Genomic DNA, 144,179 nt, shown 5'->3' on the forward strand with positions numbered 1-144,179 from the left:
GTCATGTATCCTTAACAATGTTAAAGGGTCAGACAAAATGTTAACAGGCATGAAAGAAGATGTGTCAAAACCATAGAAAGACAGTCACCTCCCATTATGTTTCAATCAAGCAGTTAAAGATTCAAATGATTCAAATATAATCTCACATTAATCTAAGACGGAAAGAGGGTTTTCCTAGTGACACTATGTATGACCCCAAGAATGAGGTTTGAAGGAGGACTTGCCTCATGCCATAATGCTAACTAAGGAGTTTATTTGGAGACAACCCAAAACCCTTTTTATTGCTCTACGTTGATTTTAGATATAATGGTGTGTTGTTTTTACATGTGAAAATGTGGAAAGTGGTTCAACAAGTGTATGGTGGCGAGGAACAGGTCCAGTCGACATGTCACAAAAGTGGTCACGAATTTGATGCTTTCCGCCATTTGACTCAAGATATCTTCAAATTGGATTCTTTAAAACTCGGTGAGCTTTTGAATTTATTGGCGGATCCTTGATTCTGTCGACAATCTTCATGAACACTGCCGCTAAGACCCTCACAATGATTAGAGTTCCTGTAAAATTCAACGAAGAAGCTAATCAATTTTTGTTTTGCCGAGTGAATAGGCGAGATTGAATTATGTCATTGAATGGGAAAAAACTAGAAGATTTTTCAAGAAAAAGATTTAAAACTTTCAACTTTATTCATTTCCCTAACTTTTTATCTTCCGAACCTCACACGGGCACTCTAGTTTCTATATTTCTTGCATTCTTAGTGTATCTTAGTTGTTGAATTATGCTCGGACTTGGATTGCGTTGCCATATAACATCTTAGAAGCATTTTAATCGTCATCTAAGGTTAGTTTTTGAGCCCTAAGTTCGTTTTATCAATGGTTTTGCTCAGATGCAATGAAATCACTTTGATGATGTGTGCTTGTCCTCGATGATAGGATTAGAATTTTTTTCTTGTGTTTATTCCATATTATTGATCATACTGAGTTATATAGTTGAATCCTTAATATTGTGCCTTATAGGAGATGAAAAATTATGGGTTATGCATAAATATCAATTGGTTGGAGCATAATTTATCTACCGCATGCTTTGATATTTTTTTTAGTGGTTGCGGGATTGAATTCAAAACGATGGGTTGAAATTAGGCACGTTGAGCCATTTGTCAATCTAGGTCAAGCTCGCTTACACATTCGGAGGTTTGCTTAACATTTCCTTTTCATCTTTAATTTAATGCTAAATGTGTTGTTGATTTTGTATTTTTTGGCGAGAAACCTCATGTCACCAAACGCGCTTAGCATCTCGCCAAAAAATCTCTTTTTAACACTTTTGTCTCAACCCTGGTATCCTATATGCACTGCACTCGGCGAATCGCCTAATGGGTTGCACATTTTGTGAACTGGTTCTACGGTATTTTGTTGCAGCTGAACCTCCATTATTTTAAAGGGATATTTCCTAGCTCTTTGTAAAATATTTGAAGATATGGCTAGACCAAAAATATATGGAGGAAACAGTCCACCCCGATAGATAAAACATTTTTTTAAGAAAGATACAAGTGAAGCACATCTTCCTGAGATGGGAAGTGAGGGAAAACAACCTAGTATATATATAAAAGACAATCCTGGGCCGACCTATGTGGTACCACCACAAACCCGGTGATACGCTCAAATTACACCTCCCTAAAGAAATATAAGCTATGTTCTCAAGTAGAGAACACAACTTGTAGGTTGGGGTCGATACCACGAGAAAAATTATCTAAACTTAACTTTAATACAAAATTATTTCTATTTACCAATGTCTTTCTGAAAACAAGTAATTAAAGGGGGGGGGGGTTGGTTATGAGACAAGTTGATTAAACAATATAAGTTAACAAGTAAGCAAAAGTAAATGTTGTAACAAGGGTATATGTGTTCCCCACATGTTCATAACGTCATATTCTTAGCATTAGCAATTCTTTCCTACTGTTTAACATGTAAAGTGATGAGTTATGTATCTCTAAATCTTTGGTCCGGAATCTAGAGAATTTCACCCCGTACCTTGGTCCGGCTACGTGTGTATAAGCTACTAACCCTTACCCTTACCTCAAATTAGACATCATAATCGATCTATGACATAGTTATTACTTTTCATCATTCGACACTAGCCTATTATATGGTCTCACACAAAATCTATTTTGATAATTATTTTCCTATTCCTACTTTCTTAGTCCGGCAAGTAGGAACAAGGCGAGTTCTAATGAGTGCACTCGTTAAAAAGACTTCTAAATGAAAGAATTATCAATACATGCAAAAAACACTATTTGAGAATTTGTTAGTTGCTAGGATTACTTTATCAATTATCCATGGTTTCTACAACCCTAGTTGTGGATATAGTTACCCATACTAAAAAGATCACAGTTTATAATATTGAATAAAGAAATCATGAACATACTTAACAATAAAAAAAATCCAAAAATTCAACATGAAATTGAAGCAAAATCACTTTAAATCAAATTAAAAAATTGATTAATTGTTCAAGTTTGCAAAAACCCAATCTCAAAAACAAAAATAGAATAATAATAAGAGTAGTAAACCCCAAAATGAGGTTCTAATCACCTATTTATAGAACACATAGTCCTAAAGAAAAAGGAATTTGAAATAATGAAAGTTTTGTCTAGAAATACAGGTTCAATCGACAACCTAACTAATGGACCGTCGATCAATCGACGGTCCCTCGAATGCCTCGATCAGTCCATATTTGGAATTATTTTTCTTCACCAGATAGCACCTTCTCTAAATCAAACGACGAACCAACAATACGGTCCGTCAATCCATCTACGGCTCGTCCGTACTCCTCCGTCATTCCACACTTAGAATATTTAAAAGTATGGTATTGGAACCTTCTCTGAACCAATCGATGATTCACCAGTGATCAATCGACGGTTCACTAGTACGGTTCACCAATCAATCGACAGACTTTCATTTATGCATGTAGTTCCACACATTGTAAGATTTCCCTAATGTTCTCCCTTAGAGTCAATTACACATCGACAGTCACGACCTACGGTCCGTCGATTAGATGATAGGACTTTGATGGCCTTCGTAGGTCACATTATGCATTATTTTCAACTGCTTTATGCGTTTTCAACCTGGACGTCTTTCTTGCAAAACAAAACATAAAACTCGTTAAAACTACTACAGTAAGGATCTAGACACACACAACTCTTAAGTAATACTCATAGAAAATACCATGATTTCACGGTACATCACAAAGATTCCCTTTTAAATTACTTATTTCCAAAACTAGGATTTCTCTTTCGATAAAGTTGTTACTTTTTTTAAAAGTTGAGATTTTTATACAGAGTTGCGACTTTTATTAAAAGTTATGACATTTATGAAGAGCTGTGACTTTAATGAAAAGTTGTGATTTATAAGAGGAGTTGCGACCTTTATGAAAGGTTTTGACTTTTCATAGAGTTGTAAATTTTTCAAACAGTTGTGACCTTTCCAATAAGGCAATACAAAAACTTTTACGCACTACCCTTTTTGTCTTTAAATTGATGTATTTTCTCTCATTTTCAAACAACAAAAATTCATAACTTCTTCTTCTTCTTCTGAACAAAAACATAGATAACTACACAACAAATAAATGATTCGTATTCAATATGAAGTATGTATAGATTCTCAAGTTAACTGCACTTTGTAGATACATCTTTTGAAGTAATAAATGTGTTTCTCGACACTACGATTGTAATAGAAGTGTAGTTTCAAATTTAACTCCATCATTATAGTATGTTGATTATTTTTTAAAAAAACACCAAACAAATTGAATAGTTTGTGTAATATTTTTTCCCTTTAAAGAATATATAGAATAAGTTCAATTGTTGTTTAATATGACATATTCTCCCTTTAATTTCCCATTTAAATAATTTATGATCATACATTAAAATGATATGTGTAAAGAAAAAGGTATGGCTGAACTTTTTACATATTAGAATTAGAAATTTGTTCTGTTTTTTTTACCTTTTGAAATTTATTTATCCCTTCACAAATAATAATTTGTTTGTTAGAAAATTTAATACCCCAAGTTGATGTCCATTTTATTTCCCAAAAATAAAAAATTGTATCACTTCCTTGTATCAAAAGGATATATTATGATATCAAATAAAAGATGACAGAGAAGAATGAATGATAAGATGATATAATTATAAGTTTCCTTTACATTATTAATGTTCGTTAATACGTAATCTTTTATGTAAGATAATATAGTGTTTTAATTTTAATAACTTATAAGATAAATATTATTCTATAAATTTAATTGTAATGACCTGATTCTGTCGTTAGGAAAAAGACAATTAAGAAAGAATTGGGGCAAGAAAACTTTTTGGCAGTAACATCGAATTCCTACCCTAGTCCAAATTTGGACGAAATCGGAGTCAATAAGGTGTAGGAAAATCTAGAAATTAATTATAGATCTACTTGTGAATTTGATTATATAAGTGGATAGATAAGACGATAAGAAACCCGTATGACCTTACGGAATCGAATTTGGGTGAGTAAAACTCCGGAAATGATTTTAGCGTGAGTGGGTAAATTCTGTCTTTGTTGAGGCTGCTGGGAGGGATTTTAGTTTTCAGAGTGGGCCTTTGTATAGGGATGGGCTCACGTTGATGGGCCAAATACAACATAAAGTCTTGAATAAACACCTATACGATCTTAGTTTGCATTTTTGATATTAGAGCTAGGGTTAAGACCCCGAGGGGCTTCATGACCGTTTTTCACCGTTCTCGATACTTAAGGTAAGATATTAACAACCCTAATCAATTTTTTGATCTGTAGAATTTATTTTCTTGGGTTATTATCGATGGGGATGTATTTTGATATGAGAAATATAGTGAAACAAAACCTAAATTGGGTATTAGTATCTTACGTTGGGTCAAATGTTATTGGGCTTGTACACTCCGAATGCTTAGACCTTTTATTATTAATCCTTGTGTGTATTAATTATTGTAGATCATGAACAAGCGGAAAGAATTCTGAAAGAAAAGATTCAAGTACCTTATGGTATTCAAGCTTAAGTTCGAGGTAAGTGATGGTTGTGATTTTATGTTAGTGTTATATATGTTTGTAATTGCTTTGTTATAATGCAAGTATGTATGTTAATATTGCATTATTTATCACCCTAATGGTAAATAAGGATAATTTAATAAATATATGTCATACATTACCTCTTGTTGTATGATCTTGATGATGTACTTGTGTTTGTGATTGTAGTGTGTGAATGGGATCGGATTGCCACGTTCCTCCAAGTTAACTTGGATTAGACTGCAAAATTTATGACATAATTATGGGATCAATTGCCACATTCTAGCATAAATATTTGATAAGATTGCCACATTCTAGCATAATTATTAGACCGGTAGCCACATTATGGCATAAATATGGGATTAGATTTCCATGTTCCCGCTAGTTATCGATTTGGAATAGGGTCCCACGAGAGGACTATTGAATTTCTTTTATCTACTTGTGATGATTATGTTCATATCAAATGATGATTCTTATTGAAAGGCTAATTGTTTTTCTAAAATGATTTAACTTTATATTATTAGGAATTGTGAAATTGTTCGTTGAAATGAATGATGATGATATTTTATAAGTTTTCTATATGCATATTTTATAATATTGTGGTTACTTGCATGTGTTTCACCTATTGGGATAGTCATACGATCCTACTAGTACAATGTAGTTGTGTACTGATATTGCACTTGCTCTTTTCTATGTTTAGTTAAGGGCATCTTCTGGCAGTTATTGTCAAACCTCGTTTAGAAGATCAATGACCATTTTGAATTCAAGGATGAGCTAGTTCTTCCGGTATGCCTTGAGTTCTCTTTTGTTCAAGTTCACTCTTTTTCGAACTCAGAGTCTTGGTTAAGGTGTTGTTTAGTTTTGGGTTTTACCCTTTGTTCATAGACTTGTCGTTAGTAAAGTTTTTGTACAATGACGTTTAGGTTCTAGGGGTATTAATTTTGCATTCATGTTAGTTCATTCTTTTAGTTCCTTGATAAATAATTTTGTTATTTAAAACTTCTTTGTATCTGTAAATTCCTAGTTTTGTTTTAAGTTTCTTGGTTTAGATGTAGTACTGGTTCTCCCAGCAGAGAGTTAATGTCGGTTACAATCACGACAGTTTGATTCGTAACAATTTGCTAAAAGAGCCCTAAGTTCATTGATCTCATTGTACAAAAACGAGTCTAATAGAGTCTTGTGGAATGGTACGATAATGTATGTACTCTTTGTCAAGAGGCTACGAGACTTTATGATATACTTACTTCTTTCTATTCCTCCGTGCTATACCTTGAATCCAATTGGTATCTGGGTGACACAAATTTGTACCTCTCCTCCTTCACTCTACGAACTAGAGCAACAAAGTGGTAACAAATCACTAGCAAGAGAGGATGTGTATAGGCTACTGACAATTGAGTCAAAATAAGTATCCATTGCCTTAGATAGATGACTTTTTTGACAAATCGCAAGCTGCATCGTTTTTCTCTAAGAATGCTTTATTGTATGGGTACCATCAGTTATGATTGAGGCGGTTAAAAATTGTGTTTGACCAAGTTCGATGATTGAAATTTTTTGTTTTATGGGGCTCACTATAGCTACTATTGTCACTTGTGGTATGCGTTGAGTCCAATTTTTATCTCACAAATCCAATTAGTATCTCGACTAAGTGAACTACATGGAACACAAGCGAAGCAAAATTATAAGTTGACACAGATCCAATTGGTATCTTTCCCTAGGGGTGGTGTGAATGCATGGAGCGAAACAATTAATTAAGAATTTGGAATTATTTGTGAATTGCATCTTGGGAACAGCGAATACATGCTTCTAGTTGTCCGAATTAAATGCGAATATTAAGTTGCAATTACTTGAATGTGATGAGGTGTTTAGGTGCATAATAAAAGTGTGCCTGACCTTTGATATTTACAATATCTTGTCCTATTTGTTGATGTTATGCAGGTTGGAAATAGTTGAGTATCGTGAAACTCATAATGAAAGAAAGATATTAAGTAAGGATCGCGTGAGTGTCAGGGTGTATCCTAGGGATGTGTGGGTTGTCTTGCTGAATTAACTAGAATAAACTGGTTCATGTATCGTGTGATAACTTGGTTATTCAAATAAATTAGTATGGTAAATCAAGGAAGCTTTGGGAAAATAGAATAAAGAAGAACCCCAGAAAAATCCTACTCAGGTTCTATTTTTGTTTTGACCACTGGGGAAAAATTATTTCCGCTAGGATAGGACTGCTAGAGGGGAATTTTTCCCTCCAAAGCGGATGAGGCATGGAAAAACCTGAGCTTGCCTCCCCTATTTTCTAAGCTATCCGATAAGACCCTAATTGGGATCTGAACAAACTCCCATGACCTTATTCACTGGTTAGCAATAAAATATGAGTTGATAAGTGTGTTAAAATAATGGAGAATATAGGAATATGAGGTCGGATGTAGTGATCCTAAGAATTTTAATTATTCTAAGCGAATGACTAATTTGTTATTTGATCCGACTTCTACTTATTCGTATGTGTCATTGAAATTTACCAAGGATTTGATGTGGGTTGTGATATACTTGATTTCCCCATCCATTTTTCTACCCTAGTTGAAGACTCACTAATAGTTACCCATGTGTATCGATTTGTCTATTGTGTTAATGGAATTTCAGACTCGGGTTGATTTGGTTATGATGGATATGTATGACTTGATACAACCTTAGGAAAGACATAATTGTCCCCCTATTATACCGAGCTTAATTGTAATCCAAAGTCGATAAATCTAGAGATCCCCTATAGGAATACATTACAGTGGGAAGGGGTGTACAAGTCTAAGTTAGCTAAGATCATATGTTTTATTTCGATACAAAAATGGTAGGGCAAGATTGTTTGGCATAATTGGCTCATATTTGGGATGTTAAGATCGAATCTTCCCTCTATTGAGTCTATTCTTGTGGTTTTAGAATTAAGAGAGATGGAAACTAAATTCCAAGGGCTTCTTGATAAAGGTTTCATCAAACCTAATGCTTTCCCATGGGTGCTCCAGTCCTATGGGTTAAGAAGAAGGAGGGTAGTGTGAAGAATGTTGATTTTAGCTTAAGCAATATAAGATTGGACTGATATTGTAATGACAAGCTTGTTGATAAAGAAAGTCGCATTAAGTATACTTGGGTGAAGGCAATCAAAATTATTAGAAAGTCCATACAAAAATTGTAATTGTGTCAGCCATTTTGAAATTGATAATTATACTTGAGTTGAGGTGTTATATTGGTGAAAATGTTGACTTTTAGTATTAGTCAATGATGAATTAGCTTAATGGTAATAAGGGTTTGTGGTAGATTGTTACAACATGCAACTATATAATTAGATTATGGCTAAGTGAATTTGGTGGAGTAATTACAACTTGCAAGTGTCTAAGGTTTTGATTTTCTAATATTTGGTGAGTAACGTAGTTGTATGAAAAATTTAAGAGATTGGGGGACACAATTCAAATAGAAATAAATATCTGGAGTCATAATAAATAAAAATAATGTGATGAAGTACAACCTTTAGAGAGATGCAAGAGCAAGAATATTGTATTAGAATTTAAGGGATAAATAGGTATCTTTAGAAGGCTATATAATTGGGTGCAGAGATGCGTGATTTCTATCTCTTTTTTTACTATGGTAAAAGTGTCACAAGTCCATCAGATTGGTTATAAACTATTGGAAAAACATTGAGAAAGAAGTTTACATATGTTAGCTCGAGTGTGATGATAAGTTCCTTTTTTCTATTGAGTTTAGTAAGGTGTACAATTGATGTTTTGCGAAAAGATATTGTAAGATCAATAGAGATGTCATCCATGATAATCAAAGATCCATAAATTCAAAAAAAAGTTTTATACATAAGCTAATGTTGATAGATAAAAGGATTGATTTATACAATTGAACTTATAATTCAAATTTTTCATTTTAAATCTACATTAGTCTTGATATATTTTATCAAGGTATGAATTTGTAAAGGTGTGGAATGGTCACTTGTATCAAGTATTGAGGATTTGGTTTGAGATGTAAAGTTTGTTACTTTTGATTGGTAAAGTATCTAAGGAAGGTTTTCATTCTAAAAGAGTTGGTTTAAAGTAAGGTAAATAATCAGATTGTTCATGATGGTTGTTATTATTGAGAGTGTGGACTTCAACGGAATTATGTGAAGAGTATGTGGAGTAAAATTAATCGAAATGAATGGTATTGATTCATCAGAGGAAAAACTCTCATGTAATTTGATAATTTCATACGTGCCTATCAATTTCATTTTTGTACATGAATGTGGGTGTGATGCACTATCTATGCTTACGTGTCTTTTCATTTTGTGTTGGATCTCTAGTGGTGAATCACATGTACAGATCATGTGAGTAATATGAGTTTGGAAGACATGGTTATTTTAGATAACTTATGTGGTTTTGTCTTGGAATTATATAGTATTTTAGTGGTTTGACATGTATCACCTTGCTTATAAGAGTTTATATAAGAGCTACAATGCATATTTATGGTTGTCCGACAATCTTAATATTCATCTAGTAATTGAGGTCATGTAACTATTATGTGTGGTTGAATGTGGGGATCATTAAATCCAATTGTACTGTTCTAAAGAGATAATCAACAATTACTAAATCTAGCATTTCATTAGTGTTCTTGATGATTTGTAAGTTTGTATGTTTGGACATATCTCTCAAGTAGTATGATGTCTAAAGATTTTGAACTTTGTAACTTAAGATTATGGAAATTTATGTTGTGAGATGGAGATGTTGATAAGAACTATGACTGTTTGGATATTATGAACGTGTGTGTTGGTTTGTTTAGGTTTAATTTTATTTGTGACGAGTTTTGTTTTTTGATTTTATCATGGTTATGTGAGACAGGATTAGTCCTGATGATTTTGTGAATATCTTTAATAACATATGGCAGATGTGTGTTTAATTAACATTGGTGGTTGTTTGGATTCATTTTGTTGATAATTTAAGTCTACATACGATAATGAATATCACTCGAATGTTGACATGATATCATTAAGACATTGTAAGGGAGGATGTGTAGGCATTCAATTGGTTAGGTTGAGGTTGGAGATGTTAAATCCTTATTGGTATGAGATTCGGTAAGAAGGGCATACAAGACAAGTTTCCATAGTAATTAGATTATTCAAACTCTACTCTATCCTTACTTTTGCTAGTATTTTTCTAATTGATCACTCAGGGACGTGTGATGAGTAAATTGGTATCTATTATGACGACCTAATTCCGTTGTTAGGGAACACAATGAACAAAGAATTTGGCCCGAAAAACATTTTGGTAGTAGCTTGGAATTTTTACCCTAGTCCAAATTTAGATGAAATTAAAGTCATTAAGTAGTAGGTAAATCTAGTAATGAATGAGATATATAATTGTGAATTTTATTACATGAGTGGACAACTAAGAAAATAAGGAACCCGTACAACTTTATGAAACTGAATTTGGGTGAGTAGAACTCCCATAAATGATTTTAGCATGAACAGGAACATTGTATCGCCATTGAGGCTGCTGGGGCACAATTTTTGACGCAATAGCGGGGCCACTGTAGCGGGATCAGTCCACCGTAGCGGTCCAGACGCAACCTAAAGTTGTTAATAAAAAATGAACTTATTTGGCACTTTTAAATTTTTAGAGCTAGGTAAATGACCCTAGGCAACTTCCTTATCGGTTTTCACCATTCTTGAATCTTAGGTAAGATTTTATCTCTTAGAATCAATTTTTCAATCTGTAGAACCTACTTTCTTGAGTTATTATAAACGAGGAAGGGTTTTGATTTGAGAATTATGGTGAAAACCTCCTCAATTGGGTATGATGATCTTTTTTTTGGTCTAAGGTTATTAGGTTTGTATACTCTAAATAATTAGAACTTTGATTGTTCATCCTTGCATATTTTTATTGTTGTGGACCTAGAACAAGTGTAAAAAATCCGAAAAGTGAAGATTAAAGTACCTTAGGGGATTCAAGCTTGAATTCGAGGTAGATGATAGTCGTGATTTCATGTTTGTGTGATATATGTTTGTAATTGCTTCTTTTAATGAATGTTTGTATGTGGATGTTGCATTAAAGATCACCCTTATCATAAATGAGAATAATTGAATAATTGTATGTCATGAATCAACTCTTGTTGTAAGATCTTAATGATGTACTTGTGTTTGTGATTGTGGTGTGTGATTATGGGATAAATTTCCACATTCTGAAATAAATATTAGATTTGATTTTTCATGTTTTCAGCATAAATAGTGGATCAGATTTCCAGGTTCTGGCATAATTTTTGGATCTCTTTCCACAATTGAGTATAAATATGGGATTGATTGAAATGTTTTGGTAAGCTAACTATTTGAGTTTGGGTCCATGAGAGGACTTGTGGATTAATTTTCGTGACAGGACCATTAAATTGTGTTATTTATCTACTTGTGATGATTACATTCATATCTAATGATAATTGTTATAGAAAGACTAGTTGTTTCTCTAAAATGATTTAGTTGTATATTGTTTAGAATTGTTAAATTGTTTGTTGATGTGAATGATGATGATATTATACATGTTTTGTATATGCATGTTTTATAATGTTGTGGTTACTGACATGTGTTTCACTTATTAGTATAGCTGAGTGATCCTATTTTGGTTGTGTACTAATACTGCACTTGCTCATATTTTTGTTCAGTATATGGAATCTTCTAGAAGCTATTTGCAAACCTCATTTGGACGATCAATGAATGTTTCATCAATGGTGAAGTAACTCTTCCTCGTTACCTTGAGTTATCTATTGTTTAAGTCCACTTTTTTCGGACTCAGACTCTTTGTTATGGTGTGTTTTTGTTTTGGGGATCTACCCCTTGTTCTTAGACTTTTCGTTAATAGAGTTTTGTACAATGAATTCATGTTCTAGGGGTAATATTTTGGCATTCTTGTTAGTTCATTTTCTAAGTTCCTTATTAAACAATTTAGTTATTTCAAACTGCTTTTTTATCTTTAAATGCATAGTTTTTTGTTATGTTGATTAGTTGGGTTGTAGTAATGGTTTTCCCACATCAGGAATGGTGTGCAGACAATTGCAACGTCTTCGGTCATGACATCTCTAATTTTAATTTCCCCTACTACGGCGGGAAATTTTACTAGTTTATCATATTTGATTGACATAATTCAAAAATATATTAAAAAGGCAAAAAAAATATTACGAGTAAATTAAGTACCATTTTAGTTATTTTCTCAAAAAGTCTCACATAAATATAAAAGAACAAACACATATCCTACTCACACTCTTCAGTTATTTTGTGCCAAAAATATTTGTAGAAGCAAAGGCCGCCTTTTGAGGTTTAAGGTCACGATAGTTTGCTTCTTTGTTAATCTACATTGTTTCATCAACCTCCAATCTTGATTGCATATCTAAATTGGATAGATTGCTGTATGTTTTTTTACTCCCCAGCATAACTTGTTTATTTGTTGAACATTGCTCTTTTTTTGAAAAATAGAAAAAAACTAAGCACATTTGATTTGTGGATAAAGTTTTTGATTAGAGGGAGGATATTTTTTATTAGTTTTCATTTTTATAGAGTTAATAGAGGGGGATGAAAAACAAGATCTTTTTCTGTTTGTTTTTGTATCATGAACTTTGTTTCATGTGAAACTAGGGTTAGGGATTTTTGTAACTGTTTATGTGGAGGAATACATGGTTTTGCTAATAAAGTTTATGTATAAGGGATTTTGGCCATGAAAATTGAGAGGATTTGAAAAAAAGTAATTTTTCCACTCCAAATCGCAAAAGGTCGAAGACATTTATATTCACAACCTTAATGAACTTTAGAATGAATCAGATATAAAGTTTCTTTTCTTGTTAAAAAAATAATTTTAAAATAAAGGTATGAAATATGGAGAGGATCATATAACTAGTGGAATGAGGGATGCATATCAGTTTTCTTGGAAGTTTTTTCTTACTTTTCATTTTCTTTACTGTGCTTTTTCTTGAGGAAACAACCATTAGAATGCCGAAATTTGATACAGATGATACGTTTCTTGTGACTAGTTGTCAAAATAGATAAGAGTGATGTAGAGATGGTTGATGCAGAAAAGAATGTCCCTGCCAATGATGTCCTTCTGTCCAATGAGTAACCGGTCAAGTACGAAAACAGTGTTAAGATTAGCAAAAGAAATGTTGAGGAAACGACACATGTTCAAAGTTATTCGAAGGGAGAGGACTTGAAGAATGCTAGAAGTGAGTTAGCGGACCAGATCAGTGCTAAGAGTTAGCCACAGGCACACAACAATGGGTGTTTGAGAACAAAACAACTACTATTGATTCTAGAACAGATGAGATTGTAAGTAGTTATGTGACGTTGACAAATAATGAAGTACAAAATATTAATTAAGGAGAAGTGAATGAAAAATATTGATGAAGGAGAAGTGAATGAAGTTTAACAGAGTGAGAAAATTATCTATGAGGTCAATAAAAATAGGAATAATATGATGGTTGATAGATAAGACGACCCTCAAACGAAGACAAATGCTACAACTATTAGCACTGTTCGTGTTGCTAGGTCGGACGAGTTTCTAAAAGTGACAATCGAACTTTAGTTTTAGGTTAAGAACCTAATTGCCTAAAGTAATTGTATAACAGTTTTATCATTGAGCCTTTTTATTTTCATCTTGTTCCTAGTACAAATTATATCTTGTCATAATCTTCGTGCTAGGTTATGGAGATTAGTGATCAGATTAGGTTGTTGTAATCCGGTAAGCCTTTTATTATGCAATTGCATTTTACTTATTTAATTGAATCAAGAAATTCTTAGATATTAGTTACTTCCCCAAAATGTCCTCAGCTAGTTAGAAGCAGCGGGTCAACAATCAAGTGAAATAACTCGAGGAACTATATTTGGATTAACCATGATTTTATGTGGTCATTATTGTGAAAGGCTCTTTGGTGCTTGTTCACACAGTCGTCTTAAAAGCATCCATTGAGGGCTATGTTTCTCTTTCCAAATATCAGTGAGTAAACCTCGAGTTTATAGAGGGGATATTCGAATTTTGATTCCAACTTATAGTATAATTTTAAAAAATCACAGTGCCGTTGTGTATTTTATTTTGTTACTAGATTGATACCTTTGATTGTGTCCTACTACACTACTTTACCTCTGTAGGTAACTGGATTAAGGTTATGGTAACAAGTGGGAGACTCCTCTAATACCCCCTAGTGACCTTTAGTTGGGACATGTTATTATTTTTTCTGGCAACTTGATTTGAATATTTCTCCTTTATTCGTTAAACATCAACTTCCCCAATATATATTATGTAAGGGAGATGTTTTCTGTCATTATTTAACTAATGATGTTCCAAGCTTTTGATGTTTATTTCGGTTGTTTTGGATGAGAAATAATACAATATTTTTGGGTACAAGAGAGAGGAATAAGCTCCTTGGTGGCTAATATACTATATCAAAATATGGTAGAAGAACAATTGTTCATGAACTATATACATCCTTAATAACTACTCACATTGTTTCAACTGTTTGTTTGGTTTAAAATTGATATAAACATTAATAAAGTAAATAATTTTTTTAAACATCTTGAAGCCTTGGTTCAAAATAGCACTTGGTGTAATTATTTTACTTAACTATAACAATTTTTTCGAAATACATAATTATATTAATTAGGGAAACTCCATGAATGGAAAATTAATTATTCATATAAATCGCTTAGTAGGAAATGTCCCGAACAAATCAAACGAGTAACAGAATCTTGTTATAGAAAAGAGCAACTATTGCCTTTTTCTGAGGAATCGAATTGATCGACTAAAAAGATTGTCAAATAAATGGTAATTTCTTGAAAAATATGACACATCGACGAAATTCAATCCCATCTCATGAGTTCTAGTTTGTTTATTTCCATATAAAAAGTTCAAAAATGTTAATTTTCTACAAGCAAAATATCTTTTGATGCTCAAATAAGATTATAATTTACTGGAATGATAATCAACTAAATAATAAGAATTTACTACAATTATAATCAACTGAATATTTCTGAGAATACGAATGCCTTCTATCCACTTTAGTACGACTTTCTCTGAATGCTCTTTTGGGGCTCTGATAATCCTATTTTTCTGGACTTGCACCACTGTTTCCTGTACATTTTGCAGCTTCTATGAGAAGTAAATAACCTGAAGTTTTCTTCCTTGATAGTTATAGCATATTTTGACTACTGTCCACCATGATGCTAATCTTAGGTATAAGGTGAGTTTCTGAGTTCTAAATTATGTCGCCTTGTACATGTGTAGGTGGTTTGCGATGTTATCTCTCATGTGGGCTGTATGTAAGGAGAGGGGGAGAGTGTTTGAAGGGAAATTGATTCGTATACGGCTTGTATATTGGATTTTCCTCAGTCATTAACAAATTCTTTAACCTTATGAAAAATATTGTGGGTGCTTTGTGAAGTATGTACTTAAAAGCCTTTTACAAACAGACACTCTTTTGAGGCCTATAAAGTCTCTTTAATAAAGAACTTCATCTCCATGCATCAATGCTTATATGGTGATTTTGAATAGAATTTTTTCTAAAAACTTTTCTATCTCTTACTTTTTGTTTAGGCACATTCTATTGTCTCGTGATTTCACTGTATGTTAGTAACTTCTCCAATACGAAAGGAATATGACACAAAATGGAGAGCTTAAACTTCCTACTGGTTCTTTGGGTGTTGACAATGAGGTAACACTTTGTCGACATTGTTGTTATGTTAAGTGTCTTCACATCTACAGTATGTTGTACTCTTTTTAATTGATACATGGAGACGTCTATTACTCTAAGTAGTTTAATCATCCACGAATTTGACTTCGATGAAGTCCTCAAAGTTGATCATGGAGATCCTTCTTTAGTTGACTTCGACGGAAATCAGCATGGCCTTACTTTGGGATAAGGGCAACTAGGAACAGCATTAGTTCATGAAGATTGTTTTTACATCATCTAATTGTCAAATAAACTTATGTAGCCTTGAAGTAAATCTATATATACTCAATAATTAACTATTTAAAGTAATTTCGCAGGGAAGTGGTTACTAAATTCTGCATCAGGTAGGGCACTAAGAAATTCAGTTGTTTGTTGTAGGCTAGGACGGCAGGAGCAATACCTTCTTTGTTATGGTGAGGTTGTAAAGGTCTTCTACTGAATCCATGCAGAGGTCATTGTGAATAGATTTTCTTAAAATTGATCTTGTCTATTTCCCTGTACAAGTAATGCGGAGAGACTAAAAACTAGTGGTAAGAATGTTCGTAAATTCTTTGCCAACATGACTTTTTCATGTATCTCTATCATTGAGTTTTTTTCTCCTCACCATTTCCCAATATGAAGTTATCTGGCACTCTCCAAAACTTTGACCTTTAATGATTGTTAGTTAACATTGTAACTATATCAGGATCATCATCCGAGATCTTTAGTTTTTGCTCAAACTTGTACTCTATCAAATAGGAATAGTTACCGCAACATTCTTGTTGTTTTCAGGTTCTCTTAAGCACCACAGACTAAAGAGAAATCTATGACTTTATTTACCGGCCCAACGTGGCCAGCCCACCAAAAAACAAAGATTATAGGAATTGAAAAGGGCAAGTCTACTATGAATGCTCCAAAAAACCTCTTTGCTGCAAATTTGGGAAGTCTCCATCAAATCTGAGACCATACCGAAGAAATGGTGAGATTTATTCCCTCCAAACCTTGTTTGCTCTTCTTATGTCCTTCCTACTTTCTGTCTTCCTTGAAGTTCAAAGGTTTGCATGATTGATTCCATGAGCTCAACCATTCAAGAATTTTTTTCCGTAAAGTCTTGCTGCGGAACCTTCCTTTGTAAGTTCTAACTCGACTTCTTCTCATCTCTTCTGGTACTAATAAAAATTGTACTTCTTTACTGCATTGTAAATCTCTGCTCCTAGATTTCTAAAGTTCTATAATATTTGTTGATGAAATTGTAAATTGAGATCAACTTTTTTGAAAATCAACACCTGCGACTCATTTGAGTATCTTGGATTGTACTATTCTATAAAATAATTATAAACAAGTCTACCGCAAAATTAGCTAATAATCAGCCAAAGTATTACCTTCTATGTACTAATGTTGAATCCGAACTTTACAATCTTGAGAAAATCTCCATATGTATTCAATAATCATCACTAAATTCTACTACACTTTCCATACCATTGTAAGAAATATTATTAGCACTTGTGAGTTTGTTTCTAGACACACTTGCCTAATCCCTTCTCTAACACAATGTAGCGAAGCCTCTTTAATTGCTTTTTCTTCTGTTTCTAGGTTAGTCCCCTCTTGTATCTCTTCCCCTTGTGCATAGATTAGATCGCGAGTAGAGTTTCTAATGCAAAAACTATAAGTAACTCTTCTTGGATTACCTCTAGATGCACCATCATTATTGCATGTAAGAATTCCTTCTATTGGTGTCCAAGATACTGGTGTAGAAAATATAGTTTTGGCTTATACTTCTCCAAATATGATACCATATTAGGCCACAATGATGGTAAATATTGTAGCTTATGGTAGACACATCTCCCTAGAATCCACAAATCAGAATTGACCTTGAAAACCAATTTGCCGTAGGATGATGGCTGCAATGTTTGACATTATTTCTACTCTTCCAAAGGTTCCATATGATGACAGTTTGTACAGCTATCATAAGTTGTTTTAGAAATGGACAACAATCCCTTGTCAACCAATTAAGCACCACTTGTGATAACTGCAGTCCTTCAATGTGAATACCTACAACATTAGCAAACATTCTCCCCAAATTTGCAGCTCTATCGGAAGTTAGAAAAAGGTGAGACATCGTCTCAAATATAGGATGTGTGCAACACAAGCATCTTGATGCAATATTAATCCCCATGTTTTACAGCAGTTGCTAAACAGGAACGCCAAACTTCCATATTCTCCATAAGAAAAAAGATTGTTTAAATGGAAGCTTTTTACTCCAAATATTTTTGAAAATATCTTCCTCTTGATCTTTTCTTCATGCATCAAAAATGACTTATCTAGCCTATTTGTTTGCTTTGGTGGTGGTGGAATATTAGTCATAACAAAAAGAACATATTTTTCAGGAAGATGTTCTCCCAGCTTCTATTCATCCCATCCCTGTGCATTTGTAATATTCTCTACTTCAATTTCATCCTCTCTTGACTCTATAAGAATGTGATGATCTATGAGCTCCCATACAATAAATAATTTCTTCCATATACTTGAGGCTCCTCAACATTGAGCTACTACCGCATGTAGCTTTTACAATATTTGTTAACCATAAAGGCCCAGGACATGGTTTGCTTCTTATTTAAGTATTCTGATTTTTAATTTATCATGGAGTGCATTACAACTCTAAGATGATCAGAAACAATTAATTTTCTCTAGCTCTTATTTTCTTCATGTTTGTTAGGTAGCAGAAGTGAAGTACTTCATTAGTATAGGTGAGGTAAATCCTAGTCCCCCTTGCTTGTACTTGTCCCTATTGATATTTTTTTTGTCTAATAAAAGAGTGCAAGACACTTCGTAGTGATGAATTTTCTTTAAGAAAAAGATATTAACATATAAAAATATAGTTGAAGTATCAATTCCAACAATCGTTTGTTAATATTGTTATTCTAATAATACTCCCTCCGTTTAGAAAATAATGATCTAGTTTGTCTTGGAACGTTGTGTAAGAAAAGAAAGAAGACTTTTTAATCTTGTGGTTCTAAATTAAAGTTATGTCAAATATACCAAAATTGGTTGTCTTAAACATGCTAAGTAGAAAGTTAATGCTCCCATGGTGGTCCAATTGTGATACCAAAAACTAGCATCGCCGGATGTAGCTTTTTACAATATTTGTTAACCATAAAAGATGCCCCATGTAGATGGTTTGCTCCTTATTTAAGCATCCTTATTTGTAATATTATCATGAAATATATTACGAATTTGATGATGATGAAAAAATACTTAGTTCTCTAGCTTTTTTATTCTTCATGCTTGTTAGGTATCAGAAGTGAGGTACTACATTAGGATAAGTAAGGTAAATCCTAGTCCCCTTGCGTGTACTTGTCCTTATTGATATTTTTTATGTTTAGTAAAAGAGCGTTAGTCACTGTCTAGTGGTGAATTTGCTTTTTGAAAAAAGATATTAATATCTGACAATATAGTGGAAGTATCAACTCCAGCAATCCTTTGTCACAATCTACATATATTAAATATTGTTATTCTAAATATATATCTTTTTTTCATGCTTTCCCGATTAAAAAATGAAATATTAGAAAGACCCTAATATGAAAAGACAATAATCTAAAATATTAACTAAGAAAAATATAGATGCAAAAAATATGAAAACAATTCATATGTGTTGTCCACATTAAAAGAAATCTGGACAAATAGACATTACCCAACTGCTTGAACTTTATCCCTGTTGTGTATTATGCAAATTAATGAATTACAGGACATTAAGAGAATCCATATACTTATTGGAGGGAAGCTTTATCGTCACGTAGGTCAGCTGGTGAAACTGATAATAACTTATTAAAAAAATTGACTAACAACTGGAAGAGAATTGAATTGGAATAAAAGTAATGGCGGTTATAATTTAATATTTGTATGTTCATTTAAAATGATTATATTATTTTATTTTTTATTATTTTTGTTTATTTTAGGGATAAAATGATAATTCAACTTTGTATTTTTAACCTTCCCACTTTTAATATAATACGCTATGATCAATATGTAATGAATCTTGAAAAGGTTTCATCAAACCAATAATCCAATACTAATTTCTTTGAGTTTGATAAGTCAATATCTCGAATGCTCTTTGAGTATTGACTGATATAATATTCCATAAAATTATTTTATTAATTCGAGTACTTATTGAATTTTTTAGAGGCGGCAAGCCTCTTAGATAAAGGTCTGATGGTAGAAGCCTCCTTATTACTTTTGACACCTTTCTGCTAAGTGCTACTGCCTCTTATTGACTCGATTTGCCTTGGAGACATATTGGCAGCCTTTGCTATCTCATTAATGTTGTTGTTCATTGACTTCATCCCCTCCCTTTTTAGCAAGCTCAAGAAGGTAAATGTGCAACTTCATTTTGCAAATGAAGGTATGTATTGTATGATGTATGGATGTGATATAGATTTGGTTTGATTTTGCAGTTTATTTGTTATTGATTTTGTAGAAACAATAAATATTTATAATACCAATAAGATGTTGACTTATCGATTATTGATTGTTAATGGTTCGCTTATCAATTTAAGCAATAAGATTTGACGTAAAAATAATTAAAATTTACTTAAAACAAGGTAAAAAAAATTAATCATGTATTTGACTTGACTTGTATCCTTGCTTAAAAGAAAATACTGACATATTGTAGAATAATTGAGAGTTTGAGACAATCTGAAATAAAAAGTATAAAGTTAAGACTCACGTCAAAAGCACGTACCGAATGGCATACATATAATTTATCGTCAAGATATTGATAACCCATTAAAAAAAAACTAAAATCACTAAGAACCATAATTCAATAATAAAAAAATCAAAATCATTATAAAACTGCTAAATCAGTAATATATCATCTATTTATATGAAAGAGAATCATAAATCGCCTATGTTGCGAAACCACTAATTAGGATTCCCTTTTAACTTATCTATTTCAAAAATTAGACCTCCCTTTCATGAAAATGTTGTTGACTATTATGAAAAGTTGCGACTTTTATAAAAAAAAGTGTGAATTTTATTTTTAAAAAAAAGGTGTGACTTTTACAAAAACTTGCGACTTTTAAAAATAGTTGTGACTTTTTATAAAAAATTGTGACTTTTATGAAGAGTTGTAACTTTTATGAAGACTTGCGACTTTTATTAAGAGTTGGACTTCCTCCACCCATCTCTGTAAAAGGTTTGAGAAGTTTTCTTTGGCATGTAGACTTCTACCGGAGGTTTATTATGGAATTCTCAAAAACTGCACATCCTTTGTGCAAGTTAATATTAATGAAGAGTTGCGATATTTATGAAGAATTGCAACTTTTTTTTTAAAAAAAAGTGACTTTTATGAAAGATTGTGACTTGTCCAAAGAGTTGTGACATTTCCGATAAGTCTCAATAAGAATTTATTCACACTACCCTATTTTCAATAAATAGATGGATCTCTCATTTTGACACAACGAAAATTCTGAACTTCTTCTTCTTATTCTACACAATTAAATATCTGTGCACTTTGCTCTTGTTGAATGGCTTATTGACAACATTGTTTTTGTATCAGTAGAATCATTTTGTCCTGAGAGGATTTATTCATTTAAACCCGGGCATTAAAATGATATAATTTACTTAAGGAAACAATGTGCATTCAATGGGCTCAACTTTTTAAATTATTTTTCATTTTATTTCAAAAGATTCTAGCATGTTTTTTACAATGATTAAATTATGCTTATTTTATTAACTTTTATTTTTGAGTACATGTTTTAAACTTTTTTTAATTTATATTTATGCTTTGGATCATTATGTTAAAGTAAATACATGTTTATCAAGAGGTTAATCATTATACCATTGGCGTCAAATAGATTAAAATTCTTTAACTTGTACAATAAATGACTTTGATCTTCATAGAGTTTTCATTGGCTATAAGATTTATAGGATGTTTTTATTTATCGAGACATTCAATCGATTAGTAACGTCAAAAAAATAAAGGAATGTAATGGCATGGTAAGTATTTTACACTACCTTAATCAAACATTTGGGGTTAAAATGTTAGGTTGGAGTTAATGAATTACCCCTCAAAGTAAGATAAATCTATATGAATTAAATATTAAAGAAATACGTAATTATATCCTTATAAACTATAGATTAAAAGTTCCAAAAATAAATTTTTAACGATATTTATCGAAACATAAATAACAGTGTCTTTTGCCTATCAAAATAGTGTCATCGACTGTGTATGATTATGCACAAGGACTTGCAAAGAGATAATTTAATCCAATTATTAGAGTGACATGCGTTATTTCATTGAAATCCAAGACATATGTTTTATATTTTAATAAACTTATCAAGTACACAACTAATCATAAGATGCATAATATTTAGATTCTGTATGTAGAGGCCTTGAATAGGAGAAATACTCTTGCAGTTGATAAATAAAATGTTTGTACAACTTGTTGAAAATACAAATATTGACAACGTAAAATTTTCATATATTTTTGAAAGACTTTGGTCATGAAAAATCATAATAAAATGAAGAATTAATAACAAAATCTATAAACACCATCAGAAGTAAATTATCGACGTAATTTACCAACCGCCCGAAGAGCAGAAAATTTACCTCTTTATTAATAAACCAATAATTTTTTTCAATTGGAATAATTGATTACCGTTAAACATTAAACCGCCTTAATATAATGTAAAATTACTAACCAATAAAATATAATATAAAATTATGTTTCTCATAATCAATTCACAAGCACATGTCCTTGGCACAAGCACAAGACATATGTATCTATAAAGAAGTAAAGCAAAAACAGGTTTAGTAATAGAAATATCTGTGATTGTCTTTTTTAGAAATATATTTTCTTTTATTTCTTATTTAAAATACATAAACAAAAGACAATTTCTTTTGTTAGAAAAATACATAAATGGATCATATAACTCAAAAAAGTTACATGTTCATACCGCCCTCACACCCTCCCCAATCTAAAGTAATTTACCCATTCTTTTTTTAAAAATATTATAACCCATAGCCCAGGAAACAAATAAAGTCTTAAACAGTAAAGACGACTAACTACGTATATAATCGTATGGCTAAAAAAAGGGTAACATCTATTTTATAAGAACATCAAGAAAGAGAGATGTGTTTCAGTATCAAGACAACATACAACATTAATCTATGTTCATCACATGTCCATCTGTCTTTGAAATACAATCTAAATTCTACTGGGTTGTTGAAGTCGTCTGTTTGGCCATTCAACGTTTTTGACTCACAATATCATCAACAACAACTAAATAGCAATGATCAAGCATTCACAATGTTGGGCAACTACCAGTACTTTTGCACTGTCAACTCAAATTTTGTTATGTAAAGGGAACAAGAACATGAAGACACTCATGAAGGGTGGCACCATCGTTGGTCCAAAATTGATCAATTCTAGCAATTAAGGTGATCACCTGAAAGAAAAATTATGTGAGCCAACTTACAAATGGAGACCCTTTTGATGGTTGTAGACTTCTTAAAGTGTTGTGATCAACAAATAGAAACGTAACAATGATACATTTTTCATATCTATTGCACAAATATCAAGTTTAGGACATGACATTTTCTCTCTACCAGAGAAAATTACCACTCCAAAATTATGCATGTAAGGAAAATATTTTCCATTACTCCATCAAAGTGAAAATCCGTAAAATAAATAGTAAGGTGTGTACCTTCTTGAAGGCAGTAACACCCCAAATATTGTCAAGCTGGTTTGGCTGACCGGTAATGAATGACCAGCCGACCAGCTGGATCATATGGAACCCATATCTATGTTTACCAAGAAATAAGAGGATTAGATCTTTGAGATGGCATAAAAAGACGAAAATAAATATAATGCACATGATGGAAACACGTAGCATGTTAGGTATTATACTTCATCTCGTAAAAGCCAAGGCACAATGCATACATATAGACCTCAAACAACTCATTCTGTTTTCATAAGATCATTACAAATCACATGAAAGTAATGAAAATTCATAACATATAGGGTCTTAATTAATTTATTTATGAGAGGAACTTACTGTTTCACTAATATTGATTTTCACACAATCAGTGGGGGGTCCAACATCAACAACTTAGACATCATACTTGGCAAATGGAAAGCAATTTATCTTAACATCATAAATGGAAGACCCAAAAACAGAGAGAGATAGAGAAATACTATTGAAGTTCCTATTACTCTTTTTCTTTTGGGTAATAACAACTGAATTTCTAATAATAGTAAGCTTTTCTAGTTTCTGTGATGTAGTAAGCTTATTCACTATGAAGCCGGTCTTGAGAAGAATAATAATCCTAGAAAGATCAAAAGTTAGAGAATGCATGTGAGCAATGTCCTATGCCCGACAGTTCCTAACCCCAATGATTGTCGGATTTCATTTTAAAGAAGTTGATATTCATATGTTGTAGCATGCAACCCAAAATAATAGATACACCGCTGGCTCCATTAAAACAAACTATAATTGGCATTGTCTAAAAAAGTAGATCACCTACACAATAATTTTTCTACGACACCCACAAGAGTAACCGAGTTAGTTGAGCAGGGGATCTCCAAAACGGGGTTTTAGTTTTAAAACTTCCTGCATACTTTCTCGGTCGAGCTCGTCATAGGGCTTACTAGTAAAGTTTACATCTTATGAATGGTTTGCTGGCTGTTACACTGGAGTGAGATTGACCGCATCCTTTAGCAACGTCCGCAATTTAATATTTTAATGTTTTTAGTTTCTCTAAAACTAGAAGTTTTCTACATTTTCTATTATCATGTAAGTTTAACTAGACTAACATACTACTACAGAGCATCAGAGCTAAGTAAACAAACTAACATGAGTAAAACTTAATCCCAACTAAATTTGTTGGTATTTTATTTTAAAAGACCAACATACTAGAGTGAAGTAGTTAAATTCGAAACTATACATCTATTCTAATCGCAGTGTCGACAAACACATTTATTACATCAAGAAAAGTATTTATAACTTGCAGTAAACTTGAGAATCTATCCATAATCCATATTGAATATGAACAACTAATTTATTGTGTAGTTATCTATGTCTTTGAGCAGAAGAAGACTTATAGAATTTTCGTTGTTTGAAAATGAAAAGAAATTCATCAATTTATAGACAACAAGGGAAGTGCGAATAAATGTTTATAGTTCCTTATCGTAGAGGTCACAACTCTTCACAAAACATAACCATAGAAAAAGTCACAATATTTCATAAAAGTCACAACTTCTCTTAAAACTTACAACTTTTAATAAAAGACGTTACTCATTTAGTATCAATTAAGTGAAATCATCCGCCTTAATGACACACAATATATTCCACTGATTTAGTATCACCTAAGAGAAATTAGTGCGTGGGGGGGGGGGGATTATTTAGTGGCAGATTATATATCTTTAGTTGCATTTGATGTTGAATCATAAAAAATCAAAATTATTGCATTGTGGATTTTAAAAGAGTTTCTGTACACCATCTCAAAATCTTTGCATTAGTGACTACTTGTATGTCAAATATCTTGTTGAACCTTTTCGGAAACTTTATATATATATATATTGATGAGATTTTGTCCACGCAAGTTCATCCATGACAGATAATAGTTTGAATTCCATAAATATGAGGTTCTTTAGCTCTTTCACAGGTATAAAATTGAAGTTAAACATACAACAGAACCAGTACCAAAAGCATTACCATCAACATTTGAAAAAGATTGAGCAAAAGACATGACACAAAACCATTCAGCAGCAGTAACTTCATCATCATCAACAACAACTTTTTCTTAATAGTTCTAGTCAAGTTGAATTGAATTTTGATATTTTATGACTAAATGTCATTTTCTTAATGTTCAACATCAAAAAAAAAGTAAAATTAACATCATCAGAAGAAATATTTTACTGTTTTTACTACAGAGAGAGATAGAGAAATACTATTGAGGAGTATGTGATATGTTGAAGCAAGTTGCATCACATTTCTAACTCTGTATATGTATAATTTGAAGAAATCAATTTTTGCAAAATGTTTTCTAGCTTGATGGATATATTTTCACACTTTACCTGTACATACAAGTCAATCTCCTTTCTAAGCCTATTTAGTATCTAGGATTTAGTTAGATCAACAAGTTACGTGATCATACTTTAGTGTAGTGACCTCAACTGTAGAAAGTAATAAATACAATATCGCAGAAGGACAACTTAGTACACGAAAATCTCACATGAAGGTAGAGTCGTATAGGCTATCATACAAAGTGTATCTTGTCTGTACTAGTTCTTTTCTTTCTTTTTTTGTTTTGCCACCTAGTGCTCCCATTGGAGCTCTGACATAATTCGAATGGTGTACTGTAGGCCCCGTATTTTGGGGTAACACTCACAACAATACTTTCTCCAAAGTAGTTTTCCTCTTTATTTCCTATTAATTTTAAACAATCTATGCCCTATTTATAGAACCAATTTTTTCTCCAGGCGACTCCAAAAAGTAACACTATTCCTTAAAATTCTTCTTTTCCTACTACCAAATATGAAACAGTAGTCTAGGCCTTATTAAGAAAAAAAAATTTTATGGGCGGATGGGGAGATGGGATGAGAGTTGAGACACGCAGACAAATCGCACAATCAAACCTCATGCAGGGATCTTATAATGAGAAAAACTCCATTCTAGCTACTTTGTGATGCTATACGAGTCCTAAACAATAAAGATGGTCTTACGAATAGTTTGATAAACATCTTGAGCACTCAAAATGGTCTTTCTGAAAGAGTACTTCAAGAAAGTATGTTTGTTCCAATAATTTAGAGATTATAATAGAATTATCAAATGCTAAAAAGAGAGATACATTTCAGTATAAAAACAAATTACTACTGCAAGCTATATTCATCACATATCCATCGGTCATTGGAAAGCAATCTATGTTTTTATAGGGGCGACTGTAGCCGAAATACCTCCTTTACAATCTAGGCCATTCATAGTTTTTGACTCGCAATATCATCAATAACAACTAAACAACTATGTTGCCAAGCATTCACAATGTTGGGCAACTGCCAATAATCCTGCTATTTTAACTCAGAGATTTTGCTGCGCAAAGGGCACATGAACATGAAGACATCCATGAAGGGTGAGATCAGCGTGCGTCCGAAGTTGATCAATTCTAGAAGGTAAGGTGACGACCTGATAGAAAAATTGTGTTACCCAACATACAAATGGACAACCTTCTGATTGTCGTTCACTTCTTAAAGGGTTGTGATCAACAAATAGAAACGTAACAATGAAGCTTTCAAATCCATTGATGAAATATCAATTTTTCTGCATGACAATTTCTCTTTTCCAGAGAAAATTACTAGTCCAAAAATATGCAAGTAAGGCAAAGATTGAATTACTCTATCAAAGTCAAAATCAGTAAAATAAATAACAAGATGTTTACCTTCTTGAAGGAAGTAACACCCCAAAAATTGTCAAGTTGTTTTGGTTGTCCGGTAATGACCAGACGACCAGCTGGATCAGATTGAACCCGTACCTATGTTTACCAAGATATAAGGCATTAGAGATTTCAGATGGTGTAAAAAAAATAAAAACAAATTGAATGCACTTGATGGAAACAAAAGGCAAAAGAAACACAAGTTGAAACAGTTAATCATCTAATATCTTGTGGTCTTATGATGCTAAATCATTACATTTTCATTAACTTGTTACAGTAAAACTGATATGACTCACTAAAATAGTAAAATACAAGTTTGTAAAAGCTAGCATGTTTTTAAAGTCACCAACAGGAGTTACAATAGTGCAAACATAAAAAATAAAATATAAACATATGATTTTGACATGCATATATTTTTATAAAGGTTGCAAAAAGAAAAAATATTAACACCATCTATTAGAAGGTTGTTCTGTCCTGTTAATGAGATGAAGCTAAAAAAGATAAGTTAACCTTAACCCAGATACCAATTGAAAAAATTAGAAACACAATCATTTCAAGTAATAATACAGACACATCAACAAGTCACGAGAGTACACACAAGACAACAAATTGAACACAATTCATGGAAACAAGTAGCACAATTGGTATTATACCTCATCTAGTGAGAGCCAAGGCACCAGTGCAAAGACCTCAAAAAAATCATTCTGTTTGCATAAAATCATTACAAATCACATGACAGAAATAGAAATTCATAATCTAGTGGTTCTTAATTCTTTTACTTCTGATTGGAACTTACTGTTTCGCGAACATTGATTTTCACCCAATCAGTGGAGGGTCCAACATCATCAACTTGGACATCCAACCTGGAAGATGGAAATCAATTTATCTTTACATCAGAAACGGAATTACAAAAAACAGAGAGAGAGAGAGAGAGAAATACTATTGAAATTCCTAGTACTCTTTTACTTTAGGGTAGTAAGAATTGTCGTTGTACATGATATCTATTCCAATTTCTAACAAATGTAAGGTTTTTCTAGTTTCTATCTAGTAGTAAGCCTATTCACGATGAAGTTGGTCTTGAGAAGAATAATAATCCTACAGAGATCAAAAGTTACAGAATGCACGTGAGCGATATCCTCAGCCCGACTGTTTGTAATCCCAATGATTGTCGAATTTCATTTTGAGGAAGTTGATTTTCATTGCTTGTCGCATCCAACCCAAGAGAATAGATACACAGCTTGCTCGAATAAATTAAACTTTAAGGGACATTGTATACAAAAGTTGATAACCTACACGATGATTTATCTACAACTCCCACAAGGGTGACCGAGTTAATTGAGCAGGGGATCTCCCAAATAGGGGTCTCAGGTTTGAAACTCCGCGCATACTTTCTCGGTTGAGCTCGTCATGGGGCTTGCTCGTGCGGTTTACATCTTGTGAGTGGTTTGCTGGCTATTACACTAGAGCGAAGTTTAACCCGTACCTTTGCAACATCTAGAATCCAATATTATAAAGTTTTTTGTATCTCTAGCACTAAAACTTCTCTACATTTTCTATTAACATGTAGGTTTAACAAGACTAACAAACTATAAGAGAGAATCAGAGCTAATGTAAACATACTAACATGAGTAAAACTTAATTCTAACTAATTAGTATATCCTTCTGTTGTACCGAATAAGGAGTAGAAACTTAATGTCATTCAAATACCAATCAGAAAGGCGACGAATGAATTTATTAAGATCAAAAAAACAAATGTGATTTCAAATGAAGGGGTGCAGAATATAAGAAGTACCACTAAGTTGTAATGAAACATTGTAGATTTCATCAAAATAACTTAGATTGACTTCAGAGATAAAAACATTAGAAGAAAAGATCAAGATAAAATACTACTTAAACAATACTTTTGTTTGATTTTCAGTACTTCGAGATTCTTTTTGGCATTTGTACACGAGAACACTAGTGAAGGATTTCCTACTATTTAGGATCCCTATTTTTTACTAACGAAACCTTAGCTTGCCTAGCGTCGCCAACAAGCACTATGGCCACTGCCAATAGTGGTTGGACATCGATCCCTGGTGGTAAATTCCCACAAATTCCATTGAAAGCATCTTATTTGAAGTCGCTAAATTCTGAAGTTCTCATAGAGTCAAAGCCTATACCGTTTAAAAACACAACATACATTGACGGAAATCCAATAGATTTATGGGAAGAAGAAGAAGTGAATAATATGATTATACAAGAGGACTTAGAGCTTACTATCATCGGCATATTCTCTAATGGATGGCCTGAAATAGAGGAAATCCGTCAAATTATTCCCTTTGAATGTGAAATAAAGGAAAGATTGGTTTTTTACGGGATAGGTACGTTTTGATTCGACTCACAAATTTTGAAGATTATGTCCATGTAATGCAACACCTCCATATTTTATTTGAGCAAAGGAAAGTTTTTATTAAATGATACCCCTCAAGTGGGAACCATGGTTTAAGCCAAAGGCAAAAACAACCACGACTTGAGCTTGGATATTGTTTCCTGCTTTATAACAAAACTTTTTTATCAAGGGATCTCTATTTACCATGGCAAAAGCAGTGGGGATACATTTACATGTAGACATGGCTACTAAGAACAAGTCTAGGCCTTGTTTGGACAAAGTGAAGCTAGAAGTTCATCTTTTGAGGGATTTCCCTAAATAAATAAACCTTGGAATAAAAAAAAGGCTAATTCAGGGGAAATCATATCAAGGTGGATAAATATTAGGTATGATTATATGCTTAAGTATTGCAGAAATTACAACATATCAGGAGATAAGTAATCAGAATGTTATATTCTACATCCTGAATTGTGAATGGAGGAGAAAAAAGTATCAGAAGAACTGCGGGTCATAACTAGAACTCTCACTAGTGGTAGTAAGATCGTTGGCCGAACCAAACAAGACCAGGAATAGCTGATAATTTGTGAAGGAAAGAAGGCACAAGCAGAAGGTGTATTTAATGGAAAAACAACTTTCTAAGGAACAACAACAATCAAATATGAACTGCAACAAAAATTGTGAGAGTTTTCACTCCTAACAAAGGGAAAATAACTCAAAAATCATTGTCCAAAGATGAAATCGAGGACATACGACTTTCTAATAGCTTCGCAGAGTTGGAAAATCATGAAGAAGAGATGGAAGATAAGGGCCAAAATACTGATCGTTGGTGTAAAGAGTGGATAGAGTCATCTTTTCGAAATACAAAAGATATTCATTCCAGTCAACAAAGGAAAGAACACAAATGTGAGAACAAAATGATAGTCAACCAGGAGGTGGTGAACAAGGATAAAGCACAAGAAGTTATAGAATCATCCGGATAAGACAACAAATAATAAAGAAACTCCAAAAGTAGAGGAAGAGACTAATAATTATTCTAAGGGCTAGACAATGGAAATAGGCACAACACTATGGGGCAAAAAATAATTAAAACAAAGATACGAACCTCAAATCCTATTCCAGTATTCAATAATGAGGCCAGCAGTCCAACCGATAAAGGAAATACTATCGGCAATGACGAGATGAACACTCCAATTAAAATTTTCAAATTTAGTGAAAGGGATAATGATGTGTTGCCCATTAACAACCATAACTGCAGTGATGGAAAATTAAATTCTCATTAAAATAATGATGATTTTAACATTACAAGATTGCACAAGGATGTAATTAATGAGCTAATGAACAAAGAGAATATAGTTGAAGTTGATATCGCAGAAGTAAGTAATATTGTTGATGTACATGTGACACCTCAACTCAAAATAGACACTAATAAGTTTAAAAGACACTAGAAACATAAGAAGAGTGGGGATGAAGTAAATAACCAACAATATTAATGAAATAGCAAAGGCTGCCAATATGTCTCCAAGGCAAACCGAGTAAATAAGAGGCAGTAGCACTAAGCAGAAAGGTGTCATAGGTAATAAGGAGGATCCTACCATCAGACCTTTATCTCAGAGGCCTGCCGCCTCTAAAAATTTCTATAAGTACTCCAATTAATAAAATAATTTTATGGAATATTATATCAGTCAATACTCAATGAGCATTCGAGATATTGACATAACTAAATCGAAGGAATTAGTATTGGATTATTGGTTTGAAGGAACCTTTTCAAGATTCATTACATATTGATGATATCGTATTATATTAAAAATGGGAAGGTTCAAAATACAATGTTGAATTATCATTTTATCCCTAAAAATAACAAAAATAATGATAAAAAATAATATAATCATTTTAAATGAACATACAAAAATTAACTTATAACCGTCAATCCTCTTATTTCCATTCAATTCTCTTTCAGTTGTTAGTCAATTTTTTAATAAGTTATGATTAATTTCACCAGCTGACATACGTGACCATCAAACTTCCTTCCAATAAGTGTATGGATTCTCTTAATGTCCTGTTATATTCTAATATGACCCCTCAACATCTTCCTTAATTATATATGTAATTCATTAATCTGCATAATACACAACAGGAATAATTTTCAAGACGCTGGGTAATGTCTATTTGTCCAGATCTCTTTTAATGTGGAATACACATAAGAATTGTTTTCATATTTTTTGCATGTATATTGTACTTAGTTAATATTTTAGATTACTGTCTTTTCCTATTAGGGTCTTTCTAATAGTTCATTTTTTTATATAGGGAAAGCATGACAAAAAGATAAATTATTAGAATAACAATATTTAATATATGTAGATTGTGACAAAGGATTGTTGGAGTTGATACTTCCACTATATTGTCAGATGTTAATATATTTTTTTAAAGCAAATTCACCCCTGGACAGTGTCTAGCGCTCTTTTATTAAACATAAAAAATATCAATAGGGACAAGTACACACAAGGGGACTATAATTTACCTTACTTATCCTAATGAAGTACTCACTTCTGATACCTAACAAGCATGAAGAATATAAAAGCTAGAGAGAACTAAGTATTTTTTTATCATCACAAAATTCGTAAAATAGTTCATGATAATATTACAAATAATGATACTTAAATAAGGAGCAAACCATGGGGAGATTTAATGATTAACAAATATTGTAAAAAGATACATCCGGTAGTAGCTCAATGTAGAGGAGTCTCAAGTATATGGAAGAAATTAGTTATTGTCATGAGATGCTAGTTTTTGGTATCACAATTGGACCACCATTTGAGCATTAACTTTCAACTAAGCACGTTTAAGACAACAAGATTAAAAAGTCTTCTTTCTTTTTTTAAACTCCGTTTCGAGTCAAACTAGGCCATTCTTTTTTAAACGGAGGGAGTATTACTAGGATAACAATATTTACAAAGGATTATTGGAGTGGATACTTCCACTATATTGTCATATGTTAATATCTTTTTATTAAAGCAAATTCACCACTAGGGAGTGTCTGGCACTCTTTTATTAGACATAAAAAAATATCAATAGGTACAAGTACAATAAAGGGGGACTAGGATTTACTTTATCTATACTAATGAAGTACCTCACTTCTGCTACCTAACAAGCATGGATAAAATAAGAGCTAGAGTGAATTAAGTGTTTCTGATCATCACAGAGTTGTCATGCACTCCATGATGACATTAAAAATGAGAATACTTAAATAAGGAGCATACCATGTCCATGGGGGGCCTTTATGGTTAACAAACGTTGTAAAAGCTACATGCGGTAGTAGCTCAATGTTGAGGAGCCTCAAGTATATTGAAGAAATTATTTATTGGATGGGAGCTCACAGATCATCACATTCTTCTAGAGGCAACAGAGGATGAAATTGAAGTAGAGAATTTTACAAAAGCACAGGGATGGGATGAAAAGAAGCTAGGAGAACATCTTGCTGAAGAATATGTTCTGTTTGTTATGACTAATATTCCACCACCACCAAAGAAAACAAGTAATCTAGATAACTCATTTTGGATACATGAAACAAAGATCAAGAGGAAGATATTTTCAAAAATATATTGAGTAAAAAGCTTCCATTTAAACAATCTTTTTTCTTATGGAGAATATGGAAGTTCAGGGTTCCTGTTTATGATGTGGTACAAAGCATGGGGATTAATATTTCATCAAGATACTTGTGTTGCACACAACTTAAATTTGAGACGATGTGTCACCTTTTTCTATCCACCGATACAGCTGCAAAATTGGGGAGAATGTTTGCTAATGTTGTAGGTATTCACATTGAAGGATTGCAGTTATAACAAGTGGTGATTAAATGGTTGACAAGTAATTGTTGTCCAATTCTAAAACAACTTATGATAGTTGTACCAACTGTCATCATATGAAACCTATGGTAGAGGAGAAATAATGTCAAACATGGCAGCCATCATCCTACGACAACTTGGTTTTCAAGGTCAATTCTGATTTGTGGATTCTTGGGAGATGTGCCTACCCTAAGGTGCAAGATTTACCAGCATGCTGGCCTAATATGGTATCATATTTGGAGAAGTATAAGCCAAAACTATATTTTCTACACCAGTATCTTGGAAATCAATAGAAGGAATTCTTAAATGCAATAATGATGGTGCATCTAAAGGTAATCCAAGAAGAGTTACTTATAGTTTTTGCATTAGAAACTCTACTTGAGATCTAATCTATGCACAAGGGGAAGAGATACAAGAGGGGACTACCCTAGCAGCTGAAGCAAAAGCAATTAGAGAGGCTTTGGTACATTCTGTTACAGAAGGGATTAGGCAAGTGTGTCTAGAAACAAACTCACAAGTGCTAATCTAATTTCTCTCAAGGGTATGGAAAGTGTCGTGGAATTTAGCGGTGATAATTGAATACACATGGAGATTTTCTCAAGATTGTAAAGTTCGGATTCAACATTTGTATAGAGAATGTAATACTTTTGCTGATTATTAGCTGATTTGGCGGTAGACTTGTTTATAATTCTTTTATTGAATTACCAAGACAGGCTAGGAAAATCGTAAACCTAGTCAAGCAACAATTTCCTATGTTAAGAATCAAAACATAGAAAATAGATAAAAAAAGGGATGGGGACAAGAAAATACAGTGACATTAATCACATGAGAACTACCAGAATTTTCAGCAACACACAAAACATCGAGAATAGTACAATCCAAGATACTCAAATGAGTCGCAAATGTTGATTTTCAAAGAAGTTGGTCTCAATTTACAATTTCACCAACAAATATTATAGAAATTTACAGATCTAAGGGCAGATATTTACAATGCAGTAAAGAAATACATTTTTTATTAGTACAAGAAGAGATGAGAAGAAGTTGATTTAGAAAAAGGAAGGTTTCGCAGCAAGACGTTACGAAAAAAATTTCTTGAATGGTTGAGCTCATGGAAAGATAAACCTTTGCATTTCAAGAAAGAAAAAAAGTTAGAGGAAGGAGATAAAAAGAGCAAACAAAGTTTGGAAGGAATAAATCTCACCATTTCTTCAGTATGGTCTCAGATTTGATCGAGACTTCTCAAATTTGCAGCAAAGAGGTTGTTTGGAGATTTCCTAGTAGACTTGCCCTTTTCAATTCCTATAATCTTTGTTTTTTTGTGGGCTGGCAACTTTGGGCCAGTAAAGAAAGTAATGGATTTCTATTTAGTCCGTGGTGCTTAAGAGAATCTGAATACAACAAGAAGTTCTGTTGTTGTAACTATTCCTATTTGACATAATACAAATTAGAGCAAAAACTAAAGATCTCGGATGATGATCCTGATATACTTACAATGTCAACTAACAGCCACTAAAGGCCAAAGTTTTTGAGAGTGCCAAATAACTTCATATTGGGAAATGTTGAGGAGAAAACAACTCAATGATAAAGATACATGAAAAGGTCAAGTAGGCAATGCATTGCCGAACAATCTTACCACTAGTTTTTAGTCTCTCCGTGTTACTTGTACAGGGAAATAGACAATATCAAACTTAAGAAAATCAATTCGCAATGACCTCTACAAGGATTCTGCAGTAGACCTTTACAACCTCTTCAATATAAATAAGGTATTGCTCCTACCATCCTAGCCTACAACAAGCAACTGATAGCTTGATGATGGAATCTATGTTGTTACTTTTTCAAAAGCACTTCATGTTTTCTGCATATTCTCAATTTTTGTAGTTTTGATACTCTATCCGCTATAAAAATAATGCCTCCTTCCATAGTTGTCAACTTCATAGAGAAGAATTTATCTTCCCCTTTTTTGGCAATTCTAAATTTCAACGTGTCACAACTCACATGACATGTTTAAGATCACCCGATTACGGATATTTTTTGTACACATTCAACACATCTTCAGTTTATCTAAACTCAGATATAAACTAAACTTTCAATCTAAAATTCTTATTTGAACTTTTTATTGTCATTCATCTATTTAAGTCATTACTAAACTAAAAACTTACTCCATCTCAACAATTTCTATTCATATGTTTTTTATGAGTTCAAATAGGCATCTATGATAAAATTGGTAGACACGCTACTCCTAGGAAGCAATGATAATGCACCTCAGCTAGAGTCCAAGAGGAAGCATACTATCTCTTCTAAAAAGGATAAATAGATAATTGAATTCCCAATTTCCATGGAAAATAACCTAATTAAAGGACTATTCTTTTTAAAGTCTTTTTTATGATATTTTCAACCTTGAGCGTTGACTCACATTTTCTTTTCGATCAATTCAGTTGTAATTGTTAAAAAAAACATATCTGAAGAGGAATGGGTGATTGGAGTCCTTGAATGAACTTGGACGAACCTCCCCTAATGAGATAGTTTTGGAGGTTTAGGTAGATTTGAGTGTCAGATATTTATATGGTATTAGAGTTAGACTAATCCCAGTTTGTTGTTCACCAATGTTGGGTCACCATTTATAAAGGTTCATGCTCTCGTTGAGGTGTGGCATATGGTTGAATGTGAAGAAATCCCACATAGGAAGACGGACAAGAAATTCAACTCTTTATATGGAAATGAACAAACTAGAACTCATAAGATGGGATAAAATTTTGTTCATGTGTCATATCTTTCAAGAAATTACCGTTTATTTGATATCTTTTTAGTCTATGATTTCGATTCATTAGAAAAAAAGGTAATAGTTGCTCTTTTCTACTTAACAAGATTATGTTACTCGTTTGATTTGTTCGGGACATTTCCTACTAAGCGATTTATATGAACCATTAATTTTCCATTCATTGAGTTTCTCCCTAATTCATATAATTATGTATTTTGGAAAAATTGTAATAGTTAAGTAAAATAATTAGACCAAGTGCTATTTTGAACCAAGGCTTCAAGATGTTGAAAAAATTATATACTTTCTTAAAGTTTATGTTAATGTCAAACAAAACAAACATTTGAAATAATGTGAGTTGTTATGAAGGTTTTATATAGTTCATGAACAATTGTTCTTCTACCATCTTTTGATATAGTATTTTAGCAACCATAGAGCTTATTCCTCTCACATGTACCCAAAATATATTGTAACGTTTCACATCCAAAACAATCGAAATAAACTTCAAAATCTTGGCACATCATCACTTAAACAATGACATACAACATATCCCTTACATAATATATATTGGGGAAGTTGATGTTTGACGAATAAAGGAGAACTATTCATATCAAGTTTCTAGAAAAACATAATAACAAGTCACAACTAAATTGTCACTAGGGGGGATTAGAGGAGTCTCCCACTTGCTTCCAAAACCTTAATCCAGTTATCTACAGAGGTGAAGTAGTGTAGTAGTACACCATCAAAGGTAGATGGGCATAGTATAAAATTCATGTCACAGACTTATAGCATATTGTATCATTAATCAATCTAGTAAAAAAATAAAATACAGCACCGCAATTTGATTTTTTAAAATCATATTATAACTTAAAAATAAAATTCGAATACCCCCTCTAAAAACTCGAGGTTCACACTGTCATATTTGAAAAGAGAAACATAGCCCACAAGGGATGATTTTCAGACGGCTGTGTGAACAAGCACCAAAGAGCCTTTCACAATAATGAGCACATAAAATCATGTTTAATCCAAATATAATTTCTCGAGTTATTTCACATGATTGTTGACTCGCTGCTTCTAAATATCTGAGGAAATTTTGGGAAAGTTACTAATATAAAAAATTAAAATACAATTGCATAATAAGAGGCTTACCGGATCACAAAAACCTCATCTGATCACTGATCTCCATAACCTAGCACGAAGATTATGAAAAGATATAATTTGTACTAGGAACGAGATGAAAATAAAAAGGCTCAATGATAAAATGTTATACACTTACTTTAGGCAATTAGGTTGTTAACCATAAAACCTAGGTGGTTTAAATTCCATCCCTTATCCCGGTAAAGTGTGCTTAGTTTTCCTATAAATGCAGCTTGATCCTCAGGTTACCCTTCATTATCCTCACCTAAAAAATGTAGAAGAATCCATAACTTCGATTGTAACTTTTAGAAACTCGTCCGACCTAGAAACACTAGGAGTGGTAATAGTTGTAAGCATTTGTCTTCCTTTGAGGGTCCTCTTATCTATAAACCATCATATTATTCCCATTTTTATTGACCTCGTAGATAATATTCTCACTCTGATAAACTTCATTCACTTCTCCTTCATCAATATTCTTCATTCCCTTCTCTTTCATTAATATTTTGTGCTTCATTATCAGTGAACGTCACATAACCACTTACCATCTAATCTGTTCTAGCATCAATAGTAGGTCTTTTGTTCTCAAACACCACATTGTTGTGTGCCTGTGGTTAACTCTTAGCACTGATCTTGTCCACTATCTCTCTTCTAGTATTCTTCAAGTCCTCTCCCTTCGAATAACTTTGATCATGTGTTTTGTCCTCAACATTGCTTTTGCCAATCTTAACATTGTTTTCGTACTTGACCGGTGACTTATTGGACAAAAGGACATCACTAGCGGGGACATTCTTTTCCGCATCAACCATCTCTACATCACTCTTATCCATTTTGACAACTAGTCACAAGAAACGTATCATATGTATCCAATTTTGGCATTCTAATTATTATCTCCTCAAGAAAAAGCAGCCTAAAGAAAACGAAAAGGAAGAAATAACTTCCAAAAAAATGATATGCATCACTCATTCCACTAGTTATATGATCCTCATCAAATCTCATACCTTTATTTTAAAATTATTTTTTTAACAAGAAAATAAACTTTAAATCTGATTCATTCTATAAGTTCATATTAAAGGTTGTGAATATAATTTACTTTGAGTTTTTGCGATCTGGAGTGGAAAAAATACTTTTTCAAATCCTCTTAGTTTTCATGGACAAACTCCCTTATACATAAACTTTATTAACAAAAGCATGTAATCCTCCACACAAACAATTACAGCAAGAGGTGATATATGACATATATTTATTCAATTATCCTTATTTACTATTAGGGTGGTCAATAATGCAATATTCTCATACATACTTGCATTATAGCAAAGCAATTACAAACAGATATCACACTAACATGAAATCACAACCATCACTTACGTCGAATTCAAGCTTGAATCCCCTAAGGTACATGAATCTTTTCTTTCCGAATTCTTTCCGCTTGTTGTAGCTCTACAATAATTAATATACAAAAGGATCAATAATCAAAGGTCTAATCATTCGGAATATACAAACCCAATAATATTTGACGCAACCTAAGATCCTAATACCTAATTTAGGACTTTTTCACCATATTTCTCAAATCAAAATACTTCCCCATGGATAATAACCCAAGAAAATAGATTCTACAGATCAAATAAACGATTAGGGTTTTTAATATCTTACCTTAAGTATCGAGAAAGGTGAAAAGCGGTCATGAAGTCCCTCGGGGTCTTCACCCTAGCTCTAATATCGAAAATGCAAACTTAGATTGTATAGGTGTTTATTTAAGACTTTAATTCGTATCTGGCCCATCACGGACAACCCATCCCTCTCTAATGGCCCACTCCGAAACCTAAAATCCCTCCCTAGAAGCCTCAACAAAGACAGAATGTACCCACTCACGCTAACATCATTTGCGGGAGTTTTACTCACCCAAATTCGATTCCGTAAAGTCATACAGGTTTGTTATCGTCTTATATATACACTTATATAATCAAATTCACAAGTAGATCTATAATTAATTTCTAGATTTTCCTACACCTTAATGACTCCGATTTCATCCAAATCTTGACTAGGGTAGGAATTCGAAGTTACTACCAAAAAGTTTTCTTGCCCCAATTCTTTCTTCATTTACTTTTTCCTAACGTCAGAATCAGGTCGTTACAATAAAATTTATAGAATAATGTTAGTCCTAAAAGTTATAAAAATTAAAACACTATATTATCTTACATACAAAATTATGTATTAACGAACATTAATAATGTAAAGAAAAATTATAATTGTATCATCTTATCATTCATTCTTCAATCAGACATCTTTTGTTTGATATCATAATTTATCCTTTTGATACAAGGAATTGATACTATTTTATATTTTTGGGAAATCAAATGGACATCAACTTGGGGTATTAAATTTTCTAACAAACAAATAATCATTTGTGAAGGGATAAATAAATTTTAAAAGGTCAAAAAAACTAAACAAATTTCAAATTATAATATGTACAAAGATCAGCCCTACGTTTTTCTTTACACATATCATTTAAATGTATCATAAATAATTATTTAAATGGGAAATTAAAGGGAGATATATCATATTGGACAACAATTGAACATATTATATATATTCTTGAAATGGTAAAAATATAACACAAACTATTCAATCCGTTTCGTGATTTTTTTTTTACAAAAAATCAACATACTAGAGTGATAGAGTTAAATTTGAAACTACACTTCTATTACAATCGGAATGTCAAGAAACAAATTTATTACTTCAAAAGAAGTATCTACAAAGTGCATTTAAGTTGAGAATCTATACATACTTCATATTGAATACGAACCATTTATTTGTTCTGTAGTTATCTATGTTTTTGTTCAGAAAAAGAAGAAGAAGTTATGAATTTTTGTTTTTTGAAAATGAGAGAAAATACATCAAATTAAAGACAAAAAGGGTAGTGCGAACAAGTTTTTGTATTGCCTTATTTGAAAGGTCACAACTCTTTGAAAAAGTTACAACATTATGGAAAGTCACAACCTTTCATAAAGGTCGCAACTCCTCTTATAAATCACAACTTTTCATAAAAGTCACAACTCTTCATAGAAGTCAAACTTTTAATAAAAGTCACAACTCTTAATAGAAATCACTACTTTTCACAAAAGTAACAACTTTTTATGAAAGCGAAATCCTAGTTTTGGAAATAAATAATTGAAAAGGGAATCTACGTGATGTACCGTGATATCACAATATTTTCGATGAATTTTACTTAAGAGTTGTGTGTGTCTAGAGACTTACTGTAGTAGTTTTAACGTGTTTTATGTTTTGTTTTGCAAGAAAGATGTCAAGGTTTAAAATGCATAAAGAAGTTGAAAATAATGCAGAATGTGACCTACGAAGGCCATCAAAGGTCTGTTATCTGATCGACAGACCGTAGGTCGTGTCCGTCGATGTGCAATTGAAGATAAGGGAAAACATTAAGAAAATATTTCCATGTGTGGAAAATCGAGCATAAATGAGTCTGTCGATTGATCGATGGACCGTACTAGTGAATCGTCGATTCATCACTAGTGAACCATCGATTAGTTCAGAGAAGGTTCTAATACCTGACTTTCCAAGATTCTAAGTGTGGAATGATGGAGGAGTATGGAAGAGCCGTAGATGGATCGACGGACCGTACTGTTGGTTCCTCGTTTGATTTAGAGAAGATGTTATCTGGTGAAGAAAAATAATTCCAAGTATGGACTGATCGAGGCAGTACTCTTATTATTATTCTATTTTTCTTTTTGAGATTGGGTTTTTGAAAACTTGAGCAATTAATAAATTTTCTAATTTGGTTTGAAGTGATTTTCTTTCAATTTCAAGTTGAATTTTGGGATTTCTTCTAATTGTTAAGTAAGTTCATGATTTTTTTATTCAATATTATAAATTGTGATCTTTCTAGTATGGGTAACTAAATCCACAACTAGGGTTGTGGAAACCGTGTTTAATTAATAAAGTAATCCTAGCAACTAAGAAATTCTCAAATAGTGTTTTTGCATGTATTGATAATTCTTTCATTTAGAAGTCTTTTTAACGAGTGCACGCATTAGAACTCGCATTGTTCCTACTTGCCGGACTAAGAAAGTAGGAATAGGAAAATAATTATCAACATAGATTTAGTGTGATACTATAAAATAGGCTAGTGTCAAATGATGAAATGTAATAACTACGTCATAGATCGATTATGATGTCTAATATGAGGTAATGGTAAGGGTTAGTAGCTTATACACACGTAGATGAACTAAGGTACATGGTGAAATTCTCTAGATTCCGGACCAAGGATATAGAGATACATACCTTACCACTTTACATGTAAAACGCTAGGAAAGAATTACTAATGCTAAGAATACGACGTTATGAACATGTGGGGAAAACATATACCCTAGTTACTCAACATTTACTTTTGTTACTTGTTAATTTATATTGTTTTATCAATTTGTCTCATAACCCCCCCCCTTTAACGACTTCTTTTAGAAAGACATTGGTTAAATAGAAGTAATTTTGGATTTAAGTTATGTTTTGATAATTTTTCTCATGGTATCGACTCAAACCTACAAGTTGGTTTCTCTACTTGATTACAAGAGCTTATATTTCTTTGGGGAGGTGTCATTTGAGCATATCCCCGTGTTTGTGGTGGTGCCACATAGGTGGGCCTAGGGTTGTCTTTTATATATATACACTAGATTGTTTGCCCTCACTTCCCATCTCGGGATGATGTCTTTCACTTGTATCTTTCTTTAAAAATTTTGCTTTTATCTATCGGGGTGGACTGCTTCCTCCGTATATTTTTGGTCTAGCCATATCTTCAAAGATTTGAGAAAGAGCTAGAAAATATCCCTTCAAAAGAATGGAGGTTCAGCTGCAGCAAAATACCGTATAACCAGTTGACAAAATGCGCAACCCATTAGGAGATTCGCCGAATGCAGTGCATATATGATACAAGGGTTGAGACAAAAGGGTTAAAAAGAGGTCTTTTGGAGAGACGCCAAGTGCATTTGGCGACATGACGTTTCTCTCCATAAGATACAAAATCAACAAGACATTTTGCATTAAATTAAAGGTGAAAAGGGAATGTTAAGCGAACAACAAAATGTGTTAGCGAGCTTGACCTAGCTCGCCAAATGGCTCAACGTGCCTAATTTCAACCTATCTTTTTGAATTCAACCCCGCAACCCCTAAAAACAAAATCAAAGCATGCAGTAGCTAAATTATGCTCAAATCCAATGATATTTATGCATAACCCATAATTTTTCATCTTCGATAAGGCACAATATTGAGGAATCAACTATATAACTCAAAGTCACAACTTTTAAAAAAGTCGCAACTTTCCATAAAAGTCACAACTTTTTAAAAAAAGTCACATCTTTTCATTAAAGAGGAATGCTAGTTTTTGAAATAAATAAATTTAAAAGAAAATTGTTCATTGTGGTGGCGCCACATAGGCGGGCCTAGAGTTATATATATATATATATATATATATATATATATATATATATATATATTAGTAATAAGTTTAAAATAAATATAGTAATATAATTAACAATCAATTAAAATATACATTTACTATGCACTACAACAAAAATAACTTTTGGCGCTAATAAATATTGACATTAATAATGACTGTTAAATTCTTTACCAACATTATTTAAGTGTCATTAGAACCGGTATCGCTAAAAGCTTTATGTACATATAAAAGGAGTGTTACTTGCCGCTAAAAATACATATTTAGCGGCAATAAAAAATTATTTTTCGCTAATGATCATCACCGATAATTAATTCTTAATTGTCACTAAATATGTATTTTCATCAATAATTAGCACTCTTTTTATGTCCCTAAATCCTTTAGCGGAATTGGTTCTAGTGACAATTAACTAATCTATAAAGACTATAGAACTCTTTGTTGGTGTGAATATTAAATGCTGCTAAAACTTATTTTTGTTAGAATTCCGATACATGAGCGAGATAGAGAATGATGAGTTATGTTTGAAGGATGTGAGGTCTATATATACTAGACACATGTAAATTTACTTGAATAAATTATATGTAGAATAATTTACGCCTACATTTGAGTTCATGTATCATGATATCATGTTTCTAGGCGTATCTAGTCGCACCAAAATCCAGTAGGATTCATAATATTACAAACTAATATGCATCTTAGCAATAAGCTTCTAAACTAGTAGAAATTTTGTAAGTTACCCAATTAAAATGTGTTATGTTTAATTGTGGACCCACGTGGCTAACAAAATCCACTATTATCTTCTTTATTATTTTCTAAGAAAGAACTTCATGAAATATAAAATCGTTGTCTTTATTCTCTCTAAAAAATTTTATTATTTTAACCTACTTAAAACGAAAGTGGTCATTACTTATAAGGCAATGGAATAATTTTCAAGAAAAGTTAACATACTAAATATTGTTGGAGAAAACAGACAAAATAGTGTTAGATTTTATGGTGTTCTTTCGTTTGAGCTAACCAAGAACACAACAATGATCAACTTTGTCATCCAAGTAAGGTCCAATTAAATTTAATAGTATATTATTGGAAAAATCTATTATGTTCGTATACATCAAATTTTTGGAAAGAATAATTACATTAATTGCATAAATTAATTATGTTAAGAGAAAAAAACATTCTTGAAATTGTCCATCATTCATTCAATAATAGAAGATTAGACCTTTATTTTAATTTAGTATTTATTATCCTAGATTTAGTTTCATATATATTATGTTCTATTTCTAATATTTTTTTTTCTTTTTGTAGATAACTAACTACATGAAGTATGTGTTGTCATTTGTCATCTTCAATTGTTGAAAAATCCTTTTTTTATCCAATTGTGGCACAATTTTTGTATTAATTGGACAACCAACATGAAACATTTGACTACTTTTGAGTTTTGTTCATTCATTATAAATCCAAATATGAAATTTTACAATTTTTATTTTGCAAATGAATATATATAGTGTCAAATATATTATTTACTCCCTCTCTATTTTAATTTGTTTGTTCTATTTTGACTTACTACAATATTTAAGAAAATACAAATTGTTCTTTAATTTTGTAAAAAAGACATGTGGACAAATCTAATTTTGAGAAAAGCTCATCTATGTCATCCCCTAACTATAAATAGGAAAAATTAGTAAACTAGTCAAAAATAATAAATTATTAAAAATGTAACACTTTGAAAATCCAAGACATGTCTTAAAGCCGAACATAGGTTTTATGAGGTCCAACCACTATTTTAAGACCTTATTTAATAAATATAGGTCATTTATGAAGTTTAGAGACCAAAACGTCCAAGAACATCCATGACGTCCGAAAACTAGTTCTAGTGAGGTACTAGCATGTCTAAGCCTATTTGACAAGCTTTTAGGAGTCGAAAATCCATGAAAATTGATGGAAGAGTATATAATAGGTTTTTATGTTATTAATTCATGGTCGAAACTTCTAGGTACGACTCCCCAAGGACCAACCAAGGTCCCTTGAGGAGGACCCTTACAAGTTGGTGTCAACAGTGTCTGGCAGTGTGCACCTACGAAGGTCAATCGACGCGGCGTGTGTTGATCCACCGGGCATCGATGCCAACCGTCAATAAACAATTATCCCTTTTTTGGATTTACTCATATGCACAATCTTTGATTAAGACGACGGATGTGCAAAATGACCGTCGACTCACAGACGGACCGTTGATCGGGGTTTCCTCTATGAGGATCCATTTTCCTGCACGTTTTAAGTTAAGTCCTAGATAATTCATTAATTGGTTTTGTGGTTAGTTATGGTATTAAGGAAGTATAATTATGTAATTTAACCGCCTATATAAATACCCAACCCCAATTAATCTAATTACAACTCTCAAAATAAACTCTTTCTTTCTCTCTTCTTTCTCTCTCTATTGGAAGAAACCATTGAAGACTAGCTAGGGGAGGTATTTGTTGGTCGTAAAGGGATGAATTAACCATCATATATTCATCAAATGTTGACGTATGGGATGTAATTCACCTTTGAGACTTTTTCCTCAATGGGTTCCTTCAAAGAATTTTTAAAAGTTGGGTTTTCATGTTGGTTCTTCTCAATCTCGAAAACTTGGTTATTAATTGGTTCGTTTACGTTTTCTATTGGATAATATGAATATAGTTACATATATTTTAAATTAATTGTGGTATATCTTTAGGGATAGGTATAGTTTATAGATGATGATCCTTAACCCTTAACCCTATGTTTTATATTGATATGAATTAGGTTGAAATTTGTCCATGTGACTTGGTATTAATTGAATTGTTATTAAATGATGTTGTTGCATAGACCATAAACAAATTTCAGTTAATTGTAGTATTTTGTGCTAGTTTTTAAGAATATAATCGAGTTTAGGAAATGAATTTATCTAAATATCTTGTATTAAGCTATGATCTAGTATTGAATTGTGATATAGTGACTCTTGTATCGTTGTTATCATGTTGATTATTTAATTATGATGTTATATACTCAAAATTTGATTGAATTGTGATTTTATGGTAAGTCATTGATGATGAACTATGGACGAGACTTGGTAAGTCTTATGATCTTTATCCTTTACTTCAAATTGTGGTTAATTGTGATTAAGTCATGTTGTTATATTGGAGTAAGCCTTGTATTAGGATTGACAGCATGGTCTGATGTTCAATTGAAAAAATTTGACTATGTTGCGAAGTTTATTAAGGTGTATGTTTTATAAGGATGGTGTTGACTACCAATGTTCCTTATTATGATATAAAATTCAAATATGTTACACTCACTTATATGAATTGTAATGAAAGGACTTATACTCATGCAATTCTTATTGAGCTAGTGATAATGATGATTATACAAGGGTTAGTCCGTATGATCTAAACTAATGTATTATTTAATTAAAGTCCTAAAGACAGTTCAAAAAGGGACTCTAGCTTAGCAATGAGTGAACTAGAGTGAGGAGTGACCCTTCCCACATAGGGAAGGTAGGAAAACTAAATTACTGTTGAGATTGGAGACTACAATGCATTTAGCATAAAGAGGGTCCCAACTATATATACTAGTTCTGAAACTATGTTGTCCCCATAAGAATACTAGCTAGTGGATCCACATAGTTTCTATGTTTTATGTCTTGGTAGTACCTTGGAAACGAGTCTGCCTTCCTTAGGTGTAGGCTATTATGACATAGGATTCCACACTAGATCATGTGGTCTATGTTGGTTAGGGCAACATGTTCCCAAAAAGCAAAATGAATTAAAGGATTTAACTATAAAGAGGATAGCCTAAGGGGTCTAGCTTAGTGTACGTAGGAGTATGGGACTCTACCTAAGCATTGCACTAGTTAGCCTTGAGGGTAGTCTTAGGAGGATGTTCTGATGAAGGTTTATGCTTGTAATAATATATGGTACGTATATGATGAACTTTCACAATTTTGATACTACATGTTGATTAGTTCACTTATAAGTTGTGTTGGTTATATTATCAAGTAAGATGAAATGTATATCAAAATGTCATTTTATGTGAAATAGGATGTTAGTCATGATTCTTGTTGGCTTACATGATTGAGTATGGTTATGGGGCTTTGCTTGGTCATTGCACTTGTTTACTTGATAGGGGTCTATGGGTAATTCTCTTTCTATGTTATAACGAAATGTATTCTTATTCTTTCTTATTTATAATATGACTTGATGATAAAGTTACATGGAGTATGTATTAACTTATATGATATGTATAGTTGACTTGACTAGACTTGATGTTGTAGTATTGTGATGAGCATGCCTATGACTTAGTGTATATACAATATTTATTGGGATGGTCTTGTTAAATGTGCATAAGGGGTTTTAAATGAAAAATTGACACTTTATGAAATGTCCCTTTCTCTTAGCATATTATTAAAGAATGTGTGCATATGATCTAATACTTAGTACAAGTGGCTTACTAACCTCATTTCTTCCTTTTTCTCAAACATTTTAGGTCCCGTCGTTGAAGTATTTCGGAAGACGACTTGAATAAAAATTGGATCCTTTGACCCTACAAGAAGGGTAGGTCCTCATTTTCGGAATGTGATGCCAATATTGAGCTTATATTTTTGTTTTAGTACTAAGAATATTTTATTCTATCTCCTTTCATTTGTGTACATATTGTATAAAACCTATATGTGTCTCTCTTTACATTTATGTGTGGGTTATGCCCAAATTGCTAAACGTGTTAAATGGTTAAGAGATGAGAAAATCTTTGAAGCTACGTTCTATCCTATATACACTTATCATATATGATTATAAGTAGGAAGAACTCAAGTCAAAAGTTGAATTACGATTTTACCCTCCTATAAATTAAAATGTTATAATTAGTTTAATTGAATATTAATAAATTTTGAATTTTCTTAGGTTAATTCCTATTATCATTATTATTATTATTATTATTGTTATTATTATTATTATTATTATTATTATTATTAAAAGTTAAAAGCTCATAGCTTCAAAATTGATTACCATTTTACCCCTACTGTATGTTAAAATGGTATAAAATATTTAATTAGTCAAATAATAGATTTCTCAATAAGTTTTTTCTAATATATATTTGAATTCATAATCGAATTTTTATGCAACCTATAATTACAATATTTAATATTTATTAACCTCTATCAATTGAATCATTATTATTATTAATAAATATGATAAAAATCTTATTTTACATACCTTAAAGTATAAGTTAAATAAAATTCAATTAATTAATTTTTTAGTTACATAAATTTAACGGGATTTGGAAGCGGAAAAGTTGTAGTTTAATGCCCAGAGTCATACATGATTAATTGCTTTAAATTAACACATAATATTACTTTACCAAACTCTTACAATTCCTATAATTTGTCTACTCATTTTCTTAATTTGCCTCATAAAATTCTAACACTTTAAAATTAGTAATCAATCTTTGTTAATAAACATCAGTTGAATTTGAATAGTTCATTAAGTATTTAAGTGTAAGTTAATTAGTATTATGTCAAAAGAAATTTGAAAGAACATAAAAAAACACTATATAAAGGTAACAAATGATTTTCATTTCCTTCAAGTTTTGTTTCTTTAGTTAAACATCTAACCTCCCTTCTAAGTTTCTTTCTTTTCCCTGAAATTTTTTCTTTTGCGTGATTTTGCATGAACTAAAGAAAATGGGAATGGAGAAACATATAGAGTTGATAAATGTTTGAATTAAATATTGTCATATCAATTTACATGCAACACTCAACATTCATTGAATGATATATGAAGATTACTTAGTCCGTAAGGAGTGCTAGCAGAAATTCATGAGCTATGAAAAGGAGGAAGTTGATTTCTTTGGAATACTGACTTAAGAATTTTCATTAATTGATTTTATTCTGATAATGTACTGTATTTATAATTGCTTGCCACTATAGATAAAATGCTATATTATTTGTGTATTTGGAAGGAGTTATAAAATGATATCTTGTAGTGTGCCTTCATGGCATCATGTGATTGGTATTGAAAAAATTATACTGTATTTTTTTTGTATTTTTTAATGTTTCTTTATATGTATCTTCATATTGGAACTTACTAAATTATTTTACCAAAGAATTAGTAGTATATGCATCATATATAAATATAGTATCAATCTTTTAAAAGGAAAATTTTCTTTCATTTTGATAAAAACTATTTTAGCTACTACAAGATAATAGTTTAATCAATAGGGTGAACAATTATTTATTTTAATTCTTCAAAAATAATCTTAGTTGCAAATATTTGTTATTTTTATATTCAAAACTAAATATGTATGTTATTTTTAAAAATATAATTAATGGGAAACACGCGCAACGCGCGTGTACGAAAACTTGTTTGCAATAATAGAGAAGGCTATATAATATTCTTAAGGGTCTATGTATACTCGATATATATACTATGTATATATAGAGGTCAATGTAAACCTTCAAGTAGAAGTAACGAAATGTTTTTAAAATTTTCGCGAAATTCAACTAATGAATATGATGATGTAAGCTAAGAGGCTAGTATTAGTCCTCAAAGAGGAAGACGATGCCGGTTACGTTTATGGGTTAAACCCGAATGTGACAAACAGTATACTTACTTCAAAAATATAGTAATAATGTAAAAAATTTCATTATTTTGTAAACATTATGTATCCCAATTATCTTCCTATTTTATCACCCTTTTTCAATTTATCCTATATATCTTTTTTTTTAAAAAGAAAAATTCTCTCATATTGATATTTTGAAATTCTTAATTCTCTCTCTCATATTTATCTTTCTTATTTTATTCAAAAATTCAAGTTGTCACACTTCTCTTCCATATATATTTTTTTAACAAAAACTGGATCAACAAGAATTCGGATTAAGAAATTCCTAATCTTTATCCTGTTTTCAGATTTCTTTTCTGATTTGTTTTTTTAGATCTTAAAAGATTGTTGTTTGTATTTTTTAATCTCTAGGTTAGGATTTATCCTCCAATGACTAAATCCAAGAGGCATACTAGATGTATCCATTTTGATCAACCAATTTCTAGTCATTTTTCATTCTTTAATTTATTTATTTCTCAAGAAATAACGGATAATGTGATTTTTTTCAGCTTTGGCGAGCATCTGGAATAACTAGTGAATTACAACTCTATTGTACAACATTTGGGGCATTGGTCTTTGCAGCGTTAATGATTTTTGCTGGTTGGTTTCATTATCATAAAGCGGCGCCAAAATTGGCTTGGTTTCAAGATGTAGAATCTATGCTGAATCACCATTTGGCGGGGCTACTAGGACTTGATCCGTTGTTGAAATGGGGGAAGAAAGAGGGTCAAAACATTTACAAGACCAAATTGGTGTGCACATTCTTCCTCAAATTCAGAATGGAAATGTAGAATCTTCATCTAGTTTTGGGTATCTCGAAAAAGATGACAAAGACTTAATAATTGCCGATCAATTTTTTATTAGTTTGTTTTGTATATATATTTATTTTTTTTATGTTTGGTATTCTTTCTCAATTTATATTTAAATCACTATATATGCTATGAACATTTTTTTTATTAAACAATTTCACGTTGAATAGTTTATGAATCTTGTATTTGTCCCTAATTTGGATTCATCCAAAGGTATGTCAAGTATTTATATATTTTATTTATAGGAAGAACAATTTTCTGTTAGTTTGTTTCTATTTGTATTCGAATACATATACATATAATATACATATTGGAATAAATACGACTTAGAAAAGGAAAAAAGATTCTGAAGAGAAAAATAAATACACATTGAAAAAGATATACGAATACAAATGTAGTTCGTAAATAGCTACATGTTTATTTGACATACATATTGGAATGAATACAAAGTAATAAAGAAATACAAGTTTCATTCTACAAAATACAACATGAAATTTACAATGAATACAAACACAAATGGTATGCATGTTTGAATAAATATGATTTAAGTAAGGATACAAATTTTTTAAAATTAAACAAATACATTGTGGGAAAAGTATGTCAATTAACAATTAAAACTATAGGTGTTCAAATTTCTTAATTATATTTTTTTTAATTTAATAGACAAAAATATATTATTATAAATTGTTATAACAATAATTAGTGAATATTGGATATTAAAATTGTTGATTTATGATTTTCATAATAATAATTAGTGAAAATTGATATTGAAATTTTATAGATGTGGTACTTCTTTAATTCTATGATTTTCATAACAATAATTAGTGAAAAATGATTATTTATTTTTGTAAATAAAAGTGTTTACAAAAAAAAAAATTTGAGGAAATTAGATATTGAATTTTTTTCAAAACAATGGAGAAAGACGTGTTTTTAGAACGTGATGAAAAAAGAAGATAGAGATGAAAATTATTGTATTTTGAAAAATTGTAACTCATGAGACCTTTAAGCATTTGATCCTTTTTAAAAATAATTATCTCCCTCAATTCCTTCAAATCAGTTATATAGAATTTGTATTCTTTAAATAAAAGCAAATAATAAGAACATAAATAAGATACATAACAAACTTATATTTTGACATATTTACTAAATATTGAAAGTTTTGTTAATGAATCCTCTAAAATGTTAAAATATTCACATTTTGAAATTTTTTCCTAAAAAGTTTTGCTCATTTATGTCATTTGTGTTTGAGAAAAACTCATCTGTGCAATTAATTGTTAAATGAAATGACAATAGATGAGTCAAACTCTTAACGATAACATATAATAAGTCTTTTCTCAATGTTTGGTTGTATACTAATTAATTCCTTTTCCTTTTAAAAATTATTTGATTGAATTACGTGAGCGAATGAAAATTGACCACGTGTAGAAATGATTTTTCAAAACCAAATGCATTTTTCATTAGCCAATAATGACATGTATAATCCTTTTCTTAATCAGAAATCACATAGATGAACCAAACTTTTAAGATATGATATATATAACTCTTTTATAAAAATTTGATGACATATTTGAGTCTTTTCCTTATTTGATACTCATGTTAAGTTATTTACTTATTCATTTTTTACTTGATACACCTATTTAGAAAGTAATAATTGATATAAAAAATTTACCATTTTACCCCTATTAATTAATAGAATTCAAAATTAATTTACTCATAAAAGAAGTTTTAGTTTTTGCAAAAACATTAACTCTCTAAATAAAATAATTGATGATATGATAGGTAAATATTTTATTTGTTATAAATGGCATTGAGAAAGTCAAAATTGGACAAATAAAAAGAGATGGGGGAGTAATCAAAACTAATTATCACATTAAATGCAAAAACCAATTATTTAGATGGAGGAATTAACGAATATTTGAAATTGCCAACCACTCACTAATAGAAGGCTAGACCTCCCTGTGAAAATATTTATCACCTTCGATTTAGTTTTGTATGCTAGATTCTAATTTTCATATTTACTTTCTCATATTTTTAGTTTATACCCAAATAATGTATGTACTGTCAACTTCAATAGTTAAAAGTTTAAATTTTGTCCAATTGTAGCACAATTTATAGTATTAATAATTGGACCATTAACATAAAAATGAACATCAACGTAAATGAGTTGATTGATTTTTTCTCTCTTGTTAGCAAGTTCAAAAATGTAATTGTACAACTTCATTTTTCAAATAAAGGTACATAGTGTGAAGTATATGATGTATGGATGTTAATCGATAGATTTGGTTTGATATTGAAGTTTATTTGATTTTGATTTTATAGATTTACTAAAAAGTTAGGGAAAATGCACAAGTACCCCCTAGACTATGATCAAAATTTTAAAAACACACCTTAACTAAACTAAGGTCATATTACTCTCCCACCCCAACCCCCAACCCCGCCGGACTTATTTAGTAGGTAATTTTATACACCTTTTTTTTTTACGTGAGACACTTTGTGACTCCATACAATTGAGGCGCGTGGACGATATTTCAATGCTGCGTAATCCAAAAAGGTGCACAAAATTACAAAATAATAAGTTGGGGGGTGGGGATGGGGGGGTGGGTAATTGTACATTAATTTAGTTAAGGCGTGTCTATGGAAATATGCTCATAGTGTAGGGGTACTTGTGCAGTTTCCCAAATAAATATAAAACCAATAAGATATTGACTTAACAAATATTTATTTTTATCAGTCCGCTTATCAATTTAACCATTAAGATTTGACATAAAATCAATTAAAAATTACATAGAAGCAAGGTAACAGAAACGAATCAGGCATTTGACTTGACTGTTGTATCTTTGTTTAAAAGCAAATGTTGAAACATTGTTGAATAGCTGAGAGTTTAAAACAACCTGAAATAAAAGTATGAAACTGTCCCATGTCAAGAACATATACAGAATGACATAAATATAATTTATCGTCAAGCTATTGATAATCCATTAAGAAAAAACCTAAAATCCCTAAGAATTGATAATTCAATAATAGAAATTCAAAATCATTACCAAAATTGCTAAATCAATAACATGTTATCCATAAACCACTCACTTTTTTCAATTGGAATAATCAATTACCGTTTAGCTTTAAACCACCATAATATTATGTAAAATTACTAACCAATAAAAAGAAATAAAAAATTATCTTTCTCATAATCAACTCACAAGCACAAGCTATATATATTAGTCTATAATGAAGTAAAATAAAAAAGAGGTTAAGTAAATAGAAATATCCGTGATTGTCTATTTTAAAAGTAAATTTGCTTTTATTTCTCATTTAAAATGTATTGACAAAAAATACTTTCTTTTATATATATATATATATATATATATATATATATATATATATATATAAATATATAAATGGACCATAAAACTGAAAATAATTACATGTCCATACACCCCCCCCCCTCCACCCTACAAAAATTCAAAGTAATTTACCCATTCTCTAAAAAAATGTTATAGCCCATAGCCCCCATTTGTTAAAGTTGATAATTTTTGGTTAATTGATACTATGTTGTATTGGCTTCATTACAAATGAAACAACTAAAGTCCTAAACAGTAAAGATGACTAACTATGTATATAATCATATGGCTAAAATAAGGGTTACATCTATTTTATAAGAATATCAAGAAAGAGATATATGTTTCAGTATCAACACAACATGCTACTCCAATCTATATTCATCACATGTTCATCTGTCTTTGAAAAGCAATCTATGTTTCAACTGGGCTGTTGAAGCCGTAATACCTCCTTTGCTATTTGTCCATTCAAAGTTTTTGTCCCACAATATCATCAACAACAACTAAATAGTTATGGTCAAGCATTCACACTGTTGTCCAACTATAAATACTTCTGCATTGTAAACTCAGAGATTTTGATGTGCTAAGAAATCACGAACATGAAGACACCCGTGAAGGGTGACAACATCATTGGTCCGAAGTTGATCAATTCTAGCAGGTAAGGTGATCACCTAAAAGAAAAATTATGTCAGCCAACCTACACATGGAGAACCTTAAGATTTTCGATCAATTTTTAAGTGTAGCCATCAACAAAAAGAAACGTAGCAATAATATAGTTTTCAGATCTATTGAACAAATATAAAGTTTTCTGCATGATAGTTTCTCTTTACTTGAAAAAATTATGAGTCCAAAAATATGCAAGTAAGGCAAAGATTTTGAATTACTCTATCTAAGTCATAATCAGTATATAATAAATAGTAAGGTGTGTACCTTCTTGAAAGAAATCATACCCCAATGATTGTCACATTGGTTTGGGTGACAAGTAATGACTAGGCGATGAGCTGCATCAGATAGAGCCCATACCAATGTTTATCAAGAAATAAGGGAATTAGAGCTTTGAGATGGTGTAAAAGGACGAAAACAAATTGAATGCACTTGAAGGAAACAAGTAGCATGATTGGTATTATACTTCATCTCGTAAAAGCCTAGCAGTAGTGCATATATATAGACCTCAAAGGAATCATTTTTTTTTTGCATAAAATAATTACAAATCATGTGAGAGAAATGAAATGCATAATCTAATGTTTCACACACATTGATTTTCACCCAATCAGCAGGGGGTCCAAAAATGCTAACAATTTATTCAGGTTGCATTGGTCATTAAAAGCTGCTGCAAACAGAGATGTTTTAGAGGTTTCAGATTATCAAGAGTTAGCTCTATGTCCTAAACCTATAGAGATGGCAACAAAAAAATTTGAATGCTTCGGGTGTTTGAAATAATCAGTAAGTTTATAGTAATGACGTGCAATCAAGAGAATTTGACTAAAAATACAAGTTGAAAACGAAAAGGCAACTGAATATCACTAAAAATTTCAAGTTGAAAACAAGAATGCCACTAAAAATTTCAAGATGACATAGGTCGTGAGATATTACGTCGTTCCACATTGAAGGAAAATGAATGATACGTGTCAGCCTTAAAATCTCCATGTCTAACTTGGACGGCTGGGAGTTGACACTAATAAAGCATAACAAAAATCATCCTCTGCAAATGAAATTGTATTGGCATATACTTTTCTTTAGATACTATTTTGACATGAAATGATGTTAAGTATCATGATGCAATAAAAATAGGCATAATACATATTTGGACCCTAAATTTGGCTGCAAATTTTAACTTTTCCCTCCAAGTTTCATAGTGCACAAACATGAACTTTAACTATCCTGCCTTTAAATAAAAAAAATGCTGTTTGTGGAGCCAAATAGAGAAAAATATAATCACTCATACGTTTATTAGCGAGTCACTTAATGGCTACAACTAATTAAATATTTTACACGTCCATTTTAGAATTAAACAAATATAAAATGAGATACTGATTTGGAAATATTAAAAAATATATATAAGGGATTCATTAAGGGTAGAGTTATCATTTCAGATTTTTTTTACTGCTGTGGTCCTCGAATATTACTCCTAACTAGCTCAAAATATGTGCACATCACGCGTTTATCCAAGTAGGGCTCACATGCTTATTTATTAAAAGGTTAAATAGTTAACATGTTTGTTTGTGCAATATGAAAGTTGGAGGTCAAAATTAAAATTTGAAGTCAAGTTTTTGGTCCAACATATGTATTATGCCATAAAAGTAACATAAGTATTGGAAAAATTTAAAACAGAAGAGACTTAATTTCTACATAATTAGTCTTTCTCTATAACTATAAATGCCTCTGATGCGGTGGTTCGTAGGAAGCCCCTTTATTTCTAATGTTTTCCAACTCTTTCTTGTAATATCATAACATGAGCATAAGGCACCTGACTCAAAAACATGCATGATAATATGACATGGAGTATGATTTCTTGTGGTATGTGTTTCCACATTGTACGATACTGAATGATATGACTCTCCCATTCTTCTTATTCCTGAATTTGTCCTAAAACTCTCAACTGAATATATTAACATAACCATTTTAAACAATAATTATTGCTAGATTACCCCTCACCTCTTTCAACTCGTAATACCACCACTTAGATGAATTATTCAATACAATAAGTTCAAAACATACAGTATAGATCAAAAGAATCTATAGGAAGTATTACTCCATGGAAAACAAACCTATAATTAACTCCATTGATGCAAACCCCGGGCTTGTACAAAATAGATTTGGAAATCCTTTGAGTCTTTCTCCATGATTTGTCAATGCCTAATGTAAAAACACATAGTTTTATGTACAATCCGCTACCATCTCATGTCAAAAGAACTTTGTACTTATTTTTTTCTAGCTCAAAACCTAGCCAATAGTAAAAGAGTGACTTATTATCATTTACTTGGGAACATATCTTACTTATCCTGTACTGGGGTTTAAAATTGCAGCAGGTTTTTCAATGAAAAATAAACTGTTTAGTGAACTGATAACAAAACCTATAGGCGTATAGAAGGGTAATTCATAAAAACTCTGAATTTGAACAAGTCTGGAAGGAGAGCGTTTTCCATATTCCTTTTGCTGATCAGCGATGCAATAAAATTCCCTTCCGTTCAAGGATTATTTTGTTCCACCTTGACGGATCATAGAATGAGATGTATGGATATCGGTAAATGAATCATGGATATCGGTAAATGAATAAAAAACAAGAGAATTTATGAACATAGTAACACACTTGAAACACTTTAGTGATTTAATATGAATCCATGTTACTATTTCAAAGGCATAATACATAATTGTGCCCTTTAAATTGGCTTCGAATCACATTTATGCCCTTCAACTTTTGGTGTGCACAAGTAGACACTTAAACTTGTATTAATTTGAACAAATAGACATACATGTACGATATGTCATCCTACATGTGATTTTTTGTCCTACGTGGTGTCCTTCGTGTATTGTGCAATGTAGGACTCATGTGTTTATTTATTTAAAAGTTGGATAGTTAAAGTGTCTATTTGTACATTATGAAAGTTGGAGGTCAAAATTAAAATGTGAATCCAAGTTAAGGGTCCAATATATGTATTATGCCATATTTAAATGACTATTTCTTCAGGAATTGATGGATTCATCTTCTTGTACAGAAGTTTGATGTTTTATTTTAATGTAATGAAGAAACAAACATGTGTTGCACCTCGCAGTCAAAAAAAATCTAATGAAATCGTGCCCTGCTCAGTTTTTCTTTTTCCTACAATTTATGTTTAGATTTATTTTTTAAAAAAAATAAATCAACTTTTTTGCAATAATATTGTTTTTAGGATTTTAATATAAAAAAGAATAAGTTTACTTTTTTGCAGTTCTAGTTGTAATGTTTATGATTTTAAAACTAGGAAAAGATAGAGTTATACAAGGAAAGAGAGAGCCAAACAGGACATCAATAAGAGGCCAAATGAAAATAAACATTATGAATTCTTCCAGCAAAATACATGACGAGATAATATTTGAAATATTCTCATGGCTTCCTCTCAATTCCTTAATGCGTTTAAAATGTGTTTCCAAATTATGTAATTTTATTGAATCTGAATTAGATTTTTTTGAAATCCATAGATGATGTTCTACTGGGACGAAATTCCTTCCGAAAGGAGAAGAAGTTTATTACACCGCGGAGGAAAAGAAAGATGGAAAAACCTTTGTCAAACTTCAAATATGAAAAAACCTTTGTCTCACTTCTTCGAGTTGACAAATTTCATAAAATCCACAATCGTATCCCTACATACTCTCATTTAAGTTCATGTGTTAATGATTTATTTTGTTATTGGAGAAAACCATCTCTACGAACTTCCAATCCCATCACAAAAGAAGTAACGTTTCTACCTAATACATATAAACATATTCCTTGGTGTAACTATTCATTAGATTTTGAGCCAAAGGAAAGAAAGTACAAAGTTATCTCAGCAAAATATCATGCTCAAGAAGGATACATAAAATATTGGATTTTCACTTTAGTAGTCCCAATGTTTGCATTAGTGGAGTTATCTATCAGTTCATTTATGAGTCTGTTATGAACGGTCAAATATATGCTATTGTTGCATTTGATGTTAAATCTGAAAATTGTGAAATTGTTGCATTTTAGGAAGCATTTGGGTTGCAGTGCCATGAGCTGATAGAGGTGAAGGGTAAATTAGTAGCCATAGTTTATGATACTAAAAGTAGACAAAGTGGATACTTGTACATGTGTATTTTATATCAGACTCCAAGAAAATAATGGGAGAGAAACATCATTCAATTTCCCATGATACAGACTGATAAAAAACCTATAGTTTAACATTCTCCACTCCCAGTAGTGGAGAGATTGTATTTTTCATGTACATATAACCAAGTGTTGTCAGTTGTTTCTCTTATAATGTCATAAGAAAAAGTTGAAGGGAATTAAAAATCAAGGATTTTGCAAAGGAAAACAACACCAATGACATTTATAGTTATGTTCAACGTCTTGTTTACCTTAGATAATTTTTCTTAAACTTGAAGGCATCAAAAGTGCTTGTATGTCCTTTAATTTTTATTTCATTTGGGTAAGTTAAGCCTATAGGATTGTAGCATTGTGTTTAAAATTATCCAAATAGAAATATATAACATTTATTGTTATGTTGAAAGTCTCATTTTCTTTGGATTATTCGAGTTTTGGTGTATGTACTTATTTCACTACTTCTTCTTGTTGTTCTCAACATTGTAGATGTGTTCTATATATAACCAACTCAATCTAGTTTTCTAAGTGTACTTTACTGACATTGTGTTTTTCAATGATATATTTATATAATTCCCAATACTTTGGTGAGTAAGATCATTTTATCATGGGGACAATATACGGTCATTGGGTTTTTCAATGACATCATTGATATAAGTATCAATATTCTAGTGAGTAAGATCATTCTATCATGGGGAGGATAAATTATATTAACCTTGGTGTCACGACCCAAAACGGGCCGCGAGTGGCACCCACACTTATCCTACTATGTGAGCGAACCAACCAATCTAAACCCCAACATTTCAATACCATATAAACAGAAAATAATGCGGAAGACTTAAAACTCATTAATATAACCAATAAATAACTTCTAAAATTTATCAATTACTATCCCCAAAATCTGGAAGTCATCACCACAAGAACATTCTATCCTCAAATTACTAAATCTAAGAGTGTCTAAGAAGCAAAAATAAGAAAACAAAAGGTCCATGTCCGAACTTCAAGGACTTCAAGACATGAATGAGATAGAATGCTGTCCGAGCTAGGAACAATAGCTCACCCTGAAATCTGACGTGATGAAAACTGGCTAGAGTTGCGGTGGAGTTGAAGACGATGGCACGTTTACTGCACTCCACAATTAACAACAGAAAACGTACAAGTAGGGGTCAGTACAAGGCACAAGTAGTGAGTATGTATCATAGGCCAACTCAAAATAGAAAGCAATATATATCAGATAATAACACAAAATCGACTACCATAGTCAATAGATAACAACAACAAGTACTATAACCATTGGCCACAACTCAGCACATCTATGAGGACTCACGCCTCCACACCATACTCGTTTGGGAAATAGGTTCTTTAAATTGAGTATATTAACATAATTCAAGATTCATTCTCTTTACTATCCTGGTGTCGGAACGTGATACTCCGATCCCCTCAACATTCATTCATCTTACTATCCTGGTGTCGGAACGTGACACTCCGATCCTCTACTATCCTGGTGTCGGAACGTGACACCGGATCCATACTATCCTGGTGTCGGAACGTGACACTCCGATCCTCTACTATCCTAGTGTTGGAACGTGACACTCGATCCATACTATCCTGGTGTCCGAACCTGACAACCGATCCACACTATCCTGGTGTTGGAACGTGACACTCCGATCCTCTACTATCCTAGTGTTGGGACGTGACACCTGATCCATACTATCCTGGTGTCGAAACGTGACACCCGATCCTCTACTATCCTTGTGTCGGAACCTGACACCCGATCCCCTAATTCTATTCTTTCATTTCATCAAGCCTTCTTTTATACAGTGGCATCATCATTAACAAAGAGGTTTTAAGGTTTAAGATTCAATAGCCTCATCATGCTTATTTTATCACAATTATATAATCACATCATGCACGTACACAATTAAGCATAGAGAAGACTTTACGAAATTACCCAATACATATCAATCGCTATTAAGAGTTTACTATGAAATAGCATAAACCATAACCTACCTCCACCGAATAATTGTGAACAAGCAATCTACTTCCCCAATGCCCTTGCTTTCCTCTTCGTTTCTCCTCTTTCTCTCGCTCATTTATCTCTTCTTTTCTCATTCTTCTTTTTCTTATTTCAACTCTTTTTCTTTTACCCTAATTACCATATAATTAAGTATAAAAGATGGTAAAAGTAACCCACTAATTAATTAAAGGTTATCTCCTCTAACCCCCAAGTAATTAAATTATTAACATTAAACGACTAACTTTATAATCATAAGCAGGAATAGTCCAAAACACCCTTTAAAACTTTTAACAGAAATCCGACCAAGTCAGGGTTACGCAGCCTGTGACGGTCCGTCGTGCCTACGACGGTCCGTCTTGCTGAGTCGTCACAGAGTTCAGAGACTCAAAGTCATTTAATAGGTCTGTGACGGCCCGTCATGCCTGCGACGGTCTGTCCTGCCATTCCGTCGTGATGTTCAGAGAGTTGTTCTCAGTACCCTATTTTTCCAGAGTCTAAGTGTTTTGGAATAAGACCCCCTCGACGGTCCGTCGTGCCCATGACGGTCCGTCGTGGGATCCATCGACCCAGACAGTTATTACAAGAAATAAACTCTACTGCTCAAAATGACTAAACAGGTCGTTACAATAGATTCCAATTGACCCATCGTTCGTCCCCGAACAATCACAAGAAGAAAAAGAAGGACGAAAAGGACTACCTGAATCTGTAAACAGGTGTGGGTATCTTTCTTGCATATCGGCCTCCTTCTCCCAAGTGGACTCTTCAACTGGTCGATTCTTCCATTGAACCTTGATGGATGCAATCTCTCTTGACCTCAACTTGCGGACTTCTCTATCTAAAATAGCAACAGGCTCCTCCTCATAAGAAAAATTCTCATCAAGAAGAACTGAATCCCAACGAAAGATGTAGTTTCCATCCCCATGGTATCTTTTCAACATAGACACATGAAATACCGGGTGCACTCCTGACAGTCCTGGGGGCAAGGCTAATTCATAAGCTACCTCCCCCACGCGCTTCAGAACTTCAAATGGACCAATATACCTCAGACTAAGCTTACCTCGCTTACCAAACCGCATCACTCCTTTAATGGGCGACACCTTCAGCAAGACTTGCTCACCCTCCATAAACTCCAAGTCTCTAACCTTTCGATCTGCATATTCCTTCTGTCTACTTTGAGCCACTAAAAGCTTTTCTTGAATGCATTTCACTTTATCTAACAATTCCCTCTGAAGGTCAGTACCCCTGGTCTAACTTAAAATGCATCAAACCACCCAATGAGAGACCTACATCTTCTCCCATACAGTGCCTCAAATGGAACCATATCAATACTTGAGTGATAGCTATTGTTGTATGAGAACTCTGCTAAGGGTAAGAAGTTATCCCAATGACCACCAAACTCTATCACACATGTACGAAGCATATCTTCCAAAACCTGAATCGTTCGCTCAGACTGACCATCGTTCTGAGGGTGAAATGCAGTACTAAGATCCAACCTAGTACCTAATTCGGCATGCAATGTTTTCCAAAACTTAGAAGTAAACTGCGTACCTCTATCTGAAATGATGGACAGTGGAACTCCATGCAATCGGACAATTTCAGAGATATAAAGTTTGGCTAACTTCTCTGAATTGTAAGTCACCTTGACCGGAATGAAATGAGCAGACTTAGTTAATCTGTCAACAATCACCCAAATAGAGTCATACTTACCCATTGTATTTGGAAGACCAACCACGAAGTCCATTGCAATTCTCTCCCACTTCCATTGAGGAATGGGCATTCTCTGAAGTGTCCCTCCAGGTCTCTGGTGTTCATACATTACCTGCTGATAATTTGGGCATTGAGCAACAAAATCAACAATGTCCCGCTTCATTCTACTCCACCAAAAATGTTGCTTTAGGTCACGAAACATCTTGGTTGCACTAGGATGTATAGAATACCGTGAACTATGAGCCTCTGTAAGAATAGTGTGAATCAAATCATCGACGCGGGTTACACATACCCTTTCCTTAATCCTTAAAACACCTTCCTCATCGATTTTCGCTTCTTTAGCTTCTCCTCGCAATACCTTATCTCGTATCCGGATCAGTTTCTCATCAGTAAACTGCTTTCCCTTAATCTTGTCAAGAAAAGAAGATCTTGCCTCCACACTGGCCAAAAATCCTCCTTTCTCATTTACTTCTAGCCTCATAAAGTCATTAGCCAGAGTCTTGACCTCTCTAGCCAATGGGTGTCAGGAAACCTGTAAGTGAGCTAGGCTTCCCATGCTCCTTGCTTTTCTACTTAATGCATCTGCCACAACGTTAGCTTTTCCTAGATGATCAATATCACAGTCCTTCAGTTGCTCCATCCACCTCCTCTGTCTTAAATTCAAATCTTTACAAGATCGTGATATCATAGTCCTTCAGTTGTTCCATCCACCTCCTCTGTCTTAAATTCAAATCTTTCTAAGTAAAGACATACTATAAACTACGATGATCCGTATAGACTTCACATTTAACCCCATATAAATAATGTCTCCATTGCTTTAATGCAAACACTGCTGCCGCTAATTCCAAATCATGGGTCGGATAATTACGTTCGTGCACCTTTAATTGCCTCAAAGCATAAGCAATTACATTCTTCTCTTGCATTAGCACTGCACCTAAACCAGAATAGGATGCATCACAATAAACAATGAAATTCTAACCTTCCTCTGCCATGGTAAGAATTGGTGCAGTAGTCAACAAAGTCTTGAGCTTATGAAAGCTTTCTTCACACTCTTCCGACAATACAAATGGAACACTCTGCTTAGTTAAGTTTTTCAAGTGAGAAGCAACAGAAGAAAATCCCTTGACAAACCGACGGTAGTAGCTAGGTAAACCAACAAAGCTCCTTACCTCTGTAACATTCATAGGTCTTACCCAACTCTTCACTGCTTCGATCATAGAAGGATCCACCATCACTCCATCCTTAGAAACCACATGCCCCAAGAAGGACACTGAATCTAGCCGAAACTCACACTTAGAGAATTTTGCATAAAGCTTTTTCTCCCTCAACATTTCCAATACCATTCTAAAGTGCTCCTCATGTTTTTTCTTGCTCTTTGAGTATACCAGTATATCATCAATGAATACAATGACAAAGAGATCCAGGTATGGCTTAAAATCCCATTCATCAAGCTCATGAAAGAAGCAGGGGCATTCGTAAGCCCAAAAGACATTACTAAGAACTCATAATGCCCATACCGGGTCCGAAAAGCAGTCTTGGGCACATCCGTTGCCCGTATTTTCAATTGATGATAACCAGATCTCAAATCGATTTTTTAAAAGGTACAAGCACCTTATAACTGATCGAACAAATCATCGATGCGAGGAAGAGGATACTTGTTCTTAACAGTTACCTTATTCAGTTGTCTGTAGTCAATGCACATCCAAAAACTTCAATCCTTCTTCTTCACAAACAAAACTGGAGCACCCCAAGGGGATGCACTTGGTCTTATAAAGCCTTTCCCTAACAACTCTTGAATTTGGGCCTTTAACTCCCTTAACTCAGCGGGAGCCATTCTATAAGGGGGTATGGAAATGGGGCGAGTACCCGGCTCCAGATCAATATAGAAATCAATATCTCTATCAGGTGGCATACCAGGAAGGTCTGCAGGGAACACATCCAGAAACTCACGGACTATCGAAACTGACTCAATTGAAGGTACTTGGGTAATGTTATCCCTGAGATGTGCCAAGAAAGCTAAACAACCCTTACTAACCATTCTCTAAGCACTAAGAAAGGAGATGATATGAACTAGGGTGGAAGTATAATCACCCTCCCACACTAATGGATCTGTCCCAGGCTTGGCCAACGTTACAGTTTTAGCATTACAATCTAAGATTGCAAAATTTGGAGAAAGCCAAGTCATACCCAGAATTACATCGAAATCAACCATTTTTAAGATAACCAAGTCTACATGAGTATTGCTCCCCTCAAAAGTCACAAGACAAGACCTATACACCTTTTTAACTATCACAGACTCACCCACCAGAGTAGAAACACGAATAGGCATGTCAAGCAAATCATAATGTAAATAAAAACCAGTAGAAATGAGGAATATACATATGAAAAGGTGGATCCAGGATCAAACAATACAGAAGCCATGCAATCACAAACCAAAAGATTACATGTGATAACAACATCAGATGTCTCCACTTCAGATCTCCCAGGGAAAGCATAACAATGGGCCCTATCACCTGTCTGCCCGTTGCCCCTACCATGTTGTGCTGCAGAAGTTCCAATTTTCCCGCCACCCCGGTTAGTTTGTTGACCACCATTACCTTGACCAACACGTCTTCTAGCATGGTGGCCTCTTCCATGACCACCTCTACCTCTGACTATTGGGGGTCTGTAACTCTGTTTTGGACAATATCTCTTAATATGTCCAATTTCCCCACATCCATAACAGTCTATGGGTTCAAGCATAGGTCTTGTTAGAACGACGGAGTCTGTGGATAACCTCCAAACTCAGAGAAATTTTGACCGGTCTACGGTGGACCCCCTGCTACAACCTGTAGTGAAGACTGAATAGGTCGGGCTGGATAACCTCCTGAACTCTGCCCTCTAGAGTAAGAACCACTAAACTCACCGCCCTTACGAAACTTCTTAGTTGCTGATGCCATGGTGAAGTTATCTCGCTTCACTCCCTCCACCTCTATCACAAAGTCTACCACTTCCTGAAAGGATTTTGCTGCAGTAGATACCTGTAAGGCTGGAATCTGCAAATCTGACCTCAATCCCTTCACAATACGGCGTATCGTCTCTTGTGAACTGAAGCAAAGCTGGGTGGCATACCTAGATAATGCACGAGACTTAGCCTCATATGCAGTAACCGACATCTTGCCTTGCTCTAGGCTCAGGAAATCATCTCTCCTCCTATACCTCAAAGTCCGGGGTATATACTTCTCCATAAACAAGCTAGAGAATGATGTTCAAGTCATAGGTGGTGCTTGTGCTGGTTAACACTCAACAAACGATCGCCACCACATTTTGGCGTTCCCCTGAAATTGATAGGTCACAAACTCGACGCCAAATCGTTCTACTATGCCCACCTTGTGTAGTAGCTCATGACAATCAACCTGAAAATCATAGGCATCCTCAGATTTAGCACACTTGAAGATTGGAGGTTTCAGTTTCAAGAACTTACTGAAAAGTTCATGCTGATCACTTGTCATTATAGGCCCTGTAGTCAACCGAGGAAACGTGCCTATTTCCAATGAGGAATCTATGCGGGGAGCCACAACAGTTGTATGTTGTACTCCCGGAACCTGAGGTGCTGGTGCAGAAAACACTGGAGGTGTCTGGCCCTGATCAGATAACCCGCTAAGATAAGCAAGAACCTGATTAATCATCTCTGGGGTAGGTTGGGGTGGTAATTCCTAATTCTGCACCTGTTCATTCTCCCCTTCATCACCCTCTCTTAATACTTCCTCAGTCGGTGGAGGATTCACCACCCTAGTACCAGCGGGGCCAGGTGCTTGTCCTCTTCCTCTAGAGGACGTCCTCCCGCGACCTCTACCACGACCTCTTGCCACTGCTCCTTTTCAAGCTACAGCCTCAGTGGCTTTTTCAGACGCATCTTGTCTTGCCGGTGTTGGTGTTGGTGCAGTTGTTGCTCTAGTTCTAACCATCTGCGAAATAGAGTGAAGATGGTCAGTTACCAATTTGTATCACCTAGATACCAATTTGATCCAAGTAATATCACGAAAGAAAGTAAGAATGGAATTTTCCTAAAGTCTTATAGCCTCTCAAAGAAAAGTAGAGGCGTCCCCCTACCGTTCCTCACGACTCTACTAGACTCGTTCTTGTGTGATGAGACCAACGAACCTAATGCTCTGATACCAAGTTTGTCACGACCCAAAACGGGCCGCGAGTGGCACCCACACCTATCCTACTATGTGAGCGAACCAACCAATCTAAACCCCAACATTTCAATACCTTGTAAACAGAAAATAATGCGGAAGACTTAAAACTCATTAATATAACCAATAAATAACTTCTAAAATTTATCAATTACAATCCCCAAAATCTGGAAGTCATTTCCACAAGAACATTCTATCATCAAATTACTAAATCTAAGAGTGTCTAAGAAGCTAAAATAAGAAAACAAAAGGTCCATGTCCAAACTTCAAGGACATGAAGACATGAATGATGGAGAATCCAGTCCGAGCTAGGAACAATAGCTCACCCTGAAATCTGACGTGATGAAAACTGGCTAGAGTTGCGGTTGATTTGAAGACGATGGCACGTTTGCGGCACTCCACAATTAACAAGAGAAAACATACAAGTAGGGGTCAGTACAAGACACAAGTACTGAGTAGGTATCATCGTCCAACTCAAAATAGAAAGCAATATATATCAGATAATAACACAAAATCGACTACCATACTCAACAGATATCAACAACAAGTACTATAACCATTCGCCACAACTCAGCACGTCTATGAGGACTCACGCCTCCACACCATACTCGTTTGGGAAATAGGTTCTTTAAATTGAGTATATTAACATAATTCAAGATTCATTCTCTTTACTATTCTGGTGTCGGAACGTGACACTCTGATCCCCTCAACATTCATTCATCTTATTATCCTGGTGTTGGAACGTGACACTCCGATCCTCTACTATCCTGGTGTCGGAAAGTGACACCCAATCCATACTGTCCTGGTGTCAGAACGTGACACTCCGATCCTCTACTATCTTTGTGTCGGAACGTGACACCCGATCCATACTATCCTGGTGTCAGAACGTGACACCCGATCCATACTGTCCTGGTGTCAGAACGTGACACTCCGATCCTCTACAATCCTGGTGTCGGAACGTGACACCCGATCCATACTATCCTGGTGTCGGAACGTGACACCCGATCCACTACTATCCTTGTGTCGGAACGTGACACCCGATCCCCTAATTCTATTCTTTCAGTTCATCAAGCCTTCTTTTATACCAAGGCATCATCATTAACAAAGAGGTTTTAAGGTTTAAGATTCAATAGACTCATCATGCTTATTTTATCCCAATTACATAATCAAATCATGCACGCACACAGTTAAGCTTATAGAAGACTTTACGAAATTAACCTATACATATCAATCGCTATTAAGAGTTTACTATGAAATAACATAAAACATAACCTACCTCCACCGAAGAATTGTGAACAAGCAATCTACTTCCCCAATGCCCTTGCTTTCCTCTTCGTTTCTCCTCTTTCTCTCGCTCGTTTCTCTCTTCTTTTCTCTTTCTTCTTTTTCTTATTCCAACTCTTTTTCTTTTACCCTAATTATCATATAATTAAGTATAAAAGATGGTAGAAGTAACCCACTAATTAATTCAAGGTTATCTTATTTAACCCCCAAGTAATTGAATTATTAACATTAAACCCCTAACTTTATAATCATAAGCAGGAATAGTCCAAAACGCCCCTTAAAACATTTAACAGAAATCCGACCCAATCAGGGTTACGTAGCCTGTGACGGTCCGTCGTGCCTGCGACGGTCCGTCCTGCTGAGTCGTCACAGAGTTCAGAGACTCAAATTCATTTAATAGGTCTGTGACGGCCCGTCATGCCTGCGACGGTCTGTCCTGCCATTCCGTCGTGATGTTCAGAGAGTTGTTCTCAGTACCTATTTTTTCAGAGTCTAAGTGTTTTGGAACTAGACCCCCTCGACGGTCCGTCGTGCCCATGACGGTCCGTCGTGGGATCCGTCGACCCAGACAGTTATTACCAGAAATAAACTCTACTGCTCAAAACGACTAAACAGGTCGTTACACTTGGGTACTTCGAAAGAGTAATTTCCTGAAGAAGACATTGTGCATTCAGTTGACTCGATTTTCTTCTTTGAGAAAAATATTTTTTATATTATTTTTAATTTTTTTTATTCTATTTTGTATACTTCTTTAATTTTCTAATTTTGAAAATAGACTTTAAACTTTGTTGTTCGTACCATGTCCTCCGAAGTTTTTGTTCTAAGTATCATATGAACAATAAAAAAAATAAAAACTATTGTTATAACTTTGTAAATGTCACTCTTGGAATATCAATTCAATAACTTTGTATATGAGTACGTATTTAAAAATTAAGATTTTCAAAATTGAGATCAAACACAAAATTTGTTAAAAATAAATATGAAAAGCAAAACATAAAAGGGAAAAAAATACAAAATTTATGAAAATAAGGAAAATTTTAGTAGTTAAGTTGGTTGACTACCTGAAAACTTGTTGATTAGAGTTAGATTCCCGATATTGAAATCACCTTCCTCATTTTCCAATTCAATAATAATTAAAAAATACTGTTAAAATAAATCACACAAAGAAAAATCAAATCACTTCAATGAGCAAATAAAAAGAGTTAACCCATTTAATTGATATTTAAATAATTTCAACCTTATTTTGAATATCTTCATCTTTATTACAATTCTGGACGATTATTGAGAAAACATCCTATGAGATTTATATATATTTATTCAAAATTTCTTAGTAAATGTCTAAATAAAAAAAATAAAAAAATGAGAAAATAAATTAAGAAATGACAACAACAAACAACTAATTTGAAGAGTTGTTCAGGCTTTTAGTTGAATGGGAGACATATGGATAGTTGGGTGGTGTTTGGAGAAAGTAAAAATAAATTAGTGCTTAGTTAAAAGGAATATTGGGTAATCGGTTTAAAGAGAATAAAAGGCATAGTTTACAGGGATCAATTGGGTTAAGTTTTGAGTTTTCTAATTGGTCATGAATTGGATCGATTTGTAAGTAAAAATTAGATGTGAATTTTAGCTAAAATTGGTGTAATTTCACCAATTTTTCTGAAATGGCTTAATAATTTTATTTAGGTCTATTATTTAAATATTAAAATATTAAGATGGTATTGATAATGTAACAACCTGAAAATGATTATGATAAGTAATGTGTAAACGTACCTATGCTTCCTAGATTAAACCGACACACAGTTTGTTGCGAATGGAACCAGACCTCAGAACCTATGCACTAGCCAAGACAATAAACTTGGTGAGTTAGTTGAGCTAAGAAAGGTTGGAACCAACCATGTATGGAACCCGAATTGAAGAGATTCATACGGATGAGTTTTTACCGGACATGACAGGGATAATCTTAGGTTTGGAGGGTCTAGGTGTAAAATGTATATTCAAGGCTACATGTAGTATTGTAATTATCCTAAGTATTTATTTATTTAATTAATTAATCAATATAAAAAAGGTGGGCAATTCGCGTAGGGTTGGCCAAATTTGACTTTTTTCGAAGTTCAGCTATACTCGGGCTCGATTATTGGTGGAAGCAATGTTCAATTGAGTTAATTAATATTACCTATATTATTTAACTAAATGCATGGTGATTAATTTTACCTAAACCTTAAAAAATCATATTTTTAATTAATAAGTAACAAGGAGTCCAAGTTTGACTAAGTCTTCAACTAAAACTCCTACACTAACTCTCATCTCTCTCTATTCTCATTCTCACGACTTTCTCCACTTTCTTATTACGTTATTTATAAGAAAAAAACAAAAAAAATCTAATTCATCAGTTGAAGAACTTGCACACAAATACTCAAAAAAGAAAAACTAAACTAAAAACGAAAAGAGAAAGCATCTTTCAAATGGTTTGCCTGTGAGCTTTGTTGGAGAGGCATTTGTTTTTTGTGGGAGTTTGCAGCACTTGATATTAGATTTGAAATGTGTTAAACAACAAGAAAAGGAATCAATTTTATTCCTCTTGGTCCTTTTCCAAGAGACCCCTGAGTTGAAGTAAAATTGTAATCCAAAAACTAGTAATTTTCCCCCTTTGAATGTCCCTGTCACTAGCTCTCATCGAATTTGTAGGTTGGGTATTTTTTTACTTGTAGAGTTTAGAGATGTGATGTGATTTCTTGATTATTATGTTCAATTATATGTGTTCGTATTTATGGGAGTAATAAGCATTCTTTTCGAAACCATGTGTTAAACCCGTGTGTGTGTGTATTGTGTATGTCGTGGCTTTGATGATGGGTCTAAGTATTTAATATGCATGTTAAATACTTGTGTTTTGTATGCAATTACTGGAAGTAAATCGTGATGTTCATAAGTGGTGTAAAGTTGCTGAATTGAGTGAAAATCCTGATCAAATGTAACCATAAAAATGCATAAGATAAATGTACGAAATGTCTAATGAATTGTCCAAAAATCTAAAATATAAATTGTTGAGGAAATGGACTGGAAAGTGTGATCAAATTTCAAGATTTACTGGAAATTTGTTTCAGCTAAGTTACTAGAAAAATTTTGAGTTATAAAAAAAATTAAAATGTATGACGTCATTGGCGGTTGAGCCCAAGACCTCACCATATGCAAGATAAAAAAATCAATAATAAAAATAAAGTAAGGGGAATTTGAAATAGGGTAAGTCTCAAGTGAGGAGTTAGAAGAAAAATGAAAGAAAAATAAAATGAGTGGTGTTGGGATCGAATAGGTGATGTAGAGGGGAGAAAAATTAAAAAATAAAATAAAATGAGGTATGCAGGGACTGAGCCCACAACCTCTTGGATAGATGAGGAAATTAGGAGAAAAACTAAAGGAACATAAAATAAGGTTGTGGGGGACTTATCCCACATCCTCTCGGCCTAAAACAGAAACGTCAAGGAGAGAAAAGTAAGAAAAGAAATATAGGCGTCGGGATTCAAACATGGGTCCACAAGCTTAAATTTTAGATCAAAAAATTTATATAATACTAAGTGTTGCTCAAGGGATTTGAATTCAAGTTCCCTTGCCCAATTCGGTATTGAAGAGTAAGTCTTACGTGAATAAATAATTAATGAAAGCTTCCCATAGGAATCAAAGTCTGAAACTTGGCATACCTACAAGATGCACAAGTCTTGAACAATATAATTTTTTGTAAGTGTGAATCACTTAGATGAATTATGAACGAAGCCTCATGGCTTATAGGTATGGATTAATTAGTTCAACGTACGTTTAAAAATAGGAAAACCTAAGATTTATGTGGCGAAATGATGTGACCCCGTAGGGTTAAGTAGAAATGTGAAACACCCTAAAAGGCCAAATGCATTGGCATATGACGAAATGAACATTCACGTAATAATGTGAGTAATGATGTTATACTATGATGCTAATGAAAATTTTCAGAACATAAATCTAGGCTAGTTCCAGTGAGACAAGTTGCATATACGCCTAAAAACTAATGTCACTAAATGAAATTTCTAAGAGAGTATATTTAAACTAAACGGTGAATAAGCAAAGAACGAGTTTCTACATGAGGGTAGGCTAGTACAAGTGAGACATGATGTATCTACGCCTAGAATTTATGTCCCTCGATATAAATTCCAAGATACCGTATGTATGTTATACGATGAACAAATAACGAAAGGTAAGTAAAGATGAAATGAAAAGATGTTAAGAAAGAATAGGGTGACACCACAATATGAGGCTAGTGCAAGTGAGACAAGTTGCACCTAAGCCAATATAAGGTCAGCAAAAGTACTCATCTAGGAGAGTTTTGAATATTAATAGACAAATCTCAATCACACTCTATACGTAAATAAGAGATGATAAGATATGAATAACTCATGCTAGAAGAAACCTTCGATGATGTATTAGTTAAATGTGAAGAAGAAATTTAAACGGAGCATCAATAGTCTATCTATGAGTGGTGATGCCTTCTTTCGGAAAGGGTGGAGGTTCACGTAAATATCATGAGATGAGATTGTCCTCCAAGGTGGGTATGGGTCTCCTGGAATCTCCTGGTCTTTGAACTACGCTTCCAACATAGGGAACTAGCTAGTGGTTTTCCACCTAAGTGAGCTAGGTAATTTTTTGCTTCACCTTGTCCAGTGACTCCACCTCTTTTTTGCATGGGGAAGACACCAACTTTCATGATGCTCACATGATCTATGTCACTTAAGGTTAGAGTTCCTCAAAGTATGAAAGACAATGAAATGAATGATACAAAAGGTGTTTGTATAGGATAATCAAGAGGTGAACTAGACTCAAGTAATGACACTAGGTCATTCTTGTTAATTTCACATTGAACCCGATGAGAGTCTTACCCAACATCCTAGGTATACACATGAGTAATGAACTTCTTTATACTCATATGCATTTTATAACTATGAAGTCTATGTACATTTCAAACAAAACGAAAAATTTCCATTTTTTCGCTAAAATTAACCTAACGAATGTAATGACGACATAAGTAGTCTTGTCTGCGACCTCTGAGAGCTCAACGACGCCGGTTATGGCTATGATCTAGACCCATGTATTACAAACTTTGTATCATATCTAGGTTAAATATCCAACACATCAGGCTCATATCAACCACATTAAGAAGTTTCTAAGTTGTGGTAGTGAAGTGCACTACTATTATGAATTAGAGATTGCATAATGCTTAGGAAATTTTCGTTTCTTCTAATCTTATCGTACCTTATGAAATTTTTATTTCTTGGTGTTAATATCATATCTAACATCAACTCTGATGTTTAATAAAGATTAGAGCCGAGAGTTAATAGAAATAATAAAGTAGATACACCTCAAGTGAGGCCACCTTGTAGGAAGTGGGGAAAACTTGATGGAGGAGAGTGTATAATGGGCTCTAATGCTTGTTATAGTTGTGGCAAACTGGGTCAAAATGATGAAGGATTGTCCAAATAGTAGAGGTCAATAAAAGGGAAGGGTAAAACTCAGCCTAATAGTCCAAGTGAAGAGGCTCTAAGGAGGCATCGATTCTTCGCACTTAAGCCTAAGGGTGTAGGGGAAGGCACTTCTGGTGATATCTCCGGTGTGTAGCCTTAAATAGACTTTCATGTGTATGACTGTCTGTGATTTTTATAATCTAGTATGAGGTTATTATGTTTGAGTCATCATGTTGTTCGCTGATTGGTGTGACTTATATGTTTACATGTGTTGTATGCTTTGACGAGACTATTAGGAAAGAGTTCCTTAGTCTATTAATGTGAAGTTACTAGTAGGTTTCAACGATGTACACCATCATGTTAATATGTGAATCAGATATTTACTAATGAAGAGTATTGAATAGCCTATGTATGCATATGTTCTATAGATGACTTGTTGCTAGTAAAGACTAGTGTCATTCAGGGACGAATCTTCCTAAGGGGGGGCATAATGTAACAACCTGAAAATGAATATGCTCAGTAATGCCTTAATGGACCTAGAATGCCTGTATTAGACCGGGTTCACACGGCTTGTTGCGCATGGAAGCAGACCTCAGAACCTATGCACCTTCAAAGACAACTAACTTGGTGACTTATTTTATCTAGGAAAGGTTTGAACAACTATGTATGGCACCCGAATTGAACAGATTCACCCGGATGAATTTTTACAAGACTTGAAAGGGGTAATCTTATGTTTAAAGGGTCTAGGGGTAAAATGTTCTTTTCTAGGCTAGGGTTATTATTGTAATTATCCTAAGTATTTATTTAATTAGTTTATTAATATAAAAAGGTGGGAAATTCGGGTAGGGTTGGCCGAATTTGACTTTTTTCGCAAGTTAGGCTTCACCCGGGTTCGATCCCTGGTGGAAGTAATGTCAAATTTAATTAATTAATATTAATTATCTGATTTAAGCAATGGTATGATGATTCATTTCACCTAAACCATAAAAAAATCAGATTTTTAATTAATAAGTAACAAGGAGTCCTAGTTTTAGTAAGTCTTCAACTAAAACTCCTACATTTACTGTCATCTCTCTCCACTCTCATTATCACAACTTTCTCCACTTTCTTCTCACGTTATTTATCAACAACAAGAACAAAAATCAAATATCATCTCTTGAAGAACTTGCACACAAAAACTCAAAAGAAAAATTAAATAAAAACAAAAAGAGAAAGCATCTTTCAAACGGTTTGCGTGTGTGTTTAGTTGGAGAAGCAATTGTTTTTCATGGAAGTTCTCAGCACTTGAGATCAGATTTGAAAGGATTTAAACGACGAGAAAAGGTATGGGTTTTCTTCCACTTGGCCCTTTCCCAAGAGACCTCTAAGTTTCAGTCAAATTGTAATCTGAAAACTAGGAATGTTCCCCTTTGCATGTCCCTGTCAATAGATCCCATCGAATTTGTAGGTTGGGTATGTTTTACTGGTAGAATTTAGAGATGTGATATGTTTGAATGATGATTATGTTCAATTATGTATGCTCAGATTTATGGGAGTAATAAGCATGCTTTCTGACACTATGTCTTAAACATGTGTGTGTGCATTGTATATGCCATGGCTTTGGTCATGGGTTGAAGTGTGTAATATGCATGTTTCATTGATTTGTTTTTTATGCAATTACTGGAAGTAAATCGTGATGTTCATAAGTGGTGTAATGTTGCTGAATTGAGTGAATCTTGATTAAATGTAACCATGAAAATGCACAAAATAAACGTACGAAATGTCCAAAAATCTAATGTATAAAATGTTGAGAGTTATTAAATTTCCAGATTTGCTTGAAATTTGGTTCGGCCAAGTTACTTGAAAAATTGAGTTTTAATAAAAACTTAAAATGTATGAGGTCATTAGGGATTGAAACCTAGAACTAACCGTATGCAAGCTATAAAAATATTCAATAATAAAAATGAAGTAAGGGGGATTCAAAATGGGGTAAGGCTCAAGTGAAGAGTTAGGATAAAAATGAAAGAAAAATAAATTGAGTGGTGTGGAGATCGAACCCACAACCTCTCGGATAGATAAAGAGATAGGAGAAAAATGCTAAATAAAATAAAATTAGGTATGTGAGTATCGAACCCACAACATGTCAGAGAAGTGAGGAAATTAGGAGAAAAACAAAAGGAAAATACAATAAGGTTTCGAGGGATCAATCCCACATTCTCTTGGTCTAAAACAGAAAAGCCAAGGAGAGAAAAGTAACAAAAGAAATGTAGGCATTTGGATTCGAACATGGGTCCCCAAGCTGAAAATTTTAAATAAATTTTAATATAAAACTAAGTGTTGCTCAAAGGATGTGAAATCGGGTTACCTTGCCCAATTCTGTATTGATGCATAAGTCTTACGTGAATAAATACTTTATGAAAGCTTCCGATAGGAGTCGAAATTGAGACCTTGGCATACCTACAAGATGCATAAGTCGTGTACCATATGATCTTGGTGTAAGTATGAATCACTTAGATGAATTATGAACAAAGGCTCTAGGATTGTATGTATGGATTAATAAGTTCAGTGTACATTTAAAAATAATTAAACCTTAGATGTATGTGATGAAATTATGTTTCCCCTGGAGGGTTAAGTAAGAAAGTAAACATATTAAAACACCATGTGGATTGGCATATGACGAAATGAACAATCATGTAATAATGTGAGTAATTATGTTATAATATGATGCTAATGAAAATAGTGAAAACATGGCTATAGGCTAGTGCAAGTGAGACAAGTTTAATCTACGCCTAAAAATCAACGTTACTAAATGAAATTACTCAGAGAGTGTATTTATGCTAAATGATGACTATGCAAAGAAAGAGTGGCTAAATGAAGATAGGCTAGTAGAAGTGAGACAAGTTGTGTCTATGCCTACAATCAATGTCCCTCAATGTAAATTCCAAGAGAGCATATGTATGTTATACGATGAACAAATAATGAAAGGTGAGTAAAGAGGAAATGAAAAGATGTTAAGATAAAACAGGGTGACACCACAATATGAGGCTAGTTCAAGTGAGACAGGTTGTACCTACACCAATATAAGGTCACCAAGATTACTCACATAAGAGAGTGTTGAATATTAAAAGACAAGTCTCAGTCACACTGTATATGTAAGTGTAAGGACAATTCACAGTTAATACGTAAACAAGAGATGATAAATCATGAAATCAGCCATGACTACCTCATGCTAGAAGCAAGCTTCGATGATTTATGAGTTGAATGTAAATACAAACTTTAAACGGAGCATATATATGCTAGCTATGAGTGGTGATGCCTTCTTTCGGGAAGGGCGGAGGTTCACGTAATTCTCATGGGACGAGACTGTCCACCATGGTGGGTATGTGTCTCCCTAAATCTCCAAGTGTTTGAACTTTGCTTCAAACATAGGGAACTAGCCAGTGGTTTTCCACCTAAGCAAGCTAGGGATGTTTTGGTTTCATCTTGGCCAGTAATTCCGCCTCTTTTCGGTGTGGGGAAGACAACGAATTTCATGATGCTTCTATGATCTATGTCGGTTAAAGTTGAAGTTCCTCAAAGTATGAAAGATAACTAAATGAATGATAGTGAAGCTGTTTGGATTGGAAAAGCAAGAGGTGAACTAGACTTAAGTAATGACACTAGGTCATTCTTGGTCATTGCACAGTGAGCCCGATAAGAGTCTTAAACAACATTGAAGGTATAGTTTGTCTTCACACTGACCTACGAACGAATGAAAATTAAGTGCATATGAATGAATGAAGAAGACTCTGTGTTTGCTAAAGAAGGCTCCCTAGTTTAAGTCCCATATGTTGAGCCCTCATTTTGGAAAGTCATAATGTTATGTACGTGATTCAAAGCTCTCACGACATATGAACAAATTATTTGTAAAATATGTATGTACTATTTGAAATTTGTTATGTGTTGTGTGCAATATGAAAAGAATGATGATGGATGTTATTCTCATAGCATGACTTTCCTAATCTGATTTGGCAAGTCCAACTAACTTGGCTTTCCATAATTCATATCGTTAGGAAAGATCTCTTCTTAATCATGCATGTCCTTGGTGTGTACTTGCATACACCCATACTTAGTGCAAGTGTGTACTAATCCCATACATTATACTCTTTTAGGTGCAGGTTCAGGAGGGTGTTGAAGACATTCATTACATCTATTCGGACATCCGAGCTTTTCATCCGAAATTTGTAGGTCCTCACGCATTAAAGAATGCCTGCCGTTATGTTTTTTAGATTAGTAATAGGTTTAGTCTAGTGGAGCATGTTCCACTAGTATTTCTTTCCTATTTTGTTCAAACTTATGTAATGGTGCCATTTTCGCAACTATTACTTATGCTATAAGACTATTATTTAAAGATTGAATGATCCATTATTATATGGTTGATACACTTGAGTAATGAATTTCTTTATACGCCTATACATGTTATAACTATGAAGTCTATGTACACTTCAAACAAAACAAAAACGTTTAAAATTTTCTGCTAAAACTAACTTAACAAATGTTATGACGCCGTAAGTAGGCTTGTCTACGATCTCTGAAAGGTTAATTACGCCAGTTGCGGCTTGGGTCCAGACCTCATGGATGACACAAACTTGCTATCAGAGCAAAATTAAATATCCAACACATCAGGCTCATATAAACTACATTAAGTAGTTTCTAAGCTATGGTTTTGAAGTGCACCACTATTATGAATTAGAGACTACATAATGCTTAGGATATTTTCCCTTCTTTTAATCTTATCGTGCCTTATGAAATTTTGATTTCTTGAAATTAAGATCGTATCTATCATTAAATCTAGCGTGTCAAAAAGATGAGAGCCCCGAGTTAAGAGAAACAATGAAGTAGATACACCTTTGGAGAGGCCACCATGTAGGAAGTTTGGCAAACTGCATGGAGGAGAGTGTATGATGGGATCTAATGCATGTTACAATTGTGTCAAATCGAGTCACATGATGAAGGGTCTTCTGAACAGGAGAGGTCAAGAAAAAGGAAAGGAGAATGTTCAGCCTAATTGTCCAAGTGAAGAGGCTCCAAGGAGGCATCGATTGTTCCCACTCAATTTGAGGGGTGCAGAGGAAGGCTCTTTTGGTGATGTCTCGGGTGCGTAGCCTTAATTAGTCTTTCATGTGTTTGACTATGTTTGGTTTTTATGACTAGTATGAGGTTAATATGTTTGAGTCTCATATTGGTTGTTGATTTGTGTGACTTATATGATTACTTGTGTTGTATGCTTAGACGAGACTAGTTTAGGATAGATTTCCTAAGTCTATTAACGGGAAGCTGCTAGTTGGTTTCAAAGATGTACACCATCATGTTAATATGTGAATCGGATATTCACCAATGAAGTGTATTGAATTGCCTATGTATGCATATGTTCTATAAATGACTTAGTTGTTGCTAGTAAAGAATAGTGTCTTTCAGGGAAGAATGTTCTTAAGGGGTGGCATAATGTAACAACCTGAAAATTACTATGCTATGTAATGCCTAAACGTACCTAAAAGTCCTAGTTTGACTAAGTCTTCAACTAAAACTCCTAAACTTACTCTCTTTCCTCTCCACCCTTTTTCTCACGCTTTCTCCACTCTCTTCTCGGGTTATTCATAAGAGAAAAGAACAATAACATCAAATTTCATCACTTGAAGAACTTGCACACAAAAACTCAAAAAGAAAAACCAAACTATAAACGAAAAGCGAAAAGCGAAAGCATCTTTCAAACGTTTTGCGCGTGAGTTTTGTTGGAGAAGCATTTGTTTTTCATTGGAGTTTGAATCAGTTTAGTTCAGCTTTGAAAGGTGTCAAATAAAGAGAAAAGCTATGGGTTTTCTTCCTCAAGGTCCTTTCCTAAGAGACCCCTCAGTTTAAGTCGAATTGTAATCCGAAAACTAGGAATGTTCCCCTATGCATGTCCCTGTCACTAGCTCCCATCGAATTATTAGGTTGGGTATGTCTTGCTGGTATAATTTAGAGAAGTGATGTGTTTTGTTGATTATTATGTTCAATTATGTATGTTCGGTGTTATGGGAGTAATAAGCATGCTTTCCGAAAAAGTGTTAAATGTGTGTGGGTGCATTGTGTATGCCGTGACTTTGGTCATGAGTTGAAGTGTATAATAGGCATGTTGAATTCTTATGTTTTGTATTCAATTACTGGAAGTAAACTTTGATGTCCATAAGTGGTGTAATGTTGCTGGATTTATTGAAAATATTGATCAAATGTAACCACGAAAATGCAAAAAATAAACGTATGAAATGTCCAATGAATTCTTAAAAAATTTAACGTATAAAATGTTGAGGAACTGTTCTTGAAAGTGCGACCAAATTTCCCGATTTTCTTGAAATTTGGTCCGGCCAAGAACACTGGAAAAATTTTGAGTTTTAAAAAAATAAACTAAAATGTATGAGGTCATAAGGGTTTGAACCCAAGACCTCATCATATGCAAGCTATAAAAAAATTCAATAATAAAAATGAGGTAAGGGGGATTCAAGATGGGGTAAGGCTCACGTGAAGAGTTAGTAGAAAAAATAAGGAAAAATAAAATGAATGGTGTGGGGATCGAACCTACAACCTCTCGTATAGGTGAGGGAGAGAGAGGAGAAAAATGAAAAAATAAAATAAAATGAGGTATATGGGGGTCGAACCCACAACCACTCAGATAGGTGAGGAAAGTAGGAGAAAAACAAAATGAGGTTGTGGGGGAATAATCCCACATCCTCTCGGCCTAAAACAGAAGTGTCAAGGAGAAAAAAGTAAGAAAAAAAATGTAGGAGATGGGATTCGAACTAGTTCCCCAAGCTGAAATTTTGAATCAAAATTTAATATAAGATTAAGTGTTGCTCAAGGGATTTGAAATCGGGTTCCCTTGCCCAATTCCGTATTGATGCATAAGTCCTACTTGAATAAATACTTAATGAAAGTTGCCTATAGGAATCGAAATTGAGACCTTGGCATACCTACAAGATGAATAAGTGTTGTACCATACAATATTAAATAAGTATGAATCAATTAGCCGAATTATGAACGAAGAACCATGTTTTGTAAGTATGGATTCATAAGTTCAGCGTACGTTTAAAAATAAGTGAACTTAAGATGTATGTTATAAAATAATGTCACCTCTGTAGGGTTAAGTAAGAATGTGAAACACTCTAAAAGGTCAAGTGCATTGGCATATGAAAAAATTAACATTCATGTAATAATGTGAGTAATTATGTTATACTATGATGCTAATAAAAGTAGTGACAACATGACTATAGGCTAGTGCAAGTGACACAAGCTGCATCTACGCCTAAAAATAAATGTCACTAAATTAAATTTCTAAGAGAGTATATTTATGCTAAATAATGATTAAGCAAAGAAAGAGTGGCTACATGATGATAGGCTAGTACAAGTTAGAAAAGTTGTATCTACGCCTAGAATCAATGTCCCTCGATGTAAATTTCAATAGACCATATGTATGTTATACGATGAACAAATAATGAAAGGTGAGTAAAGATAAAGTGAAAAGATGTTAATAAAGAATAGGGTGACAACACAATATGAGGCTAGTGCATGTGATACAAGTTGTACCTATGCCAATATAAGGTCACCAAAAGTATTCACCTAAGAGAGTGTTGAATATTAAGAGACCAGTCTCAAGCACACTCTATATGTAATTTTAAGAGCAATTCATATATAAACAAGAGATGATAAATTATCTAATTAGCTATGACTACCTCATGCTAGAATCAAGCTTCAATGATGTATGAGTTGAATATAAATAGGAATTTTAAATGAAGCATCAATAGGCTTGATATGAGTGGTGTTTGCCTTTTCTTTTAATTTAATGAATGTTAAAATAGAATTAAATAAACTTTCATAAAAAGTTGTGACTTTTGTGAAAAGTTATGACTTTTATGAAAAGTTGTCACTTTTATTGAAAAGTTGTCACTTTTATTATAAGTTGTGAAGTTTATGAAAGGATGTACTATTTAAGAAAGGTTGTTACCTTTTTGAAAAGTTGTGACTTTTATTGAAACATTATGACTTTTACTAAGAGTTGTGACGTTTATGAAAGTATGTAGCATTTATGAAAGGTTGTGACCTTTTTGAGAAGTTGTGACTTTTCAAAGAGTTCTGATGTTTTATGTAAGGCTCAATTAGCATTTCTTCACACTACCCTTTGTTGGCTATAAATAGAGGGGGTTCTAACATTTTAAAATAACGAAAATTCTGAAATTATTCTTCTGCACAATTAAATATTTGTATATTTTTCTACAGTTGAGTGGCTCAGTAACAAGAACTCCCGAAATCGATCTTAGCGAAAATTATATATTCAGAGTGTCATTGCTTAGAGGTGTATTCTGGAGTAATGATCTTTGAATAAATAAATGGATCATTGTTTCGTGCAAGCAAATTTGATGCTGAATTTGGTGTCTGTGTCGAGGCTCCTACATCAGGGTGGCTGTCATTGTGGTTGGTCAGACACAACTTAAAGTCATAAATAAACCCAAAAACATATTTTCTCTATACCCTTTTAATTTGAGAGCTAAAGAACAACCCTATATGACTTCTTGACAGTTTTACACAATTCATAAGCCTAAACGTAAGTTTTAGCCTCTTCAATCCATTTTTCTATTCACAAAATCTATTTTCTTGTGTTATTAACAATGGCGGAGGGTTTTGAATTGGAAACTATGGTGGGAAAGCCCTTGATTGGATACATGAGATCAAGGGTTGACCTGGGGTTTATATTATTGATTATAATCCAGGTAGTTGGATATTGTAAATTGATCCTTACATGTATTAATTATTAGTAGACCTTGAATAAGTGGAAAGAATACGAAAAGGGAAGATTCGAGCTCCTTAGGGGATTCAAACTTGGATTCGAGGTTGGTGATGGTTGTGACTCTATGATTATTGATGTATGTATGTTCATGCTTCATTATGATACTTGTATGTATATGAATGTTGCATTATTGATCACACTTGTTGTAAATGAGATAGATGAATGACTATATGAATGAATCACTTCTTGATTGGATAACTTGAGATTGTACTTGCCTTTGTGATTGTGGTGTGTTAAATAATCGGATTGCCAATTTCCAACATAACAAACTAGGATCGGATTGCCATGTTCTGACATAAAGATGGGATCAGATTGCAACATTCCATCCTAACTAACTAAGATCAGATTACCACGTTCCAACAAACTATGGCATTGAGTACAACGTTCTGATACGCTAATTGTTTTGGTTTTGGTTTGATGAGTCCTCAAATTGGACTAATGTAGGGCCTTATTAAATGCAAATAGTATCCTCATATGTCTATTTTATCTCAATATCTCATAAAACTTCTAAGTTTCAGGTATTTGGGGATTTTGTAGGAGCATGAACACTTGAGCACAAAATTGATGACAATAGCTAGAGATTCAAAGTATGCATCACCAAGAAAACTTGGCAATACATCGTATAGCAAAGTTCTATTTTCTGTTTCAACAAGTTAGTCGTGAAGGAGGAGAATAAAAAGGTGACGGAATGAAATAGTCGACGCTTCACCGAATAATTCTGCGAAGCAGAGTAATTCTGCCCAACGATACCACATGCATTGATATTAATGTAAGCAACAAACAGTGACGAACAAGAGAAAGGGTGAGTCGCCGAATCACTTGGTGATTTACGACTAAAGATGACGAATGGATCCACCAACTGCAAATTTTAAGTCTATAAACACTTAAATCTTTTATTATTAGAATAAAATCTTTGAGAGTAAATATATACACAGTATTTTATTTTAGAAACTTTATTCTTAAGTTTTCGCTGAAGTTCGGCGAGGGTTTTTAGAAGGTTAAAGAAAGAAGTTCTTCTTCCAATCTTTGAAGTGGTTCTTCTCCATTAACCTTTCTTTGCTATTTCTAAGGTTTACTCTATTATACACAGTTGATCAATTTATCATTTTAAGTATATTTGATTATTGCTTGATGTGTCCCTAAAAACCCCCATTCTTGGGATGTGATTTATCAAATATGTGTTGATATTACTGTTGGGTCTTGCTTACTAATAGGATTGTATGAATTTTAATTGTGATTTCACCTATGTATTGTGGGTCGACATGAGTTTCATCCCCAGAGGCTGAGCCCTAGTCCCATATCTAAGCAACCTCTATCGAATAGTCAGGGTGAGGTAAAGGCGTAGGCTAGTTAATTTAGACGAGTGGTGTCCGAGAGGAACCCATTTGATATGGGGTATGTTGCCCGAGAGGGAACTTACTTTAACCTAAAGCAGAGACTAGTCACCATTGTCATGCAAATTTTCATATCAAAATCACGTACCCATTCGTTTCTGTCAACATAGATAAAGATCACACCCCAACAACTCTCTCCAATACTTGTTTTGTCCTTTATTTTTTGTAATCTACTACTTGTGACAAAAATCCTTTTTTCTTGATATTTGAAACATTGGTGTCACAAATTGAATTTAATTTTTTTATAACTAGAAAATGTCATGAGCTATCACTATTTAGAACTAAATTCTAAATAACTATTACTTTCACTACCACTCCCTAGGATAACAACCCCAACCGTTCGTTGGGTTAGTTTACTAGCTTTGATTCGTAGACACTCAAACTGTAGATTAGTGTCATTGATCAATAAATATAAAAGATACACATATTGAGCATCAAAATTGTGCCCCTGCCGGGAAATGTAGTTACTTTTAACTATAGGCTTTGTTGGTATAGTTGCATAATAGTGGTCTAATTACTAAAGCTACTTTGTGCACTGCTTTTCTCCTCCTATGTATGAACTTTATGTTGATATCATTCTCATGCTTGTTGCCTGTTTGTATTGGTTTGATTATTTTTTATCTTAAATAGGTTTTGAGTGTTCAATACTTATGTAGATTTTCGGTTCTCTGTACCTATTGAATAAGGGGGTTTAGACATAAATTAATGTATGTGTGTATATGTATTGTACATCAAGTCTGCTAAGTTGTTAATCTGCTTCCATTCTTTCATAGTACGTTGCTCAGGATATGAATAAGCTTCTACTTTTTCTTTGTTTCTTGTCTAGGTTACGAATGTCTTAACTCTGAAGTGTCTTTTTCATACTAGGGTCATTGGTATTTGCACATAGCTTTTTTATGTAACATTTTTGTTTGATCTCGTGATGTTTTTATCAATTGAGTTTCATCTTTTGACACATTTATTTATTTTTTCAGGTCATGCGGTATGATTTGCAAAAATAATGCCTATAAAATATTTCCATATGGCGAACTATTGTGGAAATATTGAAGAAAATACTTTATTGGATTTGTTATTTAATGATACTAGTTCGTTAATATAAATTAAGTTTTAATGTTCTAAAAATATAGTTTGGAATAATAATTTATCTTGTTTAATTTGGATGAGATCTATTATGCTCTATGAATTATATTATATATTTTTTAGCATTTGACAAACATAATTACATCTAATAAGATCTCTTTTGATCAGAATTTTGTTTGATTTATCGGTAGAAGATTGAACAAGATAATTTTATCAATGGATATGGTCACTATTATTTACGACTACAAAATTGGTCCTTAAAGTTTGTGAATTTTCGCGTCAAACTAAGTGAATTTTCTAGACAAAAATATTACTGGCTAAATGGGGGAAGTTAAGATGGTTTCAAAATGATATTCTAGCCTTACCAAACCATTGTCGTTAAAGATATGAACTTTTTGCGACATTTTTATCAAATTTGCAAGCTATCAAAATGGATGCTACATGAACGTGATAGTCTTAGTAAATTTTATTTATAAATTGTGTTTATTTCCAGTAGAACTAATGCACTTTAGCAGCAACATAGTAAGATTTATCGGCTATAAAAATGGACACTACAAAGTATAAGTACTGTGTTTATTGGTTTTAACAGCCATCTCAATTTCCGCAAGCAATTGTTGCTAAAACAAATGTGTTTTAGCGACAAGTTACTTGGTTTTACTTTCTATATAAATGGATGCTACGTGAAAAACTAACCACTTTGGATTGGATTTTGTAGACTTTTTAATTGTTTTAACCAATTGCCACTAAATAAAATAAGTTATAGCGGCAATAGAGCTCGACTTTACCATCTTTTGTCTAAATGGATTCAAAAGGCTTTGTCGACTTTTGATTAATTGGCCAAAGAGCATTGGCTAGTAATGTCTATAGATCCATAGTTATGGACACTAATTTCGTTTTTAATTGCCGCTATAACCCTTTTTGTTGTAATGACTTAGTCCTTTTATTCAAGGTACTTTGGAGGAATTAATCTGTTAATTAAGCTACTTGGGAAGCTGAAGAGGACACGAAGAAGAGATATTTGCATTTGTTTTAATCCAGAGAAAATCCAGAGCAAGGCACAAAGTTTCTTCCAAGTACTATCAAAATTTTAGAAAGCATGTTGTTTGGCTGCAATTTCTTGTGGGTCTTTAGAAGTTGATGTCGCTACCTTAAGTCTAGTAAGAGTAACTCATTCGAGGATAAATGTTTCCAAGGTGGACATATTGTAATATATCGCAACTAGAAAGAACTAGAAAAAAGATTAAAATCTGAAAATAGATATTTTTGGTAAGAATAAGAAACTCCGGAAATTTTAAATAAGTTAAAAAGTGTGTTTTGGTAAACTTCTAACGACCATAACTCCAAGATAAAAATGAGTTATCTATAGTTAAAGAAATGGTTGGAAATCCCTTAGAATAACCATTCTAGCGCCGTAGAATTTTCGCGATTCTGAGTTCGGATGAGTAAGTTATGACTTTCGAAAGTTGAGCTATTGGATTAAGAAAATCCCAATCCGGACTTAGGAAGGAAAAGGTTGTATTTTCCTAACCTAATTAAATTAATACATTTTTAGAAATTAATTTGGATAAAACCAGACCTTTGTTATGTTTATAAAAAATAGAATCCACACTAGGGCTTGGAGAAGAGAGAAAAGAAGAGATAAGATGAGAGAAATCAAGAATCACCAATAAGGCTGAAGCTTTGCGTGTGGAATTCTTCAAGGGTGATCCCTAGAAAGGTATGTGAGATCTTATAGTGTTGGGTTAGTTCATCCACACGCCAATCGTGTTCTAATCAGCGAATTCAAGTTTTCAATGTTAAGATATTAAGTTCTTGAAGAACATTGTTTAAAGTTTTATTAAGTTCTTGATTATTCTGTTTTTCAGGTTTCTTGATGGTTTGGTTCATGTTTTCAGGTGTAATTTATTAGTGAATCTATTGTGTATTTATATTACTAGTGATCTAAAGTCTTTGGGGGAAAAACAATGGAATTTTAGATAGTTTAGAAATGAAAAATAAAGGAGAAAAGTCGGAGAACGCCTTGGATAGCCTAGGCGTGTCACACTTCCTAGAGCCCCAAAGGTATGCCTTCTTCCATTGGCCTCTGGATCTCCGCGCACACCCCACCCAACTCTCTGATGTTTGAGGGATGGCGCCCCACGACTCCCGAAGCGCCAGGATCGAAAATTCTCCCCGTTATTCCCCCTATTTCCATACTAGTTCCCTAGTGATGTACTTATGTTTTCTTGTTGAATCCATAATTCAATTCCTGAATAGTTAAGATCAATGTCAAAGAAATCAAGAGTCAAGTCTAATAGATAAGAAGAAAGTCAAAGCAAAGTACTTTAAAATTTTCAAGAGTCTTTAACGACGTTTTAACTTTGTTTTTCAGACTCAAGTTTCAACTTTATTGAAGAATAATGAGATGAGTTTATTTCTCAAATGTTATAAGGTAACTAAATATTCCCTAAGAGTTTAGAATTTTTTTCACATTTGAACAATAAAAGGAACATTGATTCCAAGAGAGCATTTAAGCTAAGTGTCTAGTAATTATTTAAACTCAAATAAAGAATTTGTTTTTCAAAACTATGATCTAAGTATATTTTTTTGGAGTAGTATTGAGTACCGATATGGGGAAGTGGGTTTATATTAACTCAAGTCTCCATGAACCATGTAGCCATCAGGGGTATTAAATAATCATACTTTTTAGATGATCACTTAAGTTATGCTAGTAGCTCCACTAAGTAAAGTCGTTTTTTGTAACAACAAAGCTATGATAGTTCTAGCAGCATGGGCAAGACGTTCTATCACCACTTAGGCTTATAGTGGTGGTTGTTCGTTAAATCCCACAGAAACTAGTTACTTCATTACATAAGTAAAGTTAAGTTTGTTATTAAATTTTCTTAAACGAACTAACTTTTTCCACTAACTTACACGCTTTATATATATATATATTGCATGTGTCTTATTGATTTATATTGAGTTAAGTTATACATTAAGTTTAGAAGAGCCAAGGTTAGTGTTACCATAACATCCTTTCAAGCTTAAGTTTTGTTTCGCTTTTAAATCACATACTCGTACATTCACAGTATTGATGTCAGTTGGTGTCCATTGCCTTATGATGCAGACACATGAAACTAGAATCAGCATTGATCCATTGAGCAGCTCAGAGTCAGTTGGTGAGTCTCCTTACATTCTAGAGGACATCTTTTAAAGCATTATATTCATTTTTCCACTGATAGGATAATTTTAGGCCTTGTCCCAAAATCCCTCTTTGTTTATTGGGTTCATAGACAGATAAAATAGTTCTTTAATGTTATTCTTTCAATTGTAAATTTTTCAGACATGAGTTGTCACTTTGCATATGCATTACTTTTAAGTTATCTCTTGTGTTTAGGTTTTCAACTTTATAAGCAAGGTCAAAGGTCTGCTCGAAACCAACAATGGTCTTCGAGTGTCAGCCATACCCAGGGTTTAGGCTCGGGGTGTGATATTATGATATATGAAATTATAAGTCTTGAAACTATGAATTTTAATCTAAATTCATTAAATTCACATAAATGAAATGTTTATAGATTTTAAAACTACCATAGAGTACTCCAAATAAACATAGCTAATGAATAAACATATGTTTTTAAAAAAATGTGGACACCCCAAATAGTAACAATTTAATATAAAATACGATGAACGGAGTATAAACAATGTATCCATCACCTAATAAACTGATTTATTAATTTTTTTAAAAAAATGTAGAATCTTTAAATATAAAATGATAGCTTTGCCTCTATCGCCATAGTGACATAAATGCTCCTGTCAAGGCCATATGACACTAGCTATGATTTTGTACAACTTCTTCCCACATTATGATTTTAATTAACTCGGGTACAAATTTTAAAAATTTTAAAAATAAAAATACATATTTGAAATTACACGAAAAATATTGCAAGTCAGTATAGCGAATAATTAAAATATTTTGATTTTTATTTGGGAGAAAATTATAGTCAACAAAAATGTTATTTGACTCCCCAAATAGAAAGACGCCCAATTAAAATGAGAAGAAAGAAGTATATAACTTTTTACATTCCACTTTATGAATACGATTTTCATGCTCTTTCAATAAAACATTTTACATATATATATGTTGGTTGTTAGCATTTTAATATTAGTATTTTAATACTTTAATTTGCTTGAAAAAATGTTTGGAGTCAAAGTATTGCATTCTATTGTTAATTGTCCGTTGGTGGATACTTATTGTCTTAACCATTGAGCAGTTACTTGGAGCATTACTCCATTTGGAGTAAGTGCTGAATGTTGATGTTACTGGTTGTTACTGTTGCAGCATGTAATGTAATATTAGCCATTAGTTCTCCATATTATTTCCTCATTATCACTCTTTATTCCCCATTATTCTTTGTAATATATGTAACTCCTAAGGGCATTATCTTCACTATTTACTATCTCAATTATGTTCCTATTCATTTGTAGGAAGACTTCTTGTAGTATAAATAGTGGTGGTTTTCATTTAGTTTTGTACACACAATTCACAAGAGAAAACATAGAGTGAAAGAGTTAGTCAAAATAAAAAAAAGTTCTTATTATTTGAAGAGAGGTGTACTTTTTGTCGATCTTTGGACTCAACTCCTGTCAAGAGTTGTTGAGTTATACTTTGTAAAGGTTGTTGTATCCTGGTGGGGAAAGTCAAAGAGGACTACTGCTTGACCAGTGAAAACTTTTGCTGCAGCAGGCTTCAATATCCTTAAAGAGAGCGATATATCCGCGCCTCAGCCTGAAGAGACATTTTTTTATTTTATTTTTAATTGTAATCTTGTAGTTTTGTTACATTTTAAGTTTTTCACTAACAATTTTAAAGATATTCAACATGGATACAATTTAAACAACTGCGGATGTCAAGATGGGAGACCTCAACAAATCATTTCGCTTCAATAGTCATCATTTTAAGAGATGGAAGGGTAAAGTACTTTTCTACTTAAGTCTTCTCAATATTTCTTATGCGTTGAATGAGAATAATCCCAATAAATAATACATTACCTCTATGAGCGGTGATTAAACTATCTCTCATCTAGAGAAAGTGGAAAAGTACAATTAAGATTCTTATAAGTGTCAGTATTATATTCTTAATTGTCTATGTGATAATTTTTATGATTCTTATGATAGAACTTACTCTAGTGCAAAAAAAAATTGGAAGACATTGCAGAGTATGTATGATACTGAAGAGGCTGGAGCGAAAAAATGAAACTAGTAGATTTTTTTGTTTCCAAAAGGTGCACAACAAATAGGTGGTAGACCAAGCTAAAGACTTTATCATGATTTTTGGAGAGCTTAGGTCCCAAGAGGTCAAAATTTGAGATTACTTTAGTGTTTGTGCTATAGTAGATAAACTTCCACCTTCTTGGAAGAAATTTCAAAAATCTATGCGCCACAAACAAAAGGAAACTTCACTTGAATCCTTGATAATGAAAATCTGCATAGAAGAAGAAGGAAGGGGCCAAGATGGAGTTTTACAAACATAAGAGAACAACATGATAATGAATGTAAATTTATTTACTTCGAATACTTGGCTATGCTTGGTGGAGGTAGTAATGGAATAGAGAAGGAGGTTTTGCAAACAAGCTACATATTGGAGGCCTTTGGGAATGCCAAAACTTCCAGGAACAATAACTCCAGTCGTTTTGTAAGTCTCTTTGCCTGATTTTCTTTTTCATTTTTCTTTCCTTCATTTGAGGATGGGAGTGGTGGAATGAGAACACTCTTTGAATCCTAAGAATAAAAATTCACGAAAAATAATGGTAGACCTCCCAAAAAAATAATGGTGAAAATAATCAAGCACAAATCACAAAGTTCAAGAAAATGCACCTTGCTTTGTTTGTGGCAAGAGTGAGAATATTGCTCGATTATGTAGATTCCAAAAACTTGGTCCTAACCCGAAGGAAAATGTTACCGAAGAACCTTTTGTGATGGTGACTACTGATATAAACATGGTTTAGAATGTTTATTGATGGTGAGTTGATTTTAGTGCAAACTGTCATGTTTGTTATGACAAAGACTGGATTACAAAACATACTCATTTTGAGGAGCCAAAAACCATCATGCTTGGTAATGCTCATACTACTCAAGTGCTTGAGAAGGGAGATGTCGAATTGTGTTTTACTTCTGGAAGGATATTAACTTAGAAAGATGTACTTTATACTCCTTCAATGAGAAACAAAGTGATGTCTAGTTTTCTTCTTAATAAATCAGACTTTAAACAGATTATTGAATCTGATCAATATTTAATAGTGAAGAAGGGTATTTTTGTAGGTAAGGGGTATGCATGTGATGTGATGTTTTTAAGTTTAATGTAGAGATGAATAAAAAACATCTACTTCTATTTATATGCTTTCTTCTTCCATTTTTTTTTGCATCCTTATTTGTGTCATATTAATTATCGCTATGTTGGAGTTATGAGTAGTTTAGGATTGATCCCAATGGTTAAAAATAATTTTGAAAAGTGTGAGGCTTGTAGTAAAGCCAAGATCACTAAAAGGACTCATTTTAAAGTTGAAAGAAAAACTGATTTGTTGGAATTAGTTGATACTGATATTTGTGAACTTGGTGGAATTCTAACTCGTGGAGGTAATAGCTATTTTATAACTTTTGTTGATGATTTTTCTAAGTTTACATATGTTTACTTGATAAAAGTGATGCTTTTGAGAATATTAAAACTTATCTCCATGATATTCAAAATCACATTGGAAGAAAAATTAAAAGAATTAGAAGTGATAGAGGTTGTGAATATGAATCAAATGAGTTTAATTCTTTTGTAAAATCATTGTGAATAATTCATGAAATTACTCCTCCTTGCTCTTTTTAATCTAGTGGAGTAGCAGAAATGAAAAATAGAACTTTGGTTGAATTGACTAATGTCATGTTTATTGAGTCACATGCACCCCTGAAGTTTTGGGGTGAAGCTATTTTAACTGCTTGTTATGTGTTGAATTGTGTGTCTCATAAAAAGTCAAAACCGACACCTTTTGAATTGTAAAAAGGTTACAATCCAAGTCTGGGATAGTTAAGAGTGTGGGGTTGTCTAGCCTTTTTGAGGCTAATGGATCCCGAGATTATAAAGTTGGATACGAAATTTACTAGTTGAGTTTTTCTTGGTAACGATTCAAATAGTACAACCTATAGATTATTTAATCTTGAAGATAATATTGTAATAGAATCTTGTGATGCTATTTTTTATTAAAATAAATTACCATTTGTTTCTAAAAATAGTGGGGGTCAAATGATTAAATAAAATATTTTGTCACTACCTAGTTCTTCTACTTCTACTTTGAAAAATAAAGAAGTTAATGATTTTGAGTTAAGAAGAAGTAAAAAAACTAAAGTAGTAAAAGGTTTTGGTCCTGATTTTTATGTGTTGAATGTTGAAGATTACCCTCTCACTTTGAAAGAAGAATTATATTCACATAATTCAATATTTTGGAAAGAGGCTCTAAATGATGAAAAAATATCTCTAATTTCTAATAAATCTATGAAGTTACTTGATTTACCACCGAGTTGTAAAACTATTTGTTTTAAATGGATCATACGGAAAAAAATTAAAACCGGAAGGATCTATTGATAAATATAAGGCTAGGTTGTTGCAGAAGGCTTTAAACAACTAGAAGGCCCAAAAAAATTTGATACTTTTTCTCCGGTAACAAGAATTACATCCATAAGAGTTTTAATTGATATGGCTGGAATTTTTTGATTTGCATATTCATCAAATGGATGTAAAAACTGTTTTTCTTAATGGAGACCTAAATGAAGAAATTTATATGGATCAATCCGAGTGTTTCATTGAAGAAGACCAAGAAAGCAAAGTACGTAAACTTACTAAATCCCTATATGGCTTGAAACAGGCACCAAAGCACTGACATGAAAAGTTTGATTCCTGCATGATTGAAAATGATTTTAAATAAATGAGTGTGATAAGTGTATATATCATAAATCTTGGAATAATTCACATGTGATTATTTGCCTATATGTTGTTGATTTCTTGATCTTTTGCTTTAACGTGAAAGTTATTGATGAAGGTAAAAATATTCATAGAAGCCATTTTGATATGAAAGATCTTAGTGAGGCAAATTTTATTCTTGGAATAAAATAACAAGAACATGTGAGAGAATTTTCCTTGACCAGTGACATTACGCTGAGAAAATTTTGAAAAAATATAAATTTCATGATTACAAGCATGTTGCTACTACTTTTGATTCAAATGTTCACTTATTTCCTGTTGAAAGTGAAAATGATGTCATAAATCAAAGGGGATGTGCTAGTATAATCAGAAGTTTGATATATGTGACTGATTGCACTACACCTGATATATGCAGTAGGAATACATGACAGGTTTACAAGCAAGTCAGGTATTAAACATTGATTGGAACGAAAATTTGTGGTTTGTTCTTTAAAAAACATCATGTTATACTTGAAGGCTTTTGTGATGTAGATTGGAACACTTTATCAGGTGATTCGTGTTCTACCACTGGTAATGTCTTTAGTTTAGGTTGTGGTGGTGTTTGTTTGAAATCGAAAAAGCAAACTATAATTGTTAACTCTACCATGGAGGCTGAACTAATTGTTTTAGCTTCAACTAGTGAGGAAGCAAATTTGTTAAAAGACTTTTTATTTCAAATTTCTTATTTTGAAAAATCAATTCCTCCTATTTTTATTCATTATGATAGCACCACTGCTATTGGTAGAGTTCAAAATCATTATTACAACGATAGACCTATAAGGAGGAAACACAGTAATGTAAGATCGTATTTGACAAATGGTACCATTAATGTTGGTTATGTCATATCTTGTGATAATCGTCAAGATCCTCTTACTAAGAGCTTAAAAAGAGAATAGGTCTGGAGCACATCGAGGGGAATGGAATTGAAGCCTATAAATCCTTGAGTCATATATGAGGAAACCCAACCTGGGGACTAGAGATCCTATAACCAGGTTCAAAGGAAAAAATTAATCATATGATGACTTGTTGTGAAAAATGCACTATCTTCTCATTCCATCCATACGATGTCAGTGCATTTTTTACTATAGTTTGTGAAGGTTGTGTTGATAGAACTCCTAATGAATATCTGTAGCCTGTATGGGTGGAGTGTTAAGTTTACCAGAGAACTCTCGACAAATTTAACCATGTGATGTGTGGAAGTCGCTTCCTATGAGAATGGAGATTATTCTCAAATGCACTCATCGAATCGGGATAACACATGTCCATAACGTGCTTACTTTAAAGCTCCTGTCAACACCTTGATTATTATGTGTTAGCAGTGATACTTTATTTCCCTTAAGCAATCATAGTTCAAGTCTGAGACCACTACGATTCTGGAGTAAAAGTTACTATTTCACTAACTGGAGGTTCAATGCAGAGGACACCTTCATTATGTTTGGCATTCTTCCTTCAACAGATATACTCTCATTGAAAACATTAAAATGAGTGGGGAACTGTTGGTTGTTAGAATTTTAATTTTAGCATTTTAGTACTTTATCTGCTTGAAAAAATGGTTGGAGTCAAAGTATTGCATTCAATTGTTAAATGTCCATTGCTGCATACTTATTGTCTTAACCATTGGGCAGTTACTTGGAGCATTACTCTATTTTGAGTAAGTGCTGAATGCTGATGTTACTAGTTGTTACTCTGGCAGCAAGTAATGTAATCTTAGCCATTAGTTGTCCATACTATTTCTCCACTATAACTCTTTATTCCCTATTAGTCTTTGTAACAAATGTAACTCCTAAGGTAATTATCTTCACAATTTATTACCTCCATAATCTTCCTATTCATTGCTAGGAAGACTTCTTTTAGTATAAATAGTGGTTGTCTTCATTTAGTTTTGTAAACACAATACATAAGAGAAAACATAGAGCGAAAGAGTTGGTCAAAATAAAAAGTGAGTTCTTATTATTTGAAGAGAGATGTTCTTTTTGTAGAACTTTGGACTCAAGTCTTATCTACAGTTGTTGAGTTATACTTTGTGAAGGCTATTGTATCCTTGAGGGGACAAGTCAAATAGGACTATAATTGGACTAGTGAAAACATTTGCTACAGTGGGCTTTAATCTCCTTAAAGAGAGCGAGATATCCGTGCCTCAGCCTTAAGAAACTTATTTCATCATTTAATTTTCAATTGTTATCTTGTACTTTTGTTCCATTTTACGTTTTTTACTAACAATACGTGTGTGTGTGTGTTTGTGTGTGTGGGTGTGTATGTGTGTACCTGATATTTTAAGTATTGTATTTTTGACAAACATCCCCCTTTTTTTTTTATATATCTTCCTCATTATCACCTTAGTGCAAGCTGTTAAAAATATTAAACATAAATTCATCAAGTTTCATTAAAAAACATAAAACTAAAGAAATTTCTCATGTAATGTATTTAAAATAAAAATTCATTAAATGACGAATTTCTTTTATTTTTAGTGGTTTTTTCTATAAACTTTGATTAATGTTTAATATTTTTTAAAAGTTTACAACAAATTAATAACGAGTAAGAATCAAAAGAAAAATGGGATGTTTTTCCAGAATACAATATGGTTTTAGGTATTGCCCTTGCGAAAAATCAGGTACATATGTTTCTCCACTTAAAATAATTTGAATTGTTAGTTATAGTGGCATATATTGTTTTTAGATTCAACCGAGTAAAATTTATTGAAAAAAACCATAAAAATTGTATTCATAAAATTGAACAAATAAATTTATATAATTCTTTTGTCTCTTTTTACAATGTATGAGTCACTATTTGGAGATTCAAATAATATTTTCTTTTAACTATAGTTTTCACTTAAAAAAATCAAACATTTGAAATCATTCACTATATTGACTTGCAATATTTTTCATATAAATTTCAAAAATGTATTTTTATTTTAATAAATTTGAATGATTTGTAACTGATATAGTTAAAACCATAATGTGGCAAGAAGCGTTACAAAAAAAACTAGTTTTATATGGCCTTGACAAGAGTACTTATGCACTTTAACGGTAGAGGTTGATCTATATTTCAATATTAAGGATTATGAATTCTAAAAGAAAACAAATTATCTTATTAAGTTACTGATACATTGTTTGTACTCTCTCCGCACTATTTTATGTTAAAGTGTTAATCTTTTTGATGTCCAACAATATTTTATGAAACACATGTTGATTCATTACCAATGTTTATTGGAGCACTTCTCGTGTAGTCTTTAAATCTATACACATTTCATTTCTATAAATTTAAATATTTTATATCCAAATTCATAGTTTCAAGCCTAATAATTTCACATATTATGAGTACATTTTTAAATAAAAGTACAAAAGTTTTACTCTAAGCAATGTGGAACAAATAGAAAGAACTATAATTTGTTTATATATAATAGAACTGAACAAAAGTTCCTTATAATGATTAATTTTAATGTCAGATCACCAAATGTAAGGGATCAGAGACATGTTCTCAAGTAAAAAATGAGAATTAGTTGAGTTTGGTCTAACAGAAAAAGACAAAAAAAGTTAGTTCCTAAGGATATTCATATTAATAATAATGTAGATATGCTCATTGATAATTCACCATCCCCTCCTTCTTCTGTTGTTGTTGTTTCTACAAACTCAGGGAGAAATGAGGAGTCAATTTCTTCCACGGTAAATACTACACCACTTGTTGTTCGTGATCAAGTTCCTAAGTCAATTTCTTCCACAGTAAATACTACACCACTTGTTGTTCGTGATCAAGTTCCTAATCAACAAACTCTTCGTCAACCTCTTCCCCTTCCAGTACTACTCGATATAATGTATTCATTCAAAACTTGATCATAAATAACAAGTACTATTGCATGTACAATGGAAGAAATTGTAATAGTACTTGTTTATTATGTTCAAGTTTCGAATGAATACATTATATCGAGTAGTACTGGAAGGAGAAGAGGTAGTCGAAGAGTTTATTTATTCGGAACTTGATCACGAACGACAAGTGGTGTAGTATTTACTGTGGAAGAAATTGAATCCTAATTTCTCCTTGAGTTTGTAGAAACAACAACTATAGGAGGAGTAGGTGATACTGGAGTATCAATGATCATGTCAGGACATCTATTCATAGTAATATCCTTACGAGCGAATTTTTCGGCTTCACCTTTTTTGAATTTCAATTAGTTCACACTCAATCTTCTTTTAGTTGACATATTGTCTCTGATCTCTTACACTTGGTGATCAGGCCTTAAAACTAAGCATTATACTATAAAATCTGGATTCTAAATAATATAAGGTTAAGGTAAGAAAAAAACAAAAAAGATCAAATTTGGAAATAATTAACGAATTTCAAAATGAGTTTTGGCCATTTTCAAACGGTCATAACATCCATCTCATGAAGAGTTTGAGTGAGTTCTTTATACGGATGGAATGATCGTTGGAATATGTTTCCAACCATATCAAGTTTGTGAATTTCCGAGGTTTTATGAGTGAGATATGACTTTTAGAAGATGGGCAGTTGAGCAATGAAAGTTCCAAAAACGGATTTAATAAGGGCATTTTGGTCTTTTCCTTAAGGCAATTAATTATTTCATCTTGGAGAAATATGTTGGGGTCTAAACTAATTCCGTTAGGTTTACGCACTTAGAAAAATAGACTAGGTGTTTGAAAGAGAGGACAAAAGAGGAGAAGGAAGAAGAAAACGCAAGAACACCAAGATTTCGTTTCGTGTATTTCGTTGGGGATGATTGCTAACAATGTATGTGAGATCATTTGGTGATGGGTTCTTTCACCCACCCTCTAACATTATTCATCACATCAACTAGTGTTAAATTGAAAGGAAATCTTGAAACTTCTGATGAAACATTTGATGTTTTTCTTGATCACTGTTAGTGGTTTTGGGTCTAAAGCATTGTGTAATAAGTTAATTAAGGATTATATGTGTTTGGAGTAGAATCCATGAGATTTTAGGATGGTTTAGAGATGAAAAATGAGGAAGAAAGTCGGAAAACCTCTTGGGAGGATGATGGGGCGCCGCGCCTTCAAAGCCCCTAAGGACAGAGTCTGTTCGCCAAGCTCTGGCCTTGCCGCACCTCTTAGAGTTACTGAGGACAGGCTATGACGCTCCACACAACTCAAAGCGTCACGATCCCTGGAGACCCTGTTCTTTCCCTATCTTTTCGTACTAGTTCCTAAGTGGTGTGCCCTTCATTCCTAGTTGACTCCAACACTCTAGAGCACATCTAGATATCATGAAATCACCCAGAAACATGAGATCATGATCCTTGAATCTATAATCCTTTCCAAGGAAAGTTAAGATAAAAGTCAAGGCAGTTAAGAACCAAATCTAGAAGTTTAGAAGCAAGTAAAAGTACACTTATCAAGTTTTTTTAAAGTCTTTCACAAACATTTTCACATTGTTTTAAAGACTTAAATTTCAAGTCAAAAAAGAGTAAAGAGTTCAGTTCATTTCTCAAAAGCATTAAGGGAACTAAGTATTCCCTAAGAGTTAGGTTTCATGTAAGCAAAGAATATCAAGTTGAGTTCACTTCTCAAGAGTTATAAGGGAACAATGTAGTCCATAAGAGTTTAAACAAAATGTTTTTAAACTTCTGAGAAGGAAGGGAAGCTAGACTTCCATATAGCCTATGGCTAGTCTTAATAGAAGGAAGAGGAAACTATGATGTCAAATAGGTCTTTTTAAAAGCTATGTTTTGAGCAATAATATTAAACCACAGAATCAGTATGTTTTTAAACATAACAGTCAGGATATTTTTAAAGTAGTAATGAGCACCGATTTGGGGAGAGTTTAGATAACTCATAGCCCCCATAATCCATGTAAGCCACTATGGGTAAAAAAGGATCATAGTTTTTAGATGATTCATTTTCACAGTTTACTAGTAGATCCATTAGGCAGTTGAGGTCTTGTACCTTTTTTTGGGTATAAGATGCGCTGACAGCATGCGGTTGACTGTTGTATCATCACTGTAGCTCTAAAATAATAGTTTTCGGTTAGAGAACTCCCTCAGGTAAATGTATTTTATATGCATCAGTCATTGCATCTTTTTACACATCAGAATTGTATTTTCATATACATTAGTATTGTAATTTATATACCTCTCAGAAATTATTGTGTACTTGTATATATATACTTAAAGGTTTAAGCATGTTTTCACTCAGCATTTCTTAATATTGCATTTATTTTAACTGTCTATATTGAATAAAGAGTTAGTAAATCGTAAGTGGAACAGAGGAAAGGTAGGTATCATTCTTACTGCCCTTCAAGCCTAAGTTTTGTATAGCTTTCCAACTCGCATACTCGTACATTCAACGTAATGATTGGGGTTCAAATTCTTAGAAAAAATTAAAAAACATTAAATATTTTTTAAAAAATGTTTTAAGTCAAGATAAAAAATTATTCAAAAGTAAATTGTCAAAACTACAATCAAAGAAAAAAATGGTTTGACTCTCTATACAATAATACCTTCACATAAAATAGGACGAACGAACAATATGACTCTTTCTATTCTACCTTATTTGATACAATTTTGGTGTCTTTGCAAATAAAATCTACTTATTAGAAGTAAAATAAAAGAGATACATCACAATATATAATTATTCAAAAATATTTAAAAGACAATAAAAATATTAGAATTAAAGGACATCCATGAATGTTTTGCAAGGGGACAATACCTAAATCTGTATTGCATTTTGAACGAAGTTGAACTTTCTCTTCTTTTACCTTCCTCATTATGCAATTATTGACAACTATAAGAAAAATATTAACCACAAAAAAATCAAATTCCATTAAAATATTTGATATACAATAATTATTTTTTCACCAAAATATAATATATAATGAATTAACAGATAAAAAGTGAAAAGAAAGAAAAGAGAAAAATGTTGAACCAAATTGCAAAACTCACCTCATTTAATCATAAAATCCTAAATTAATAATGCATAAAAATATAGTAGTGTTTTTCACAAGGGACAAATGCAATAAAAAGATCATTGTCGCGCTCCATTTTGGCAAAATGTGTTTTAATCACGACATAACAAAACTTTTGGGACTTCTAAATGTTTTTAGGTGTCTCCACCTAACGAAATGATGCACGTTATGGAACTTATCTAACCTAAGTTAATCTAACTAAGTTCAACGAACCAGAGATCAGCGTAAGGGTTCAAATTACCTCAAGAGAGAGATTTTAGGCATCCCTCGAGGTCTACAAACGTGGATCCCAACCGTACCTCATGCAACTTTTGTGGGACGGTTAAAAGTAGCAAGTATGGTCACTTCATTTAGGTTATTCAATTTAAACATGCCAACTATGTAATGAATAGTATTAAACACTTTATTATTTTAATTAATTGTTTAAGAATGTGTGACTAGGTGATAAGGTAATATAAAACAAAACAAATAGTACACAAATAATAAAGGAAAAAATGAGGTGACAAATATTACACAATTAAATAGTCAAGTGCAAAATTTTATTTTATATAGTAAACCACCCCAAAAAAATATAATTACAACACTTAAAAGGGAAAAGGGAAGGGAGACTCTAAAACACTTTACGGATCAACACCGACTTCAATATAGGGAAAGACAAAACAGATATTTTTCATTTACGGCTCGAGGCAATGTCATCATCTCTTTAGGAACTAAAGTACCCCTACCCCACTACCGCATACATAACGACCTAAAAGGTGCATAGGCCCCCTAAAAACAAAGTCAAAGAAATAGGACGAGCATTTAGCACATAAATATCACATTGACCTCTAAATTAATTAAACATATTTTCAAACACACATAGTTGTGAAGGTGTTATTCTAGGTATGTATGCAAACAAAAAACATAATAATAAAGACTAAATAACAAGTAATAAAATAATATAAACAAGCTGAACATTACTAGGGTCAATGCTGGTTTTAAGTGACAAAACATTATTCAAAATACATCATATCTTATGTGGAAAAATTAAAAGTAGAAGATATACGGTAAAGGAATAATTTTATCTTCAGATAGGAGGACAGTTTATTTACCAAGCAAACTAGCATGTAGGAGGGAAACATAAGTTATTAATTTTTATCTTTTAGATAAAATGTCTTGGTACGTTGATAGAAAAGGCATAAAAGTAACTCTGTTTTTTAACATGCTAGAAAATAATTGAATTATTTTAACTGGCCGAAAACCATTTTAATACAGAAATAGTTACGAGTTTATATCAAATATGCAGACAATTATCATATGTTTTCAACATGCTGAAAATTACATAATAATACCTAAGAACATGATTCTAAATGATTCAAAGGTGAGACATATTGCATATTTCCTAGAGTCATGATTACTAATCAATTTGCATTTAAGAAAATATGTAACCATAAGCCTTAAGTTATGAGAATTGAGTTAAAATGACATAAGCCTTAACATATAAACATGATTTATTTTGTAGATAGCGTTAAAGCCTATCTGTTTATTTTTATATCCCAAAATATTCCCTTAAATGAGGTACTATAATTTATTGTTAGATCCTAAACATGATCTCTAAATAGAGTAAAATACAGGCAGATTTCGACACTTAAAGGGCCTAACCAACGAGAGGCTCGAACAATGAATTAAAATTTATGCAACATTAGGTCGTATATGCATGGAATCAAATATTATTTATAAACAAATATTTACTACATTTTTCTCATAAAGGAAACATTTATTACACCCGCTAGATATTACATACGACAAATACAAATCAATGGTTGATTTTAGATGATTATTTAAGAGATATTATAATATTTTTGAATTCTTCAAGTAATTTAGACATAGGAGGATTTTATATCAATCACACCTAATAAAATAAATGAGAAACAATTAGCATGTAATTTCCCATTCCCCTTGAACCATCCCCAAATATTTCATATATAATAGAGAGTTAGATTTATACACAGAAAACAAGACAAAGTAATGAACACATCAAAAAAATACAATATTAAAATAAATAATATAGATCCGTCAATTCTCTTCTACATTTTGAACTCTAAGTTCATACACACACACCGACACACACGCACACACGAACGCGCGCGCGCACACACACAGAGATAGATATCAATATATATAATGGCAAAATAATCGTAACAACAAAGTCACATACATTTAAAAGCAACATTCATAGGAGATCAAAACAAATAGAGAATAACCATAGACATTATCTCACATAGAGAGAGGAAGAGCGCAAACTAACTCGAGTTCTTCCTTTTGTTCATTCTAAAACACAACAACATTCAACGTCATACTGCAAGATGAAATATTAACTAATGGAGGAACAACTAACAAATTTAACAAGAAATATTTATCAGCGATGCAGACAAACTTAATCAAATATTTAACCTAAACACAACAAAACCGATTGGAGAATCCTCGTAGAGTTCACAAGACTTTTGTTTTTATTCTTTCCTTAAGAGTGGAGAGAGTTTTGATAATTGCTAAGTGTAAGCCTCTTAGTCATTTTTTGATTGTTAAATATTATCCTAATTAGAATAAGGGCATCTCTATATATAGTGGAGGAGAGGGCATGTATTATATATCAAGAAATTACTTAGGATGAACAACATATTATTTATCTTATTTAAAAAATAAACTAAATAAGTAATATTATTTTAAATTTATTTTTGGTTCAATCAAATATACTTTTACTAAAATATAACAACAGGGAATCAATTAAACTTCAATGAAGGAAATTAGGATCATTTAACTTTAATAAATAAAATAATAAGAAAAATTTACCTTACCCAAGAGGCACGAAATTTGTCCGGATTAGCAGAATACCATAAAAATTACCTTAGTATCAATCAATCAATATCAAGCAAGGATATATTCACAAAAGAAATGAGAAATATGTATAGATTCAATCTAAACTCAAGTAGCAATCCAAATTATAATACAAAATTATTACCACTACTACATGTAAAATTGCATCAATTAATGGGATTAATGACATTACTGGTGGTAATAAATAATAGGTACATCTCATCAAGATAATCAGTGATTTCATAATCAAACATATCAACTTAACCAAGAATCGACAGTCAAGGTATTTTTAAAAATATAAGAGAAAACTTCAACACAGTATTCTTGTGAAGCAGACAATAAGCTAAGCGATAAAGACAGCAAGCACATGAAGGACACTATAATTCAACTTTCTATCACACATAAACAGTTTGTAAAATCTCAAAAGTCATAAATAGTTGTTCAATTTTAGGAATAAAAGAACTTCTACAGCAAACATGCATAGAACTTTCATCACACTTCATATAAGAAAAAGAATAAAATTTCTAAGATGATATAATGATTTTTAAAAAAAAATGTACTCAGACGGATCAGTTTGAAACATTCAAAAGCATTGCCAGAGTTCACCTTGTTCACTGGTTTGGAGCTATTGTCTGTAAATGAAAGAGGGGAGAGGAGGCAGGCGGCTGGGCACCGCTGCTGGCGTCATTTTGGTTGCTGGCTTTGCCTGAGCACGCAGTCCAGAGGTTGTTCTGTTCACTGCTGATCTTCCCTGGCTGGCTGCTGATTTTGTGCGGCAGAAGACTGCTGCTGTTGTTGTTTACGTTTTGCTGGCTAGTTGCGTTGTTTCCGCCGGCTGGAGCTTCTGGCACTGCTGCAATCTCCGGAGTTGCTTGATTGCTGCTGTTTCATTGCTTGTATGGACGGTTTCTTTCGTTTGCCACACCAGAGAAAGGAGAGGAGAGAAACAGTGGAAGACAGCGGCTGCTTGACTCGCCGGAGCTTCTGTTTTCCTCGCCTTCCGGCTGTCCATTGCCGTAAAGAGAGACAAGGGAGGAGAGCGATGAAGAGGCAAAGAGAGAGAGAGAGTCATCGGTGGGGAGAAATGGTGGTAGATACGGCGGCTAGAGAGGGAGGCGAGGAAGAATAGAAAAATGGAATAGTCAGGTTTTAGGTATTTTGATATCAAAAACAAAAGAAAGGATGGGTGAATCTGAACTGTTAATTATTAAAGAGATGAGGGGCTGAGATTCAATATCAAAAGATGGATGTTGTAGATTATAAAAAGAAATCTCGAAATCACATTGGATTGGATTTGAATAGCCAAAATTGCAATAAAAAATTGCTAGAAGTGGAATGGAAGAGTCGATATAATTGAAATACACTTGGAATTGAATATACCAGAACTTAAATAAAGTATAACAGAATAAGCTATGATTTAAATGATTTTGGAGAAAATTGAAAAGTTGATATCCAAATAAAATATTATATATATGTATATATTATAATGAGTTTTTATTTAATTAAACTCACTTAAATTTTTAAACATTTCTCTAAAATAATTATTTTGAAATTTAATAATAATTCTAAATTATTTTTAAAATGATTTTTTATACAGTATGCATAATAAAATATATATTTTTTGATAAAATCGAATAACAGTTAAAACTCGAAATATATTTTAAAAAATATGTATTTAATCGAATAACATTTTTGGAATAGTTAAAGGTCAAAATTGGGTGTCAACAATTATACAAGAATAAAATGCAAAATAAATAAGAAGTTGAATCGAAAATAATAATGAATGCCTCCCCCCCCCCCCCCCCCCGCAAAGTGACATTCTAATTAATCTTTTAAAAAACATTGGAAAGAACGACAAAGAAAATAAAAATTCTAGAATGTGAAATTACAACAACTTATTTATCAAAATCATTGTTTTCTTTTTAGAAAAATGAAACCAAAAATTATAAAAAAAACAGCTTTATCAGTAGTCTAACAAAGTAAGTTTGAAGATACCGACCGTAGACAATAGAGATTGATGAGTAATAAAATAAACATAGAAAAGAACGTAACAAAGAAAATCTTAACTCCAAGATCATGATATCACAAGAACAAATAATTTATCATCATCCTTATCAATCCCCCAAAATGAAGTTAATTAAAATGATTTAATTTTATTCACATCCATGACAACATTCTTCAATAATTGTGACATCTTTGTATAGCTTTTTGTAAATTCTACGTGTCAAAACACTCTTCATCCTGGCTTGCCGTTTATCAAAATCAGTCATATTTCTTTTATACATTCCATGATTTGCATACGAATAATATAATATTAAAAAAATCATATCAATAGCAATAAAAACACAACAAAAAGTACCTTGGTTTGTCTATTCTTTATTAAATGTTCATAAAAGAATTAAAAAAGAAACGAACATAAAATTAAAGAAGTTTGTTTTTTTTGGACTGTTATAATTTGAATAGGTAATGTGTGAAGAGTTCTTTTGAATTAGAAAATAAGGATAATATTTGGACATATTTGGATGATAATAATAGTAAATATCAATTATTTCTTACATGACTTATAAAACACAGATGATCTGGGCTTTTCCTTTTTCTTGTTTGTTTTACTTTATTCAAAAAAAAATTGATCCACTTGCTTACGACTTAATTATTTTTTTTTTACTATATGCAACTTCCTATCGACACCCGTATCAAGTAATCTTAGATTGAGGCAAATCTATGATTTTCAGTTATGAGTTTCTATTGTGACTAACACTAAAAAATAAGGCATAATTATCAAAAAAATATCCCTTGGTAAATCTATCAAATCGGTTGGTATATCGAGTTACTTAACGGTTATTAATGAAAATCATAGTTTTGCAAAAAGGTTTGTCGGTAAATTTTGCGAACAAATTATAATGATTGGTAAACTTACAGACCAAAAATTGGTTGGTAACCACTAGAATTTTTTGTTGGTAATTTATGAAAATTGTCTCTTAACATTTTCGTTGACAAATTTACCAAAAAAAACATGGTTGGTATCCGGTTATTAACTTCACTAACGTTTAGCAAATAGGTCAGTGAATTTGATTGTTTATATTTTAAATTTTGTAAGTAATCAATTGAAAAATTCCATAACAAAAAATTACATTAGTAATCCCTTAGAAATATTAGTAACGTAGAGAAAATGTGTTGGTAAAGAAATATTGATCTTTCAAAAATTGTTGGTAATAGGTTAGCAATTCATAAGTTTTACTTATGAAATAAAAGTACATTAGTAAAAAAATTTGAGGTGCTTGATTCTTTGATAAGTATAAGCCAATAGAGTAAACTTATATAGAGATTTTTACAGTAGTAGATATGTTAAATGTTACTTTAAGAATATAAAAGAAAAGTTAAATAACTTGGGAAACCCTAGTCTTATTATAAAAGGTTGACATTTACTAGCAGAAGACAAATCAAATATTTCTAAATTCTATATATAGCAATATACAAGAAACGGTTTCCAGAATAAAATAGAAAACAATGGCGTCAATAACATTAAATAACTAACCTCTACCTAGAAGAAAAAGAAAGCGCTCATCATCATCCACAAAAAAATAGTTGACGCCCAAAGTATCAAAATGGTAGATTCCACTTAATTACACTGGATATCCCTAAGCCTCTTTTCTATCATAAAAGAGGGAAAATAAATGAAAAAAGAGATACTAAATTACATGCACAATACCATTCAGATTTTTGGACACTGTTCAGTACACAACTTACCTCAAAGAAGATTTGCACCGATCTAATTGATATATCTTGGCAGTAGAGATTAAATCAAGTAATAAAATGGAAACTTTAAGAACCAAAGAGGAGATGATGGAAAGAATCAACATACATGTTGAACTATGTGATATACAAGTGGGGGGGGGGGGGTTGAATTAAATATTTTTTAGTCGGCTACCTATAATGGTAAGTTGACTCACCTGCAAGTTAGTCGAATAAAGTAACAATAAAAATATCATGCAGAAAATAAATAAAAAAGGATGTTTATACTGGTTAAGGTAACTGTTGTGGTGCCTTGTCCAGTCCCCTTCGGTTTCAAGGGTTTAATTTAGAGCGTTCGAAGTTAGCCTTGAGAAGTAAAAAGTTTCCTTAACTTGGTCCTGTCTGATATGCAAATTATAATTCTATCTTGACACTTCCTCTACTGGTAAACCTACTGATAGAATTGCTCTCTCTTTTATTTTGAACTGTGTTCACTCACATGAGTACAAAGCTTTATGAAATATAAACCATGATCATAATATATGCTCAAGACAAGTTACTTACTTTTCATCTATGACAGACGGAGGTTTGCAAAGTTGTGAGACGTGATTATCTTTTCGAATACCCAAGGAGTTGTAAATCAAGGATCCTGGGATGATCCCTTGATTTTGTTGAATTGATTTGTTGAATTATGTCCATATCTTATGTGTACATAATGAATTCAATTCCTTTATTTGCTGGATGATTTCCTGAGATATTGTCTGATCCTCCTTGAATTTTGCTGATTTGTTAATCTTTTCCATAAGTCATGGTTGATTGATCTGCTAATATGTATTTTCCTTCTTTAGCCGTTCGTTTTTCGTGATTGAAGATTTCTTTCCTTTTATGGTTACTTAGTAAATCTAGACTAGATTCTATTTGTTTTGATCCTTGGCTTTGTGTTCTTTTGTCCTAATGTTGTCATGACTTCATGATGATCGTATTATTCTTTGTTAATTCATGTGATTTTTCATTAAGAATATAACAACTTAACAATTTCCCCTTTTTTAATTTTGACAAATATAATTAATGACAGTGTAAGACGACTTCCCTGTTTGATTGTTTTTGGATGAATTTTCACTTGAGTGCTCCCCCTGTCTTAGTGCTTCCCCTTTCTGTATACCTATCTATAGACTATCCCCCTTTTACCTAAGCAAAAAGACAATGAAACAGCAAGCGAGATAGAGAAAGAAGCAAAAACGAAACAGACAAAGAGTATGGGGTCAGAAGCCACAAATATACAATCCAAAAGAGAAGGAGAAAGATCTCCACAAAACTTAATGTCTTAAACAAAAGCAAATGAGGTCATAATATTAATGTTTCAGGGAAGATAGATCACTGTTGACCATGTTCGTCCAGAAAGTGGAAAGAGATTTCTCAACAGTAGTGACAGTCAGTTGATTGTTAGCAAAGTGAGCTCCTATTTAAATGGAGTTGACTTCCTTCAGAATAATGTTAACCAAATGAGAGGCATCCTTCTTAATTCCTCCCTTCTCGATACGAAGCTTTCCAATATTGATACTTGATTCCTTGTGGAGTTGCAAAAAGTTTCCAAGGACATCTTGTAAAACCTGCATATGGAATTGAAGACCATTGAGCCTTACCTTTATGTGTTCAGTCTCCTTGAGGTGCAATAATGCAGAGTCAGCAAATATTCTAGAAGCCGGGGATGTATAAGCCCTCGATTGCACTAACTCCTTTTTACCATTTCTCGTTAATGAATTCATAATCTATTTTTGATAAAGTTCCAGTATCATATGTAGCATCAATCAATGTAGGCATGTACTTAGTGAGATCCACAAGAGAATCGACAATAATCCTACAGACAAGAAGTCCATAGGGTAAGCTTGCAATGGATTTCGTATAATCAAAACATTCAACGATGTATTTGCTGACCCATAGAACCCAGTTTATATTGATGTTCTTTAGCAGACAATAAAAATCAAATATAACTATGTTAGAGATTTTTCTAAGCGTGTCCTTTCGTAGAACCATAGTGGAAACCAAAATATGAGTGAGATTCAATTCTCAAAACAAAGACACAAGGGACAAAAGTGAGAAACGTCATCCCGAGTTTTAGCAAGAAAAACATTAGCATATTCCAACGAGGATTCAATCTGATCAGGCCATACGTTTTCAGTCATGAACATTGTATCACCGGTAAATTCAAAACCAAAATATTCCTTATACAGAGAATCATTAATAATGATATGGTGACATTTAGTAGGAGAAGACTAAGAAAATATTTCAAAATTACATATAAAGAAATGTACAAGAAATGGTTTATAGAATACAACAGAATGCAATAGCTTCAATACCATGCAGATTTTTGGACACAGTTTAATACACAACTTACCTCATAGAAGTTTTGCACTGATGTAATTGATATCTCCCTGAAGTAGACATTAAATCACATAATAAAATGGCAACTTTTTAAGCCAAAGAGGAGATAATGGAAATAATCGACATACCTATTGAACAATGTTATATACAAGAGGGGTGGGGGTGAAATAAATTATTCCTTAGTAAGCTACCTATAATGGTTAGTCGACTCACCTGCAAGTCAGTAGAATGAAGAAATAATAGAAGTATCTTGTACAAAATAAATAACACAAAAAGTTTATACTGGTTTGAACCACCGATGTGGTACCTAGTCAAGTCCCCATAGGTTTCAAGGGTTTCATTTAGAGCATTTGCAGTAAGCCTTGAAAAGTATAGAGTTCCCTTAACTTGCTCTTTTTTTATGTGTAAATAAGAAGTTCTATCTTGACTACACAGAGAATTTTTCTCTCTGTTTTCTTTTCAATTATGTTCACACACGCTATTAGAAAGCTTGATGAAATATAAAACTAGATCGTAATATAATCTCAAGAGAAGTTGTGTATTTTTTTATATAAGAAGAGATAGGTTTAAATAGTTGTGAGAGGTGATGTTCTATTCGAAAACCCACTGTAAATCAAGTATCATTTGATGATTCTTTGATTTACTTGAATTGATTTTCTACATCATGTTTATATGAGATACTTGCGTGATTAAATCAATTCCTTCATGTGTTGGATGATATGCTAAGACCCTGTCTGATCTTATTTGAATTCTGCTGATTTTTTATTCTTTTTGATAAGTCGTGGTTGATTGATCTGCTGATATATCTTTTCCTTCTTTAGCCTTTTTCTCAGCATGATTGAAGATCTCGTGCCATTTCTGGTTGCTTAGTCAATCCAGACTGGATTACGTAGTTTATTTGATCTTTGGCTTTGTGTTGTTTTCCGTAATGTTGTCATGACTTCAGGTGATCATATTATTTTTTGTTTCTTCGTGTGATTTGTCATTAATAAGAATATAAAAACTTGACAATCTCCACCTTTTTTATATTGACAACTATAATTAATGAGAGTGTAAGATGACTTCCCTTTTCTATTTTTCTTGGATGAATTGTCACTTGAGTTCTCCACCTATCTTAGTGCTTCCCTTTTCTTTATGCCTATGTATAGGGTCTCCCCCTTTTTACATAATTGAAAAGGATAACGCAACAACAAGCGAGATAGTGAAAGAATCAAAAACTAAACAGACAAAGAGTATAGGGTCAGAAGCTCCAAATATACAGTCCAACGGATAAGGAGAAAAAAATCCACAAAACTAAGTGTCTTAAACAAAAGCGAACAAGGTCATAGTCTTAATGTTTCACTAGAAAGTGCTAAGAGATTTCTCAACAGTCTTAGAGAAAGCGAAATATAAAGTGTTCATAGTGACCTCTAATTGATTGTTAGAAGAGTCAGCTCAAGTTTTGATGGAGTTGACTTCTTTCAGAATGGTGTTAATTTAACATGAGGCATCCTTCTTAAGTTCTCCCATCTCAAGCCAAACCTTTTCAATATCAATATTGAATTCCTTGTGGAGTTGTAGCACTTCTCCAAGGGTATACTCTAAAACTTGCATATAGGATCCAAGACCATCGAGACTTATCCAAATGTGTGCAACTTATATTGGACAGACTCCTTCTAATACCATTTTTTGTTATTAAACACAATATCCATGCTTGAAATAGTTCGAGTATTATATGTAGCATCAATATATGTAGACCTATAGTTAGAGAGATCCGCTAGAGAATCGACAATAATTCTAGAGACAAAGAGTCCATAAGGTAAGCTTGCAGTGGAGTTCGTATTATCAAAACATTCAACCATGTATTGACGGGCCTACAGAGCCTAATTTATATTGATTTTCTTTTGCAGAAAATAAACAACAAATTAAATATAACTCCGTTTGATATTTTGCTAAGACATCCCATTTGTGGAACCAGAGTTATAGAAATAATATGGGCGACATTAAATTCTAAAACCAAGTAATAAGGGACCAAAGTTAGAGATGTCTGCCCCAATTTCAGCCAGAAAAACTTTAGCACCTTCCAACGAGGTTTCAAACTCATCAGGCCATACATTTCCACGCATGAACAGTGTATCACTGGTATATTCAGAGCCAAAAAATTCCTTAAACAAAGAATCATTAATAATGATATGGTGAAATTTACTAGTAGAAGACAAATCAAATATTTCAAAATTACATATAAACCAATATACTAGAAATGGTTTCTAGAAAACAACAGAAAAAAATGGCTTCAATTATATCAAATAACTAATATCCACACATAAGAAAAATAAAGAGTTTTCCCCGATGTTATTGATATCTCCTTACAATAGAGATTATAATCACATAGTAAAATGTCCACTTTGAGAACCGCAGAGTAGATGGTTGAAAGACTCGACATTTGTAGAAAACTTCACAATTCCCTTTTTATAGTCAACTTCACTTTTCTGCCTTTTTATAGGCATGCTTGATGTTTCCTTAGATCCCATAAATTAAAAAAGAATTCATTTCGTTTTCTACTTTTCTTGGTATGCATTGAATGATAAGAGAAAAAACACAGGTATACTATCTAATACAAGCTATTAGACATATATTTAATGTTTTAGAAGCCTTGTGTTTTTTAAAAAACATTCTTTCTAATAATAAAATTTCAAACAAAGATGATCAGTTCCAATGTAATACTACTTATTACTTGCATCCTAATACATTGTAAATTTTTCTATTTTATAAATTTTACAGTTTATCTATGCTATATTATATACTCCAAAGATTTGTTATATTACCTCAAGCATTAAACATTCAATGTTTAATACACGAGCAACCGATCACTATTTCTAGATAGCTAATGATTTGAATTCGAGTTTCATATAATAACCTTACAAATGGAAAGTAGAAAGAGGAGAGATATTCTTTGCATCTGTTAGGAATTGTTCACTTTACTTAAATCAAGGGTCTATCGGAAACAACCTTTACCTTATAGGGATAATGCGTACATACATACTGTCATTTTTAGACCCTATTTGTAATATTGCACTTTCTGATGACCTGATCTCCATCTTTAGGGAAAAACCAACAGTAGAAGAATTGGGGCCAGAAAACTTTTCTCAACCTTGTCTAGATTTGGAAAAACTCAAAGTCATTAAGGTGTAGGGAAATATGGTATATATCGGGTGATTCATTTATAATTTTGATTACATGAGTTCTTAGATATGATGTTAAGGAACCTGTATTACTTAACAAAATTAAATTCGGGCGAGTAGAACTCCCGAAATTGATCTTATCATAAACGGTAATTTCTTAGTGCCATTGGTTAGAGGTGTATTATGGAATGGTTGTCTTAGAATTAATTAAATGGCTCATTATTTCGTGCAAGGAACTTTGACGCCGACTTTGGTGTCTCTGGCTGGGCCGCTATATTGTGGTGGGTGTTGTTGTGGTGGGTCAGACGCAACTTAATGTCGTAAATAAACCCTTAAAACATCTTACTCTGCACTTTTTGACTTTGAGAGCAAAGGAACGACCCCATACGACTTCTTGAGAGTTTTTCACCATTCTTGAGTCTAAAGCTAAGAATTTCACATTCCGAATCTATTTTTGTATTCGTGGAATCTAATTTCTTGTGTTATTAATAATGGGGGAGGGTTTTGAATTGGAAACAATGGTGGAAAGCCCTTGTTTGGATACATGAGAGCAAGGGTTGACCTAGGGTTGATACTATTGATTTTAATCCAGGTAATCGGATATTTTTTGTTGATCCTTGCGTATATTTATTACTTGCAGACCTAGAACAAGCGGAAAGAATATGAAAAGGGAAGATTCAAGCTTCCTAGAGGATTCAAACTTGGAATTGAGGTAGGTGATGGGTGTGATTCTATGATTGTGTAATGTATGTATGTTCATGCTTCATTATGATACTTTTATTTATATCAATGTTGCATTACTGATCAAATTTGTTGTAAAAGATATAGATGAACGACTATATGAATGAATCACTTTTTAATTGGATAACTTGAGAGTGTACTTGCATTTGTGATTGTGGTGTGTTAAAGGACAAAATTGTCATGTTCCAACATAACTAACTAGGATTAGATATCCATGTTCCGACAAAAAGGTGGGATCAGATTTCCATTTTCCAACCTAACTAACTGGGATGATATAACAACGTTCAAACATAACTATGGCATGGGTACCATGTTCTTCTATGCTAATTGTTTTGGTCTGGGCTTCGTGATTCCTCAAATCAGACTCATCTAGGGCCTTATTTAATGCAAATAGTGTCCTCAATTGTGTATTTTATCCAAATATTTGATAAAACTTCTAAGTTTAAGGTATTGGGGAATTTGGTAGGAGCATGAACACTTAAGACACAAAACGGATGAAAAGAGCTAAAGATTCAAAGTACGCCTCGTCAAGCACACTTTGGCGAAATGTTGTATAGCAAAGTTCTATTTTCTATTACGAAAAATGAGTCGTGAAGGAGGTGGATCAAAAGCTGAAGAAAATTAGTAGTCGAAGCTTCACTGAATAACTCCGCGAAGCAGAGTTATTCCGTCCAATGATACTACATGCATGGATATTTAGGCAAGCCACAAATGGCGACGAACTATATAAAGGGAGAGTCATCGAATCTCTCTGTGATTCAGGACTAAAGATGACGAATCCATCCACCAGCACTAAATATGAAGTCTATAAACAGTGAACTCTTTTAATGTTTGGAATAAAATCTTAGCGAGTAAAATATATAAAATTTATGTATTATTTTCGAAATTTTATTGTTATGTTTTCTCTCAAGTTTGGAAAGGGATTTTAAGAAGCTTGAAGAAACAAGTTCTTCTTCCAATGTTTGAAGTGGTACTTCTCCATTTACCTTTCTTTGCTGTTTTTAAGGTTTGATCTATTATACCCACTTGATTCCTTTATCATTTTAATTATATTTGATTATTGATTGACATGTGGTTAAAAAAATCCCATCCATGGGGTGTGATTTAGCAAATATGTGTTAATATTATTGTTGGGTCTTGCTTGCTGATAGGATTATATGCATTTTAATTGTGATTTCATTTACATGTTGTGGTTTGAAATAATGGGTATGTAGTTACATATACAAAACAACCCATGTATTTTCTCCCTTCCAGAGTGGAAGGTCGCGAAACCAAGACCAGTAGACTGATGGCCTTAGGAGTGGGTCAATATGAGGTTCAACCCTAGAAGGTGAGCCCTAGTCTCATATCCAAGCAACCTCTATTGTATGGTAAGGGTGTGTTAAAGGTGTAGGCTAGTAGTTTAGACGAGTGGCGTCCGAAAGTAACCCATTTGCTATGGGGTAAGTTTCCCGAGAGGAAACTTACTTTAACCTAAAGTTTAGCTTAGTCAGCATTGTCTTGCAAAGTTTCATATCAAAATTATGTACCCGTTAGTTTGTTTCAACATAGATTGCGGTCACACCCCAAAAACTCTCTCCAATACATGTTTATCCTTTATTTTTGGTATTCTACTACTTGTGACAAAAATATTTTTTTCTTGATATTTGACACTTTGGTGTCATAAATTGAATCTAATTTTTGTATAACTAAAAAATGGCATGAGCTATCACTATTTAGAACTAAATTCTATGTAACTACTACTTTCACTACCACTCCCTTGGGATACGACCACAACCCTTGGTTGGTTTACTTTACTTGCTTCGATTCATACACACCAAACTGTAGGTTAGTATTGTTGATCAAGAAATATAAAAGATACACATATTAATATATCAAAATGAAGCTGTTACCGCGAAGTGTATTACTTTTAACTATAGGATTTGTTGGTAGAGTTGCATATTAGTGGTCTAATTAGTAAAGCTACTTCGTTGACTGATTTTATCCTCCTATGTAGGAACTTTATGTTAGTATCATTCTCTAGCTTGCTGCCCATTTGCATTGGTTTGATTTTTTTATATCTTAAAAAGGTTTTGAGTGTTCAATACTAATATAAATCTTATCGATTCTCTGTACCTATTAAATAAGGGGTTTTAGACATAATTTAATTAATGTATGTGTGTGTATGTATATGTATTGTATATCCAGTCTGCTATGTTGTTAATGTGCTTCCGTTCTTTCATGGTTTGTTACCTAGGCTATGAATATGCTTCTGCTTTTTCTTTGTTTCTTGTCTACGTTGTGAATGTCTTCATACTGTAGGGTCTTTTTCATACTAGGGTCATTGGTATTTTCACATAGTTTTTTTTATATAACATTTGGTCTAGTAAATATTCTGTTAGAGTATGAGAACTTGTTTGATCTCGTGATATTTTTTAAAATTGAGTTTCATCTTTTGACACATTTATTTTATTATTTCAGGTCAAGCGGTATGATTTAAAAAAATAATGCCTATAAAATATTTTAATATGGCGAACCATTGTGGAAATTCATTGAAGACACTATTTTATTGGATTTTTTATATAATGATACTAGGAAAATTATCTGTGCTTCACACGGAATTGAACTATTTTATTAGGCTTACATATGATCTTTCGATAATACTTGTATTCTTTATATATAATTGGCAAAAAGATTTTATCTTAAGGTAAAGCATTTCTCCAAAATCTTATAGTTCTATATTTTGTAAAACAAATTATTTTTCATATACGAAAATTGTGAGTCATAGATAAATTTTAATTATAAGAAAGAAGTCTGAGAAAATCTTCCTGGAAATTGTTGGTAAGATGTTATGTAAAATTTTAAATTCTAAGAAGTCATAAAGAACAACATTAGAAGTTCACCACGGGATATACTAAATTAAAATATTGACACATAACATATTAAAATCGCACAACATAATTTTGTAAGAACTTGAACACAAAAATATCAAAAAATAATAATAAAATGACCTTTCTTTCTTAACAATCAAGAAGAAATGGGTATATGTTTCAGATATTTTTAAGAGGAAATGGTCAATATCCCCCTAATCTATAGCTAGATTCCCTACTACACACTCATACTTTATGGGGGTCCTATCACCCCCATTTAAATTTTATAAAACTGAAATAGTTACACCCTTTAAAAGCCACACCACATCTATATTGATCTGTGATTTTCACGCGTTCGACATGTAGAAATTTAATTAATTTATTATTATTTTTCAGTTTTCTTATAATTCCTTTTTCTTTTTCCTATACTCTTCCAATATCTTCAAATCCTAAAGCAATTTCTTTCCTAATTCCTTCAAATTTCTAAAGTGACTTCACCATTAATTTAAACACCAAAAGTCCATCAAAACTGAATTATGAGGAACAAGAGAGAGATGAGAGGAGGTGTGGGAGGGTTTTGGCTGGTGTTTTGAGTTTCACTAGAGGTAGCAGTGACAGCTCGTCGGAGGTAGTGACATTGAAGACTCTTCGCCGGAGGCAGCAGTGGCGTCTCTTCGGAGGCAGTGACAATGGTGATGTTTCACCGGAGGCAGCAATGGCGTCGCGTTGGAGGCAGTGCCTATGGTGATGTTTCAATGGAGGCAGCCATAATAGTGACGTTTCATCTGAGGAAGCAACAATGGTAGCTTTTCAATGGTAACAGTGGAGACAAGAAAACTAAAAAAAGAGAGGTGAGCGAAATAGAGAGGAAGAACAAGTCCAAATTCTCTCTGGAAAAGTGAGTAAGAAACTTGTAATTGGTTGCTTAAGATTTGAGATTCATAAATAAAGAACCTATAAAATAAAAAGAATCTTATTTGAGAGTTCAATTGGTTTGATATAAAACTAAATTGATCTATTTTTTTCCAAATATGATCCAAATCCCATTTTTAGGTGATATAAATACATCTCATTTTACTTTTAATTGATTTGAATGGTTTATAAAAATTTCTTACATGAGATTTTAAAAGCTTTTGTGAAATCAACCATGGTGAATCCGGTGAAGATGGTGGTGGCAATGATTGTTTAGATATGGTGAATCCGGTGAAGATGGTGGTGGCAATGATTGTTTAGAAATGGTGAATCCGGTGATGGTGGTGGTGGCAATGATTGTTTGGAGATGGTGAATGGTAGAGGATCTTGATCTTTATTGCTATGGAGAAGAAGACAATAAATAAATAAAAAAAACATATATTCTTAAAAATAAATATTAAAAATAAAGTTTTAGTATTAAATTTTTGTGTTCACTCTCTCAAAGAGAGTGAGATACACTCACTTTGCCAGCTAAGCGTTTAGGGAGGCAATAGTTTCAGTTTTATAAAATTCAGGGGGTGATAGGACCCCCTTAAAGTATGACTGTGTAGTTGGGAATCCGACTATAGATTTGGGGGACTATTGACCATTTTCTCTATTTTTAAAAAATATAGTCTTCTTCGGGCTATGTCCAAGTTTATAGTTCACAAATTAAATTGAAAGAAGCCGGAAAGAGATATCATTTCTTTATCAAAAAACAAAAAAATTATGAAAAGAATAAGTTATCACTAAAAAAAATTCATTAAATATATATCTTTAGAGGCAATTGGTACACTGTATTAATGTCCCTAAAGTCTATAACAACATTTTATTCAACGACAATTAATCAATGTCGTTAAAGGTTTTAACACTCTTTGTGAATGTAAATATTTATTGCCGATAGAAAATCTTTTTGTGATAGAGTATTTTGAACATTTGTTAGTTTCACGAAAACATGATCTCTTATTATGCTAAAAATAGAAGAGAACAAGAAGTATGACAAATAAGTTAACATGCAATAAATGATGTGGACAAAATGTCTCTATACAAATATTATAAAGATAGTGTAATGCCATATAAAATGTTTATACCTAAGAAAAGACAATCAAAATAATATACTAACTGTTGCCAGCAAGAGAGCAATTATTTTATTTTTTTAACAAACTTCATCATTGGTTTTGTATTACTTCTCAAATATTTGTTGTTGTATGCCATAAAATATAGCACAACCTACAAACCATTGTCGTAATGTCGCGTTGCAATTGAAATTAATTTGCTTTGTTTATATGAAGAAGCATGTATAATGGGATAAAAAAGAAGATGAATTTTCAATCATCCTTGCTGACACTTTAATAGATTTAAAAAAAGGTCATCAAAATATGAAAAAAAATTACAATATAGTTAGATGAATCACTATGTTTTATAGTAAAGTTGAAGATCCATGAAAACTTTCACGAACGAAATGAACTTCATAAAAACTCAAGGTATTCATTTGAATTTGACTACCGTATATTGTGGGGAAAAACCTACAAATTATAGTGGCAAGAAATTCCTTTATTTATAGACAACATAGGGTAGTGTGAACAAATTTTTATTGTGCCTTATCAGTAAGGATACCACTCTTTGGAAATGTTACAACCCTTCAAAAACGTCACAACCTTTCATAAAAGTCATAATTTTTCATAAAACTCGCAACTCTTAATAAAAGTCACAAATTTTCAAAAAAGTTACAACTTTTCATAAAAGTCAAAAATTTTCATTAAAGTTACTACTTTTCATGAAAATTAAAGACTAGTTATAAAATAAGTAAATTTAAATGGGAATTTTTGTTTCTGGTGGCGCCACATAGGCGGGCCTAAGGTTCTCTTTTATATAAGTATATGATAGGTTGGTTAATATATATTTAGTATTAAAGTTCTGATATTATAGTTTCGATTAATAATTTATTTTGTTTAATTGTCATGAGACCTATTATGTTCTATGAATTTATTATATATTTTTAGCTTTGACAGTTATCATTACATCTAATTTGATCTCTTTTGATTGAGTTTTGTTTGATTTATCGGTAGAAGTGCGAATAAATGTATCAATGGATGTGGCCATTATTATTTACGACTAAAAAATTGGTCCTTAATATTTGTGAATTTTAGTGTCAAACTAAGTGAATTTTCTAAACAAAAAAATTAGACGCTAAATGAGGGAAATTAAGATGGTTTCAAAACGAAATTCTAGCCTTTATAGTTACCACCAAACCATTGTCATTAAAGATATGAACTTTAAACTACATTTTTATCGAATTTACCAGCCATCAAAATGGATGCTACATGAACATATTGTCGTAGTAAATTTTATTTTATTATTATCTTTATTGCCAGTAGACCTTATGCACTTTAGCAGCACTTTAGTAGGATTTACCATCTATACAATGTACACACCACAAAAGTTTGATATTTTTATGGGATTTAATAACCATCTTAATTTCCGCAAGCTATTGCTCCTAGAACAAATTTGTTTTAGCGACAATTTACTTTGTTTGACTTTATGTATAAATGGATGCTACATGAGAAAACCAACCCCTTTAGATAGGATTTTGTAGACTTTTTAATCGTTGCAACCAATTGCCACTAAATCAAATGAGTTTTAACGGCAAAAGAACTTGACTTTACCAGCTTTTGTCCCAATGGTTGCAAAGGTCTTTGCCGACCCTCGATACCGCAGCCAATGTGCATTGGCTGGTATAGCTATATCGGACATAGTTATGGATGCTAATTTAATTTTTAATTGCCGTTATATCCCTTTTTGTTGAAATGAGTTAGTCCTTGTTAATTTGGTCCATATAGAATTTCAAAGAGGACTGGAAAGTAGCTTATAAAGTTGAGCTACCACTAATCTGGTGTTTCATATATCCATTTTTAAGAAGTTCATGGGTGATCCTTCCTTGACCATTCCAGCTGAGAATATTGAGGTCAAAGATAACTTTACTTATGGGGAGATTCCAGTGCAAATCCTAGATCCCCGAGTTCGTAAATTGAGAGCAAAAGAGGTAGCATCAGTCAAGGTACTTTGGAGGAACCAATTTGTTGAATTAGCTACTTGGGAAGATGAAGAGGACATGAAAAAGAGACATTTGCATTTGTTTAAATCCGGAGAAAATGCAGACCAAGGCACAAAGTTTCTTCTAAGTGCTATCCAAATTATAGTACGCATGTTGTTCGGCAACAATTGCTTGTGGGTGTTTGAAGTTCATGTTGCTACCTTAAGTCTAGTGAGAGTAACCTCATTCGAGAACGAATGTTCCCAATGTGAAAATATTGTAATATCTCGCAAAAAGAAAGAACTAGAAATGAGTTTAAAATTTGAAAATACATATTTTTGGAAATAAAAAGAAAATCTGGAAAATTTAAATAAGTTAAAAAGTGTGTTTTGGTAAACATAAAACGATCATAACACCAAGATCAGAATGATTTAGGTGTAGTTACAATATGGTTGGAAAGACCTTAGAATATCCATTCCAGTACCACAGAGTTTGCATGATTCCGAGTTCGGATGAGTGAGTTATGCCTTTCGAAAGCTGGGTTGTTGGATTAAGAAAAGCCAATCCAGATTTGGGAAGGCAAAAGTTGTTTTTCCTTACCTTATTTAATTAATATCGTTTTTAAAAATTAATTTGGGTAAAACCATACATTTGTTCTATTTAGAAAAAAAATAATTTACACTAGGGCTTTCGGAAGAGAGAAAAGAAGAGAAAAGGGGAGAGAAATCAAGATAGCCAAGAACATTCAAGCTTTGCGTTTGGAATTCTTCAAGGGTGATCCCAAAAAGGGTATGTGAGATTACATATTGTTGGTTTAGTTCATCCATGCGCCAACTATGTTTTAGTTCAGTGAATTCAAGTTTTTAATGTTAAGAAATTGAGTTCTTGAAGAACATCGTTTAAAGTTTCATTGAGTTCTTGATGGTTCTGTTGTTGAAGTTTCTTGATGGTTTGATTCATGTTTCCAGATGTATTTTTAGGTTGAGTCTATAGTATAATGATAGTACTATGATCAAAGGTGTTTGGGGAAAGAAACATTGAATTTTAGAGGGTCTAAAAATAAAAAACGACGGAGAAATGACTGAGAACGTGTTGGGATAGCCCAGACGTGTCGCGCTTCCTAGAGCCCCAAAGGTATGTCATTTCCATTGGCTTCAGGATCGCCGCACCAGCAAGAATTCCCCACCCCGCTCTCTGATGTTAGAGGGATGGCGCCCCACGCCTCTCAGAGTTCCAGGGTCGCCAATTCTCCCTAATATTTTCCCATTTTTCCGTACTAGTTCCCTAGTGATGTATCTATGTTTCATAGTTTATTCTAAAACTATTAGGTACATCTAAACATCATGAAATTATCCATAAACATGAGATAATGAACCTTGAATTCACAATTCAATCTCTGGAAAGTTAAGATCAATGTCAAAACAGTCAAGAGTCAAGTCTAACAATTAAAAATAAAGTCAAAGCAAAGTACTTTAAAGTTTTCAAGAGTCTTTAGCAACGTTTTAACTTTTTTTTCAAACTCAAGTTTCAAGTTTAGTAACAAGTAATGAGTTGAGTTCATTTCTCAAATGTTATAAGGGAATAAAGTATTCCCTAAGAGTGCATAATATTTTTCACATTTGAAAAAAAATAGGGAATATCGATTCCAAAAGTGCTTTTAAGCTAAGTGTTGAGTAATTATCTCAACCCAATGAAAGAAGTTGTTTTAAAAAAATGAGCTAAGATTATTTTTGGGAGTAGTATTGAGCACCGATATGGGATGCGAATTTATATTAACTCAAGTCTCAATGAACCATGTAGTTATCATGGTTATTAAAGGGACATACTTTTTAGATGATCACTTAAGTTAAGCTAGTAGTTCCACTAAGTTAAGTACTTTTATGTAACGACAAAGTATTTTATAGTTCTAGTAGCATGGGATCTATCACCACTTAGGCTCATAGTAGTTGTTGTCAATTAGATCCCACAGAAACTAGGTACTTCATTCCATAAGTAAAGTTCAGTTTTTATTGAATTTTCTTAAACGAACAAACTATTTCCACTGTCATACAAGCTTCATATATATTGCATGTGTCTTATTGCTTTAAGTTGAGTTAAGTTATTCATTGAGTTGAGAAGAGATAAGGTTAGTGTTCCCTTTACATCCTTTTCACCTAAAGTTGTGTTTAACTTCCAAATTCGCATACGCGTACATTCAATGTACTGATGCCAGTTGGCGTGCATCCTCTTATGATGTAGACGCAAGATACTAGGATCAACGTTGATCCAGGTGAGCAGCTCAGAGTCATTTAGTGAGACTCTTTACATTCTAAAAGACATCTTTTATTGCATTATTTTCACTTTTCAGTTGTTAGGATAATTGGAGGTCTTCTCCCAATATCCCTCTTTTCTTATAGGCTTCATACAAAGATAGAATAATTCTTTATTCTTATTCATTTCTGTTGTAAACGTTTCAGACATGAGTTGTCAATTTTTCTAATTATAACTTTTAAGTTATATGATAAGTTATCTCTTGTGTTTAAGTCTTCCACTTTGTAAGCAAGGACAAAGGTCCGCTCAAGACCAACAATGGTCTTTGAGTGTCGGCCAGACCCAGGGTTTAGGCTAGGGGCGTAACATTATCATATGTGAAATTGTAAGGCTTGAAACTATGAATTTTAATATAAATTATTTAAATTTATAAAAATTAAATGTTTATATATTTAAAAACTACACGAAAAGTACTCCAAATAAACATAACTAATGAATAAACATATGTTTTTTAAAAAATGATGGGCTCCTCTAATAGTCACAATTTAATAGAAAATAGGATGAAGAGAGTATAAATAATGTATCCTTAGCCATGTATACTGATTTGTTTTTTTAAGACAAAACTCCAGAACCTTAAACTTAAAATAATAGTTTCTCCTCAACCACAATAATGATATAAGTGCTCTTGTCAAGGTCATAGGACACTAGTTTTGATTCTATACAACTTCTTCCCACATTATCCTTTTAATTAACTTGGCCACAATATATATATATATATATATATATATATATATATATATATATATATATATATATATATATATATGTATGTATATGTATCTATGTATGTATGTATAGATATGTCTCTATAATTAACAATTCAAACATTTTAAGTGGAGAATAATATGTACCTGATTTTTTTGCTAGGGGCAACACCTAAATTCATATTGTATTCTCGACAAAAATCCTCTTTTTCTTTTGATACCTTCCTCGTTATGCACTTATTGCAAACTTTTAAAAAATATTAAACATAAATTAATCAAATTTTATTTAAATATATAAAACTAAAGAAATTTCTCATGTAATGAATTAAAACAAAATTACATGACAAATTTCTTTACTTTTTATGGTTTTTTTCAATGAAATTTTATTAAAGTTTAATATTTTTTAACAGTTTGCAAAAAATGCATAATGAGTAAGATATCAAAAGAAAAATGGGATGTTTATCCAGAATGCAATATGGATTTAGGTATTTCCCCCTTGCAGAAAATCAGGTATATATTTTTCTCCACTTAAAATATTTTTAATTGTTAATTAAGTAACGTATATTGTTTTATCTTCCACCAAGTAAGTTTTATTGAAAAAGAATACAAATCGTATTCATAAAGTGGAAAAAATAAAGTTATAAACTTCTTTTGTCTCTTTTTACAGTGGATAAGTTACAATTTGGGGAGTCAAATAATATTTTCTTTTAACTATAGTTTTCTTTGGAAAAGATTAAACAATTTAAATTATTCGCTTTATTGACTTGAAATATTTTTTGTGTAATTTTGAAAAATGTATTTTTATTTTTAAAATTTTGAATGATTTGAACCTGAGCTAATTAAAACCATAATATGGCAAGAAGCAGTACAAAAACACAACTAGTTTTACATTATCTTGACAAGTTTACTTATGTCACTACGACGGTAGAGCTTGATCTATCATTTTAATTAAAAATGATTCTGAATTCAAAAAAAATAAAAACTAGCTTATAAGTTATGGATACATTGTTTATACTCCCTCTGCACTATTTTATGTTAAAGTGTTAATCTTTTTGGTGTCCAACAGTATTTTACCAAACAAATGTTGATTCATTAGCAATGTTTTTTGGAATTCTTTTCATGTAGTCTTTAAATCTATACACATTTCATTTTTAAAAATTTAAAGATTTTATATCCAAATTCAAAGTTTCAAGCCTAATAATTTCACAAAAATATAAAGGAACTGAACAGCAGTTCCTTATATTGATTAATTTTAATGTTAGATCACCAAATGTAAAAGAGACATATTCAAAAGTAAAATGGGAGAATTAATTGATCTTGGCCAAATAGAAAAATCCAAAAAATTTAGCTCCTAAGGGTATTCATATAAATTATCTTGCTTACATAATCATTTATAATTCATCATCCCCTCCTCCTTCTCCTGTTGTTTCTACAAACTCCAGGAGAACTGAGGATTCAATGACTTCCACAATAAATACCACACCACTTGTTGTTGGTGATCAAGTTCCGAATCAACAGAATCTTCCTCTACCTCTATCTCTACCTCTCCCCCTTCCAGTACTACTCCATATGATGTATTCATTCGAAATTTGATCATAATCAACAAGTAGTATATAATTTACGATGGAAGAAATTTATTTCTCCATTCTCCTTAAACTTGTAGCAGCAACAACAACAGGAGGAGGAGGAAGTGATAGTGGAGTATCAATGAGCATGTCAGGACATTTATTCATTGCAATATCCTTAGGAGTGATTTTTTAGGTTCAATTTTTTCAATTTTTCAATTAGTCCACGCTCAATAAATTATCTTAATTTACTTGACATATTGTCTCTGATCTCTTATACTTGTTTAGGAGGCCTAAAAACTCAACATTATACAAAGTTGTATCAATTATTTTTCACACACATTTATTTGTACAACAAATGAAATTACAGTTTTGTCTACTTATTTGACATAAACATAGAGTCAAAATCTTGTACTTGTTTTTTAAATTTTAGGGATAATGCCCATGTACCCCCTCAACCTATGCCCAAAATCCCAGAGTCACACTTATACTATACTAAGGTCCTATTAACCCCCTGAACTTATTTTATAAGTAGTTTTCTATCCATTTTCAGCCTACGTGGCACTAGTTTGAAAAAAAAGTCAACCATCATAGGATCCACAAGATAGTGCCACGTAGGCCGAATAGGGGCAGAAAATTATTTAAAAAATAAGTTCAGGGGAGTAATAGGACCTTAGTATAGTATAAGTGTGTCTCTGAGATTTTGAGCGTAGGTTGAGGGGGTACTTGTGCATTATCCCTAAATTTTACTTATAATATGTACTTTCTTTATCTTGAATTATGTGAAAAGGTATGGAGTACGAAGATTAAAAAATATTAGTTTGACTAGGAATTCGGGCATAAATTCTTCAACTTTTTAAAGTAAAAATGTATATACAAAAAGTTCTAAAAATCGACATAGCGAATAAATCAAAATAATTTATAAAAGAAATTGTTTGATTCCTCAAATAATAACACTATAACACGTAATAACATTAATATAGTATAAATAATGAAGCCATATACTATGAACAAACTGGAAAAATAAAGTTAATATCAAACGACAATGGTCGCTTTAAAATTTTAAAAAAGAGTGGTGTGTAGGTCAATTGTGATTCAACCTTAAATTCTTTTACTAAGTACATGTTATTTTTCATTTATATATGAATAGAAAGAACTCTAATAAGAAACATTCAGAAGAATAAACTATGGTTGCATTAGAAATTTATTTTTGTTCATATAATTTAAGCCTATAGCCAACATAAGAAAGTCAAATTTACCTTATTTGATTCAATTTTTTTGTCTTTTCAAATAAAATTTACTTCATAGAAGTAAAAAAAGAGATAAATCACATTATATAATAATTCAAAAATATTTAAAGGACAATAAAAAATTAGAATTCGAGGACATATTTGATTTTTAACGAGGGGACAATACCTAAATCTATATTGCATTTTCAACAAACTTGCATTTTCTCTTCTTTTTCCTTCCTCATTATGCAATTCTTGCAAATTATAAGAATAATATTAAACATAAATAAATAAAATTCAATTTTAAAAAATTTATATAAAATAATTATTTTTTCACCATAATATAATATTTAATGAATTAACAAATAAATAGTGAAAAGAAAGAAAAGAGAAAAATGTTGAACCATATTGCAAAATTCACCTTTTCAATCATAAAATCCCAAATTAATAATACATAAGAATATAGTAGTGTTAATGATTATGGACAAATACAATAAATTGATCACTGTCAGGCTTCATTTTTCCGAAATGTGTTTTAATCATGACCTAACAATTCTTTTGGGACTTCTAAATGTTTTGAGGTGTCGACACATAACGAATTTATGCGCAATAGGGAACTTATCTAAAATAACTAAATCTAACTAAGTTCAACGAACCAGAGATCAGGGTAAGGGTTAAAATTACCTCGAGGGAAAGGTGTTAGGCATCCGTCGACGTCCACAAATGTGGATCCCGACCGTATCTCATGCTACTTATGCGGGGGGTTAAAAGTAGCAAGTATGGTATCTTCATTTTGGTTATTCAATTTAAACATGTCATCTAGGTGATGAATAATATTAAACACTAAATTAAAAAATTGTTTAAGCATGCGAGACTAGGTAATAACATTATGTAAGACAACAAATACTAAGCAAATAACGGGAAAAGTGAGGTGACACATATTACACATTTAAATAGTCAAGTGCAAAATCTTATTTTATATAGTAAACCACCCAAATAAATATAATTACAACACATAAAAAGGGAAAAGGGAATGGAAACTCTAAAAGACATAACATATCAATGCTCGTCTTTTATATAGTGAAAGACAAAACATATGTTTGTCGTTTACGGCTCGAGGCAATGTCATCATCTCTCTAGGGCCTAAAGTACCCCTACACCACTACCGCATGCATAACGTCCTAAAAAGTGTCTGGTGCCACAACTTATTTTGTCAAAAGAATTGTACTACTATTTAAGGAGGTTTTAGACTGAATGAAAAAATTATGCTCCAAATAGCCCCCCTAGACACCAAGTCAATCAAATAGGACGAGCATTTAGCACATAAATCTCACAGACTTTCTAAATTTTATTAAACAGGATTTCAAACACACATAGTTGTGAAGGTCTCATGCTAGGTATGTGTTCAAACCAAAAAACATAATAATAAAGACTAAATAACAAGTAATAAGATAATAAGAACAAGCAGAATATTACAAAGGTCAATGCTGGTTTTAAGTAGCAAAACGTAATTCAAAATGCAAAATTCATTTATTGACATATTTGAACAGGGCAGATGAGCATGCAGAGAAAAAATTAGCATCTTATTTTATGTGGCAAGAATTTAAAAGTAGAAGATTTAAAGTAAAGCATTAATTTATTTTCATTTTGGAGGACAGTTTATTTACCAAAAAAACTAGCATGTAGGAGTGAAAGATGAGCTATTAATTTTTATTTTTTGGATAAAATGTCATGGTACGGTGACAGACTAGGAATAATAGTAACTCAATTTTTTATCATGCTAAAAAATAATTGATTTATTTTAAGTGGTTGAAAACTATAGTAATATAGAGTTATTTACGAGTTCGTATCAAATAAGCCGAGAATCATCATATTTTTTCAACATGCTGAAATTTACTTAATAATACCTAAGAACATGATTCTAAATAATTCAAGGGTCAGACATATTGCATAATTTCTAGAGTCAGGATTACTAATCAATCTACATGTTAGAAAATATGTAACCATAAGCCTTAAAATATTAGAATTGAGTTAACATGACAGTATTAATATGCAACACATATAAACATGATTTATTTTGTAGGTAGCGTTAAAGCCAATATGTTGATTTTTATATCCCAAAATATACCCTTAAATGAGTTACCAAAATTAATTGTTACATCCTAAATAGGATCTCTTAACAGAGTAACATGCAAGAAGATTTTTACGTGAACAAAGAGTAAAAATTTATGCAACATTAGGTCGTATATGCATGGAATCTAATATTATTTATAAATAAATATTTACTATATTTTTCTCATACAGGGACCATTTATTACACCAGCTGGAAATTAAGACCAATACACACCAATAGTTGATTTTAGATGATTATTTAAGAGATACTATAATACTTTTGCATTGTTCAAGTAATTTACACATAAGAAGATTTTATAGCAATCACCCCTAACAAAATAAATGAGAAACAATTAGCACGTAATTTTCCCTTGTCCTTAACTGATCCCCCACCCCAACCCCCACCCCCACACACGCACACGCAAGCGCGCACATGCGCATACACAAACAAAAGAAACACACATAGGAGATCAAAACAAATAAAGAATAACCATAGACATTATCTCACATAGAGAGAAGAAGAGCGCAAACTAACTAGAGTGCTTCCTTTTATTCATTCTAACGTACAACAACATTCGACGTAATTATGCAACATAAATTTAAACTAATGGAGGAACAACTAACCACTTAAAGTAGAAATATTTACTTAGGACCAATCACATATTATTTACCTTATTTAAAAAAAAAATCAAATAAGTAATATTATTTTAAATTATTTTTGGCTCAATCAAATATAATTTTACTAAAATATACAATATAGAAAGTGAGAATCAATTCAAATTCAATGAAGGAAATTATGATCAATTAAGATTAATAAATAAAATAATAATCAAAATTTAACTTACCCAAGAGACACGAAATCTCTCCGAATTAGCACAATACCATAAAAATCATCTTTGTATCAATTAATCAATTTCAAGCATTGATATAATAATATTAAAGGAAGAAAACACAAGTCAAGAAGTACTTGCACGTTCTTCATATAATATATTCACAACAAGAAATGAGAAATATGTCGAGGATCAATCTAAACTGAAGTAGCAATTGAAATTATCATAGAAAATTATTACCACTGCAACAAGTAAAATTGCATCGATTAAAGGGATAAAATGACATTATTGGAGGTAATAAACAATAGGTACATCTCATCAAGATAATCAATGATTTCATAACCAAGCATATCAACTTTAACCAAGAATTGACAGTCAAGCTATTGTTAAAATAAAAGAGAAAACTTCCACAAAATATTCTTGTAAAGCAGACAATGAGCTAAGCGATAAAGACCAGCAAGTACATGAAGGACACTCTAATTAAACTTTCTATCACACATAAACAATTTGTAAAATCTCAAAGTCATAACTAGTAGTTCAATTTTAGGACTAAGAGAACTTCTACACGAAACATGCATAGAACTTTCATCACATTGCATATAAGAAGAAGATAAGAATTGCTAAGATGAGATAATGATTTTAAAAGAAATGTACCCGAACGAATAGATTAAATATCTGGCTTTTGACCAGTTTAAAACATTCAAAGCTTCACTTGAGTTCGCCTTTATCACTGGTACGGAGCTATTGTCCAGAAATAAAGAGGGTAGAGGAGGCAGGCGACTGGGCACAACTATTGAATTCATATGGTTTCTGGCTTTGCCCGAGCACGCAGTCCGGAGGTTGTCTGGTCGCTGCTATTCTTCGCTGGCTGGCTTCTGATTTTGTGCCGGAGATGGCTGCTGCTGTTGTTGCTTACATTTTACCGGCTAGTTGAGTTGTTTCCGCTGGCTGGAGCTTTTGGCACTGCTGCAATCACCGGAGTCTCTTGGTTTCTGCTGTTTAGTAGCTTGTATGGCCGGTTTCTTTCGTCTGCCACACCAGAAAAAGGAGAGGAGAGAAACAAAGGCAACCAGCAGCTTCTGGACTCCCCTGAGCTTCTGTTTCCCTCGCCTGGCTACAGTCCATTGCTGGAAAGAGAGAGAAGGGAGGAGAGAGGAGAAAAGGCAAGGGGAGAGAGAGAGTCATCGGTGGAGAGAAAAGGTGGTAGAGACGGCCGCTAGAGAGGAAGAGTAGAAAAATGAAATAGTTAGGGTTTAAGTCTTTTGATATAGTAAAGAAAAGAAAGGATGGGTGAATCTGAACGGTTAATTATTAAATACATGTGGGGCTGAGATTCAATATCAAAAGATAAATGCTCCAGATTATAAAATAAAATCTCAAAATCACATTGGATTGGATTTGAAGGACCAAAATTGCAATAAAAATTTGCTAGAATTGGAACGGAAGAGTGGATATAATTGAAATACACTTGGAATTGAATAGACTAGAATTGAAAGAAATAAGAATAGAATAAGCTAAGATTTAATTGATTTTGGGGAAAATTGAAGAGATGATATCCAATAAAAATACTATATATATATATATACACACACACACACACATATATGCATACTTATATTTTTATGTTTTTTATGTAATTAAACTCACTTTAATTAAACATTTAAGTAATATAGTTATTTCAAAATTTATTAATAATTTTAAAATATTTTAATAAAGTATGCATACTAAATATATATTTTTGGACAAAACCAACTAACATTTAAAACATGAAATATATTTTAAAAAATAGGTATTTAATCGAATAACATTTTTGAAATAGTTAAAGGTCAATATTGGGTGTCAACAACCATACAAGAATAAAATATAAAATAAATAAAAACTTGAATTGAAAATAATAATGAACCACCCAAAGTTATATTCTAATTGATCTTTTTAAAAACATTGGAAAGAACGAAAAAGAAAGTCAAACTTCTAGATTGTTAAATTACAACAACTTATTTATCAATATCATCATTTTATTTGAGAAAAAGAAAACCCAAAAATTACAAAAAACACCTTCATCAATAGTCTCTCAAAGTAAGTTTGAAGATATCGATTTCAGAAGACAGAAATTGATAAATTGTTTTGGTAACGCCTCCTTGAGTGCAATAAAATAAACATAGAAAAGAATGTAACAAAGAAAATACAAACTCCAAGATCATGAAATCACAAGAACACAAATGATTTATCATCGTCCTTAAAATAAATAAAAAAATTAAACCCCTAAAAATTAGGTTAATTAAATGATTAAATTTTTTCACATCCATGAAAACATTCTTTAATGATTCTGAAATCTTTACATAACTTTTTGTAAATTTTACGTGTCAAAACACTCTTCATCCTAGCTTGCCGTTTATCAAAATCAGTCATATCCTTTTATATAGTGCAAAAAATAATAAGAAGAAGTAAACCAAAAAAAATATTATTTTCCTTAGTTGTAAATATATACATTCCATTATTTGTATGCAAACCATATAATATTTTAAAAATCATAGCAATAGCAATAAACTCACAACAAAAAGTATCTTGGTTTCTTTATTCTTTATTTAGTGTGCATAAAGGAACAAAAAAAGAAACCAAGAAAAAATTACAGAAGTTTGATTTTTTTATGTGGACTGTCATAATTTGAATAGGTAATGTGTGCAGAGTTCTTTTGAACTAGAAAGCTAAAGATAATATTTGGAAAATTTTGGATGATAATAATAGTTTTTTTCAACTATTTATTCCATGACATAGAAAACACAGATGACCTGGGCTTTTTCTTTTTCTTGTTTGTTTTACTTTATTCGTAGTGTATTTTGGTCAACTTGCCTACGACTTTATTATTTTTTTCACTGTATGCTACTCCCTATCAACACCCATATCATGTAATCTTAAATTGAGGCAAATCTATGATTTCCAGTTTATGAATTTCTATTGTGACTCACACTACAAAACAAAGAATAGTTATCAACAAAAATATTTGTTGGTAAATCTATCAAATCAGTTGGTAAATCGAGTTACTTAACGGTTACGAATCAAAGTGTCGGTAAATTTTGTCAACAAATTGTAATCGTTGGTAAACTTACTTATTAAAAATTGGTTGGTAACCACCAGAAGATTTTGTTGGTAATTTATGAAAATTGGTTTTAACATTTTCGTTGTCAAATTTACCAACAAAAACATGGTTGGTATCCGATTAATATCTTCACTAATGGATAGCAATAGATTGGTAAATTTGATTATTTATATACTAAATTTTGTAACTAATCGGTTGGAAAATTAAATAACAAAAAATCTACATTAGCAATCTGTTTACAATTTTAGTAACATTGAGAAAATGGGTTGGTAAATAAGTATTTATTTTTCAAAAAGTGTTGGTAATAGGTTAGCGATTCATAACTTTTACATATGGAATAAAAGTACATCAGTAAAAAAATTGAGGTTCTTGATTCATGTATAAGTATATGCAAATATAGTAAACTTATAGAGATTTTTACAGTGGTCGATATGTTAACTGTTACTTTAAGAATATAAAGAAAAGTTAAATAACTTGGGAAACCCTCATCGTATTATAAAATGTTGACATTTACTAGCAGAAGACAAATCAAATATTTCAAAATGCCATATTAAGCAATATACAAGAAATGATTTCCAGAATACAAAAGAAAATAATGATGTCAATAACATCAAATAACTAATCTCCACCCACAAGAAAAACAAAGACCTCATCATCATCAAATCCACCTTATAAGTTGCATGAGATACGGTCGAGATCCACATTTGTGGACCTCAAGGGATGCCTAACACCTTCCCCTCGAGGTAATTTGAACCCTTACCCTAATCTCTGGTTCATTGAACTTAGTTAGATTTAATTAGGTTAGATAAGTCCCTTTACGCGCATTCAATTCGTTAGGTGGTGACTCCTCGCACATTCAATTCGTTAGGTGGCGACTGCTCTAAACATTTAGAAGTCCTAAAAGAGTTGTTAGGTCATTGATTAAAACACATTTTGTGAAAAGTGGAGGGCGACAATGATTAAGTTATTGCATTTGTCCCTAGTCATTAACACTAATATATTTCTATGTATTGTTAATTTGGGATTTTATGATTAAAAGAGGTGTGTTTTGAAATATGGTTCAACATTTTTCTCTTTTCTTTCTTTTCAAATTTTATTTGTTAATTCATCATATATTATATTTTGGTGAAAAAAATTTATCACGCCCCAAGCTACCCCGAGATGCGGACAGGGGACCTAGGACCACAAGTGATCCCAAGCTAACCCTGCTGGCATGATCTCTCTAAAGAATATAAACTGATGCGAAAGCTAAATCATAATTTAAAATGAAAATATGGAAATACCCATATTATATAACTAAGATAAATGAAATATTGATGAGTTTAATACAAGGAAGTTACTAATTTAATACTAAACTGAAACTAACTATGTTTGAAATAAGCCTCTAATTGACTAGAAATACTAGGCTAATCACCAACTAAGTCTAGCAAAACCATAAACTAAAGGAGTAGATACTGAAAAGAAAATCTTGACTATTGTCCTCAGAGAATGAGGACTCACCACTTAATCTGCTGAACTGTAGATCGAGAACCAATCTATGTGTGATCTGGATGCTGAGAACCTGATCTTACTTCATGGGAAGATGTAGCGCATGTATGTGTCAATACTTGAAGGTACTGAGCATGTAGAATAGAAAAAGCTAAAAGAAAACATAACTGAAGCACAAAAGCAAGTATAATAATCTGAACATGACACACTGAAGTTTGAGCTAATTGGAAAGAAAAGGCCAATTTATAACATACTTAAACAGAATACTGAATATACGAATAAAATGGTCAATGCAAGAGAGAGACTTACTAAACTGTGGAAGCCATTAATAGCTGATATTAAGATCACATGAGCTAAATGTGGATTCTGATGTATATGCCCCATCAAGAGGACCTAATATACCCTACCAGAGGTATAAAGGCATCCTGGAATGATCACTAAATTGATCGCCCACAGAGGGGACTTACAACCTACTTGGCTAGTAGTTCTGGGACTAATTGGGTACGCTAAACCCTAGTCCAACTCGGTATTATGCTACTCCCGTTGATTTATGTAGTCCAACTCGGTATTATGCTACTCCCATTGATTTATGTAGTTAATTGATTATGTTTGAATTTTTTATAAATACAGGATAGCTCAAAGCTGAACATGCAAACTGAGAATGTAACATTTAATATGATAATTATGCATTAATAACTAAGCCATGTATAACTCAATAACTGAAATATCTGACCTAACATCTGTAATTCAAGAACTAAAGAAATACATAGCTAAGGTTCTGAAATTTATGCGACAAATTGAATAATAACATTTATATCTAATTTGGAACATACACTTAATTAATTCATCAAGTTCTGTTTAAATTCTAATACCCAAGGTCTAATCATGATATGAGAATCAAGATTTGATTTAAAACTAGGGACCCAATGGGTGAAAGGAACCCACTATTGAAATCTTATATGCCTGTTGATGAAATTCACAGAGAAACACTTAGATTTCAAGGCTGGAACTGCAAGTTCCTTGCTGCGTTCTTGAACTAGTGTTGTTGACCTTTTTCTCCTTTCTTGCTTATAATTTCTATGTTTTGATTAATGATTTGACATATGTAAGTTTTACTTATGTTTCTAGGCTTAAATTCACTAAAATCTGATGATTTAGAGTAAAAAATGATGTATCTTAGGGTTTAAACAAAGTAGAAAAAGACCAAAATACCCCTGATTTAATTTTTGTCTGACCAAACGATGACATGGACTTAAGGTCTGTCGTTTGGACCGTCGTTTGGGTCTGTTCGACAGGCCTTTACTAAAACGGGCATAACGTTTTACTTGAAGGTATAATTTTAGTAAGGTCTATGTCTATGGAAAGCTAATTCAATTATCTATCTGTTGAAAATGTTATAGGACACCGAATTCATTTTGTACTAAGAGTAATGATCAATTGAAGTTTACCAAATAACAATTGGAGTTCATGTCAGAGAGTGGGTAAATGGGGTATTGATTGAGGAAGGTAAAATAAGAGAAACTGCAAGTTTGTTCAAAATGCAATACAGATTTAGGTATTGTCCCCTCGCAAATGATCAAGTATGTCCTCTAATTCTAATTTTTTTAATTATCTTTCAAATATTTTTGAATTATTATATATTTTGATTTATCTCTTCTTCTTTTTTTACTTTTATTGTAAATTTTATTTGAAAAGACACCAAAATTGTATCAAATAAGGTAGAAAATAGAGAGTCATATTCTTCCTTCGTCCTATTTTATGTGAAGGTATTATTGTTTCGACACTCACAAAATTTTGTTCTTTAATTGAAGTTTTAACAATTTACTTTTGAATAATTCTTTATCTTTACTCACAATATTTTTTAAGTATTTAATTTTTTTTAAAAATAAAGTTTTGAAGAATTTGAACCTGAATCAATAGTAAAATTACGTACTTTTACATTCTTATGTGTTTTATAGGCTTAAATTATAAGAACAAAAATAAACTTCTAATGCAACCATAGATTATTTTTCTGAATGTTTATGGTGATTAGAGTTATTTTTATTCATAAATCAATGAAAAATAACATGTACTTAATAAAACAAGTTAAGGTTGTATCAAAATTGACCTCCACACCGCTCTTTTTTTAAATGTAAAAACGACCATTGTTATTTGATATTGGGTTTATTTTTCCATTTGGTTCATGTTATATGGACTCAATATTTATACTATGTTCATCCTATTACATGTTAAAGTGTTATTATTTGAGGAATCAAACAATTCCTTTTATAAATATTTTGATTTATTCGCTATGTTGATTGGTAGCACTTTTTGTGTATACATTTTTATTCAAAAAGTTGAAGAATTTATGCGCAAATTACTAGTCAAACTAATATGTTTTAATCTTTTTACTCCATACCTTTTCCCGTTATTCAAGATAAAGAAAGTACATATTATAAGTAAAATTTTCAAATACAAGTACAAGATTTTGACTCTAGATTTATGTCAAACAAGAAGACAAAACTGTAATTTCATTCATTGTACATATAAATGTGTGTGAAAAATAATTTATATAACTTAGTATAATGATTAATTTTTGGCTTGATCATTAAGTGTAAGAGATCAGAGACAATATATCAAGTAAAAGAAGATAATTTATTGAGCGTTGACTAATTGAAAAAATCAAAAAAGGCAAACCAAAAAAAATCACTTGTAAGGATATTGCTATGAATAAAAGTCCTGACATGCTCATTGATACTCCACTATCACCTTCTCCTCCTCTTATTGTTGTTGCTGCTACAAGTTGAAGGAGAATGGAGAAATCAATTCTTCCATCGTAAATGTTATACTACTTGTTGACTATGATCAAGTTTCGAATGAATATATCATATCGAGTAGTACTGGAAGGGAAGAGGTAGAGACACAGGTAGAATAAGAGTTTGCTGATTCGGAACTTGGTCACCAACATTAAGTGGTTTAGTATTTACTGTGGAAGAAATTGAATCCTCATTTCTCCTTGAGTTTGTAGAAAAAACAACATGAGAAGGAGGAGGAGGGGATGGTGAATTATCAATGAGCATGTCAGCAATATAATCAAGATGCATATCCATAGGAGCAACTTTTCTTAATTTTTCTATTAGTCCAAGCTCAATTATTTCTCCTCTTTTACTTGTGAATATGTCTCTGATCCCTTACATTTGGTGATCTAGCATTAAAATTAATCATTATAAGGAACTGTTGTTTAATTCCTTTACATATATATATATATATATATATATATATATATATATATATATATATATATATATATATATATATATATATATATATATATGTATGTATGTATGTATGTATACATACATATATACATACATACATACATATATATATATGTATACATACATATATATATACATATATACATACATACACACACACATATATATATGGAAACAAACTACAATTCTTCCTATTGGTTCAACATAGCTTAGAGTCAAATTTTTGTACTTGTATTTGAACATTTACTTATAATATGTGAAATTTATCAGGCTTGGAACTATGAATTTGGATATAAATTTTTTATATTTAGAAAACTGAAATGTGTGTAGATTTAAGGACTACACGAAAAGTACTCCAAAAAACGTTGCTAATGCATTAAAATTTATTTCGTAAAATATTGTTTGACACCAAAAAGATTAACACTTTAACGTAAAATAGTGCACAAGGAATATAAACAATGTATCCATTACTTAATAAGCTAATTTATTTTCTTTTATAATTAAAAATCCTTAAAACTAAAAAAATAGATCAACCTCTACCGTCGTAGTGACATAAGTACTCTTGTCAACGGCATATAAAACTAGTTGTGTTTTTGTATTGCTTCTTGCCACATTATGTGGGAAGAAGCTATACAGAATCACAACTAGTGTCATATGGCCTTTACAAGAGCACATATGTAATTATGGAGATTGAGGCGAAGCTATCATTTTAAACTTAAGGATTCTGAAGTTTATTTTGTTAAAAAAAATTAGTTTATATGGTTATGGATACATTGTTATACTCCCTTCATCCTATGTTTATTTGGAGTACTTTTAGTGTAGTTTCTAAATCTATAAACATTTCATTATTATAAATTTAAGAATTTATATTAAAATTCATAATTTCAAGAGTTACAATTTCACATATCATAATGTCACACCCCGAGCCTAAACCCTAGGTGTGGCCGATACTTGAAGACCATTGTTGGTCACGAGCGGACCTTTCGCCTTTCTTACAAAGTGGAAGACCTAAACACAAAATATAACTCATGAAATAACTTAAAAGTAATACTTTGCCGAAGTGACAACTCATGTCTGAAACATTTACAACTAAATGAATAAGACTAAAGAACTATTCTATCAGTCTATGAAGCCTATAATCAAAGAGGGATGTTGGAACAAGATCTCTAATTATCCTAACAACTGAAAAATAAAAATAATGAGACTCACCAAGTGACTCTTAGCTGCTCATTGGATCAACGACGATCCTAGTTAAATGCATATATATCACAAGCCGATGTACGCCAACTGACATCAGTACATTTAATGTACGAGTTGCGAGTTTGAAAGCTAAACACAACTTAAGCTTGAAAAGGATGTGAATGGAACACTAACGTTGGATCTTCTCAACTAAATGAATAACGTAACTCAATATAAAGCAATAAGACACATGCAATATATATAAATCTTGTATGCAATGAAAATACTTAGTTTGTTTAAGAAAATTCAATAACAAACTCAACTTTACTTATGTAATGAAGAAACTAGTTTCTGTGGGATCTAACCGACAACCACCACATGATCCTAAGTAGTGGTAGAACGTCTTGCCAATACTTCTAGAACTATCATATACTTTGTCGTTACATAAAATCACTTAACTTAGTGGATCTACTAGCTTAAATTAAGTGATCATCTAACAAGTATGACCCTTTAATACCCATGATGGCTACATGGTTCATGGATACTTGAGTAAATATGAACTCGGAACCCCATATCATTGTTCTATACTACTCCCAAAAATATAATTAGCTCATATTTTGTTTAGACAACTTCTTTCTTTGGGTTGAGATAATTACTCAACACTTAGCTTAAAAGCTCACTGGGAATCGATGTCCCCTTTCTTGTTCAAATGTGAAAAAAAATTATGAACTCTTAGGTAATATTTAGTTACCTTACAAAAATTTGAGAAATGAACTCAACTCATTAATCTTTACTAAAATTGAAACTTGAGTATTAAAAACAATGTAAAAATGTTGCTAAAGACTCTTGAAAACTTTAAAGTACTTTGCTCTGAATTCCTTCTTAACTGTTAGACTTGACTCTTGTCTTCTTTGACACTGATCTTAACTTTTAAGGAATTGAATTATGGACTCAAGATTCATGATCTCATTTTAATGGATGATTTCACGATGTTTAGATATACCTAATAGTTTTTGAATCTACAAGGAAACACAGCCACATTTCTAGGGAACTAGTACAGAAAGATGTAGGAATAATTGGGTGAATTGGCGACCCTAACACTCTGAGAGGTGTAGGGCGCTAGTCCTCAACCATCAGAGAGCTGGGTGGGGCGTTCTTTCAGGCGTGGCGATCAAGAGGCTAATGGAAAAAGACATACCTTTGGGTCTAGTCTATCCCAAGGCGTTCTCTGATTTTTCTCCTTTGTTTTTCATTTCTAAACCCTCTAAAATTCCATGGTTCTTTCCCCATACTCTTTGGATCACTAGTACTATAAAATACAACAAATTCAACCCGAGATTACACTTGGAAACATGAATCAAACCATCAAGAAACATTAAAAACAGAACCATCAAGAACTCAATGAAACTTTAAACAATGTTCTTTAAGAAATCAATTCCTTAACATTCAAAACCTGAATTAGCTGAGTAAAACATGGTTGGCGCATTGTTGAACTAACCCAACACTATGTCATCACACATACCTTTTTAGGGATCACCCTTGAATAATTCCACACGCAAAGCTTAAGCATTCTTGGCGATTCCTGATTTCTCTCGTCTCTTCTCTTCTTTTCTCTTATCTCCAAGCCCTAGATTAATTCTATATATCTAAATAGAACAAAGTTCTGGTTTTACCCAAATTAATTTCTAAAAACCAATTAATTTAATGAATTAAGGAAAACACAACTTTGTCTTCCCAAATCTGGATTGGGCTTTCCTTAATCCAACAACCAACTTCCGAAATACATAACTCACTCATACGAACTCGGAATCGCGCAAACTTTGTGGTGCTGAAATGATTATTATAAGGGATTTTCAAGCATATCTGTAACTACACCTAACTCATTCTGAGCTTGGAGTTATGGTTGTTTGAAGTTTACCAAAACATACTTTTGAACGTATTTAATATTTCTAGATTTTCTTATTCTTTCCAAATATATGTATTTTCAGATTTTTAATTCTTTCTACTTCTTTGTAGTTGCGAGATATTACAATATCTCCATCTTTGGAATATTTGTCCTTGAATGAGGTTACTCTTAGTAGACCTTAGGTAGCAACATCAACTTCAAACACCCAAAAGCAATTGCAGCCAAACAACATGCTTAATAGAATTTGGTTATTACTTAGAAGAAATTTTGTTCCTTGGTCTGCATTTTCTCCGGATCCAAATAAATGAAAATATCTCTTCAACTTGCGAACTTGGCGATCTAGGATTTTAACTGGAATCTCTCATAAGACAAGTTATCTTTGATCTCAATATTATCAGCTGGTATAATAAAGGAAGGATCACCCATGCATTTCTTAAAAATGGGGACATGAATCTCCATATTAACCACCACTAGCTCTTTTGGTAGCTCCAACTCATAAGCTACTTTTCAATCCTCTGTGAAATTCTATACGAACCAACTTAACAAGGACTAAGTCATTACAGAAAAAAGGGATATAATGGCGATTAAAAATGAAATTAGCATCCATAACTATGGCCTCTATATCCATTACCAGCCAATGCACTTTTGCCGCTTTATCGAGGGTAGGCAAAGGCTTTTGCAGCCATTTGGACCAAAGCTTGTAAAGTCAAGCTCTTTTACCGCTAAAACTCATTTGAATTTGTGGAAATTTGTTGCAGCAATTAAAAATTCTATAAAATCCAATCCAAAGCGGTTAGTTTTCTCATGTGGCATCAATTTATATAGAAAGTAAAACCAAGTAAATTGTCACTAAAAACATTTGTTCTAGCAGCAATGGCTTGTGGCAATTAAGTTGGCTGTTAAATCAAATAAAAAATTATACTTATACTTTCATAGTGTCTATTTTTATAGACGGTAAATCCTACTAAATTTCTGCTAAAGCGCATTAGTTCTACTGGCAATAAAGATAATTTTTAAATAAAATTTACTATGACAATTATGTTCATGTAGCATCCATTTTGATAGTTGGTAAATTCGATAAAAATGTTGCTGAAAGTTCATATCTTTAACAATAGTGGTTTGGTGGTAATTAAAAAGGCTAGAATATCCTTTTGAAACCATTTTAATCCCCCCCATTTAGCATCTAATATTTTTGTCTAGAAAATTCACTTAGTTTGACACTTAAATTCACAAACAGTAAGGACCAACTTTTTACTTGTAAATAATAATGACCACATCCATTGAAAAATTATATTTTTCGCAATTCTACCGATAAATCAAACAAATTCTAATCAAAATAAATCCTATTAGATGTGATGATGTTTGTCAAATGATAATAAAATATATATTATATTTCGTAGAATATAGTTGTTCTCATCAAATCAAAACAAAATAAATCATTAATCCAAACTATAGTATCAAAACTTTAAAAACTAAATTTATATTAACGAGCCATTATCATTATATAATAAATCCAATAAAATAGTGTCTTCACTAAATTTCCACAATGATTTGCCATATTGAAATATTTTATAATCATTATTTTTGAAAATCATACCGCATGACCTGGAATACTAAATAAATATGTGAAAAGATGTAACTCAATTGATAAATACATCACGAGATCAAACAAGTTCTCATACTCTAACAAAATATATAGTATACCAAATGTTACATAAAAGAAGCTATGTGCAAATACCAATGACCCCAGAATGAAAAAGACACTTCAGTATGAAGAGATTCACAACCCAAACAAGAAACAAATAAAAAGCAGAAGCATATTCATAGCATGAGCAACAAACCATGAAAGAACGGAAGAACAGTAACAACTGAGCATACTGGATGTACAATACATATACATACACACATACATTAATTTATGTCTAAAATCCCTATCCAATAGACAGGGGCGGATCTACTTTGTTGAGTGGAGGTGCCACGACACCCAGTAATCTCGAAAAAAAAATGTTGTATATATATGTATATAATAAAATGTATTAATTTTTCCACCTAGTGATTGTATTGCGGAATAGCCCAATTGGCAAAGGAGAGAGTTTGCCACCTTGTCAATGCGGGTTCAAACCATAGCAGCAACATCTAATTTTTTTGCTTGCTCCTTTTTTTTTCTCCATTCAGTTTTATTTATTTATTATTCATTATTAATTCAAATTGACTCCTTTTTATAATTGATTTTTAGTTTTTATTACTTTCCCTTACACTTATTATTACTCTATTGATATGAGTGTGGCGCATTAATTTCTTTTATCAATTAGTGAGTACTGAATTATGACCGTCAAATGAATATTACTTTGAATAGTAGTTTTTTCTTTTTGTTTTATTCTTTCTCCATTAATTTTTATTTATTTACTATTTTTTGCTAATTCAAATTTTCCCTTTTGCATAATTATTTTTTAATTTTTATTATTGTGTTGCACTAATTATTAATCTATTGATATGAGTGTAACATATTAATATTTTTTTATCAATAAGTGAGAAATGAATTATGAGTTTCAAATGAATATTACTTTAAATAGTAGTTTTTAGAAAACATAAGTTTCAAAATGTTTTTTTAATTTAAAGGTTTTTTCGATCTTCACCGACGTTTTGGCTAAGTAAGATGAATAGGCTGAAACTACAATTTTTATTCTTTCCCAACTATATATCTCACACAACACATAAAGTCAATGGAAGATGAATATATTTTGTTAATATTACTCTCTCTGACCCTATATAGTTGTCCACTTAAGATAACACACACATAATAAGATAACAAAAACTAACAAGTGAAGTTACAATTTTACCCTTATTAAATATGGTTTCAAAAAGGATGAATTAAAACTTAGAAATTTTCAACAAGTTTAAATGAGGGTATAATAGAAAAAAAAATTTCCTTTCTTGATTTGTCAAAATGGACAAGTATATAGGGACATCTTAAAGAGGAAATATGGACAAGTAAATAGGGACAGAGGGAGTGGTAGATGGTTTATACAAGCTCAAATTTTAATGTACACTTTTTCTCTCAAAGTTTAAGCGAATAAGACATCTAATTCCAAAAAGAAAATAAAAATTGAATTGTTTAGTTATCTATGATTACATAATATATAAAACAAAATATTATTATGTGCACATTTGATCGATTTTTTTATAAAAATGAAAAAGATTAATAACCAAAATTGTAATCCAAAATTTAAGATTCCGGTCCTTTTATCTTATTTGACCGTTGAAGCACCCCCGAACTCTAACTTCTAGATCCGCCTCTACCAATAGATACAAACAACTGATAAAATTTACAGCAGTATTGAACCCTCAGAACCTATTTAAGATATACAAAAATCAAGTAATACTAACATGCAGCAATCTAGAGAATGATACCAACAGAAAGTTCTTACATAGGAGTAGAAAATCAGTGCACAAAGTAGCTTTAGTAATTAGACCACTAATGTACAACTATACCAACAAAGACTATAGTTAAAAGTAACTACACTTCCCGGCAGTGGCACCATTTTGATGCTTCAATATATATATCTTTTATATTTCTTGATCAACGACACTAACCTACAATTTGAGTGTCTATGAATTGAAGCAAGTAATGTAATACAACCAATGGTTGGGGTCGTTGTTTGTACCAAAATACTCAAGAAACTATTTGAAAAATAAAAATAAAATGAACTTATGAAATTTCTTTTATATATTAATCTGCAGAAACTCTAAATTTATACAAGAAAAAAAACATAAAAATTAAAATTAAATAAGAACATGTGTCACTAACTACCATAAAAGGGGCCACTAACAACCATAAAAGGAGCTGCTAACTTCAGAAAGTTGAGCAACTATATTTGACTAAGTCTAGCTAGAAAATAGTAAGCACTAAACTGAAATAAGTAAAAACAATAGAAATAATAAGCTGGAAAAATGTAAATGATCTAACACTCCTCCTTGGCATTTTTGTGGCAAACACCAATTCTTTGCATCATATCTTTAAGCCTTTCCTTTGAAAATGACTTGGTTAAAATGTCAGCTAGCTCGTTCTCAGATGAACAATGAACAAGAAACATTACATTAGATTGTTCGACTACTCTAATAAAATGAAACTTGATCTTCATATGCTTAGTTCAATTTTGAAACACTGGATTTTTTGAAATTGAAACTGTTGAACTGCAGTCAAACGTGATCTTGGTATATTCTGTTTGTTCATGGCCTACGTCCTTCATCATATTCCTTATCAAGATAGCTTGATTCACAACAGATGCAACAACTATGTACTCAACTTCTGTTGGTTATTGAGCTATAATTTCTTGTTTTCTAAAGCTCCAACTAAAACAAGTTTTCCCCAAATAGAAAAGATATCCAGAGGTGCTTCTGGAATCATCAACTCCACCACCCCCAATCACTATCAGAGTACCCGATAAGTTTCATAGTTACTTCGGCAGATGTTGGGAAAAAATTTCCAAACTTGTTGGTTCCTTTAATATACCTTAACACTTTTTTAGCGGCTGTGAGGTGTGTGTCTCTAGGCGAATGCATGAACCTAGAGATCAAACTAACAACAAATAGAATAGAAGGTGTGCTGACGGTTAGATATTGAAGACTGTCAATTAAGATTCTATACATATTATCGTCCACTTTTTCGGAATCCTCATCCTTGCAAAGCTTCACACCAGTAGATATTGGAGTACTCACAGGTTAGCAGTCTTCCATTTTGAACCTGTTTATAATAGGCATATGAAAATTCCATCACTAAACCACAACAGTTCCATGCCAAGAAAGTACTTCATGACTTCAAGATCAGTCATTTCAAAAAATTTCTCCATTTCATCCTTTAACCTTTGGATTATTTCTTTGCTTCCTGTCACAAGCATGTCAATCCATATAAATTGATACAATTAAGGACTCACCTGCAGTAGTGATTTTCACATACAAAGTTTCTTCACTTTGACTTCTACCAAATCCAAGTTGGATGAGATTATTGTCCGTCCTCTCATACCATGCACTTGGTGCTTGTTTTAGGCCATACAAGGCCTTCGTTAAGAGATAAACTTTATCCTCTTTTTCTGGAGTTAAGAAACCATCAGGTTGTCTACACAGATCTCTTCAGTAAGCAAACTATTCAAGAGAGCTAACTTGACATCAAGTTAATGAATCTGCCAGGAAATACGAGATGCAAATGCAAGAATAAGCTTGATTGTGCCATACCTTGCTACAGGAGCAATTTTTTCCTGGTAATCACATTAACTTCACCGGTGAAAGTGAATGGTGGATTTAATGATAGGTTGTTTGATGTCATTTATGTTGTGGGCTAAAACTTTTTGGTCCTGTAAGATCAAGTAGAGGCTCGGATGCCACTGTTTGAACAAAAATACTCAAGAAATTGATTTGAAAAATAAAAATAGAGTGAACTTATTAAATTCCTTCTATATAGTAATATGCAGAAAGTCTAAATTTATACAAGGAAGAAAACAAACACATTAAAACTAAATAAGAACATGTACCACTAACTACCATAAAAGGGGACACTAACAGCAATAAAAGGGGCCACTAACTTCCAAAAGTTGAGCAACTAAAGTTGATCA

The sequence above is a fragment of the Solanum lycopersicum genome, chromosome 1 (genome assembly GCF_036512215.1).
Source record: "Solanum lycopersicum chromosome 1, SLM_r2.1".
NCBI classification, from domain to species: Eukaryota; Viridiplantae; Streptophyta; class Magnoliopsida; order Solanales; family Solanaceae; genus Solanum; species Solanum lycopersicum.